General features: G+C 42.1%; 2 protein-coding genes and 1 pseudogene across 3 annotated transcripts; all 3 read right to left on the bottom strand.

Annotated features, from left to right (window-relative positions):
* Nucleotides 1-2,363: 2,363 nt before the first annotated feature.
* LOC311145624 (polyserase-2-like) lies at nt 2,364-14,424 on the bottom strand (annotated as a pseudogene). The gene is made up of 11 exons: nt 14,354-14,424; nt 13,363-13,484; nt 11,349-11,369; nt 11,064-11,226; nt 10,671-10,939; nt 10,340-10,483; nt 9,974-10,119; nt 9,630-9,807; nt 7,049-7,305; nt 2,792-2,889; nt 2,364-2,690 (listed from the first exon to the last, which is right to left on the bottom strand). The product of its transcript is annotated as a polyserase-2-like (transcript).
* Nucleotides 14,425-42,979: 28,555 nt separating this feature from the next.
* LOC311145408 (protein FAM98B-like) lies at nt 42,980-51,858 on the bottom strand. The gene is made up of 8 exons (XM_084181637.1): nt 51,646-51,858; nt 51,238-51,386; nt 47,293-47,421; nt 46,957-47,123; nt 46,689-46,769; nt 46,452-46,568; nt 43,994-44,161; nt 42,980-43,835 (listed from the first exon to the last, which is right to left on the bottom strand). The coding sequence occupies exons 1-8, from the start codon at nt 51,681-51,683 to the stop codon at nt 43,599-43,601; spliced, it is 1,086 nt and encodes a 361-aa protein (XP_084037763.1). The 5' UTR covers nt 51,684-51,858; the 3' UTR covers nt 42,980-43,598.
* Nucleotides 51,859-62,907: 11,049 nt separating this feature from the next.
* Nucleotides 62,908-137,983, bottom strand: LOC311145389 (sprouty-related, EVH1 domain-containing protein 1-like; the record flags this gene model as incomplete). Its single annotated transcript, XM_084181612.1, has 6 exons — nt 137,346-137,983; nt 98,023-98,236; nt 76,481-76,649; nt 72,431-72,477; nt 63,861-64,025; nt 62,908-63,609 (listed from the first exon to the last, which is right to left on the bottom strand). Exons 1-6 carry the CDS (start codon nt 137,375-137,377, stop codon nt 62,908-62,910), a joined length of 1,329 nt encoding a protein of 442 aa, XP_084037738.1. The 5' UTR covers nt 137,378-137,983.
* Nucleotides 137,984-144,179: the final 6,196 nt, after the last annotated feature.

Genomic DNA, 144,179 nt, shown 5'->3' with positions numbered 1-144,179 from the left:
AAAATGTGTAGCATTACTTGAAGATTGCTGTCCATCAACACTCCCCAAGGAACTTCACATAGCTTGAACAGTTTCGTAAAGAAGAATGGCCAAATATTGCCAAATCTAGGTGTGCAAAGTTGGTAGAGACCTATCCCAACACTCACAGCTGAAAATTCTGCCAAAGGTGCTTCCACCAACTATTAAATCAGGGGGATGGAGAGTTATCCAGTTATGATATTTCAGTTTTGTATTTTTAATGTATACTTGGGGTTTTTTTCACACACAAAAAATCCCTTAAGTGTGGAGTATGGTATGTAGATAAAACTCTGGCACTGACACAACAAAATGTGAAAAGAAATTCAAGGGGGTGTAGACTTTCTATAGGCACTGTAATTCCAGATCAATTTTGATGACAAAATCACTGAGGTTAATGTTATATACAGTGAGGGGAAAAAAGTATTTAATCCCCTGCTGATTTTGTACGTTTGCCCACTGACAAAGACATGATCAGTCTATAATTTTAATGGTAGGTTTATTTGAACAGTGAGAGACAGAATAACAACAACAAAATCCAGAAAAACGCATGTCAAAAATTTTATAAATTGATTTGCATTTTAATGAGGGAAATAAGTATTTGACCCTTCTGCAAAACATGACTTAGTACTTGGTGGCAAAACCCTTGTTGGCAATCACAGAGGTCAGACGTTTCTTGTAGTTGGCCACCAGGTTTGCACACTCAATCAGAAAGATTTCTGGCTCCCAGGTGTCTTTTATACAGGTAACGAGCTAAGATTAGGTTGCACACTCTTAAAGGGAGTGCTCCTAATCTTAGCTTGTTACCTGTATAGAAGACAACTGTCCACAGAAGCAATCAATCAATCAGATTCCAAACTCTCCACTATGGCCAAGACCAAAGAGCTCTCCAAGGATGTCAGGGACAATATTGTAGACCTACACAAGGCTGGAATGGGCTACAAGACCATCGCCAAGCAGCTTGGTGAGAAGGTGACAACAGTTGATGCGATTATTCGCAAATGGAAGAAACGCAAAAGAACTGTCAATCTCCCTCGGCCTGGGGCTCCATGCAAGATCTCACCTCGTGGAGTTGCAAGGATCATGAGAATGGTGAGGAATCAGCCCAGAACTACACGGGAGGAACTTGTTAATGATCTCAAGGCAGCTGGGACCATAGTCACCAAGAAAACAATTGGTAACACACTACGCCGTGAAGGACTGAAATCCTGCAGCGCCCGCAAGGTCCCCCTACTCAAGAAAGCACATATACATGCCCGTCTGAAGTTTGTCAATGAACATCTGAATGATTCAGAGGAGAACTGGGTGAAAGTGTTGTGGTCAGATGAGACCAAAATGGAGCTCTTTGGCATCAACTCAGTCTACAATTTTATCCCTGATGTCCTTACACAGCTCTCTGGTCTTGGCCATTGTGGAGAGGTTGGAGTCTGTTTGATTGAGTGTGTGGACAGGTGTCTTTTATACAGGTAACGAGTTCAAACAGGTGCAGTTAATACAGGTAATGAGTGGAGAACAGAAGGGCTTCTTAAAGAAAAACGAACAGGTCTGTGAGAGCCGGAATTCTTACTGGTTGGTAGGTGATCAAATACTTATGTCATGCAATAAAATGCAAATTAATTACTTAAAAATCATACAATGTGATTTTCTGGATTTTTGTTTTAGATTCCGTCTCTCACAGTTGAAGTGTACCTATGATAAGAATTACAGACCTAAACATGCTTTGTAAGTAGGAAAACCTGCAAAATCGGCAGTGTATCAAATACTTGTTCTCCCCACTGTATATGTATGTTATGGCTATGATAGTGACAACTTTCACGTTTTGACAGGTTTGAATGAGACTATGTATTCCCTATAACCTTATTATTTTAATAAAGTTATTGCTTATTTCTTTCCTTATCATATGTAAGACTAAATGCTATTTGTAATTTGTTTTGATGCAGGTATTTTTAATATACTATCCAGATAAGTGTCTGATCAAGGAACATTCCATAGAATTTTAGAACCAGCAGTCACTAAACCAGTTGTAACTTGTTCACAGTAAAAGGTATTTTTATTGTTCAAACCTTATAATAAAAAAGGTTATTTCCTGACTTAATACAATTTGTTTGATGGGATGCTATTGTATGTCATATAATTTTAAGGGGCTGTTTCTCAGCTTTAAGACAAAGGAAGTTGGAAACATTCATCATTCAAATGACTGGAAATTTAGGCTCCCTGAGTTAAAAATTGCAATCCTGGCTTTGACACACTGCCAGTCACTGACAAAAATGTATGAATGGCTCGAAAAATCTACTTTTGATTGGTTGGAGGTTACAGAGAGGGCTTGTCAATGGTAGCCGTGGAGTTGCCTAGTGCCAACACCAACCCAACAGTAGGACAGAGGAGAGGGAGAAGAGGAGGAGAGAGGAGTGGGCCAGGGATTCTCCACTGCTGTCACCAGCTGAGGTGGTTGTGGTGGTGGGGGATAGGAAGGTTCCCAAATTGGCAGCCAGGAAGTTTTGGAAGCGGGAGGTTTTGGTGAAGACTTGGATCAGGGAGGTGCGGGAACTCCTGCTCCAACGTGCTTTGTTGGTGCTGTTATTGCTAGTGGTGTTGCTGCTGCTGTCGACAGTCAACACAGCAGTCTGGAACCATGAGTTGCCTTGCTTACACATCAAAGGACCACCCGCATTACCCTGTGGGAAGAAGTAAACTAGGGTTAATATGGTTATATTGTTATGTGCGTATAACAACATGTTGCAAGCTAAATAGTAAGACGGACAGATCTGTACTATACCTGCAGTAGTGTCACAGCTCCAGTGCAAATGTTGTCCGTAGATGAAACATTCACACATTCCACCACAGAGGTCTGGAACTCCTGCAGAACTTCCTCAGCTGAGGACAAATAGAGATGGGTTTATTACTTATCATACCAACACACACACACACACCTAAGGTCGGTCCCGTCCGGAAACAATACCTACACTGTAAAATATTTCCTCTAAAATGTACAGCCACTTACTGGCAGCAATTGGCCAGTAAGTTACTGTAATTTATTTTACAGTACAGCTACTGTACTCCATTTTACAGTACCAAAATGTTTACTTTAATCTAATTTACAGTACCAAGTCAGTTACTAATTTACAAGTACCAATTACAATTACTGCAATTACCCAGTGACATATTACCCAGTGTTCTTTGCAAGTTTTCATTTTTACATTTTGGTCATTTAGCGGCGCTCTTGTCCTTATCAACTTACAGTCGGTGCAGTCAACCAAGGTTGATAAAAGTCATAGCATGTAAATGTTTCTATAACCATTACTGAAAATGTTGTTGTAGTTAAGGAAATACTGGTCTTTAAAATAATTGTAATTACAACAAGATATCTTATGATGATATATCTCTGACTATCTCTGGATAGTGCCAATACATTACTGAGATATTCACGGTAACTTGCCAGCTTCCTGTAAATTACTATAACTTCAAAGCAATGAAACACAGTACAATACTGTAAGGGACTGTAAATAAACTGTAAGAAAGTACTTTTCTACAGTATTTCACTGTAATTACAAGGGATTAGAGCAAGCAGGTTGGCTGCTAGGGATTTGTATATTACAGCATATTAATGAGGCCTAGAGGCCTAAACAAAGGCTTCCAAACTGGCTGTGATTACAGGGCAAAACAGATCAAATGGACATGGTTAAATATTCAACCATTAAAGGTTTAAGACCTGCTGCCACTCTGATCCGTCCCCTAAATACATTAAAATTGTTAGGGAACTACTATCACATATCACTTAAATTGGTACAGGACTCTCACTACTGGGTGCAACAATTATAGCCACTTACAAGGCACGCCTTAAAATATGTTAACGAGACAGCGATTAATTCCCCTCCCACAATGAACAATAATTTATTACATTTGTAAAGCGCTTTTCATTATACAGAATAATCTCAAATTTACAATTAAAACCAAATAGACAGGGCAACTGACACAAAGAACACAGCTGACGCTACAAGGGACAAGGTCACCAAGGAGTACAGCTATCAACAGAAAGCCTTCATAAAGAGAACAGTCTTTAGGCCCCTTTCAAAGGAGCTCAGAGTCTGTGGTGCCTTCAGGTGGTCCAGGAGGGCATTCTAGAGGCTCGGGGTGGTCGAGCTGAAAGCCCGACCCCCCCCCCCCCCCCCACCCCCCCCAAGGAGCGGAGCTTGGTCCTTGGGGTGTGGAGGAGCAGGCCATTGCTTGACCCGAGAGTGCGGGTGGGGTTATGGTATTTGAGATAAGGAGGGGCATTTCCATGACTACACTGGAAAGTCAGCAGGAGGGTTTTTTATTAAATCCGGAATGAGACAGGGAGCCAGTGCAAAGATGCCAGGATGGGGAAGATGTTTCTGCACTCTCATCAGGATCCTGACAGTGCTGTTCTGGATGTATTTGCACTTCTGGAGACTCCTGCCAGGGATCCCGACGAAGAGTGTGTTGCAGTAGTCCAGGCTTGAGGAGATAAAGGCATGGACAAGGTTCTCTGCATCAGACTGAGTGAGGGTGGGACGGAGTTTGTCAATGTTCTTGAAGTGATAGAATGACACTTTACACAGTTATTTGATGTAGCTGCTTAAGGTCAGGGAGGAATCAAGCTTTACACCCAGATTGGAAACTGAGGGGGCGAGAGGGAGGTGTGTTATTGGTGAATGCTGGACCTGGTGGGGGGTGCCAACAAGTAGGGCCTCGGTTTGCTGCTGTTCAGTTGAAAGAAGTTTTGCTTCATCCATGCCCTTATCCCCTCAAGGCAGGTGTTCCGACGGGCACATGCATCAGAGGGACTTGGGGTAGTTTTTACATACAGCTGGGTGTCATCAGCATAGCAGTGGAATGAGATTCCATGCCGGCTCATGACACGACCGAGGGGAAGCATGTACAGGACGAGTAGGATGGGTCCAAGATTAGATCCTTGTGGGACACCGCAGGTGACGTGGTGGGTCCAAGACCTGGATGAAAGGAAAGGAAAGGAAAGGGGGATACCTAGTCAGTTGTACAACTGAATGCGTTCAACTGAAATGTTTCTTCCGCATTTAACCCAACCCTCTGAATCAGAGAGGTGCGGGGCTGCCTTAATCGACATCCACGTCTTCGGTGCCCGGGGAACAGTGGGTAACTGCCTTGCTCAGGGGCAGAACGACAGATTTTGACCTTGTCAGCTCGGGGATTCGATCCAGCAACCTTTCGATTACTGGCCCAACACTCCTACCAATGCACCATAATTTACAGTATGCTGCATTAAATATACAGCAATACAGTACTTTATTGTTGAATTGTATTGAAAAATTATTCAGGAATTGCTAATAGTGAATATGTAATTATATATTACAGCATACCAGCTTACTATACACTCAGTGGCCAGTTTATTAGGTACCCCGCTCAGACAGTGAGTCACGTGGCCATGGCTTGCTATATAAAGCAGGCAGACAGGCATCAAGGCATTGCTACTGTTCGATTTAACGTTAGAATGGGCAAAAGGAGTGACCTAAGCAACTTTGAGCGTGGTATGATCATCGGTGCCAGGCGCGCCGGTTCCAATATCTCAGAAATGGCCGGCCTCCTGGGCTTTTCATGCACGACAGTGTCTAGGGTTTATCAAGAATTGTGCGACAAACAAAAAACATCTAGTCAGCGGCAGTACTGTGGGCAATCAGCTCGTGGATGAGAGAGGTCGAAGGAGAATGGCAAGAATCGTGTAAGCTAACATGTGGGCCACAAACAGGCAAATAATGGCGCAGTACAACAGTAATGTGCAGAACGGCATCTCGGAACGCGCAACGCGTCTGTCCTTGTCACGGACGGGCTATTGCAGCAAACGACCATACCGGGTTCCACTGTTATCAGCTAAAAACAAGAAGAAGCGGCTCCAGTGGACACGCAATCACCAACACTGGACAATTGAGGAGTGAAAAAACATTGGCTAGTCCGACAAATCCCGGTTCCTGTTGCGTCATGCTGATGGGAGAGTCAGGATTTGGCATAAGCAGCATGAGTCCATGGCCCCATCCTGCCTGGTGTCAACATTACAGGCTGGTGGCTCTGGTGTGGGGAATGTTTTCCTGGCACATGTTAGGTTCCTTGATGCCAATTGAGCAACGTTTGAATGCCACGTTTGAATCCTTTCCCCAAAGAATTCAGGCTGTTCTGTAGGCAAAGGTTGGTCTGACCCGGTACTAGATGTGTACCTAATAAACTGTCCACATTGTATAATTTGTGTATTATATCACTTACACATTAAGCCTTAAGAAAGGCTTCTAAGCTGACAGTGTCTACAGGGCAAAACAGATCAAAAGGACATGCCTAGCCATTCAACCATTAAAGGTTTGAGACTTGATGCCACTCTGATTTGTCCCCTATACAAATTAAATTGTTAGGGAACCACTACCAAATATCAGTTAAATTCATACAGCATTCTAACTAACGGGTGCAACAAATATAGCCTCTTACAAGACACACCTAAAAATATGTTAGTCATAAACAACAATACCATGCACCCACTAGTGTTCAAAAGGTTTTTGGCGCTCCAAAAATGCAGTATGGTACTGTATTCTGAATTACAGTAAATTACTGTAGATTTTCAGGACAAGGTTTGTAGATTTCCTAAAATGCAGTATATTACTGTATTCTGTGGGGGTACAGCATTCTCACTCACAGGTACAACAAATATAGCCTCTAATAAGGCAAGCCTTCAAATATATTAATGAGCCAAAGACACTTTCCCTGCCCACAACATTTTCCCACAATGCACCATAATATATAAATAAATAATGACTGTGTATTCTACAGTGTTTTACTGTTGAAATGACAGTCATTTGTGTAGATCTGAGAGTTCTGGATAGGTTGTAAGCAATATGGTGAAAATCCCACCTATCCTATCAGGAGACAGGTGGACCTACCACCATTGCTTACCCAATTATTTCAGATCTACCCAAGTGCCTAGGCGCTATAGGGTTTGTTTCTGAACAGGGCACATTTCTCACAAACACACAAAGACAGTTGTCCTTCCACTCACCCCTGCCCTGACCTGTTGCCCAGCCAGCTACCCAGCACAGAGTCCCTGTGCTGAAGGTTCTGGTTCCCTTGTCCACACAGATAGGCTGGATGTAGTCAGACAATAAGGGTTGGCTGGCCAGTCGCAGGATGGCCACGTTTTTGCCCGTCACGTTGCTCATGGTGATGTTGATGACGTTCAGGGTTACCTCGTTTGGATTGGAGCCGCTCTGCTTCAGACGACCCAGAATCACGGTCCACTCAGAGGCATTGGGCTGGCTGGAGAGATGGAATGAGTTGCATCTCTGTTTAGTGAGGTCCTGTGATAGACTAGCGTCTTGTCCAAGGGGTGTACATCAAGCTGCCTCTCCATACAGAAACAGGAGATAGGCTCCTGCTCCAATTAGTCGTTCTGGTTTGCACAAGCCAAGGTTCGTGTAAGGCTACTTTACTTAGTGAGGTATACTAAACTCATTCCGATTTATTGTCTTATGAAATGTTTATGTACTGCTTATTAATGTGATATGTATGGGTTATGAATGTGTTATGCCCTAGGTAGGCACCCTTCATACTCAACTCTTTATTCATGTTTTCATCGTTTTGCATACTATTAATTATTGTAGCAGGTTGATATTTTCTTTGTCTTGAAGTTGTTGACATAAGTATTCCTTAAGGGGAAATTCAGACCTGAGATAGTCTTGTTCTGATCAAATTAAAAGTAAAAGGTACACAATATTTAAAGGAATACATAAACAGAAAAACTAATTGAACGAAAACTTTTGAATTGAATTACATTTATTGAGTGCGAACAAGGGAGCCACACCCACAGAGCTCGTTACGTACCTACAAAAGTATGTGGAACCTGCTCGTCGAACATCTTCCAAAATCATGGGCATTAATATGGAGTTGGTCCCGCCTTTGCTGCTATAACAGCCTTCACTCTTCTGGGAAGGCTTTCCAGTAGATGTTGGAACATAGCTGCGGGGACTTTCTTCCATTCAGCCACAAGAGCATTAGTGATGTCGGTCACTGATTTCCAATTCATCCCAAAGATGTTCAATGGGGTTGAGGTCAGGGCTCTGGTCAGGCCAGTCAAGTTCTTCCACACCAATCTTGACAAACCATTTTGTATGGACCTCGCTTTGTGCATGGGGGCATTGTCATGCTAAAACAGGAAAGGGCCTTCCCCAAACTGTTGCACAAAGTTGGAAGCACAGAATTGTCTAGAATGTCATTGTATGCTGTAGCGTTAAGATGTCCCTTCACTGGAACTAAGGAGCCTAGCCCGAACCATGAAAAACAGCCCCAGACCATTATTCCTCCTCCACCAAACTTTATCTGCAATCCTCCAAATCCAGATTAGTCCGTCGGACTGCCAGATGCTGAAGTGTGATTCATCACTGCAGAGAATGTGTTTCCACTGCTCCAGATTCCAATGGTGGCGAGCTTCACACCACTACAGCCGACAATTGGCATTGCGCATGGTGATCTTAGGCTTATGTGCGGCTGCTCGGCCATGGAAACCCATTTCATGAAGCTCCTGACGAACAGTTCTTGGGCTGACGTAGCTTCCAGAGGCAGTTTGAAACTCGGTAGTGTGTTGCAACCGAGGACCGGGTGCTTCAGCATTCGGCGGTCCCGTTCTGTGAGCTTGTATGGCCTACCACTTCGCGGCTGAGCCGTGGTTGCTCCTAGACGTTTACACTTCACAATAGCAGCACTTACAGTTGACCGGGGCAGCTCTAGCAGGGCAGAAATTTGACGAACTGACTTGTTGGAAAGGTGGCATCCTATGACGGTGCCACGTTGAAAGTCACTGAGCTCTTCAGTATGGGACATTCTACTGCCAGTGTTTGTCTATGGAGATTGCATGGCTGTGTGCTCGATTCTATACACCTGTCAGCAACGGGTGTGGCTGAAATAGCCGAATCCACATACTTTTGGCCATGTAGTGTAAGTCTGAATACCAACTACTGAGAAGGTGTCCCGTGTAGCTCAGTTGGTAGAGCATGGCGCTTGCAACACCATGTTTGTGGGTTCGATTCCCACGGGGAGCCAGTATGAAAATGTATGCACTCACTAACTGTAAGTCACTCTGGATAAGAGCGTCTGCTAAATGACTAAAATGTAAATGTAAGTTCTTAAATAAATAAAAAAGTAAAAAAGGCATAGATTTTCTAAGTCTGAATGGGCCGCTAAATTCATATATGCTGCTTATGAATGTGATATGCATGGGTTATGTACCTGTTATGAAGTCCTTATGAAGTTATCAAAACTTAAAACTGTCCAGCTGATCAGGATGGTAAAACCAAGAATTGTACAGTAGTTTGGGAGAGATGTTGGCTGGTGGCTCCCCCCTCTGGTACTCTACAGTAACTACAACAGTAAGTGCTTATTGGTCCCATGGAGTCACACCCAGACACTGGTTGACATGATGATGACACCATGACCATGCTTTCTGCAGCACCGGTTGTGCACTGTAAAAAATCTAAATCCAATCAAAATGTAGGTTCTATGACTATATTTCCTTAGAATCATGTAAGGAGTGACATTTCAACCAGCTACTTGCTCTCCCCTTTGACATACAGGTAGAGTTAACTTACCTAGAAAAGCAGCTAGCATCACTCATGACAGAGTCTACCGCCACTAACGTGCCCCCGCAGACGTGCGCTCCGTTTGTCTGTAGGCTGGCTATCCAGGGCCACAAACCTGCTGTCACCAACGAGCTTCCACCACCAACACGGGAGTTCAAAGAGGTGCTGGCGCTGCCACACACCACAGCTGCAGAGGGAGGGAGAGACAGATAAACATTTGAGAGACAAATAAAAGGGAGAAATCTAGTAGTCAGATTTGTTACAGAAGTAAAGATTCACATTAAGGTGTAGCCATAAGCACAAGTTAGACTATAGGTATGTGCATGCGGTTGTGGTTGTAGGGGCTGAAAGACCGGTGCAGAAGACACTAAGGTCAGAGTCAGTCCCACTGGAGGAGAAGGTGACGAAGCCTGGCTGGTCACTGCTGATCTGGCTGTTGATCCAGGTCTGGTATCCAGTGAGTACCCTGTTTGTTTAACATCGGACCTCCAGAATCCCCCTATGCATTGACAGATTTACAGTGTCACTGAGATTGCATTTTCACAGGATTATGAAACATAATGGGTCGGTTTCCCAGATGAAGAAGCATTTTCAATGTGGAATCTCTACTGAAAATGCTTTTTCGTCTAGGATTAGGTATAACCTGTGTCCGGAGAATCGGACCAATATGTAATTGACCCACACTGTAATAAACAAAAAGGATAACCAAGAGATTTTACCTGACAGGAATCCTTTCCTCCTGCTGCTAGACCAGCACAGATCATGTTGTCTGTGATTGAACCTTCTCCATAGTTAGTTACACTGCCTGTTTCCCACTACTGGTACATCCACCTCCTGTAGGGTCTTTGGTGAGGGCAGGGACACTGAGGAGGTGGGAGACACACTCAGACAAGTAAAGTTGGTACTACATGATTTGAAATGTATTACTTGATCTATTAATTTTGAAGGTTTATTTGAGGAAAATGTATTTTGTCACAATTGATCACTACTATTATATTACGGATAAATGTAACATATTGACTATTGCCCATGCATTAGATTTAATCTCACCTCCACTGCGGATGGTTCCCCAGCCGGTGACCCAGCTAGTAGTGCCAGTATGAAAGGAGCTGCCTGGTGCAGCTAGGCAGACTGGCCGGATGTAGTTGGTAAAAGTCACAGGGGAGGAGAGCTTGAGAAGACACATGTCGTTGTCACTGGTACTACTGGTGTAGTTGGGGTGGGACATGATCTGAGTGACCGCCTGGTTCACCTCGTTGGGGTTAGAGACCTTCTGGCTCTGACGACTAATGTAGACCACCAAATTTGATGTACTGGTGCTGAGAAAATATATATATATAAAAAAGATAACGGTATTACTGTAAAAGGAGGCTCAATTGAGTTATGATTAGGTTTGGTGTAAGAGTTAAATGTTAAGATTCTATCAATCCTGCAATTCCTCACCTGGAGAAGCAGTGAGCAGCAGTCAGCACCCACTCTTTATTGATGAGGGATCCCCCACAAAAATGGCTGCCAAATCTGTGCAGACTGGCCTGCCATGGCCAACTCCCAGCAGGAGCATCCTGACCCCCCACTATCCTAGTGTTGAGAGGAGGGGTTCCGCACACTAACAGAGACAGATGGATGAGGCTTTACGAAATGGAGCACACAAAGGAAGTGAAGAGATTGAAAGCGCACTAGTTAGTGAATAGGTGCATGGTAATGTCATTCAATGAGAAAAGTACTTACCATCCAACTGAGAGTGAAACCCTAAAAACAGGGGAGGAAAAAAACGTTAAAACAGTTAGGTTTTGGCACACTGTTGGCAAACATGTAACTTATAACTCTTTGCACCCTACTTGTTTTACAGTAGCAACCACATAATTAGGAATTAGAATAATTTCATAGGATCTCTATGGTAGCAACATTCAGTCTTAGAGCACAGCCAGCCAGCCAGCCAGCCAGTCAGTTAGTGTATTTAGTGTCGCTACATAGTTTCCATGTGAGCGAACTCTGTATGCTGTGTCGTGTGATGACTGTTATTTAACGAATCAACTAACTATGTTTAATTGTCACTCGATTAAATTAATCATGTAACAATTAACTCATTAGGAATTTGGGGCACCACGGAAGAAGTTGTTTAACGAGTTAACATCTCCCGAATTAAACTCTTAGAAGATATATATGTTATATATTGATAACAGTCACTTATTAAATCATTACCTCATCCGTCTCATTTTGAACGTTGCATAATCCTTGAACCTGCAAGAACCCTAACCTTATTGATGAATCAGCAATACACAAATTGTCTTAATAATTCATTTACTAACTAACTACAGTGAGGGAAAAAAGTATTTGATCCCCTGCTGATTTTGTACGTTTGCCCACTGACAAAGACATGATCAGTCTATAATTGTAATGGTAGGTTTATTTGAACAGTGAGAGACAGAATAACAACAAAAAAATCCAGAAAAACGCATGTCAAAAATGTTATAAATTGATTTGCATTTTAATGAGGGAAATAAGTATTTGACCCCTCTGCAAAACATAACAGTACTTGGTGACAAAACCCTTGTTGGCAATCACAGAGGTCAGACGTTTCTTGTAGTTGGCCACCAGGTTTGCACACATCTCAGGAGGGATTTTGTTCCACTCTGCAGATCTTCTCCAAGTCATTAAGGTTTTGAGGCTGACATTTGGCAACTCGAACCTTCAGCTCCCTCCACAGATTTTCTATGGGATTAAGGTCTGGAGACTCCCGCTGCACGTCGGCTGGTCTGTAGAGGTTCAACCATTTGTAACGTGAGCTTGTGCTTCACGTCAGCGGGTCTTTCTCATTCAAAGTTCTAACCATTCTAAAAGTGCAGTTGCCACTCTCACGTTTTCTGGTCTGTAGAGTGTCGACTGCACGTTTAGAATGGTTAGAACTTTGAATGAGAAAGACCAGCCGACGTGATGCACGAGCCAGAGCATATGAGCGGAGTGGAGCGGTGAGAATCTCAGCTCATCGCTCACGGAGCTGTTCACCCCTCCGCTCCCCCCGCTCAAAGCCACATCAGGCCAGTCCGCTCATTATCGCTCAGCGCTCAACGAAGTTTGCATCGCGCTCCACTCAAATCGCCCCCTCGCTCGCTCCAAAAAAGGAAAAAAATCTGCATGTATTTCACTTTTAGCTTAAACCACAGCCTTACCTCCCAAAGAACTAAAGAGCAACGACAACATTTTCCAAATATAAATGTTTTATTTCAAATTACAAATTAGGCCTAGCCTATGTAAGAAGGAATATACACAAAAAGTCATGTAAAATTAAACGAATCAATGGGCCTAATTATATAAATAAAAATATACAGGCTATACATCAAAGTTTTAAAAGTAAATTAACTATTAGGCCAAAATTCTGATAACTGAACTTTTGCGCAGCTTGCACGTTGATAAAAATTTAAATTGGCTTATATCCATTGTCAAACTTTAAAATAAAAAAAATTTAAATGAATCGCTTTCCTTATCTACAGTTCTTTTGAGTTCACCTTCAAGAACACAAGTTTGGCCAATGTCTGAGGCTTCAGACTCATGCGGTGGTTTCTTGACAGCAGGCCAGCAGCGGAGAAAACCCTCTCTGCGCTCGCAGACCCGCTTGGGATGCTGAACACAATGCGAGCTACTTTAGCCAGGCGGGGAAAAGACATGGAGTTTTCTTTCCAAAATCGAATAACATCTGCGTCCGGGTTCTGTCTCGGGGATGAGAGGTAATTTTCGACTTCACCTTTGGCGTCTCCGGTTATGCGTAGCTGCTCACTGAAGTATGACCCGAACAGGCGAGCTCTTTTTGGTTCAGGCTCGGGATTCAGGTCAGCGGCGGGTGGGGTGTCTGTCTCGGGTGTGCCGCTGGGAGCGTTAATTTCTTCAGCTTCTTTTATGAGGAGGTCACGGTTCTCCCCGAGTTTGTTGCATACAGACTCATCTCGGATTATCCATTCTGTCTTGAAACGGGGATCTAACACTGATGCTAAAATGAGATGTTTATCAGTATAGTATATTCCATAGCGAATTGACACGTTGTTTGCCAATGTTTCTGCAAAAGCAGGGATGCCCATTGAAAGTGCAGCGTGAGTGTCATCGGTGAGCAGGGATTTGATTTCTGTGACAGCAGGGAGGATCATCCCCAGGTTCCCCAGCTCCTTCTGCATTTTGTCTGTGAGGTCTGCCAGTGGTGTCAGCACACTGACAAGGTGCGTCAGCTGCCGTACTTGATTCAGGGTGATAATAATAATAATAATATGCCATTTAGCAGACGCTTTTATCCAAAGCGACTTACAGTCATGCGTGCATACATTTTTTGTGTATGGGTGGTCCCGGGGATCGAACCCACTACCTTGGCGTTACAAGCGCCGTGCTCTACCAGCTGAGCTACAGAGGACCACGTTAGCAACATTAGACTTGAGTTTGTTTTGCCATAACGGGTCTTTTTGGAACAACCGGATGAACGACTGAATCATCCGCAGCTGACTGCTCCATCGAGTGGCGCAGGCATTTGTGGTGCGGACACCTAATTGGTCGGTTTCCTCTGTGTTCAGGGTGCTCTTGCGTACGCTTTTCACCAGGTGCCCGACTTTCACTAACAGCCTATTCATGTTGTCGTGCTCGTTAATGGCGTCTTTGATCGCCAGCTGAAGCATGTGAATGGGGCATCTCAGATGTAAATTTGACACAGTAAAGTACTGATTTATCATAGTTTCTACATTAGAGGTTATCACTTCCACATGGATTTGCGAGGGCGCAGGTGGTCCCTCATCCTCCTCTTCATGTTCTGCGCTGCTGCTGGCATCCGCGGTCACTTCACCCTCCGCCTCCTCTTCAGTGCCAGGGAGGAGGTTAAATGCCTTGATCATGTTGCTGGCACTGTCAGTGACGACCCGAATCACACGTCGTTGCACGTTCCAATATTTCAGTACACTTTCATACTTTTGGTAAATACGATATATATATACAGTGGGGAAAAAAAGTATTTAGTCAGCCACCAATTGTGCAAGTTCTCCCAATTAAAAAGATGAGAGAGGCCTGTAATTTTCATCATAGGTACACGTCAACTATGACAGACAAAATGAGGAAAAAAAATCCAGAAAATCACATTGTAGGATTTTTAATGAATTTATTTGCAAATTATGGTGGAAAATAAGTATTTGGTCAATAACAAAAGTTTCTCAATACTTTGTTGTATACCCATTGTTGGCAATGACACAGGTCAAACGTTTTCTGTAAGTCTTCACAAGGTTTTCACACACTGTTGCTGGTATTTTGGCCCATTCCTCCATGCAGATCTCCTCTAGAGCAGTGATGTTTTGGGGCTGTCGCTGGGCAACACAGACTTTCAACTCCCTCCAAAGATTTTCTATGGGGTTGAGATCTGGAGACTGGCTAGGCCACTCCAGGACCTTGAAATGCTTCTTACGAAGCCACTCCTTCGTTGCCCGGGCGGTGTGTTTGGGATCATTGTCATGCTGAAAGACCCAGCCACGTTTCATCTTCAATGCCCTTGCTGATGGAAGGAGGTTTTCACTCAAAATCTCACGATACATGGCCCCATTCATTCTTTCCTTTACACGGATCAGTCGTCCTGGTCCCTTTGCAGAAAAACAGCCCCAAAGCATGATGTTTCCACCCCCATGCTTCACAGTAGGTATGGTGTTCTTTGGATGCAACTCAGCATTCTTTGTCCTCCAAACACGACGAGTTGAGTTTTTACCAAAAAGTTCTATTTTGGTTTCATCTGACCATATGACATTCTCCCAATCCTCTTCTGGATCATCCAAAGGCACTCTAGCAAACTTCAGACGGGCCTGAACATGTACTGGCTTAAGCAGGGGGACTGCAGGATTTGAGTCCCTGGCGGCGTAGTGTGTTACTGATGGTAGGCTTTGTTACTTTGGTCCCAGCTCTCTGCAGGTCATTCACTAGGTCCCCCCATGTGGTTCTGGGATTTTTGCTCACCGTTCTTGTGATCATTTTGACCCCACGGGGTGAGCTCTTGCGTGGAGCCCCAGATCGAGGGAGATTATCAGTGGTCTTTTATGTCTTCCATTTCCTAATAATTGCTCCCACAGTTGATTTCTTCAAACCAAGCTGCTTACCTATTGCAGATTCAGTCTTCCCAGCCTGGTGCAGGTCTACAATTTTGTTTCTGGTGTCCTTTGACAGCTCTTTGGTCTTGGCCATAGTGGAGTTTGGAGTGTGACTGTTTGAGGTTGTGGACAGGTGTCTTTTATACGGATAACAAGTTCAAACAGGTGCCATTAATACAGGTAACGAGTGGAGGACAGAGGAGCCTCTTAAAGAAGAAGTTACAGGTCTGTGAGAGCCAGAAATCTTGCTTGTTTGTAGGTGACCAAATACTTATTTTCCACCATAATTTGCAAATAAATTCATTAAAAATCCTACAATGTGATTTTCTGGAATTTTTTTTCTCAATTTGTCTGTCATAGTTGACGTGTACCTATGATGAAAATTACAGGCCTCTCTCATCTTTTTAAGTGGGAGAACTTGCACAATTGGTGGCTGACTAAATACATTTTTTCCCCACTGTATATATATATATATATATATATATATATATATATATATATATATATATATATATATATATATACAAATATACAGTGCTATGAAAAAGTATTTACCCCCTTTCTAATTTTCTCTACTTTTGCATATTTGTGATACTGAATGTTATTCAACCAAAACCTAATATTAGATAAATGGAACATAAGTGGACAAATAACACAACAATTACATATTTATTTCATAAACAAAGTTATGCAACACCCAATTCCCCTGTGTGAAAAAGTAATACACTCAATAACTGGTTGTGCCACCTTTAGCTGCAATGACTCCAACCAAATGCTTCCTGTAGTTGTTGATCAGTCTCTCACGTTGCTGTGGAGGAATTTTGGCCCACTCTTCCATGCAGAACTGCTTTAACTTAGTGACGTGTGGTTTTTCAAGTATGAACTGCTCGTTTCAAGTCCTGCCATAACATCTCAATTGGGATTAGGTCTGGACTAGGCCATTCCAAAACTTCCAATTTGTTGCTTTTTAGAAATGTTGATGTAGACTTGATTGTATGTTTTTGGATCATTGTCTTGCTGCATGACCCAGCTGTGCTTCAGCTTCAGCTCACAGACGGATGGTCTGACATTCTCCTGTAGAATTCTCTGATACAGAGCAAAATTCATGGTTCCTTCTATGAAGGCAAGTCGTCCAGGTCCTGAGGCAGCAAAGCATCCCCAAACCATCACACCACCACCACCACGCTTGACCTATGGTATGATGTTCTTACTGTGGAATGCAGAGTTTGGTTTTGTCGTAGAAATATTTGACTAAAAAATAGTCAACTCAAAAATATCTCTCAATAGGTTGGAGCTTGTGAATCCAGAAATTAGACTTTATTATTGCGTAACAAAGCCGAGCCACTCCATGGAACGGCTGTCTCTCTTTGGCTTAGAGATCTCTTATATACACACACACAAATGCACAGTCATGTTTACATAGCATACAAAGCTACTCCCCTTAAGATAAATGATTAACATCTTTTAGTGCCACTCTACCCTTATCTTTCAACGTCCAGATGTCACATGTTGTTTACTCCAAAAGACCATGGGCATGTTTCCATATGGCCTCTTCCTCTTATCCATTAAAGCATGTTTACACATTGTATTGACTATATTCCTTATTTAGACATGTATCTGGATTTATAAAATGTCAATCATGTTTACTATATTTTATCTTTGACATTTCCCAACATTTTCCTTAATGATACATAAAATATTACCATATAATCCCCCCTTTGGGACATTCCAACAGTGTCCCAAATAATACAAAAAATTATTTTAAAATGAATGTAAGCAAGCGCATTTACTTATTCTTAGCCTTGCCATATGTGGTTTCATTTTACACGCATATATTTAAACCAATATATCTTCCTCATTACTTGACCCATCCTGATGAGGACCCAGAGCCCAGTCAGGTATTGGATACAAGTTTGGAAGGTTTTCCTCTAAATTAACCTCCAAGTTTTTCTATTAGGCTTTGTAACCATGGCAGGCCCATCCACCCCCAGGAACAACTTCATACAAACATTCAGGATTCCCAAATTCCCAAAATGTCCCATATTCATTTACCTACGGTCCTGGAGCTCCCTGAACTGGGTGTATTTCTTTATAAACATTGCTCCCCACTTTTTAGTTATAGCATTTCCCATATATGTTAGTATCCTATCACATCAACATATGCAACTTTGTCTTAACAATAATATCTAGGACATGTTAAGAATGGTGTCAATATCTTTAGCTTACATAACCTTTTTCACCCATATCACAAGTATTATAACAATCAAAATAATCAATATCAATATCTAATCCATTAATTGCAATGTCAACATCACTAAGCATTAATATTAATAAGTTATTCAGATCAATCAGTCCACTTATAATTTATAATCATAATCAAATTAATTACCCAAAACAACTTTGGAATGACAATTCTTAGTTAGTCACCTTTGTTCCATCATTCAAAGTTAAAACTCTCACCTTGGCACATATTGACACTGGCGGAATGTATATTTATATTATAATAATTCTTGCATTAACTTCCTCATAATGAGAATTACAACAGATCAGTATCTCAATGCATTCCTAGTCCAAATTACTATACATTTAGTAGTGTATAATACCTCCTTAATCAACATACTACCTCAACTAACAGTCCCTTCCTCTACCGGCACTCAATCTTCTGCCGTCTTCATTATGTTCTTCAGATAGCTTCATAGTTCATCTTGGATTACCCATGACAATGTCCCAATTCCAATGTCACACCTGAACCGCCCCACCTCCACAATCATTCTGTTTTGTCCATTTGCAAACCAGCATACCCAAACTACGAAGAACGTTGCATTTGCATAGACCTCTCTCCTCCTGCTCACTCCACATGGACTCCTGTCACATTCTTGAGAGAAAAGGCACAAAAGAGAAGGCAATTGATTGCTTTGATTTGATGCTGGATTCAGGTCTCCTGGCAGAGGTGGTCGGACAGGAACTTCTTCAACGCCTTTGTTGTTCCTCTTCAGCCGGGTAGAGGGTTTTTGGTTTTTATTGAGGTTTACACCGCTCTGGACCGAATTATTTCTGCTATGCATTACGACACCATCCGTAGTAACCTCATGAAAGGACAGATCATATCAGTTTAGTTGAGTTAATTTCCAATCCAAAACATCCCTATTAACATTGTCTACATGACAAATCATTATGTTTCATCACTCATTCTTAATACCCATTTCTATCTAATGCCTGATAGATTTTTCTTTGAGGGGTCCCTGTATTCCAAAGGCTATCTGTTTAAACACCCACTATTTTCACATTCTCCCTTGAATTCTCCCAAACGATATAACCCAATTGTTTTACTTTAACATTCCCATATTTTTTCTCATAATCTATTTGACATTACTCTGGTGTTTCCCTTTTCCTTGTTCCTATACTAACAATTGCTTACACTTCTCTCCTCATCCTGGTTGATCATAAAATTGTTTATAGTTAGAATTTCCTAAATATTACAAAAGTTATGATTGAATCCTAGCACACAGTCCTAGTAACTGTAAAGATGTTGAACTACTGTTAACTATTTAAAACGGAGATGTGGTGCATATTAGACTATTTTCTTTTATTTAATTTTAATGCAATATATTGTACTCATCTATACCAATCATTGTTTAACGGCTCCTTCAATTCCCTTTCTTCTGTATTTGGTATGGCTCTAACGTACAGGGTTCAGTGCACTTTCCCAAGGAATAACTACTCCAATAACCCTTCCCCCTGGAAATCTAACACTAAATACTACATCAAATTGTTTATCTAAGTCTTGGACTGTTCTCCTTATGTCTATGATTCACCTGTCTATTTATTTCATTATCTTAAGGTCACACTACCCCATGTGACTTCCCCATACTCTTTGTGCTGGTTCCTCACACACCAATAATATTTTAACCCTTGTATTTTAATAGTGATCCCTTCCTGCATTTTAGTTATGGTTCCTGCCTGTGCAAGAATATACATTATAATCCTGTCTATATCCCTTCTATGTCTTGTTCTTCTGCTCTCTACTATTATCAGTACTCCATTCCCCTTATTCTCAGGGAACTAGTCAAGTACAGAGAAATCAATGATGAGGATTTCTGGTGCATCTTGGAGGTCTTGAAAGTCTCTGTGGTCTGTTAGTCATCAGTTCCCTCACTCTGGTACAACGGTTTAGATCAGGGGTGTCAAACTCATTTTAGCTCAGGGGCCGCATGGAGGAAAATCTTTTCCCAAGTGGGCCTGACCGGAAAAATCATGGTATATATAACTTAAAAACAACAACTTCAGATTGTTTTCTTTGTTTTAATACGATCAACATACAACATAAAGCTGGAGCCTGAGGACAGTGTGTCCAAAATAGTACAAGCACAACATCACTATTAATCATAAAACACGTCAAGTTTATTTGAAAATTCTAAAGAAAAAGAACACACAAACACACAATGCCTCAGTGATTAACAGAACTGTTTCACAGATCAGAGAACTATATCAGGGTGTCATTTCTCAGGCAGAAATGTAGATAAAAATAATGAAATCCTGTTCCCCAAACAAGTGCAAGAACCACAGTCAAGAATAGGTTAAATATACAAATAAAATCAATTAAAAACAATAGCACATCAACATAAAAACATATAAACATAAAGCTGGAGCCTGAGGACAGTGTCCAAAAGCACAACATCACTATTAATCATAAAACACCTCAAGTTATTTGAAAGTTCTGAGGACAAAGAACACACAAACACACAATGCCTCAGTGATTAACAGAACTGTTTCACAGATCACAGAACTATATCAGGGTGTCATTTCTCAGGCAGAAATGTAGATACAAATAATGAAATCCTGTTCCCCAAACAAGTGCAAGAACCACAGAGTCAAGAATAGGTTAAATATACAAATAAAATAAAATCAATTAAAAACAATAGCACATCAACATAAAAACATATAAACATAAATCTGAAAGCGTTGCTCAAACTCCCGTAACAGTCCCGTTATTTTATCTTTGAACCGCTTCATGTCTGCCACATGTTGGGTCGCGCACACATTTTTCAGACAGGGGAAGTGAGCTGCATCACCACCGGCAAGTTGCGTCTCCCACAATGACAGCTTCAACTTGAAAGAACGTATGCTGTCATAATACTGCGTGACAACTTTGTTGCGCCCTTGCAGCTGTTTGTTCAAGTTATTCAGGTGCTCTGTAACATCCACCATAAATGCAAGGTCCGGCATCCATTCTGCGGAATGAAATTCTAACACTGGTTTGCCCTTTTCTTCCATGAACTGTTCAATTTCTTCTCGTAAATCAAAGAAACGCCTCAGCACCTCGGCTTAACCATCTTACCTCAGTGTGGTATGGCAGGCCATAGATGTGGTCTTTCTCTCTGAGAAGGCTGTCAAACTGACGGTGATTCAGGCTTCTGGATCGGATGAAATTAACAGTTTGGATGACCACCTTCATGACGTTATCCATCTTTAATGACTTGCAACACAAAGCCTCCTGGTGCAAAATACAGTGAAGTCAAAAAATCACGTCCTCCATTTGCAGATTGCACTTTCTCTCTGAACTTTGTCACAACGCCTGCTTTTTTCCCGATCATTGAGGGCGCACCATCTGTAGCCAGGCTGACAGCGCGGGACCAGTCCACTCCGACCCTGTCCAGCGCGCCGACGAGTGCAGTGAAAATATCAGCTGCTGTCGTTGTATCTGTCATCGGCACCAACTCCACGAACTCCTCGGTGACGGTCAATGTGTCATCAACTCCGCGGATGAAAAAATGGCCAGTTGTGCAACATCTGTAATGTCCGTGCTTTCATCAATTGCAACCGAAAACGCAATAAATGACTTTACTTTTTGCTTCAACTGGCTGTCCAAATCCACTGAAAGATCGGAAATCCTGTCTGCAACTGTGTTTCTTGTCAGGCTGATATTTGCAAAAGCCTGCCGCTTTTCAGGGCACACAATCTCCGCTGCCTTCATCATGCATGTTTTTACAAATTCACCCTCACTAAATGGTTTTGAAGCCACTGCGATTTCATTAGCAATGAGGTAGCTAGCTTTCACTGCAGCGTCACTGATGTCTCGGCTGTGAGTAAACACAGACTGCTGTTTCTTCAGACCCGCCAACAGTTCATTCACCTTCTCTCATCTCCACTGTCCTTGAAAGTTGTCATATTTGTCGGCATGAAGACTCACATAGTGACGACGAAGGTTATATTCTTTCAGCACTGCAACATGCTCTGAACACACCAAACATACAGCTTTCCCATTCAATTCCGTGATTAAATAGGATGACAATTTTTCTTGGAACACTCTGCACTCTGCGTCCACTTTTCTCTTTTTTGACAGAGACATATTGGGGCAATGAGGGTGCCAAAGCACATAATGTTAAAAGTAGAAGCCGTAATAAATATCGCGGGCAAAACAAAGTAGCTCATTGGCTGCACGTGCTTGACCTACTTGCTCTGCCCCGGTATAAACAGTTTGCTTGCTTAACACAATTGCTATTGCGCCATCCAGTGGACGCAATTGGAACAGCAGTTTATTTGTATTGAAAAATTGCAGCGCATTTTTATACTTTACAATTATTATTATTTTTTTTATCATCTCGCGGGCCGGATTAAACCCGTTTGCGGGCCTGATCCGGCCCGCGGGCCGTACGTTTGACACCCCTGGTTTAGATGATACCCGATCGCGCTCCCCTCTATCCGTACCGCTGTTGGTGTAACCTGGACGACGATGTATGATCACTTTAGCTGTTAACCTTCTTCCATCACTAGGGTCTCCGGATCAGCCAGAGTCCCTCTCAATCTATCGACATCGGTCTGCGAAGAGTGTCCTTCAATCAGCCTACCCATAGGGAAGCTCAGAGTTACTGCTGCAAAGACACAAGCACAGACACACACAAAAGACAACAATGCTACCCAATGGCTGAGGTTGGAACACTCCTATAGTGGGAAACATGGATCTAAGTATCTGTCTCCACCAATTTTACCATCATTAAGATAGCCAACAACACCTGGTACAGGCCCCTCCACATAGGGTCTTTTCAGCTCTTTCTTCTGTAGTCTTTTGCCATCACATAATCTCCAGGGTGCAGAGAATGCTCAGACTCTCCTACTTAGTTGGGCAGAGTTATCTTCACCCATGAAAAGAACATCTTAAGAGCATTGTTAGGTTAGGTGAGACACAGTATGCTACTCATGTCCTCTCATCTGTCAAGAGAAGCCTTGAGATTATGAAGCACAGCTTGTTGTAGTCCACTTATCTCATAGACAGACCCCCTCTACACCATGCCTCCTATCACAAAAACAAAAGAGATTTAACCTAACCCATAACACATTATTACTACTGCTCATATCCTTAATACACCTTGCATATTTCCCCACAAAACCATTATAAAACATTAAAACCTCTGTAAGCCCAACTTCTCCCTTGGACACATGCATCATCACATCGTGATTCATGTGTTCAAAAAACAAAACAACAACAATATTGCCTATCAAACCGAAAATAATAACTAACCTTAAAATGACAACCCTTGAGCATATCTTTACTTAACTGTATCCCATAACACTATTCAAGGAATACCTCTCCTTCAGGACTAACTCTCTCACTTCATCCTTGTCCTGTTTGGACTAATTTATATATAGGATTTTTTCCAAATTATAAACTTCTTCACAATTATCCTTATTATATCTAACCCCCTAATACAGCATGCCTCTAGAATTTATAGTGCGGGTGATCAGGTCACACTATAAAGCCAGGACAGATTTCAGAGGTAATTGAAATCATTCAATGAATTGTTTCATCCAATAGTATACTACTCTTAACAACCATCAAGACATTTAATAAATGTTGTATCCCGAGTGTACAGTAAGTCCTTAGTACAGCTCTTTTCAAAATAAATCACACATATTTACTTATCCCTCAGTAAATAAAACCCCAAATTACATGTGTATGCCCCTTTAAGATATTTCACTTCCATCCCGTCAAAAAAAACAAAATAGAAATAAAAATCCTATACAGAATAACATTTCATACTAAGTAGTTTGTTTGTGGTTATTCAAACACCATATAGTAAAACAATAAACAAACAAAAAATGGCCAGGCCTTATTTCTTTTGGTAGCTCCCTATGACAACCTAAAAATAAAACTACTTAATTTTACTAACTAGTTCCACCCTAGCCTACAGACTTTTTTAACATCCCAATGAGATATAAAGAAATCCCCATGTTCCTGGAAGAGAAAGTATACATGTCGTTAACATATAATCAACAATCCAAAGATAGTTGTGGTCCTCTGTAGCTCAGCTGGTAGAGCACGGCGCTTGTAACGCCAAGGTAGTGGGTTCGATCCCCGGGACCACGCATACACAAATAAATGTATGCACGCATGACTGTAAGTCGCTTTGGATAAAAGCGTCTGCTAAATGGCATATTATATTATAGTAATTACACACAAAACATCATACATATATACCCAGTCCTATCTCATCAACAATCATTCGTATCAATCTCACTCCTCAGAACTACTCCCATCGTTCAACGTACTATAAACAAATTATCGTCATAACTCACCGCTGTTTAACCAAACTATATAATGTCATAATAAAATGATCAATTATCAAATATCGTTCCTTATTCAACTATCGAGACATGTTCTTCATTAGTAAATCGTCTCCACAAAGCAATACTACCTAATAACATATTCTCATTCTCCTAAATATAAATAATTACTTCTATTAAACAATCCCATTCAACATCAAGTCAACCTGTCTCATCACCCAATTAACTTACTTTTTTTTTTAAAACCCTCTACAATATCTATCATACTCTACCGCTAACTTTCCTCATAACGGTACCTCAACAGATGACAAATTATTTTACTTTTATAGTAAAAACCAATAAAACATCCAATTCACCAATATGCAATTTTAATTACTATGTTATCCTATCCGACATGGATTGGTAGGACAACATCTTTCCTATAATGTTATCAATGAAACCAGTAATTCACGTCAATAGCATCAATGTAAAAGATTAGCTTTCTGTCCCTTACTGGATTCGAACCAGGGACCCTCTGCACACATCGACAACATTCACCATCGAAGCACCGTTACCCGTCGCTCCACAAAAGCCACGGCCCCTGCAAAGCAACTACTTCCAGTTCATAGAGTAAGTGACGTCACCCAACGAAAACCGCACTAGCTCTCACCGCTAACTAGCTAGCAATTTCCTGCCGATAATATTCAACCTCCTACGACTTCCTACAAAAACGTGATCCTTGTAATAATAATAATATTATTATTATTATTATTATTATTATTATTATTATTATTATTATTATAATAATAATATGCCATTTAGCAGACGCTTTTATCCAAAGCGACTTACAGTGTCCCTTATAGCACTCTCACGTTTCAGCAAGCCCCAATGGTTAACGCCCGCAGACAAAAATGGAAATTCTTCCATTTTTACAAGCAGACCTACTAATAAAACACACTTTCAAACAGCGTTCTGCATTTACCTCTATCATAGGGTTTAAAAACGAACGTAACAACATTAACCATCCTAAATTGCCGTAGTAACGTCATGTTTGGTTCAGTTTATCTATTACCATATAAGACATTCACTTCTCCCTGCGTCGTAAACTATATCCTATTTCTCTTGTAATCAACTAAAATCATAGCCACGCAATTAAACCATCACTCCGCCATTATCAGAATGAATGAAATATCCTTTCTAAGTAAGCTACAAGTAACACCAAACACTTGCTGTAGTTTACCATCATATATTGAAATCATCCATTATCACGATCCAATTTATTTATAGACATATTCCACCATTGTCACTTGATTAATCTAGCAAAACTTTATTCAATGACTAAAAAATTACTACCACGCACTCTTCTCTCCATACCCATTAACATATGTATATGTTAGTCATTTAGCTGATGCTCTTATCCCAAGCGACCCACAATTAGTGAGCTCATACATTTTTATACTAGCCCCCCTTGGGAATCGAACACACAACCCTGGCGTTGCAAGCACCGTGCTCTACCAACTGAGCTACAGAGGACCACAGATGAGCGTATAGTGCCTTTTTCTGATAATGTTATAATTGTAGCCTATTGCATTACTTTAGTTTAAAATATAAGTTTGTTTATTCAACAAATCTAGAACCCACTATAAATTGGCGCTATTCCCTCAGCATAATAGCCAAAGCTCCTTGCATCCCCTGGTTCACGTAACGAAAATACATTATCATTCTAGAATTCACCAACTATTCGCATACATTACTGGTGTCACGCAAACTATAGAATAAATACTACATCAAATTGCAAACCATGACAGATAAGTATGAGGCCGAATGGAGCAAGTGCGACACTCATGTGTCTAAAATAAGTACTCTAAGTGCTCAAGTGGACTCTGCTATGCAGCAGAATACCACCCTTAGGTACCATCTAGAGGAATTCCAGAACAGTCACGCGCTACAGCGTGACTACCCAGTCAAGCAACCAAGCTCCCAACCGGAGACCGGTACACAAAGGAGAGAAGAAGACAGAAGGTTTCAGACGTTGCCTCTCTCAGGTGTCCCTCAGTCTTCTCCTCTTGGCCATTCGGCACAGAGTAAAATGGCGTCTCCTCGCCAACAAAGCCAAAGCTTGGTTTCTCCTCTTGACCTTTCGGCCCACAATTCCCCACAGGATGAAGCTAACCCTTTCCGCGCACTTGGCACGGATCGCCTTGAAAAACTAGTCAAAAACGTCTGCACCTTTGACCCCGTTCCAGGTAAGCCAAACGACACTGAGACGTTCCTAGCAAACATAGAGGATGCTTTGGATGGCTACCCGAATGCTACGGATTCTGACAGGCTTTACCTGTTGAAGCGAACGTCGAATAGACACGTGACAAGGTTCATTCGTCTACAACAGCAACACGTGCAAAACGACTACGCAAACTTGCCACGGCTTTGAAAATAGAATTCAGTGGTTCTGCGACTCGTAAACACGACAGCTCGCTGGCTAACACTCTCAAACAAGCTCGGAATGAACACCTACAAGATTACTATCATAGGCTTCATTCAGCCTACTCACTGAAACAGGAATGGAAGAGCTATTACCATTCAAAAAATGTTTCTGTCGAACATTCCAACTTCATTACCTACTTGGGCCCTACAGCCCACGTTGGTTTGCCAATCTCAGAACTCCGAGAGCTTGCGAGCACAGCTTTTGAGGCATCAAAAGTGCGCAATGCTAAGAGCCCTGTAATCTTGGGTTTGAAGATTGAACAGGAGCACCCACTCCTGTTAGAGGGAGCGTTATCAGGTATTGAAGCGTTGAGTGATGACGCACAACAACGGTTTCTACCACGGTACCAATACCCACCGCGGTCGAAATAACTGTAAAGTACGTCGCCAGAAAAATGACTACCGCCACAATCAACCTGATCGTTACGTTCCTGCACCCAGCCCACACAACGTGTCAGAGCACAAGGGTAACAAAGGGTTCAATGTCTATCAAAACATCTCTAGAAATTCTACTAAGAGAAGTACTAAAGCTAGAAAAATGTGAGAAAAGGGAAAAAGATAAGTCACTATGACTAGATGTGGATTTGCCGGACAACCGGTCCGCCAAAATTAACACCATTTGCGAGGATGTAAACGATCAACTTACTCCCGCTCTCACTCGAGACCCTATCCAGGGCCGCTCGATCTAGAAACAAGCCCACAGGCTTTGTCTATAGACTCTGATACAAATGTTGCGAAGCAAAAGGTCAAAAACATTGCAATAGCCAATTCCACTCAAGACCCGATAAGTCGATCTGTTTTCACCATGAACACTAATGACACATCACGTCATTGCGAACAACCACTCCACTTTGTGGAAACCTGGGGGACTGCTATCCTGTCCTGCACAAATAGATTCAGGCTTGACAATACCGCTCATCTCTCAAACGTTGTTCAATGATCTCAAAAGAGCTTTGAACCCAGCTAAACGTTGGTTAAAAACGGAACGATGCGATACTAAACTTTGAGCTTTCACTCAGACTACCTCGCCTCTCACATTTCAGACTCATGCTGAAACTACACTTCCAAGACGTATCGCTTGTTCACCCTGTGTATGTTACCAGCCTCGAAAGTGAACCCCTGCTACTCGGAGCAGACTTGATGGATCGTTTGATCCCACTGATGGATTGGAAAACCAACCAAGTATGGTCACAGCTAACCGTGCCGTCTCCACTGACCGCACTGTCTTCTCCGAACATTAACTGCAGCACAGTCATCCACGAGGGGTACCTAAAATAACCCCTTGGGAAACAGAAGTTTCGACACCTGGGACCCAAGGAGATATTACGATATCTCGTCACATTCAATTGACCATTATTTTCATGATTTCGAGCCAGCAGTCTCTGTGAGTGAGAAACTTCCCTCCTCCTTGGAGTCATGCGATACTGTAGCTGAGATTAACTTATCTTGTCCTTCTGAGACTTACACAAGCACTGCGGCCGTCTCAGGAATAAAAGCATCGACGTGTGTACTCTGCTTCCGATGTTACATTTTCCGCTTTGAAGGGGACTGAAACCCCTTACAATGAATCTAACGGCGTCAGTCTCGCAACTGACCCGATGGTTCCCACTGGTGAAACACTGTGCCATATCGCAGAAAGATATCCACGTCTCATTTCACAGGTACTGGAACGGTCGCCACATGCGGACGCTGTGGTGTCTGACAGGCCACGACAGCCACTGAGCGTTTTCAAGCACAAACACCAGGAGATTTGGTTGAATGGTTACAGCCAATCTACTAACTACGGGCTGCTGACAACTCGTACAAAGGGTCCAACCTTTTCGTTTGTGCCTCGGACACCAACACCCACCGCTGGTGGGGGGGTCACAAGACACAAAGGGGGGGAATACTATCCCAGACCGATGATGAGCCTCGTCGAGGCCGGTGGGGGGGGGGGTCGAGACTACGTGCAACACTGTACGAGACCGCCAGAGCAGGAAACAAATCTAGTTGTAAACTTCCCCATGAGAACAGAGAGGAGAGGACAAGCCCCTCGACAGGGATAACCTTAGAACACATCTGAGATATCACTGATGTGTACCACACTGGTCATAAAAGTAGTCCAATGGACTTTCCACCTCCAAAACAAATAGCAACAATAATCATTCCTTGCCATGTGTAGTTTCAACTGCAATGCAACGAGTAAAATGCTCTAGTCATTTATTCCGGTAGGAAAACATTTCAGAATACATCGGTAGGATAGCTGGTCCCCTTGAGTACCAGTACCAATGCCAGCAACAGTCAGTCCAGCCACACTCAGTAAGAAGGTTAGAGACCTAACAAGTCGAATTGCCCTTGACAACAGCGACAGAGGAGTTAGTAGTCACTCAGATTGCAACACGTGGAAGGGAATCTCCCAAAACACTCTTCTGATGGTTAACACACATGCCACTAATAAATAGAACCCTCCATTCAGGAGGAAAGTTATTAGAAGTCATGAACCATGATCACACTGCATATATTTTGATTTGTTTTACACTTTTTTGGTTACTTCATGATTCCATATGTGTTAACCCTTGAATGAGTAGGTGTGTCCAAACTTTTGACTGGTACTGTATATAATCTTACTCATTGAGGAAGTTCGATTAACCTATGGCCCGTGACGCAAAAGTGGCGAGGGACAGGCGCCCTTCTCAAATCAAACAGTAATCTGTGGCACTCGGTAATGTTGTCAACAAGGCAGCATGATGCATCGTTCAGAAACATGCAACAACTCTTTTCCATAACATATATGTTCGAATTTCCAAACTAGTTTTCATCGGGAAGGCAGATAAAGCGTTTTTCAAAAGCAATCACTTTTCGCATGTGAAAACAGAATCCTACTTATTACTCCATGTACTTAACCTAAGTCACTTTTGTTTTGAGCCGACTTCGCCGTCGGCCATGAGTGAGGCACCTGGCTCACGCCATGGAGGCAGCCCGGTTCCAAAACGAATGCAATCACTTTTCACCCAGTGCAAACTTTTCACCCAGTGCCCACTGGGGAAACCCGGGCCAGATAATCAAATCCCCTCATGCACTTAAACAGGCACCTTGTCAGAGACACCCCCCGACCCTGATAGACCTGTTCTCTCTCCTCCTTCTTTCCAAGTCAAACATTTTACATTTTAGTCATTTAGCAGACGCTCTTATCCAGAGCGACTTACATTGTTTTTTTTCATACTGGTCCGCTGTGGGAATCGAACCCACAACCCTGGCGTTGCAAGCACCATGCTCTACCAACTGAGCTACACGGGACTAAACCGTAGAGAAATGTATTGGTTGTCACAAGGGCAAGACCATTGGTTTTCCATTGCTGTAATCTGTGATCATGTTTCCTGTCTATCTATCTATAGATCGGTGAAGCAAGTCCCCGCAGCAATGTTGCAACATCTAGTGGAAAGCCTTCCTAAAGCAAAGGGGGGAACCAACTCCATATTAATGCCATTGATTTTGGAATGAGATGTTCGACAAGCATGTAGTGTAGTATATGGTAGAAAGAGTATGTGGCCTTTTCTCTAGCCTACAGGCTGGCGATAAAATAAAATGACAATGTAATGAGACAGACACTTTGTACATCATGCCGATTTCTCAGATCAAATAGCCTAACCTAACAAACATATCCTAAAAACAGGAGAGGTCAAAGTAAAATGGACAATATGGAATGCATAATCAGGCTACTCATAACTGCTGTCCAGGAGTTTCACCCCGTGGCCTAAATTGTCATGATCAGTGGTTTCAAGTTTGTATCCATACATTTTTGACGAGCTGATCATAGCGAAAAATAAAATACTGATGTATTTCCCGCTGTGTAAACACATTGTAAATAGGCTCAGAATAACTCCTGATAAAGTTGGGTAGCTGATATTCAGAGCTTAAATAGCCAAATTGATTAGTCACTGGAATCAGGACTAACTAATAAAGCCAATGCAACAGCCTGTTTTACCAACGGTGGGCCTAACACATGGATGGGCATTCATAAAATTCAATTGCAGGCCGACATGGAAGGCTACACATGGACCGACGCCAACGTCTTTTGGACACTTTTTTTGGTCCTGTCCGGACTAGCAGTCTTTTTTTGTTTCAGTCCAGACCACCCTTGATTTCCACGTCCACAGACGTTGGTTTTTGGTCCAGTCTGGACCAGCCATTATTTGGCCCAAACATAGACGTCTATGTTTGGTTCAGATTTGGTCCGGTCTGGACTTGATTTGGTCTATATAAGGCTATATAAGGCAACAACGTGAGTCAATAAATAATGCACTTGATTTAGGCTAAATTATTGGATGCTAAATGTTTCTGATCAGTGATAGATGAGCAAACGAATAAATTAGCTACCACTTCCACTTGTCCAGCCAGAGATCAATTAACCAAATATACAGACAGAGATTCAGTTAAATAAAATCACATTCATTGATTATCAGACAAGTCACAGGCTTTTGGTCGGGAGTAGGAGAGGCTACTCCTACGCGAGTGAAGAGCAAAATCCATTTGTATATCATGCAGCAAAATGTTCTAGAATAAAGATGATCATTAGCACTCACCTCAATTTAGCTAACATTTCCCCAGCCTAATTGTTACCATATATCCAAACGGAGATTCAGTGAAAACAAAAATATGACATTGATTTATCTAGAAGAGTCCCCCACGCTTGTCTCAAAATAGCACGAAAACGCTGTCCTAAATCAAAATGGTTCAGATTTGGTGCGGTCTGGACCGGCCTTGATTTCAACGTCCACGGACATAGATTTTTGGTCCGGTCCGAACCAAATCTGAACCAATCATAAACGTCCGTGTTTGGTTCAGATTTGGTCCGGTCTAGACTGGCCTTGACATACGTAATCAGGTGAGTAAATTGAATTGCGATGCGCCTCATTGTTTCACACAAATCCAGTCAACCTGAATGTGTTTCTGTATCACCCATCCCTTTTCCCTGAACACATCAGCAAAGTCAATGAGGAAGGTATACAGATCAACACATTTGCAGTGAGCCACTACTGAATATCTTCAAGTCCACTATTCATCTCCAGAAGTGAAGCGTTAACACACACACACTACCATGCTTTCCTTTCTTGTGCTGCAGGGAGTTACAGAACTGGAATTGATATTGTAGAAAAATTTAAGATAACTCCCGTACGCGCACTTTTACTTCTGCACATTTACTATCAATATTTCAGTCTGAGACCTTTTCGAAGGCCCTTCTTAATTTTTTCCATATTCCTCTGTCACGCTGTCACGCTCGTTCATCAACGGGTCAGACCAAGGCGCAGCGTGATATGCATACAGTGGGGAAAAAAAGTATTTAGTCAGCCACCAATTGTGCAAGTTCTCCCACTTAAAAAGATGAAAGAGGCCTGTAATTTTCATCATAGGTACATGTCAACTATGACAGACAAATTGAGAAAAAAAATCCAGAAAATCACATTGTAGGATTTTTAATGAATTTATTTGCAAATGATGGTGGAAAATAAGTATTTGGTCACCTACAAACAAGCAAGATTTCTGGCTCTCACAGACCTGTAACTTCTTTAAGAGGCTCCTCTGTCCTCCACTCCTTACCTGTATTAATGGCACCTGTTTTAACTTGTTATCAGTATAAAAGACACCTGTCCACAACCTCAAACAGTCACACTCCAAACTCCACTATGGCCAAGACCAAAGAGCTGTCAGAGGACACCAGAAACAAAATTGTAGACCTGCACCAGGCTGGGAAGACTGAATCTGCAATAGGTAAGCAGCTTGGTTTGAAGAAATCAACTGTGGGAGCAATTATTAGGAAATGGAAGACATACAAGACCACTGATAATCTCCCTCGATCTGGGGCTCCACGCAAGATCTCACCCCGTGGGGTCAAAATGATCACAAGAACGGTGAGCAAAAATCCCAGAACCACACGGGGGGACCTAGTGAATGACCTGCAGAGAGCTGGGACCAAAGTAACAAAGCCTACCATCAGTAACACACTACGCCGCCAGGGACTCAAATCCTGCAGTGCCAGACGTGTCCCCCTGCTTAAGCCAGTACATGTCCAGGCCCGTCTGAAGTTTGCTAGAGTGCATTTGGATGATCCAGAAGAGGATTGGGAGAATGTCATATGGTCAGATGAAACCAAAATATAACTTTTTGGTAAAAACTCAACTCGTCGTGTTTGGAGGACAAAGAATGCTGAGTTGCATCCAAAGAACACCATACCTACTGTGAAGCATGGGGGTGGAAACATCATGCTTTGGGGCTGTTTTTCTGCAAAGGGACCAGGACGACTGATCCGTGTAAAGGAAAGAATGAATGGGGCCATGTATCGTGAGATTTTGAGTGAAAACCTCCTTCCATCAGCAAGGGCATTGAAGATGAAACGTGGCTGGGTCTTTCAGCATGACAATGATCCCAAACACACCGCCCGGGCAATGAAGGAGTGGCTTCGTAAGAAGCATTTCAAGGTCCTGGAGTGGCCTAGCCAGTCTCCAGATCTCAACCCCATAGACAATCTTTGGAGAGAGTTGAAAGTCTGTGTTGCCCAGTGACAGCCCCAAAACATCACTGCTCTAGAGGAGATCTGCATGGAGGAATGGGCCAAAATACCAGCAACAGTGTGTGAAAACCTTGTGAAGACTTACAGAAAACATTTTATCTGTGTCATTGCCAACAAAGGGTATATAACAAAGTATTGAGGAACTTTTGTTATTGACCAAATACTTATTTTCCACCATAATTTGCAAATAAATTCATTAAAAATCCTACAATGTGATTTTCTGGATTCCTTTTCTCATTTTGTCTGTAATAGTTGACATGTACCTATGATGAAAATTACAGGCCTCTCTCATCTTTTTAAGTGGGAGAACTTGCACAATTGGTGGCTGACTAAATACTTTTTTTCCCCACTGTACATGTTTATTTGGAACTAATAAACAAGCGACAAAACAACAAACTAAACAAAACGTGAAGTCCACGGTACACAAACAACATACCTCACACGGAACAAGATCCCACAACCTCACTAGTGCCAATAGGCTGCCTAAGTATGGTCCCCAATCAGAGACAACGAGTGACAGCTGCCTCTGATTGGGAACCACACCGGCCAACATAGAAATACAAATCCTAGAATATACAACATAGACAATCACCACATAGAAAATACACACCCTGACTCAACAAATAAGAGTCCCCAGAGTCAGGGTGTGACAGTACCCCCCCCCCCCCCCCCCCCAAAGGTGCGGACTCCGACCGCACAACATAAACATAACAGGGTAGGGGCTGGGTGGGCATTCTGCCTCGGAGGCGGATCCGGCTCAGGGCGTGACGACCTCTCACTCTTCGCCTCCCTGTTGCGCCCCTGGTCTGGTCTAGACCTTGGCGCGTTGCTTCCCCTCTCCTTCCTCCCACGATACTCCAAGCCCTGTCTGGACCCCTGTGGGAGACCCCGAACCTGGAGAGGGGCTGACGTCTGGGTCTGGACTGGAGCCGCTGACCGGAGCTGGACCGGGTACCGGTGGAGCGAACTGCTCTGGCTCCGGAGCGGAGCCGCTGACAAGAGCTGGATCAGGCACCGGTGGAGCGGACTGCTCTGGCTCCGGAGTGGATCCGCTGACCGGAGCTGGACTGGACCCCGGTGGAGCGGATTGCTCAGGCTCCGGACTGGAGCCGCTGACCGGATCTGGACTGGACCCCGGTGGAGCGGACTGCTCTGGCTCCGGAGTGGAGCCGCTGACCGGAGCTGGATCAGGCACCGGTGGAGCGAATTGCTCTGGCTCCGGAGTGGAGCAGCTGACCGGAGCTGAACTGGGCACCGGTGGAGTGGACTGCTCTGGCTCCGGAGTAAAGCAGCTGACCGGTGCCTGGTGGAACAGGCACGGGCCGTGCCGGACTGGACACACACACCACTGGCTTGGTGCGAAGAGCAGGAACAGGCCGGACCGGGCTGGCGACGCGCACCACTGGCTTGGTGCGAGGGACAGGAACATGCCGGACCGGGCTGGCGACGCACACCACTGGCTTGGTGCGAGGGGCAGGAACAGCCGGGCCGGGCTGGCGACGCTCACCACTAGCTTGGTGCAAGGGGCAGGAACAGGCCGGACCGGGCTGGCGACGCGCATCACTGGCTTGGTGCGAGGGGCAGGAACAGGCCAGGCCGGGCCGGGCTGGCGACGCGCACCAATGGCTTGGTGAGAGGGGCAGGAAGAGGCCGGGCCGGGCTGGCAACGCGCACCACTGGCTTGGGGCGAGGGGAAGGAACAGGCCGGGCCGGGCTGGCGACGCGCACCACTGGCTTGGGGCGAGGGACAGGAACAGGCCGGGCCGGGCTGGCGACGCGCACCACTGGCTTGGGGCGAGGGGCAGGAACAGGCCGGACCGGGCTGGCGACGCGCACCACTAGCTTGGTGCGAGGGGCAGGAACAGGCCGGACCGGGCTGGCGACGCGCACCACTGGCTTGGTGCGAGGGACAGGAACAGGCCAGGCCGGGCCGGGCTGGTGACGCGCACCACTGGCTTGGTGCGAGGGACAGGAACAGGCCGGGCCGGGCTGGTGACGCGCACCACTGGCTTGGTGCGAGGGACAGGAACAGACCGGGCCGGGCTGGTGACGCGCACCACTGGCTTGGTGCGAGGGGCAGGAACAGGCCGGGCCGTACTGGGAACACGCACCACTGGCTTAGTGCGGGGAGCAGGAATGGGTCGGGCCGTACTGGGAACACGCACCACTGGCTTAGTGCGGGGAGCAGCAACGGGCCGGACCGGACTGGCGACACGCACCACTTGCTTGGTGCGAGGAGCGGACTGGGTTCCTTTATTAACCCCCGCTCCTTCTGCTGCCTAACCAGCTCCTCTCGCCGTGCCTCTACACTTTCCTTCTCCCTTCTAGCCTCCTGTAGCGCCTCCCTCTGACCGAATAACTCCTGCTCCCTCTGAACCAATAGCCCCCGTAACATGGTGGCCTCCTGCTGCCTCGTCGTCCACACCGTGTGCCCCCCCCCAAAATGTTCTTGGGGTTGCCTCTCGGGTCTCCGTCGTCGGCACTCTTCTTCCCATGAGGACTCCTCCGGAAGCCCCCACGAGTTAAGGAACAGAAACTCGTCGTCGTCGTCATCCTCCGTGTAATACTGTTCCCACTCCTCTTCCCAAGGTCGTAGGGACCCAATCTGAAAACCAACCAGGTGCAGTGGTCGGGGCTCTTCTCTCTCGCTCCCCGACCACCCCTTTAGCCCCCCCAAAAAAATGTATTGGGGTTGCCTCTCGGGTCTCCGTCGTCAGCACGGTTGGCGCCGTTTCTCCTCTCTTGCCTGGGAATTTACCTTCGCCCATGGCCCCTTCCCATGACCACAATTTGCCCGCCTGTGACATCGCTACTCGCTCTTCCTGGGCACGCTGCTTGGTCCTCGTTTGGTGGGATCTTCTGTCACGCTTGTTTATCGACGGGTCAGACCAAGGCGCAGCGTGATATGCATACATGTTTATTTGGAACTAATAAACAAGCGACAAAACAACAAACTAAACGAAACGTGAAGTCCACGGTACACAAACAACATACCTCACACGGAACAAGATCCGTGTACAAATCCTAGAATATACAACATAGACAATCACCACATAGAAAATACACACCCTGACTCAACAAATAAGAGTCCCCAGAGTCAGGGCGTGACACACGCCAGTATTTACAGTCCAACCCCTAATTTCCTCTGCTCCAGTTCAAACTAAAAACAAATATACAGTCGCCAGCTAGATCAGTTAAAGAATGACCATGAATCACCTTGAAATATGCTAGTAGGTGGTTCCACCACCACCAACAACTAAGGTACACAAAGTTAATAGGGGCCTTTCTGGCCCTGTCACAGAAGACAGAAGTTGAATGCCATGACATTCTCTGAGATGACATCTGTATGTCGTTGTTGTGAAAACACAGCCAACTTTATGGAAACTGTGACCTAAAGTCTTTCTGTTGACCTAAAAAGAGGAGTGAAGCATCATGGTGGTTATTGATGGGTACTGAGCCCTGAGGAAAGAGAGCAGGTGGTCACCTTCAAGGCACAAAACATAAAACAAACGTTAACTTCATTGTCTACCCTTGGCTGTTTGCATCAACTTGGATCTTACAGCCTCCAGCAATCACAGCACTAACCCTAAAAGTGTTCATTGTGCCATATGCACACCAGACATGGGTCAAATACTTGAAAGTTGAGTACTGCGGAAATTCATAATCAAGTAAGTGCAGCTCTAATATTTGACATATTCATGTATAGTGGACACTCCACACCTTATCACCAAACACGATTTATTAACCATAATTCACCTTCACCGTTTAACCCCTAGCACTACATTACCATGGCCTTTTGGCCAGGGCCAAACGGTTAACCATATCAGTCCAGAGACCCCAGCAAAAATCTACTTTTTATTATCTGACTATTATCATTTATCTGCATGTCCAGCCCTTATATTTAGCCTTACAATGAAGTGTTTTACATGCACCCTGAAAGTGCAAACTCACCCTGGCATCATTACAGAAACAAGGAAACTGAGTTGGGCAACAGACATGCTTTGAGTGCTCTACATAATGGAATATGTGTGTTGACAAACATCTCATCATAAATCATTTTCCGGTGGTGTGATGGGTTGGAATGCTTCAGGTCACGTGTGTTTGCTAGGCATATGCCAGGTATATGCCGGATTGGGGGAAAGTGGTACTCACTTAGCAAGCAGCATGACATCCTTTAGACATAAAAAAAGTTAATTTCTCATTCAATATGGCAGTTTTTCTTGTTCACAACTCACTGTTGCAATACACAGTTATAATACTTATTCCACTATACATCCAATTGTCATGGGTGTCAGTCCAATGCTGAAAACCCCCCCACTATACACAGATGCCCAAAGGACAGGACTGTCTGGCTATTTCACGCCAACAGTGCTGGAGTGCCGTTATGACATGATGGAAACCAGATGGAAAAGAACTGTGACATTGCATTAACACCAGTTTATACAGTACAGCAGACCAGTGCAGATCATGGCTTTACCCTGAGTTATCAGTGATATCAGTTGATCCAGGCTGTAACAATGGAGAGATGGATTAGACAATTTGAGGGATTTGCGTGCCATTCACTTCACAGATGATTACAACGATGATCCCTCAAATAGTTGCATAAATGTTATAACTTTGCTAACTTCTGTTTGATTAACAATTTTGGGATGTTAACACGTTTGTTATTTGATATAAATAAATGTGGGACACAAAAAAAGGCAGTGTAGAACACCATTGCCCAAAATGCATTGCTCCAATAACTTTCAAAAGATTGTTCTGAAGTTTTTTTTGTGTCTTTTCCTACGAATTAAGGCACACAAACACACTAAATCTGCTGAAATACTTTTTGTACATATTTGCACGAATTGAGTGTGAGATTGTGTTGCACCAGCACAGCCTACCCATTGTACCCGCGAGCTGTTGGCTAGAGTGCACGTGCCAAGACCATACTAGGCACATTTGCTATTTAATGCAACAGTTTTTGTGACAAAACTATTGGTAGTTTGTTGGCTAGAGCCCACCCCCCAGTAAATTTAAATCTGTCCCTAACATTTCCCTTTGCTCATCGTGTCCTGCCGCTCTCACACAGTTCAACCCCGGGGGCTTCATGTGTTTGGTTTCCCAGGGAGGGGAAGATCAAGGTTAGCCAGCTAACTTGCCTGAATATTCTGAAATAACTTTTTAGTTTTTAGAAATATAAGCTTGAAATGGGCATGGTCTAATTGACTTAGCAATCAAACACACATATCTATGTTTATCTTTCTTAAGGAACCAGAAAAGCAACTGTTATTTCTGGTTGTTTATCAAAGTTAGCCGGTTAACTCATTGTTCCTGCCTTGTACTATACCACTCTGGCTTTCTTGGCTCACTACGAAACTCCCTAAAGCTTACTGTATGCTTCCCAGTCGAAACAGTTTGTGCATAGGACTATATTACGTTTTTTCTCGTTTCGGTCTTTGGCAGGTTTATTTTCAGCTGTTCTTGCACACTAAATTTTTTATGGGCATGTCGAAGTTCGGTAGCAGAAGTCTAAGTCCCTTCGTCTGTGATTGGTCAACAGTACTACTTCTAGTAAGAGTGGGAACTGTGGACAGGATTATTCAATGAAGTGACTTCATTTAAGAATCCCGTCCATAGTATTGTTGTCATTCAATGAGAGAGGACTTGTTTTCATGCACATTATTTCACTTGAGAAATACTGCACGAAATATCTTAGATGTAAAATTGTACGACTAAGACCTCCTTGGCAAAAATGTCAAAATTACATTTTTTTTATTAGAATAATTCGGACTATTTTGAAGTAGTGTTCTGGCTATTTTGTTGCTATGGTTTCTTTCTGAGGGACAAACAGCTTTTTTCTAGCTTTTCAAGCAAAGGTATTTTAAGGGAGTATGCCAGCACAGACGTTCGCTTTCACCTATTCGAGTTCTATTAGGAGCAGTAAGAACCTAGTCTGCAGGCGCCTTTAGCCCACTTGGTCTTGGGGATTTCGGCAACTCAGCTCAATTGATGGTGAACCCTCTCTATCGAGCTAGAGAACAGTCAGTACAGTATATCATTATTCATACTGTACTTTCTCTGGTTCAAAGTAAACAAGGTAACCTTAAACATGTCATCCCTCAAGGGATGCAGTGCCCCCCCTTGGGCCAATGAGTGACAATTACTCAAATTTATGTTGCATGGATTAATGAGAGAGAGAAAAACAAACAATTAAGTATTTTTTCCCTCACTGGAATTCAAAACTTGATAGCTCACAATGGACGGGATGTCAGAGAACTGATTCCACTGGTTGATAGGGAGCTGCATTACAGGAGAAAAGCTAAGAAAACAAACTTAGTGGCATGTGGGGAAATGTATTTATTTAACAGGCAGATATGTCATCAGAGCTGTTGCGAAATGGTGTTATTTTTTACTCTTTTGGTCTAAATCTGAATCCCATTTTCAAAAAATATAGCTGCAAGCAGCAATTCTGGGGGCAATCGTGGGGTACAAAAACTCTAATTTACGGAAAGTCTAATGAGCAGAGCTTATAAGTCCTTATGGGAAACTTATTGCTCCTGAGGAGATGCAAATATGTACAAAATGTAATGACTGTAGCTCAAACAGGACAGGATATATGCTTGTTCAGTGTTTGGAATTTCAGTTGATTACTATAGCACGCCCTTGGGCCAATCAGTGTAATTTTGTAAATGCCGGATCTCTATGGCAAGACGCAACATTCACCCAAGTTTCAACATATACACAGGGAACCTAGACATTTCAATCTGATGAAAACATTTAAATGTTCAAGTAAATCAGATTAAGGGCTAGATTCAATCCATATTGCAGAAGTTCAGTGCTATAGCACGATTAAAAGTTAAAGGCAATGTTCCCACGTTCGTGAAGACTGCATTCACGGTAAACGCTGCATAGGCCTATGTCGGCTCAATCTGAAATTATCTTTCAATTTCAATGACACTATAGCGCTGAACTTCCGCGATATGGATTGAATCGAACCATGATTCAAATTTCCAATGATTTAAATTTGCTGAAACTGCCAACATACCATCAGCATAGACCAGGGCTGCCCAACCCTCTTCCTGGAGATCTACTGTCCTGTAGGTTTTCAGTCCAACCCTCATTTAGCATCTCTGATTCAGCTAGTTAAGGTCTTGTTGAGCAGCTAATAAGTAGAATCAGGTGTGTTAAATTAGGGTTGGACTGAAAACCCACAGGACGGTAGATCTCCAGGAAGAGGGTTGGGCAGCCCTGGTATAGACAATACACTTTACATGACACCCAGCGTCATAACCATGTCATAACAGCTGACATAACTTGTCATAACCTGTTATAGTATGGTCATAACACTGTCATTACAAATTTAGACCTGTTGTGACATATATTGCATTATCTTATGGCTGGTTATGACACCTACATAAGAGTGTCAAAATCCACAAAACCAACCACACAAGGCAAAACATTCCATTACACCATAGCCTACAGTGCCTTGCGAAAGTATTAACCCCCCTTGGCATTTGTCCTATTTTGTTGGATTACAACCTGTAATTTAAATGGATTTTTATTTGGAATTCATGTCATGGACATACACAAAATAGTCCAAATTGGTGAAGTGAAATGAAGAAAATAACTTATTTCAAGAAATTCTAAAAGATAAATAACGGAAAAGTGGTACGTGCATATGAATTCACCCCCTTAGCTATGAAGCCCCTAAATAAGATCTGGTGCAACCAATTACCTTCAGAAGTCACATAATTAGTTAAATAAAGTCCACCTGTGTGCAATCTAAGTGTCACATGATCTGTCACATGATCTCAGTATATATACATATGTTCTGAAAGGCCCCAGAGTCTCCAACACCACTAAGCAAGGGGCACCACCAAGCAAGCGGCACCATGAAGACCAAGGAGCTCTCCAAACAGGTCAGGGACAAAGTTGTGGAGAAGTACAGATCAGGGTTGGGTTACAAAAAAATATCCGAAACTTTGAACATGCCACCATTAAAACCATTAATAAAAAATGGAAAGAATATGGCACCACAACAAACCTGCCAAGAGAGGGCCGCCCACCAAAACTCACAGACCAGGCAAGGAAGACATTAATCAGAGATGCAACAAAGAGACCAAAGATAACCCTGAAGGAGCTGCAAAGCGTCACAGCGGAGATTGGAGTATCTGTCCATAGGAACACTTTAAGCCGTACACTCCACAGAGCTGGGCTTTACGGAAGAGTGGCCAGAAAAAAGCCATTGCTTAAAGAAAAAAATAAGCAGACACATTTGGTGTTCACCAAAAGGCATGTGGGAGACTCCCCAAACATATGGAAGAAGGTACTCTGGTCAGATGAGACTAAAACTGAGCTTTTTGGCCATCAAGGAAAACGCTATGTCTGGCGCAAACCCAACACCTCTCATCACCCTGACAACACTATGGTGGTGGCAGCATTATGCTGTGGGGATGTTTTTCATCGGCAGGGACTGGGAAACTGGTCAGAATTGAAGGAATGATGGCTGGCACTAAATACAGGGAAATTCTTGAGGGGAAACCTGTTTCAGTCTTCCAGAGATTTGAGACTGGGACGGAGGTTCACCTTCCATCAGGACAATGACCCTAAGCATACTGCTAAATTTTATTTTACCTTCATACACAAAAAAAAAAAAAATTATGCACGCATGACTGTAAGTCGCTTTGGATAAAAGCGTCTGCTAAATGGCATATTATTATTATTATTATTATTTAACTAGGCAAGTCAGTTAAGAACAAATTCTTATTTACAATGACGGCCTACACCAGCCAAACCCGGACAATGCTGGGCCAATTGTGCGCCACCCTATGGGACTCCCAATCATGGCCGGTTGTGATACAGCCTGGAATCGAACCAGGGAGTCTGTAGTGACACCTCAAGCACTGAGATGCAGTGCCTTAGACCGCTGCGCCACTCGGGAGCAACACTCAAGTGGTTTAAGGGGAAACATTTAAATGTCTTGGAATGGCCTGGTCAAAGCCCAGACCTCAATCAAATTGAGAATCTGTGGTATGACTTAAAGATTGCAGCACACCAGCGGAACCCATCCAACTTGAAGGAGCTGGAGCAGCTTTGACTTGAATGGGCAAAAATCCCAGTGGCTAGATGTGCCAAGTTTATGGAGACATACCCTAAGAGACTTGCAGCTGTAATTGCTGCAAAAGGTGTCTCAAAATAGGAAAAATGCCCAGGGGGGTAAATACTTTCGCAAGCCACTGTGCGTGTACGTAACAGTATGTTTATGATGTGTGTGTATATATATATATATATACACATTATATTTAATTTTTTTATTTAACATGTTCAATTATCATTGTAATTGCACACACATTGATGTCAGACATGCACCTACCTCAATGCGCTGTTGCTGATGCCTGGGATGAATGCAGCAGCAGATATATGTAGTCCCGTGTAGCTCAGTTGGTAGAGCATGGGGCTTGCAACGTCAGGGTTGTGGGTTGGTTTCCCACGGGGGACCAGAATGAAAAAATGTATGCACTCACTAACTGTTAGTCGCTCTGGATAAGAGTGTCTGCTAAATGATTAAAATGTAAATATCAGGAGCAGGTCAAGACACCCTCTTTTTGACTGATATAAGGGCATGTACGTGATAGGCCTATCTGGCTTGCATGCTTCTTGAGTGTCATAAAGTGTATTTTCTTAGTCCAAGTAAAGTGAAACAGGATGGTCATAATGCCTCATGACAGTGCCAAAGTGTATTTTCTACAAGTTATTAAAAAATGTATGAAAAAAAACGACTAAACAAAAACAAAAGATTTAAGAGACAAACTTTCGAATGAAAGGACATTTCTTGGGCAGGGAAAAAACTAATTTGAATAAATGTGGGTTTTGACACTTATGTAGGTGTCATAACCAGCAATAACCGGTGTAAATATATGGGTCATGAAAGTGTTATGACCATATTATGACAAGTTATTTATGTCAGCTGTTATGACATACGACATGGTTATGACCGTGTCATAGTGTTATGACACTGGGTGTCAAGTAAAGTGTTACCAAAAATAATTAAGAATCTACCAAAAAACGGTCAGTGAGTTTGACTCAGTATTGCTTCTACAACTCTCCTCAGCAGCACAGTTCATAAAAGCATTGAAAATGAACACAAAAATGGGTGACAAATATTTAGGAGAGTTCCTACAGTAGCATTCTGTACATCTCAGTCAAGTACACATCATCACTCCAAATAAACAATGCCTTAGTGTTGCCCTTAGCGAAGCAGATACCCATGAGCAGGTTTCAGTTGTAACACTGTTTGGCTTTTCAGTAAAAAATAAATAATTGTCGTTAGTATTGATAACGTCCTCTTTTTCCTCCATGACCCCAACCACCGCCACCTCCTACTCCACCCCCTCCTTGCCAGCCACCCTTAACCCCTCCCACTCCCCAACTACCACCACCACCTCCCCGACCACCACGACTGCCTCCGCTGTCTTGTCTCTTGTGCCAGGCTGGCATCTCAGGGAGGGGGGCATCTATCTCAGAGGGCCGACCACCACGATCTGGTACCCTCCCCATCAGGATCTATAGAAGTGAAATACAATGGTAGGTCAATGATAGAACAATGGCTGGGGACCATGGACACTCATTTGGTCAGTTATACTGCTTTGGCATAAAGACTCAACACTTCTGTACACTCAGACAATTGCACACAATGAACCTTGGGTCACATTCCACAGTACCTTATTGATGGCACAGGCAGTATTCTCTCTGCTGGAGCCACTGCTGGTCTTCACCACGTTGCAGATGTCCTCCCTGGCTGCCAGCAGGTGAGCCATGCCCACAGACGACTTCTGGGCCAGGGAGTCTCTCTTAGGCTGGTAGGCCCTGGCCATGCTGTCAACTCTCTCCTAACAGAAAATACAGACAGGCAGTTTGTTGAACATAGGACATGCACAATTACATTCTTCATAGAGAGTAGAAAGGGTGTAGCCTGCCGATTAAGGACAGTATCACTAGTAGCACTGTGAGGAAAGGGTGTCACTTTAGACCAGGGATGTGCAACTTGCCCCCAAATAAAGAAATAACCTTTTTTTTTTAGGAACTCAGTCGGAGTGAGAATAGTAGAATATACAGTGCATTTGGAAAGTATTCAGACCCCTTGACTTTTTCCACATTTTGTTACGTTACAAGCCTTATTCTAAAATTGATTATTTTATTTTATTGTTTTTCCTCATCAAATCTACACACAATACAGCATATTGACAAAGCAAAAACAGGTTTTTAGAAATTTTAGCACATTTCTGAAAAATGAAAAACTGAAATATCACATTTACATAAGTATTCAGACCCTTTGGTCAGTACTTTGTTGAAGCACCTTTGGCAGCGATTACAGCCTCGAGTCTTCTTGGGTATGACGATACAAGCTTGGCACACCTGTATTTGGGGAGTTTCTCCCATTCTTCTCTGCAGATCCTCTCAAGCTCTGTCAGGTTGGATGGGGAGCGCCACTGCACAGCTATTTTCAGGTCTTTCCAGAGATGTTCAATCAGGTTCAAGTCCGGGCTCTGGCTGGGCCACTCAAGGACATTCAGAGAATTGTCCCAAAGCCACTCCTCCGTTGTCTTGGCTGTGTAGTTAGGGTTGTTGTCCTGTTGGAAGGTGAACCTTCACCCCAGTCTGAGGTCCTGAGCGCTCTGTAGCAGATTTTCATCAAAGATCTCTCTGTACTTTGCTCCGTTCATCTTTCCCTTGATCCTGACTAGTCTCCCAGTCCCTGCCGCTGAAAAATATCCCCACAGCAAGATGCTGCCACCACCATGCTTCACCGTAGGGATGGTGCCAGGTTTCCTCCAGACGTGACGCTTGGCATTCAGGCCAAAGAGTTCAATCTTGGTTTCATCAGACCAGAGAATCTTGTTTCTCATGGTCTGAGAGTCTTTAGGTGCCTTTTGGCAAACTCCAAGCGGGCTGTCATGTGCCTTCAGCTGAGGAGTGGGTTCCGTCTGGCCTGATTGGTGGAGTGCTGCAGAGATGGTTGTCCTTCTGGAAGGTTCTCCCATCTCCACAGAGGAACTCTGGAGCTCTATCAGAGTGACCATCGGGTTCTTGGTCACCTCCCTGACCAAGGCCCTTCATGACGATTGCTCAGTTTGTCCAGGCGGCCAGCTCTAGGAAGAGTCTTGGTGGTTCCAAACTTCTTCCATTTAAGAATGATGGAGGCCACTGTGTTCTTGGGGACCTTCAATGCTGCAGACATTTTTTGGTACCCTTCCCCAGATCTGTGCCTCGACACAATCCTATCTCTGAGGCTCTACGGACAATTCCTTCAACATCATGGCTTGGTTTTTGCTCTGAAATGCACTGTCAACTGTGGGACCTTATATAGACAGGTGTGTGCCTTTCCAAATCATGTCCAATCAATTGAATTTACCCCAGGTGGATTCCAATCAAGTTGTAGAAACATCTCAAGGATGATCAATGGAAACAGGATGCACCTGAGCAAAATTTAGAGTCTCATAGCAAAGGGTCTGAATACTTCTGTACTTTTTATTTTTAATACATTTGCAAACATTTCTAAAAACCTGTTTTCACTTTGTCATTATGGGGTATTGTGTGTAGATTGAGGGAAAAACAGTATTTAATCAATTTTAGAATAAGGCTGTAACGTAACAAAATGTGGAAAAAGTAAAGGGGTCTGAATACTTTCCGAATGCACTGTACGGGGTGCAATTCTAAATTTGGTTGTGCATCAGCAGTTTCTCTCTTGTTATGTCAGTCACTCAATTAGCCCATTAATTAATTAGCCCATTTCAGCTAACATTTTGTAGATTGATAAGTTGGTCTAGCTGCCAGCTATCTAATCATGGTCGAATTACCGACCGGGGGGGCCCCCATTGATTTTGTTAGTCACTGTCACTCAGATATATTAAAAACTGCAGGAATAATTGCAGGAAATTAGTTATAAAATTGCAAAATCTTTTCTCTACGCTCCATGGCAAAATGTGTAAAATTACAGGAAATTAAGTGTAAAACTTTAATTTTTCTCTGACTGCATGTGTGGGTATGGATGTGGGTATGCAGACCCGCGAGCCACTGCGGCCTCTCATGATGACTTCAGATTTTTTGTGGCCCCCACCCCTATCAAAGTTGCCCATCCCTGCTTTAGACTATTGAGATGCACCCAAAGACTCCACCTGCCTTGGCTCTGTCTGACCAGCCGAAAGACTGCACAGTGACGTCTAGACGTTTGATCAGCAGCCTCCGTCGACACTCATACTGTGAGGACAGGACCGTGTTGATCTGCTCCAGCCTTTCCTGTGGATACAGACAAGGCCCAGAGTCAATAGACACACTTGACATCCCTTCATGCCTTAGCAGGAATTATGAACTTTGCCTCCACAAAAATGGGTGAAAGTCTGAATGCAGTCTGCTTACCCACTGTTCACTGTCGAGAGAGTTCTTCAGTACTGACTTTCCAATGTGATCCTTTGGAAGCTCTTGAAGCACTGCGTTTATCTGGAAATACATATATACAATACATCTGTTGAATACAAAGACAAAGATACAATCAATGGCTATGCATTCGGGACTTTCTCACAGACTTTCTATTGGGTTAATGAAGGCCATTTTTGGTATACCTTTGGTATACCAGACCTGAGGTTAGAGAGGAAGTGTCAGGTGCGCAAGACTAACTTTGACACACCTTTTGTTCTATCCCAGAGAACAGCTCTGCTACTTCCTGCTCTCTTGGCTCTGGGAGCTTCAGTGTTTCACAGATTGCCTGGAGATCGTTTCGGTCTTTGGGTTCTTTGTCCTCAACATGTCGGCTCTTCACTATCTGTGCAGCTTGTACCTCTGAGATTAAAAACACTGCAGAATAAAGATATGAGCCACAGGTAAAAATCGCATTAATGTAAAATGGAAACTCAGACAAATAAATATGTCAGAACCATGGCAGAGCCGCAACACACCAAAAGGGTATCATAACATGATGGTACTCAGACCAGTTTTCTGAACAAATGGTCATTTCAGTACTTACATGCTAGCTTTAGATAGTCCTTATTATTCTGCAGCCCTCCCTGTAGAATCCCGGAGACAAGGCCTTGATAGGGGCACTGCAACTCCTTCAGCATGCCACTCATCTCAAACCGAAGGCCATCAGTGTCACCTAAACACAACGTTTCAGAATGAAATGCCCACACTAGTAGAAATCCACTTTTTCGAGCTGAAAGACGAAAGCCAGAGCTTACCCATGATGGTGCACAACGATTTAAGTCAATAAGTCAGAGTTTTAGTCAAAGTATGATATATTTGGGCTTGAAGTGACAAATCCGATCTGCCCACTTCATTCAGATCTGTGTGAATGCGGTGTCTTTTCCTATGATATGACACACTATTTATTTTCAGCCTACGTTTCGTTTCAGGGCTGGGTTTTATTTTAATGTTACCACCCACCAGCATGGCATTGTTTAATAATCAGAAACAGCTGCAAAGTTATTCCTCTTCGCGACTGACATGAGCCAAACAGCAGATGACAATCTGTTTCCCTTCCATTTGGGACTTATTTTATTGAACTGATCAACAACATTTACATAGTCAGTTCGCTGAGGCAATAGATCATCTTTGGGAGAGACGTCAGAGAGAGACCGATTAAGTGAATGAATAAAGTTTTGGTGGCAATCAGCTTTGAAATCAGCATATTTTGCGTTATGGTTTGCACAAAGTACCAGGGTAGTGAATTGATGATCACGTCAGCTGTAAGCTAACAAGAAAAGTTAGCCAACAAAGCTGGAAGCTAACTGTATCTTCTTGCATTGTAGTGTGTTCTATCCTGTATGGACATTGTTTTACAAAGTTTCAACCTTTCTACATAACGTGTCGCATTATTCAAGTGTGTTAACTTCTGTGCAGCATGAGCGGGGAGCTAACATGATGCAGCCCAGACTCCCAGTGCAGGCACAGTGCTCTCTCTATAAGGGGGACATCGGCTGTGCTGATAAGAGTTGATTAGTGAGACACATTTGACATAAGTACCGAAAGTAACAAATTATTTTACAGAACCGTTTTTCATGTTCTAGTATCAAAAAAGTACCAACGTTTCGGTATCCCGTGCAACACCACCAGCGACCTTTCGGTTACTGGCCCAACGTTCTAACCCCTAGGCCTTTTTTTACCCTAAAAGTATTTGTAAAATAGGTCTGTCTATGTGTATGTATATGTACAGTGCATTCGGAAAATATTCAGACCCCTTTACTTTTTCCACATTTTGTTATGTTACAGCCTTATTCTAAAATTGATAAAAGTTTTTTTTTCTTCCCACTCATCAATCTACACACAATACCCCATAATGACAAAGCAAAAACAGGTTTTTAGAAATGTTATCACATTTATGAAAAACTGAAATATCACATTTACATAAGTACTCAGTACTTTGTTGAAGAACCTTTGGCAGTGATTACAGCTTTGAGTCTTCTTGGGTATGACGCTACAAACTTGGCACACCTGTATTTAGGGAGTTTCTCCCATTCTTCTCTGCAGATCCTCTCAAGCTCTGTCAGGTTGGATGGGGAGCGCCGCTACACAGCTACTTTCAGGTCTTTCCAGAGATGTTCGATCAGGTTCAAAACCGGGCTCTGGCTGGGACACTCAAGGACATTCAGAGAATTGTCCCGAAGCCACTCCTCTGTTGTCTTGGCTGTGTAGTTAGGGTCGTTGTCCTGTTGGAAGGTGAACCTTCACCCCAGTCTGAGGTCCTGAGCGCTCTGGAGCAGGTTTTCATCAAGGATCTCTCTGTACTTTGCTCCGTTCATCTTTCCCTCGATCCAGACTAGTCTCCCAGTCCCTGCCACTGAAAGATATCCCCACAGCAAGATGCTGTCACCACCATGCTTCACCGTAGTGATGGTGCCAGGTTTCCTCCAGACGTGACGCTTGGCATTCAGGCCAAAGAGTTCAATCTTGGTTTCATCAGACCAGAGAATCTTGTTTTCGTGGTCTGAGAGTTCTTTAGGTGCCTTTTTGCAAACTCCAAGCGGGCTGTCATGTGCCTTTAACTGAGGAGTGGCTTCCGTCTGGCCACTCTACCATAAAGGCCTGATTGGTGGAGTGCTGCAGAGATGGTTGTCCTTCTGGAAGGTTCTCCCATCTGGAGCTCTGTCAGAGTGACCATCGGGTTCTTGGTCACCTCCCTGACCAAGGCCCTTCTCCCCCGATTGCTCAGTCTTGGTGGTTCCAAACTTCTTCCATTTAAGAATGATGGAGGCCACTGTGTTCTTGGGGACCTTCAATGCTGCAGACATTTCTTGGTACCCTTCCCCAGATCTATGCCTCGACACAATCCTTTCTCGGAGCGCCATGGACAATTCCTTCGACCCCATGGCTTGGTTTTTGCTCTGACGTGCACTGCCAACTGTGGGACCTTTATATAGACAGATGTGTGCCTTTCCAAATCATGTCCAATCAATTGAATTTACCCCAGGTGGACTCCAATCAAGTTAAAGAAACTTCTCAAGGATGATCAATGGAAAAAGGATGCACCTGAGCTCAATTTCAAGTCTCATAGCAAAGGGTCTGAATACTTATGTAAATAAGATATTTCTGTTTTATTTTTAATAAATTTGCACCAAAAAAAAATATATATATATATGTTTTCGCTTTGTCATTATGGGGTATTGTGTGTAGATAAATAAAATAAAATCCTTATCAATTTTAGAATAAGGCTGTAACGTAACACAATGTGGAGAAAGGGAAGGGGTCTGAATACTTTCCGAATGCACTGCATTTATATTACCATTTTATAAATGGTATACACAGAGTATACCAAACATTAGGAACACCTTTCTAATATTGAGTTGCACCCGCCTGCCAGCAGCCTACATACCAAAGGTTCCACCGTGTCCATTACAGTGTATAAAAATGCATACCAGCTATCTTTCAATAGTTAACCATATTACTAGAGCTTCATCTCATCTTTCTAAATATTTCTATAACGGATTCGCGGCCGCAATTTATGGAAGATGCCAAAACTTTGGAGATAACAATAGATGGCGAAGTCAAAGACATGCCAGTGGTTTCCATCTGTGGTGATGTTTTCCCTAAATCAATGCTTATGACAAATCCAACTGCAGAACCAGCTATAGAGCCAGCTGGCTAATCTTTTGAATATGGTGTAGTTAAAAAAAACCCAGCAACAACAGATAACATTAGCTAGCTAGATAAGGTTAGCATGCTAGCTAGCTACACTGACAGCTCAGTGCCCTATTTGTTGATGTTTATCAACTTCACCCGGAAATTCCCACACCCAATTCGTGAACCAATGTATAAGTAGTCTTCGTCATTCTTCGGAGGTGGAACCTAAACGTGCATTTCCTCTCTAGGACAAGAAATTACATCTAAATAGTGGTGGCAACTTCCTCTGGAAGGGTTCCTTTAACATCGCAATCACTAAAGTATAAAACAACTGGAGACTTGGGTTGTTTTCAACCTAATCTACTCATGTTTGCATAAGTCGATTCATGGACCATCTATATCTGGGTTGCATCCGGTTTACACCGCCCAACTTCACAAGCGCACTAGGACTCAGTGCATCATGTCATCCAAAAATATGGCAGACATTGGATGAATATAAACATTTTATATCTTTGGCTGTGAATGATGAGAAAAAGAAAGAAAAATGTGGCCTCAGCGACAATTACTTGAATAATTCTACGGATGTTTAGTGCACAAAGGTAATGACTAAAGTGTCTTATTTGGAATTTTCTAATCGGACTTCTCTATGTGTTCATCTACAGAAATTGTCTTTCTGGGCCGAACTTCAGTTAAACTGCAGTACTGAGCAAGACTGTAGGTGCAGTCGAAACCATGCTTCTAAACCGGAACCCTGGCCCCTTGGCTGCATTAGCTAGGTAGTATGTGATTTAACAAAACAAATGTCAACCAAATGGGACAGTGAGAGGTGATGATGTCTGATGGTATTTTGGCTCACCAGAACCTGATGTACTGCTCTCTTCCAGGTCACATAACGGTTTCAGACGGGATGCAAACCACATGCATAGGTTGACATACTCTGGTGATGACAGTCCACCTTCACATGCTTTGACAAGCGTCTCCACATCCTGCAGAGGTCCTTCATACCTGCGCATCAAAAGACAACAAATTTAGCTCGAGAACCCAGGGCGGCATACATACGTAATTTACGTCGTAAGGCGCTAGTATTAGCATACCGAACATGCATGGGCAAGCTAGCTAGCGTCGAATCATATGATAGCACTTGGATTTTGAATGGATGCATTTGCGAGGGAATGAGCATATACTTTGAATACCCCTGCCTAGAACGACTACAGCGTAATCCGTGATGCCAGCATCTGATGGTGCCGGAGAGTGGCTCGCTTACCCAACTTGTTCCAGCGCATCTAAAATATCACGTTCCATTATGGCAGACAACAATATCAGCAGATTCCTTCAACGTTATAGATGTAACCGATATAAACGTGAGTGTGTTGACATTGTGAGATACAAACATACATTATTAGGTTAATTCATCGGCTAGCTAAAATGTTTTGGGAAAAACATCCCGAGAGTCAGGAGTAACGGAAATGAAATCCGTAGTGAAACATGCATGTTGGTTACTTTTGTTCCTGCCATAGAGATAGATAGAGCCTACTTTAGCATGTGCAGCGTTTTGAAGTAGTCAACTGGGACCAGTGTGTTGAGAACAGCATTAGCGTGAGCAACAATAGTGGAATTGGCGGTTCGCCTTTAAAATAAAAGTCCCCCATTCAAACTGACGCAAACTGATACAAACAATGGAAACATGCCACAATTGGACTAATTGGACTAGATAATGCTAAACAAGATTGGAATGTTGTTATATAAATTCAAGAAAATACAATTATTAGTTAATCTGACCAAAGAAAAATCTGTTGAAATCGCACTGGATGTATTAGGCTTCAGAATTGGGGGCTTACTTGTATGCACTGTACAGCGTAACCTATGGATTGTGCACCCATGAAATGTGGTATCAGCCTACTCAGTGACACCCACAGAACACAACTATGTAGAGTTTACACAAATATTAGCATCATAGATCTTATTGCAGGACTTTGACTGTGGGAAATCACCATCCCAGTCAGTCTATTGGTACACCATTGGTACCAATACACTGTTTGTTGAGATTGACATAGTCTATTTATTGTGGTGTTGAAAACGCAAACCATGATATTGAAGTGCCCAATGTCGAAGGCTTGGCATGACAATCTCCTAATGTCATTAAACGTTTTGGTGTTTTGTACATTCATCAATTGGCCGCTGCACAGTTTGGAGTGATTTATTTTATTTGTCAGTAAAAAAAATACATATATACACCAAGGTTTTTAAGTGACCGGGATCGCACAATAAAGTCGGGGACTTATTTCCATTATGGTCCTTATTTTTTACATAAATACATATACAATTACATAGATACAGACACATTACAGAGATACAGACACATTACATAGATACAGACACATTACATAGACAGAGACAAAAAAAGGGGGGGAGGGGGGAGTTTAAGTACAATTCTTACAAGCTTGTTTGGCTGGTAGCTAATTCTTTAGATGTTTGGGGCTGCTGGTGAACCATGATGTGCAGGCATAGTCAGTGACACTGGACTAGCGCACTTGCCAGAGTCTTTAGGGTGTCTATAGCTAGGTTTCCATCCAATTGGCGACAGATTTTCATGCAAATATTCTAAAATCGCCAGACAACATGACAGGGAAGATTTTAATTTACTGGACATTTGAGAAATGTTATGGACATCCATATGCATTCAGATCTGACCTGGCGCAGCCAGCGCCATCAATAAATGAGGGATGTTGGCCAAATGAGGCACAATTACGTGTCCTTAAAAATAGCTATAACAAATTACAAAAACACTGTTCCTTGTGTTTCGATGTGTAGCATGTGCAAAACTTTATAGGCTTTTTTTTGTTTGTTTTTTAGGCTACTTTCCTAAAATAATAATTGTCCACCTCATGGTTCAGCTGTCAGAGATTTGAGCACTAAATGTATAGAGATAGACAGAGATAGAGATATGCCTGTGGCATGCTACTATAAGACATGCATTTATTTATGTCAGATGGTTACTGCGTCTGCTATACAGATATAGACATACAGAAGGAGGCTAATTCGTAAATTCTCGATCAAAATATTTTATATAAAGATAAGCATTACAATGTTAGATTATAGGAGTAACTCTGGTAGGCCTGAAACAGACTTCCTCACCTCAAGTTCAACTGTCAGTTCAACATATCATAGGCCTGCATTAGCTAAAGCTGAATAATAGCCACACCAGACCAAACCTTTAAAACGTTTCTAAACTTTATTAGGGTAATATCAAAAGTAAGTCCAGCCATTGTTTATAGGTGAAATTTGAGCAGAAGAGCAAATGTTAACCAGGGAAAAAGCACACTACCCTCGATCTGTCCCTAATAGGCCCAATTGTATTTTGTTTAATTTATATAGCAACATTCCAACCTTGTTTAGCATGATCTAATCCAATTGTGGCATGTTTTCACTATTTTTATCAGTTTGCATCAGTTTTAATGGGGGACTTTTATTTGGAAGGCGAACCGCCGATTCCACTATTGTTGCTCATGTTAATGTTGTTCAAAACACATGTTCATCTGGGTGGAACTGTCTATGGGTTAAAGAGATTCTCTGATACTTTTGTATACTTTTTAGCCAGTAGTTCTGAAAGTAGCCTGATGAACCAAAAGTGGTCCCTGAAAATTGCATACTACGTCACATATGTGCAGATATGTGCACCATGTCATTGCTCTCTCTCTCTCGCTCTGCTGTGTGTGCATCTTGCTAGCTGTCACTCAAATGCCGAGGGGCTGAAGCTCATTGGTTAGAACTAGGGTAGGGAAAATGGTGCTCCACAGCTTTCAGAAAAACAGTTGCTTTCAAACTTGGGATTTCGTGGCTAATTGAGGTAAGACAGTAATTCTGCTCATAGATTATGCATGTTTGAACTACACATTGGCACATCAAGCCCAAAGCGGGAGATTTAAAAATCCTTAGTAGTCTTTAAGGGACTGTACATTATTTATAATGAGGGATACCTGGAGAAAATCGGATCTCTCTGAAATGAAAATGGATGGCCCTCCTTTCAGTAAAATCTATTTTTACCCGACCCTGAACACTTGAAAAAAACAAACAAGTGACCCCCCCATACCCAAAATAATAATTAAAACATAACTTGGATAGCAGAGAACATGCCTACATTTACCCTCACTCCTAGGACAGACCAGAGCCTTAGGTATGCAGTTTTAGAAACTGCTGTTAGTTTTTTAAGCATTACATGGAAAAGTAGCCAGAGGTTTGTGGATTCGCAGACCACGTAGGTCAAGGGTGAAAGGATATCTGCATGAATCTATCTTATTTGGTGTCCGAGAAAAAAATGGCCTTTTATAAATGCATTTCATGCAACATCATTTTACATGACTGGAGACAAGCATCATCTTTTTTTAATACCACAACAGAGCATGACAAGGAATGAGCGCATGCTGCAGCACCAGAGACTTTTTGATTTCTATAAAGGCTATTGTTAAAAAATAGGATAGTCTAAGTTTGGAACAGTGCTAAAGTTGTCTATCAACTGTAAAATTGTTGGCAACAGAACCAGTTACAACTGAAATATCTGATCATCAATGAATTGAAAAAAAAAGCAATTAATTGTTTAACACAGCAGCCACATATCATCAGGTAGGCCTATTTGCTCAACAGAGCGTGAACCACAGACTATGCTTTGATTGAAACAACATAGGCCTACAAGAAATGCTAATAGTTTAATACCATCTCCTTTAATTCGCTAGCAAAATAGTTATTGAAGACGATCTAAATGCATATTCCCATGAAATTGATTGAGATCAAATGACTGGCATGCAGTTTGGACATTTCACCAGTAAAACGTGAAGAATTAGGATTGACAGTGATAATGGCCTATTTTGAAATTAGGTAGGCCTAACTTGGTGTTTGAGGGTATTATTTATTTTTCTTCAAGATATGTTGGCATATAGGCAGACGTTGCAATTGGAGGATGCATTTTATGCACCTATTCTATAATGATATTCAATCTGTCAGTACACACTTTGATTGAGAAATTGTAATTGTATTATTATTTTTGCACTCCCTCACCACCCTAAAAGATAGCACCTCACCACTGCTCCTCAGCTATAGAAGGTTGTAGCGCAGCCTCCGAATGTCATAGAGACAAACCAAATACATCCCATATGCATCGGAGTCTTTTCCAGGCATTTTACAGCTTGTTTCTAGCATTGCGGACTAAAGCGTTGTTATAGATCGCTTTATATAATCAGGTCCATTTAATTATTTCCAAAATCTTAAGTTAACAAGGGGTAGGCCTATGCTTTTAGACAATTTCTTTAACAAAAGTCACAATACCCCCTCAATTCGAGCCCTGGTTTTAACTTAACACCAAGCTCTTCACTGACACTGAGATTTTTAATGAGTGCATGATGACTGAAGGAATTGGCTGACAAAATCAATGAATAGTAGACTATAGGCCTACCTCTTATTTCTTGAATAGGAAGAAATAGGCTCCAACACTTGTTGTTAGTAGCCTAAAGTCAAATTAAAATGAAGAATGTTTAAATTAATTAGGCCTTCTGGAATTAGCCTACTTTCAGCACCCATTTGCTGTCCATCTCCATGGTTGCCGCGTCATAGTAATGTAAGTTATGTAAATTACTTGAATATGGCTTATTGTGAGGTCAATAACTCTGACAAATAGCTTCATTATGGGCAATGAAACATATTGTTTTTATTAAAATCAATTATAGCAGTAGCAAGCTTTGGACCCCAGTAAGAACTAATGGGGATCCGGAATAAAATACCCCCCAAAAATACCTCTGGTCCTCCTCATCTTCACGCTTTCCCTCTCAAACTGAACAGGACATCAGTAGGCCTAGTCCACCCGCACAGATATAGCATTTTTTGGACAAATCGACTCGCCTTGACAAGTGCCACCGTACACAGCACAGTCATTGGTTAGGCAGCACAAGCACAAGCATTTCACTACACCCACAATAACATCTGCTAAATATGTGTATGTGACCAATATAATTTGATTTGATTTGATTTTACAAAAGGGTTTATTTACATCAGCAAGAGTGGGGCAGGGCGGGGCTCATGATTGGGAACACATATCCATTGCAGTGTGTAATGCAGTTTAGCCTAGTTTTATGTACACCATCCCACCAGCGCAGAAACTCGGGAAGGAAGTACATTTTCTTAGAAATATAACTTTGCCCTGTGCTTCTCCGAGCATGCTCTTCATATAGCCAAGGCCTATAGCCTATAGTATAGGCTATGGATCATTTTATTGAGAACACACTAGGTGCACTTGATATTGCTCGCCCAGCAGAGAATCGGGGATGAGGGGCATCATCGGTCACACATGAGATACTATAATAAGCAACTCATTCTTAAACCCTGAGGAATATGACATTTAATCTATTACAAATTACATGCCCCTCCCCTGTACTAAATGTAAAAAAAATACTAAACCATCCCCATGACTGAAATTGAAAAAGCATGACCCTCCCCCATTTGATCTCCGGGTTACAGTTGTGTACATTTCGATCTCTCCCTAAGGAAGAATCACATGATTCCATCCGGGTTATCAAGAAGGATTAGCAGATTAATTATACTGGTGAGCAAACATTCCATAACTGCAGGTGGCAGTAAATTGCCAACCTTGGCTTTATACCTATTCAAATAACACTACCATTGTTAATTTTGGCAGTTATTTTAGATTTAGTTTTAGTCCTAGTTTTAGTCTTAAAATATAATTTAGTCTTAGTCACATTTGAGTCATTTCATCCATAGTTAGTTTTAATTATCAGTCCACTAAAACTCTGGACAATTTTTAGTCCCAGACATTTTAGTGACATAATAGTCAGTGCATTCTTTTCTATTAAATAATGAATATTTAGGCTACCTCTAACTTCCATCATGTGCACATTCAGATAGCCTTGTCCAGCTAGGCCTACTATCTCCTCGTATACTTTAGCTGGCAACATTGATATTGAGGCAGGTTGTAACCAATGCAAGCCATAATTAACCATATAGACTATAAAGCCTTGGCTACAGGTTAAACAATTTACAGCTCTGATTTCCTCCCGATCATAACCGTCAATGGGTGTAAATAAGTGGTTTCTTTGAAAAGGGGAGAATTTGAGCTTTCCAAAAAATGCCAGAAGTATTACTTTACTCCTAATATGCAACAAATAGCATTTGTTTTTCACATAGGAAAAAAGCAACTGCAACACGCATTTGCAGACTGCAGTGCGAGAGCGGCAACACAGCGCATATGGAAAAATAGAGCTTCTGATGTGATCAAAGCAAAAATAGCCTATACATGAAAGTAAGAGAAAGAGTATTATTTCTAGTTGAGGTTACTTAGGCCTACAAGTGAAGTGGCCTGGCTTAGCATCAGTTCAAACGATTGTGAAGTGACTGAAGTGACCATCTGGGAGATGTGTGGGAGAGCCAGGCAGATCAATCCATAGAGATAGATAGAGGACTCATCTTTATATCTGTGCCATTATAGCATCTGTGACAGCATGGGCAGCGCCATTGAGGCTACAACCCATAGGAATCCCCACCCAGTTGACTACATGGTGGAAACCCTCAATGGCGCTGCCAATGCTAAAACCACCTTTCGGCCACTAGAGGCCTCTATCATTCTCTATGGTTCAATCAGACCTTGCAACTGAAAGATGTCAATTCTGCCAATGAGAGGATTGCATGAAATGTTCTGCATGCATGCATTCTTATGATTGGAAAAAAACATGAAAAGGAGCTTCATGTCAAATTTAATGTCCATTAGTCTCGTGAAATTCTCATCTCACATTTTCATGGACTAAACTGAAAAGTAAATTGTAATAGTTATAGTTTTTTTCCCAGGGCATCTCGTCTCGTTATCGTCATAGTTTTTGTCAGGAAAAACAGGTTGTTGATGAATATTTTATCATCGTTATTGTTGACGAAATTAACAATGCACACTACAGGAGGCAGTATGCACCCTTTCAACTAATTGTAGAAGAAGAAAATTGTCTTCTTCAAAATGGAGACGGCCTCAATGGTGCTGGCCATGTTCTTACAGTCGCCGTAATGGAACACATATAATGATGAGATGTCTATGGTTCCCGCTAATAACCTCCCGGCACAGGAGGTTGGTGGCACCTTAATTGGGGAGGACGGGCTCGTGGTAACGGCTGGAGTGGAATTGTGGAATGGTTTCAAATACATCAAACAAATGGTTTCCAGGTGTTCGATGCCATTCCATTTGCTCTGTTCCAGCCATATTATGAGCCGTCCTCCCCTCAGGAGCCTCCACTGCCTCCCGGGTTATCTTCATATCTTCCGTGGACTGAAAAAGTATAATAAAATCATCAAAAAGCACTCTTTGAAAAGAGTTTCATGACATTCCATTCTGAAATGTTATTCTTTACCATTCATGTTTGTGCATGAAAATGACTGTGTAATTTGTGTTATGCCATGACCTATGGAAAATAATGTTATCTTCTATATAGTCGAACCATAATTATCTGTCAGGTGATTCAACAGAATACTATTATAGTATATGTGACATTCACATGGGGAAAACATTCTGGGATGCATTTCACTTGGTCCTGGAAACGCTCAAATGGAAGGAAGGTACAATAATAAAATCATCCTGCTCATGAGTGTCTTGATATTTGCTCAATGAAAAATAACATGAGCACTAGATACCACTAGCTAGAGATAATACGTGAAAAACATTTTTGCAACGTTATGTATCATTTGGTTGTAGATATGCAAAGTGGTGTCTACACCATAGAACTAGAATTCTATGGACTCCCCCAAGGAAACCTGCAGTGGTAAGACAATGATAGAAGCCTTCAAAAGAATCCCACAAGACGACAAGATTAAAACTCGCCATTTTATTATGATAATGTTATTTGATATGTCAAATTACAAGTGTATGATGTAACATAAAAACAGTTACAAACATATGTATGCATATTTACATATATTTATGAAAAGTAACAAGCTACATCTGTATGAAGAAAATACAACTATGACATGAGTTATTGAACTATACATTTTACATCATATACTTGGAATTTTCAAACCATGATAGAAATACCTAGACGTATATAAACCAATATAACCAGAACAAGAGCTGTTAAGTTTTAGATGGAAACTATGATGGACGTGAGGCACTTTTTCGAGGTTGTCATGGTGTGAACCAACGGCACTAAGGAACTGAAAGAAAAGGTGCATGAGAAAGAAGGGAAACAGACAATGTTTACAGAAGAATTAGAGTACCATTTTTACTGCAATTTTCAAAACAAATGTTTTCCACTATTTAGAACTAATCACATAAATGTTACGTCATCAAGCGCTGTAAGAAGAAGAAAGCCTACATACATCAGTGCACCAAAGCATTGGAGAATTTAAATGTAACCACAACTGCTGTGAAAAGTAACCTTTTCAAACAATACACTGAAGAAACAAGTTTATATAGGCATTTCATTTTAACCTAGACAAAGTCAAGAATGTACATTTTTATGCATTCCAAAGATATGCACACTTTAAGATTGAAAGAATAACAAAAGACTAGCAGCAGTGGTTAAAAACTGAAGTCTTACATATGCAAAGTTAACTGACAGGTAAAAAAATATATTAAAGCAGACAGACATGTTGCATATATAATACAGTACATGACAGCGAGTTGCACTGTGCTGGTTAATGCAGAATGAAACCGGCTATTTCAGTATCTCTCAGCTAATGTATGTCCTACATTTTGCTTCTCAGCCAGCAAGTTTTTAAATCAGGTTCATCAAACCTTGGTTCAGCTTGCAATGTGCAGGGCAATCCAAATTACAATATGGGAGGAGAAAAAAAGGAAATGGACAAACAAACCAAACGGCTGAACACACGCACACACATACATACACCTAACAAACACACACTCGTCGTCATGGTTATATGCTGTCAGATAACTAGATATTGTTTTAACAGTCTTTCATAGAGGATTTTTCTCTCCCTCCCAACACAATAAAATTAGTGATTGTATCTAGCAGCTTTATATATATCAAACTTTTTAAAAATAAGTGGACTGCCACTACTTTGCCTTGTTAGCACTCTAGGCTTCCTTCCTCTGTACAAAACTAGAAAGAAACTCTATTCAAAGCGCAATAGTCATTTCCATCATCAACGCCCTCTACTTTTCAATGTGAAATAATACTAAAAGGTGACCTATGTACATAAGGCTGTCAATTGAAGCTACAGTATATGCTGACAGCAGTTATAAATACAGCTCTATCTTTTAATTTCCAAAAAACAAAATGGGATTATTATCAGGTATTTAAATATAGTGTTACTTATTTACAGGTGTTTGGAGTTTGGTACCTGGGTAACGTCTATATAGCGTTATTAAAGTGTCCTGTCACGGACTCAGTGTGGAGAGAGGTCTATGTGTTTCCCATGGTCAAGAGTTTGCATAGAAAGTAAAGAGTGCCCTGCATGGGGCATAATGGTGGGATTTGGAAGAAGATGACTGCCTCCGTCCAGTCTGGAGACAAGACCGAGTTGCCACTTCCCTTTCTCGAGGAGTGGCGGGCCGGGGATGGTGTTAATATCTATTGGCTAAAGTACAGGGCTGTAATGACAAGCTTTTCAAATTGGGAAGGGCGATTTTCTATCAGTTTGATAATGATTTTGTCTAACTTATCAAAGAAGCCTCTTTGTTCTCAAACATTATTTAGGTACACAGGCAGACAAGTTTCTAAAATCAACAGTTGATGCTGTTGTGTGGAATTAGCAATAACATACTGTCTTTTTGAGATGCAATATCAAATTAATACAACTGGGGGTCTGTCTACAGTCATTCATTGGTTGTTATCGTGGCTATGTTCTTCTGTTTGAAATATGGATTTGAACAAGGACCGTCATATCTACCAGTCAGGCTTCTACAAAGTCAGGTTTGTTACAACTACTCAAAACAGATATCAGTTTATATGATCACCGTGCTTGACATCTCACTGCCTTTGCATATGAAGACCTATGCACATACAGTATACAGTGTGCAACAATCATACTCATATGCTATAATAACCTATAGCCAAATGTACTTTCTGTGACATTTAAAACGATGCACCCATTCGTTCACGACTGGGCAAATGTTAAATTATGTATTCTAGGAGTTACAGTGGACAAGCTGCAAAATGACCTAATAACAGCAGTACATTTGACTCATTCTTACAAATACTTCAATCACAAAGGGACAGACATACAGTACTTTGAAATTTGGAGATGGTGCTGTAACCAAAGCTTGGAGACCAGTGCTTTCAAGGTGGGTTTCTCTCACACTAAATTTGAGTTTTAATTGGTGATTTCTTGTTGCCAACTAACTAAAAACATTTAATTTTTCCCTAAACTAGCCTAATGTAAGTGCCTTGTTCCACAAAGGGGCACTCAATACCACTTACTCACCAAAATTAAATCGAAAAACTTGCTGGTTGAGCAAAATTTCAGCTTTATAAATTCAAAACATAAAATGAGCAAGAAAAAATGACAAACACCAGTTTCACCATCAAAATTGAACATCTGGTAAAGTACATGGAATTGTGAAGTATTGGTCTCATTCGTGTAAGGTTATTCAAGAAGCGTTAACATTCATTCTTGACTTGGAAAAAAAGGTTTTGGGGGGATGAAGGATGGCAAAATACATTACCATGTTTTCCCTTCTGCTCATGGAATCAATCCCTTTATGTTGGAATGCAATTAAGTGGTCCAAATCGCCTTACCAAAACAAGGAAATAATTCTAACATTATCTAGGGTGAATGTCAAAAGCTATGTCATACTGTACCTGTCAAAAGATAAAGGTGTTCTGTAATTTTTTTGTTCAACCTTCGATGAATAGGAAAAATAAGGAAACGCGTACACATCCACCACAGCAACATCTCCGAACTGTTAAATTACTATATAAGAATGGTCTTATGGTTAATGTACCATTAGAATTGTTTGAAGGTTACCTTTTGGGGGGGAATAAAACATTTCTAGTGCACTTTCTCTGTCTAATAATTACACTGTCAGCGAATGCTCGAGTCAAAGGAAAGGCCACTGTTACCCAAACGCAAATTCACAAAAAAGCAAGAACATATCCCTTTTAGCATACTCGAACACTAAGTATGTTTTCTGTACGCACAATTGTTTTGTTTTCGTTGTTTGTTATTCCTTCATAAAGTTACACATTACTTACAGAGAGAGTCTGGCATGGTGGCCTGGTTGTGTGTATTATGTACGAGTGTGAGTGTGTGTTTAGTAATATCACCATGTCTGTTAATCTCAACGCCTTCTCCTCGCGTTAAGCTCCTGAACTTCACGCTCAGAGCCCGTAAAGCACGAGGTTCGTCTTCGTTGCTCTCTGCGTCAGAGGACACACACTCAAACATCTCCAAAAGACCTCCAGAGCCAGGGGTCTACAACAACATGTCACCCCCTCTGAGAGGTGAATGAAAAACAAGCTTCCGCTTGTGTTAGCTAGCTGTGTTGTGGGTAGGTCGTCCCGGGTGAGGGGGTCAGAGTTCAGTCAGGTCACCCGGCGGCCTTGTGCTTGCCCCCGCAGCATCGGCAGGCCTCCCCACAGTGGTGGCAGGCTCTCAGCGGCAGGTAGCAGCACATACAGGGAGCGATGAAGGACAGCGCCACCAGGGCCAGCCAGCGCAGGCAGAACTGCTCGTCAGCTGTGTCACACGAGCACGGGTCCGAGAAGTCTCCCTCAGAGTCGGACATGCAGTGGTAGAGCATGCTCTCGGCACACAGCATGCAGCTGACTTTATAGATGCACTGCTTGATGGGGTCTGGAGCGTCCTGGCACTGGCCCCGCCGGTTGTCCTCATGGTTGAACATTTCCCGGCAGTAGATACAGCGTGAACGCTCACCATCCTCCCGCCGCCGCCGTCCTTTTTTGGACTTGAGCAGCGGCGAAGGCTGGGTCTTGATGGAGGAGTCTTTACCCAGCCCTAGCCCCAGTCCTGTGCCCATACCCATACTCCCAGGGCCCGAGTGGGACTCCATTCCTGGCCCCTCTGGGAAGAGGTACTCACACTTCTTGTTGTCCAGTTTGTGGAAGGGGGCGGGGAAGTCAGGGTCCTCTCGCTCGACATCCTGCTTCCACATGACGGGGTGGCGGTAGTCCTCGTAACCGCGGATCAGAAGGTCCTTACGAGGGTTGATCCTTACGATCTCCTCCTCGTCCATGTGAAAGCTGACGTGGCGCGTCGACTTGAAGGACACCTGCTGGAGACATAGTTATTATATTATTGTTTATTCAGTTCAGAGGGAGCACAACAGACATTTTAGCAGGGTGTCAGCATATATTTAACTTATTTTAGCATGCATCTTGACTGATCTTTACTGTCCTTCCATGACATGTAATAAGACATTCTTCAGAATTAGTATACTTAACTAGGTTTAATCTCCAATAGCGATAAAGGGCTTATGATATACGGTAATATAGAGTGGGTCTAGAGATGTTTGGTACTGACCTGAGGAGGCAGGTAGCGGCGGTTGTTGGAGGGGAACTCGTCAAAAGGCTGAGCGCGGACGTAGCAGCCTCGGTAGGGCTCAGTGGACACCACACTGTGGACACTCAGGGGGGAGAAGGGCTCCTTCATGGGCGTACAGATGGAGGGCGGCTCCTCACACAGGGGCTGCAACAACCACACACAACCAGTCAGTCAGACATTGACTACATCTATCAACTTCTATATTCAACACATCATACATTCCAACTTATACAAGGCGTCTTTATTATACTTTCAAATTAGAAGCATAACACTGATTCCTGTAGCTACAGACGGCACTGATATCCTACCTATATGAATTTCACATTTGTCCACCAGGTGGTGGCCAGAGCCTACATTTCTCCCTGTGCTTCTGCCTGTGAGATGACTCAAGCCCCTTCTGTTGAGAACTCAGAGTTCCTATCAGCCTCCCATGTGTTCCCACAGGCATTTTTATTGGTGTGAGATCTACAAACATGGGCCTGATAAACACATAGCCACTTCTAACCCAGTCGCCGGTTTCGTAGTCCCGTGTGGCTCAGTTGGTAGAGCGTGGCGCTTGCAACACCAGGGTTGTGGGTTTCATGGGGGACCAGTACGAAAATGTATGCACTCACTACTGTAAGTCACTCTGTATAAGGGCGTCTGCTAAATTACTAAATTGTAAAACATTCCCTCCTCTTGAAGGCTAAATGTGTCCTCTAAGGAGAGTATTTATATTTAGGGGCTCAGAAGACATTCCAGCAGCATCCACACACAAAACAAATGTGAGTAAATAGCTCCTAGTCAACTGCAAAGGACAAATACTGTTAAGAACTATGTAACACACAGACAGACCAAATACATTCATGTTCAGACACACACACACACGTTAGGTGACAATGGACTATGAGCCCAAGCCCAGCAGGAGAGGAAGAAAGGTATGGAGGAGAGGAGACGGAGATAGGCAGCCATGACAGAGAGAGGCCAGCACATTTCGGCACTCACACAAGCATGGTGCTCCCATCTGTGCACATGCCAGAGTACACACAAACATTCTTACAGACCTGCACTGGCACACAAATACTCACACATATGGTACGCAACCGTACACGCAGTCACACAAAGATATATACTCTCAAACGCATAAGCATATACAGTGGGGGAAAAAAGTATTTAGTCAGCCACCAATTGTGCAAGTTCTCCCACTTAAAAAGATGAGAGAGGCCTGTAATTTTCATCATAGGTACACGTCAACTATGACAGACAAATTGAGAAAAAAATATCCAGAAAATCACATTGTAGGATTTTTTATGAATTTATTTGCAAATTATGGTGGAAAATAAGTATTTGGTCACCTACAAACAAGCAAGATTTCTGGCTCACAGACCTGTAACTTCTTCTTTAAGAGGCTCCTCTGTCCTCCATTCGTTACCTGTATTAATGGCACCTGTTTGAACTTGTTATCAGTATAAAAAGACACCTGTCCACAACCTCAAACAGTCACACTCCAAACTCCACTATGGCCAAGACCAAAGAGCTGTCAAAGGACACCAGAAACAAAATTGTAGACCTGCACCAGGCTGGGAAGACTGAATCTGCAATAGGTAAGCAGCTTGGTTTGAAGAAATCAACTGTGGGAGCAACTATTAGGAAATGGAAGACCACTGATAATCTCCCTCGATCTGGGGCTCCACGCAAGATCCCACCCCGTGGGGTCAAAATGATCACAAGAACGGTGAGCAAAAATCCCAGAACCACACAGGGGGACCTAGTGAATGACCTGCAGAGAGCTGGGACCAAAGTAACAAAGCCTACCATCAGTAACACACTACGCCGCCAGGGACTCAAATCCTGCAGTGCCAGACGTGTCCCCCTGCTTAAGCCAGTACATGTCCAGGCCCGTCTGAAGTTTGCTAGAGTGCATTTGGATGATCCAGAAGAGGATTGGGAGAATGTCATATGGTCAGATGAAACCAAAATAGAACTTTTTGGTAAAAACTCAACTCGTCGTGTTTGGAGGACAAAGAATGCTGAGTTGCATCCAAAGAACACCATACCTACTGTGAAGCATGGGGGTGGAAACATCATGCTTTGGGGCTGTTTTTCTGCAAAGGGACCAGGACGACTGATCCGTGTAAAGGAAAGAATGAATGGGGCCATGTATCGTGAGATTTTGAGTGAAAACCTCCTTCCATCAGCAAGGGCATTGAAGATGAAACGTGGCTGGGTCTTTCAGCATGACAATGATCCCAAACACACCGCCCGGGCAACGAAGGAGTGGCTTCGTAAGAAGCATTTCAAGGTCCTGGAGTGGCCTAGCCAGTCTCCAGATCTCAACCCCATAGAAAATCTTTGGAGGGAGTTGAAAGTCTGTGTTGCCCAGTGACAGCCCCAAAACATCACTGCTCTAGAGGAGATCTGCATGGAGGAATGGGCCAAAATACCAGCAACAGTGTGTGAAAACCTTGTGAAGACTTACAGAAAACGTTTGACCTGTGTCATTGCCAACAAAGGGTATATAACAAAGTATTGAGAAACTTTTGTTATTGACCAAATACTTATTTTCCACCATAATTTGCAAATAAATTCATTAAAAATCCTACAATGTGATTTTCTGGATTTTTTTTCCTCATTTTGTCTGTCATAGTTGACGTGTACCTATGATGAAAATTACAGGCCTCTCTCATCTTTTTAAGTGGGAGAACTTGCACAATTGGTGGCTGACTAAATAATTTTTTCCCCCACTGTACTTTCTGTCTTTCACACACAAGCATACACTCCCTGGCTCCATCCAGGCTTGTCCATCGCTCCCTCCCTCGTCCTCTCTGCGTGTGGAGGAGGCTGCTGGTTAGTCAGTGCAGTGTGTAAAGTAGCCCACGCCAGTGTTTTAACGCACAGCGGAAATCTGGTTTGTGCCCAGCTGCTATTACAGTAATTACTGTCCTGTGGTTGCTAAGAGATGCCTCTCGCTCTCTCTCTCTGCTAACACAGTGTGTGTCTTCTCTCCTCTGCTTCTCGGAATGCTACAATACTGTGTCTCACACACACCCGGTAGGTTAGCCGTCTGAGCAGGAATGACAGAATAAGAAGAGGAGTGGAAAGAACAGAAAGAACAGAACAGGATCAAATAAGTGTGTATACGAGAGCATATGTATATGTGAGTGTGTATGAGAGAGCACAGCCAACGAGTCTGCCGAGAGAATGTCATAAACCAGCTCCAGCTGGAGAAATGCGGCTCAGAACTTAAAAAGCCAGATGACAGCTGTGTGTGTGTGTGTGTGAGTGAGTTAGGGGGATGAAATGGGAACCAGATTTGGGCTTCCTTTTAAAGCACTGGGCTGAGCCCCACCATTCAAAGGCATGCGTGGGGGCCAATCTGGATCTGATCTGACCCCAGAGATGTTGAGGGGGAGATGGTGGGGAGCAACCTGGCGCAGGACCAACTTCAGAGCTTCACGCGCTTCCACCCTCCCAGGCACACACAGGGGCTGGACTGCTCCGCATTCTGGAAACCCCATAGGGCACAGGTGTGTGTCTCTGTGTGTGTACTGTATGTGTGTGTAGTCTATGTTATGTGTGTGCATATGTTGTATCAGCGACTCATAAGGACTCACAGGTCCAAGCATCTGCATGATGACCTCTAAAATATCTGGGTCCTCTGTTCAGTATTTCATTGTGAAACATCTCAAGCAAAAAACATTCAGATGTGTGTTAGAGAGAGAGAGAAGCAGAGGGGGAGAGAGTGGGATTGTGTATGACGAGTTCTTCAGTTTTACAGACGATGACTCATTCCTAGTATGAATCCTCGTAACGCTGCTCAGCCCTGCTCTACACTGATTCTACAAGTGCTTCTCTTCAGTACGCTTTCTCCTCAACCAAACTACCTTACTTGACTAAAACTTGCACCGTTTGACCCACTACTTGGGTTTGCTTCTTTAATCTCTCCTGAACTATACCACCCCACCTCCTCTCAAATACTTGGCTGCATCAAAATCTCTGCAAACACAAACTACATTTCCCACAAGTCCTATCTTCTACATCCATTTGAGATAAGGAAAGACACATCCATCCCCCTCAGCTGAGGTCGTGCAGTAGATGTGGTTTTTCATTCTCATAAACCTGTCAAATGTTGCATCTAAACAAGGTTCTGCACAGGCTAAGTCAAGGACAGCAGCATCTTGTCAATTAAGTGTGTGAATGGCTATGAGAGTGTGTGGGGGGTGCCATTTGTGCAGTATGTCAGCCTTTGACTGAGTGTGTATGCATGTGTCGACTGTGTGTATATGCGCGTGTGCGTGTGTGTGAGACTGGCGGTGGGTGTGAGGTGTCAGGGTGAGGGAGGGCAGGATGTGGGCTGATGAGAGGGCCCTACACCACATACAGGCTCACACAAGATACAGAGCCACGCATAACACACACACACACACACATGTGGACTGGGGGTTAAGAGGTTCCAGATACCAAGAGACCTGGCTGGCCATTGATGTCTGCATGTGCTCAGAGCTTCAGAGTATCAGGGGAAAACCAGACATCCCAAAACATTCTACATGGCAGACATGTTACTAGTCCAGTCAAGCTCATACAGAGAATGACTAGGCTAAATCCAATAAAAGGCCAAACGAGCCTCCAAAGTGACCCTACCTCCCATGTCATAGTGACTCGTCTCATGGCTCTTGGCTGGGCTACAGCACAAGGTCACTTTCAGCTAAATCAATTAAATGTCAGACCTTCGATGAAGAAATGAAAGTGAACAAAACCCAACTTATTTCTATGGCCTTTTTAGTCTGCACACACAGTTCTCGTCGTCCGAGTTAAATTCTGGGATGGAGCACAGCACATAGCGATGGCCGGAACGTGTCCAGTCATGAAGAGGTGCAGGCTAATATCACACAGTAGCTATGTTTTCATTAACTTGTCCAGTGATTTATTTTCAAACTTTTAAAATGTTTGCATATAAAATAGATGAGACAGTTGCCTGCTAGGGTGCATTTTCATTTAACTATCTTGTGTCGATGAAAACAGCTGGACGTAATGACATCACACCAAAGAAACAAAAAACATCTGCAAAAAACTTGTGTCAAATAAAAATGTAGTGGTTGAAGTGCTTCCATTACCTATTTAGGCAAATTGCGCATGAAAAAATTGGCAACAACCTACAGTGCCTTGCAAAAGTATTCATCCCCCTTAGCGTTTTTCCTATTTTGTTGCATTACAACCTGTAATTTAAATGGCTTTTTATTTGGATTTCATGTAATGGACATACACAAAATAGTCCAAATTGGTGAAGTGAAAAAAATTACTTGTTTCAAAAAATTCAAAAAAATAAATAATGGTAAAGTGGTGCGTGCATATGTATTCACTCCCTTTGATATGAAGCCCCTAAATAAGATCTGGTGCAACCAATTACCTTCAGAAGTCACATAATTAGTTATATAAAGTCCACCTGTGTGCAATCTAAGTGTCACATGATCTGTCACATGATCTCAGTATATATACATCTGTTCTGAAAGGTCCCAGAGTCTGCAACACCACTAAGCAAGGGGCACCACCAAGCAAGCGGCACCATGAAGACCAAGGAGCTCTACAAACAGGTCAGGGACAAAGTTGTGGAGAAGTACAGATCAGGGTTGGTTTATAAAAAAATATCAGAAACTTTGAACATCCCACGGAGCACCATTAAATCCATTATAAAAAATTTGAAAGAATATGGCACCACAACAAACCTGCCAAGAGAGGGCCTCCCACCAAAACTCACGGACCAGGCAAGGAGGGCATTAATCAGAGAGGCAACAAAGAGACCAAAGATAACCCTGAAGGAGCTGCAAAGCTCCACAGCAGAGATTGGAGTATCTGTCCATAGGACCACTTTAAGCCGTACACTCCACAGAGCTGGGCTTTACGGAAGAGTGGCCAAAAGGCATGTGGGAGACTCCCCAAACATATGGAAGAAGGTACTCTGGTCAGATGAGTCTAAAATTGAGCTTTTTGTCCATCAAGGAAAACGCTATGTCTGGCACAAACCCAACACCTCTCATCACCCCGAGAACACCATCCCCACAGCGAAGCATGGTGGTGGCAGCATCATGATGTGGGAATGTTTTTCATCGGCAGGGATGGGAAACTGGTCAGAATTGGAGGAATGATGGATGGCGCTAAATACAGGGAAATTCTTGAGGGAAACCTGTTTCAGTCTTCCAGAGATTTGAGACTGGGACGGAGGTTCACCTTCCAGCAGGACAATGACCCGAAGCATACTGCTAAAGCAACACTTGAGTGGTTTAAGGGGAGACATTTTAATGTCTTGGAATGGCCTAGTCAAAGTCCAGACCTCAATCCAATTGAGAATCTGTGGTATGACTTAAAGAGAGCTGGAGCAGTTTTGCCTTGAAGAATGGGCAAAAATCCCAGTGGCTAGATGTGCCAAGCTTATGGAGACATACCCCAAGAGACTTGCAGCTGTAATTGCTGCATAAGGTGGCTCTACAAAGTATTGACTTTGGGGGGGGGGGGGGGGGGGGGGGTTTGGGGGTGAATAGTTATGCACACTCAAGTTCTGTTTTTTTTGTCTTATTTATTGTTTGTTTCACAAGAAAAAATATTTTGCATCTTCAAAGTGGTAGGGATGTTGTGTAAATCAAATGATACAAACCCCCCAAAAATCCATTTTAATTCCAGGTTGTAAGGCAACAAAATAGGAAAAATGCCAAGGGGGGTGAATACTTTCGCAAGCCACAGTATATGCCCTCCCACCTATCAGCTTCATGTCTCAGGTAGCCCGCGAAAGCCAGCATGGATAGAATGCAATAATTGACTAATATTTGCCATATTCTAATAATTCTCATGTGCCAACCTATCACCACAGTCTGTGCTATGGTGAAACTTGCACTCCTGTAGATCTGAAATAACTTGATGGCGAAACTTGCCAGCCAACCAGAAAAGCAAGGTGAAGCAATTTAGGCATTCTTGAAAGTCAGGACAATCCTTGTCCTGCAAAGAAACATTATATTTATAGTTGAATTTTTTTGTTGCAAGCAGTAGACAGAATTAAATGTGGAGTGGAGCTTTATAGTTACGCGGTGACATCACTTGCCTCGCGTACCTTCAAAATGATTTGGCAATCATACTTTATTCGAAAAACACCATTTCCATCATCATTTGTCACAATAAAGACAGTTTGACAAAAGAACGGATAAAAATGTTGTCTATCTTTAGAAAATGTATCCTGTATCTGCCGTTTCCATTACACATATCGCAAAATACATTGCATTTTGTTGAATAAACCTCGGTCAATGGAAGCTTGCCTAGTGTGTGGTGGCATTTGAGTCGAGCGTTAGTTAGCTCCATCTCTTTGGCTGCGTGGCTTGGTGCGAGAGTGTGACTAGCCTCACAGTTTCTCGCCCGTGTAGCCCACTCCCAGGTCTCAGACCGCAACACTCTGATGCCAAATTACCAATGCGACACCCTCGGTTGCTCACTTACTGAACCCCCCTGCTCCTCCCACCCACTGGCCGCCCGCCGGCTCCTTTGCTGCCTATATGGCTGATTTCTTAAAGCGGAAGCTGCTCTCCACAGGAACAGGAACATATCCTCTCCTTCCTCTCACGCCCTCTGACCTTCTCTACTCCACTCTGTGAATGAGGTCAGCTACTGTTGGGTCAAAGGTGATTGCAGCCCAGCCACCAGATCACTGGTGGACACAAAACCCACAGATACTGGTAATTAAAGAGCAGCAGAGGATACTAAATCATTAGCTTAGCAGGTCATCTGAAACAATGCCTTTTGTAAACAGGTTCAGTTTGCCATGTATACTTTCACAAATACCATGCATTGGCCATTCGTGTCACAAATCTGATGATAGATTTGTCTACTTGTGGTGTTTCATAAGCTAAACTAGAGCAAGGAGCAGTGTTGTGTTTCTACAACACACTCCATTTCTAAAGCAAAATCAGCTTGGGTGTGTAGGCCTATACCTGTACTCCTTGTTGATGAGATTGAGAAAACTTTGCTAACTACACTGCCGAAACAGTACCAGTAGCTTGTGAAAGCTCATACTAAGGAGGACAAAGAGAACTAACTCCTTTACCATCTTACCAACACACTACGCCTGAGCACAGCTCAATCTATCAATAGATGAGGAAATACGAGTGGTTTCAGATAACCCACGAAGACAAATTGGAGAAATGTACCATGTTGACTTTTTTTACGCAACTAGGTTCCCAGGTATCAGTTTTGCCCGGGTGACAGATATGCACACCTAAGCTGTGGCCACACTCGACAACTCCCCAGCAATGAAAGGTAAGGCAAGGCCCTGGCTGTTAAAACAGACCCATATCCTAAAGACAACTGTCAGAGGAAAAGACAAAGGGCCTGAAGCAGTACTGGGATAGAGTGTCGTGTTGAGCCACTGCTCAGATTTACCTCGGTCCTGCGTCCTTGATTCAAGCACAGGCAATAGAACTGAATTTTACTAGACTGGTGAGAAGTCAGGTTAGTCCTACAGAAAACCGTAGCGCTACCAAATAAAGACATGTACATGGAGAATATACGAGGACCCTAGTTCCTGGACTCACCTGTAATCCATCTTCAAGGGAGTCCGAGTCACCAAACGCAGGACAGCCTGGAAAAGAGAAGATTGAATAAAATCTGAAATTCAATAAGACTTCCAGCATGTAGCTACACAGATACAGATGAGCGAGAGAGAGAGAGAGAGAGAGAGAGAGAGAGAGAGAGAGAGAGAGAGAGAGAGAGAGAGAGAGAGAGAGAGAGAGAGAGAGAGAGAGAGAAAGAAAGAAAGAAAGAGAGTTCACATAACATTACTGTATATCCCCACATCACCAAGTCCCATTATATCAAAAGTCCCTAAAATGTCCCCAGACGTCACACATCCCCACAAGCATGCCACTGGTGATAGAGGGAAGAGGGAAGCCATTGAGGGAGGTATGGTAGGCCCAGACTTACATCCGCCATCACAGCTAAATGGGGAAATGAAAGCTACTCTGTGTTAGTAAGACACATGGCCTAATGAAATCTACTCTTTGCTTGTATAAGTGCAACTCGGGTTGAGGATAAAAAGCCATGACTCGGTCCAAAGATTTTACATTCACTGAGGCCGAGTTTCAAGAAAGTAGACTTATGATAAGAATACTACATTAAACAAAAATACAAAATGCAACAATTTCAATTGAAATAAATTCATTCATAATCTATGGATTTCACATGACTGGAAATACAGATATGCATCTGTTGGTCACAGATACTTTCAAACAAAGGTAGGGGCGTAGAGCAGAAAACAAGTCAGTATCTGGTGTGACCACCTCATGCAGCGCAACACATCTCCTTCGCATAGAGTTGATAAAGCTGTTGATTGTGGCCTGTGGAATGTTGTCCCACTCTTCAATGGCTGTGCGAAGTTGCTGGATATTAGCGGAAACTGGAACACGCTGTCGTACACGTAGATTCAGAGCATCCCAAACATGCTCAATTGGTGACATGTCTGGTGAGTATGCAGGCCATGGAAGAACTGGGACATTTTCAGCTTCCAGGAATTGTGTACAGATCCTTGCGACATGGGGCCGTGCATTATCATGCTGAAACATGAGGTGATGGCGGCGGCGGAATGGCACGACAATGGACCTCAGGATCTCATCACGGTATCTCTGTGCATTCAAATTACCATCGATAAGATGCAATTGTGTTTGTTGTCCGTAGCTTATGCCTGCCCACACCATAACCCCACCATGGGGCACTCTGTTCACAACGTTGACATCAGAAAACCGCTCGCCCACACAATGCCATACAAGTGGTCTGCAATCTGCCCGGTACAGTTGAAACTGGGATTCAACCGTGAAGAGCACACTTCTACAGCGTGCCAGTGGTCATCGAAGGTGAGAATTTGCCCACTGAAGTCGGTTACGACGCCGAACTGCAGTCAGGTCAAGACCCTGGTGAGGACACCAAGCACGCAGATGAGCTTCCCTGAGACAGTTTGACAGTTTGTGCAGAAATTCTTCAGTTGTGCAAGCCCACAGTTTCATCAGCTGTCAGGTTGGCTGGTCTCAGACGATCTCGCAGGTGAAGAAGCCGGATGTGGAGGTCCTGGGCTGGCTATGGTTATACGTGGTCTGTGGTTGTGAGGCCGGTTGGACGTACTGCCAAATTCTCTAAAGCGACGTTGGAGGCGGCTTATGGTAGAGAAATGAACATTCAATTATCTGGCAACAGCTCTGGTGGACATACCTGCAGTCAGCATGCCAATTGCACGCTCACTCAAAACTTGAGATATCTGTGGCTTTGTGTTGTGATTAAACTGCACATTTTAGAGTGTCCTTTTTTGGTCCCCAGCACAACGTGCACCTGTGCAATGATCATGCTGTTTAATCAGCTTCTTGATATGCCACACCTGTCAGGTGGATCGATTATCTTGGCAAAAGAGAAATGGTCACTAACAGGGATGTAAACAAATTTGTGCACAGCATGAGGGAAATAAGCTTTTCGTGTGTATGGAACATTTCTGGGATCTTTTATTTTAGCTCATGAAACCAACACTTTACATGTTGCGTTTATATTTTTGTTCAGTGTAAGTAATCGTACTGTTGAACTTGTACCTGACTCTTAACAACATCATGTCTAAAAACAAGCTTTTATTGAAATGTTGGGGGAAAGAAAATTTGTCCATAGTTAAATGTTGGCAGTAGTGTAGAAAACAGAGATTAGCTTCTTTCCACTGGGACGGACGAAGAGGAAACGGTTTGTACCTACGGCATCAAGAGACTCTTTTAAGACTCCCAATTCACTTAATTAGGATCACCAAGACCTCATTTAAAACAAGCCAGGCAAGCAGCAGGAGAAACCAGGCCTCTGTCTGTCCCTGTCTGTGTGTCTCTCCGTCTCTAGTTTAGAGAAGAAGACTGTCGGGTCGAAACGTTGCACAATAAAAAACTGTGGGAGCATTCAACAGTGTGCGTGTATCTATATTTCTGTGTCAGTCTCTGCGTAAAAAAAATATTTGTATTTATTTCACCTTTATTTTTCCAGGCGAGTCAATTAAGAACAAATTCTTATTTACAATGATGGCTTGGCCAAACGTCTGTCTGTAGCACGTTGAGACAGACTTTCTGCAGCACGACTCTGCCAGTGCTGGACCATGGAGCTGCCTGAACCATGTGCCCACCGTTGCCATGGCAACAGAGGATTGCAAGGTTGACACACACACACACACACTAAGAAGCACACACTCGTACACACACAGACTTCGAAGCACACACACTGCAGTCCGGGAGCAGAGCTATGCAACAGGAATACAGAGGAACCTGCCTGTGTGGAGGAGAGGCATTACACAACACTGGAGGAATACAGAGGAAGCCAGAACAGAACAGAGGCTACAGAGAGGAGAGGAGCAGAGTAGAACAGGCACTGGGAGCCAGGCAGCACTCTTATTATACAGCCATTCCTGACAAGACCAAAGGCATGTGTGCTAATTTACAGCAATGATAATTCTGCTAATATGCTAGTATTGACTGTTACCTCTACTGGTTTATCAGTACCTAAGACATTCAGAGCTAGAGTTATACGGTCATTTAGGTATAGAGCGCTTCTTCATGTTGTTGTTAGACACCATCAGTTTCCTCCCCAGGTCTACAGGGCCAGGGAGTGAAGGAGATATCCATAGAGCCCAAGCCAGGTTTTAGTCTTGAGTAACACAGGCCAGGAGGCTGGATGGCAGATTGCTGAGCTGGCAGCTCTCCTGCTAATTGGACGCATTTGCTACCTATGGCATTACCTCTGCTGGAAACGCTTATCATAGCCCCAAGCTGCTGTATCAAGCTCAGCCCATCTCCAAACACTTAGCCCAGCCTACACTAGCCTCAGCCCATCTGTAACCAGGTTAGCCTAGCTTCTGCCCATCAACAACCAGGTTAGCCTAGCCCAGCTTCTGCCCCTCAACAACCAGGTTAACCTAGCCTAGCCCAGGTTCAGCACATCAACAACCAGGTTAACCTAGCTTATCCTCAGCCCATCTCTAACAAGGCAAGCCTCACTCTCTGTGGAGTCGGCAGAAAGTGGATGTTTCTGGTTTTTAGGGATACAGCATTTTCAACCTAACTTCCGGAGCATTTTCAACCTAACTTCCAGAAGTAGGGACTCCGCTAGCCCAAACTCCACCTAGCCTATTCTACCTTAAAGCCTAAACTCAAAATTCCATGAGACACAGACTGCCCCTATATTGACATAAATGCGTCCCTGTGCCCCATCCGCTAACTCGACTGTCTACGCTGCCAGTCTGTACAGGAAGTGGTGCCCTTATCTCCACCACAGCTGGCAAAGATAAGATAGGAGGGCCAATCATGGGTGAGTGAGCAGGGAGCAGGGGAAGTCATCACAGCTAATCAATGCTACGCATCAACCACCAGGAGAACAGGTCAATCATTACATGCCACAGACATAGACCAACACACAATCACACGCAGATATGTACGCTTGCACACACAGACTCTCACACACACTAATTCATACAAACACACACATGTCAGAGGAAAGGAGTCTACAAAAGCATGAGTTCCGTGAGGTGAGACTGTACTGAACTGAGGTGGACTAAAGCTCAGGGGTTCTTCCTAACCCACCTTGGTTGATGTCCTCGATGGCCCTGCGGATCCCTCTATCAAAGGCCCTGGCATCGGCAGGACTCTGGAAGGTCAGGCCAAACTTCTTGTCGTTGATCCTCCAATGGTGGAATATGGGGTTGACCTTGTTGTAGACCAGGTCCTTCTTTAGAATACACTCCAGAACAACCTGACCACACAGACACAGAGAGAGACGAACATATCTGTTAGTGACTTGAAGTTCCCAGATGGTAAAACGTTGGTCCAACTAATGCAAAATAATATGATACAAAAACACACAGCTCACAATCTAGTCTAGCTCCCTCCAGAAGCTGCAAGAAACCCAAAAAATAATTTATTCACCCAATAAGCAAAGCCATTTATGGTTAAAGGGATACTGCGAGATTCTACGGTTTTATGTTACTGTACAGGTACCTGTAGACTTCCAGTCATTGCGCTAACGCTAATTAGCATTGGCTCACAAAACTCTCTAACTACCATCATAGGCAAAAAAAACAGTATCCACAAGTTCACCTGACACTGGGTAAGTAGAAAAATGCCTGAATTGCCAAAATCTTGCAGTACCCCTTTAAGTAGAAATCCATCTTGATATGAGAGTGTAAAATCAATAAGTGGAAACTATGTTATTTACCCCTGTCCGAGGGAGCCTTTGAGGAACAGACATCTAACCTCCATCTTACTCCTCACTGTAAGCTGTTTAATTGTGTCACGTTCAAATACAACACAGAAAAACGAAGCGCGTGGAGAAAAAAGAAAAGCCCCAACCATGTCCCGACACTGGATATGACAAGAAACTTCAGAAAAATAGAAACAATCCAAGTCCAACACAATAATTTCAGCTATTTCTTCCCCCCTCCTCATAAATTTGTAAAACACATAACATAGTGCGGTTTTATTACAAATTATGATAAAGCTGGAGTGGGTGGTAAGTTTTGGAGGCAGCTAAAGAAACTACAGTGCCTTCAGAAAGTATTCACACCTCTTGACTTTTTCCAAATGTAGTTGTGTTACAGCCAGTGGAGTTATGTTTTTAGAATTTCTTTCAAATTAATTCAAAATTAAAAGTTGAAATGTCTTGAGTCAATAAGTATTCAGCCCCTTTGTTATGTCAAGCCTAAATAAGTTCAGGAGTAAACATTTGCTTAACAAGTCACATAAGTTGCATGGACTCACTTTGTGTGCAATGATAGTGTTTAACCTTATTTTTGAATAACTACCTCATCTCTGTACCCCACACATACAATTATCTGTAAGGTCCCTCAGTCGAGCAGTGAATTTCAAACACAGATTCAACCACAAAGGTCAGGGAGGTTTTCCAATGCCTCAAAAAGAAAGCAGACATTGAATATCCCTTTGAGCATGGTGAAGTTACTAATTACACTTTGGATGGCGTATCAATACACCCAGTCACTACAAAGATACAGGCATCCTTCCTAACTCAGTTGCCAGAGAGGAAGGAAACCGCTCAGGGATTTCACCATGAGGCAAATGGTGACTTTAAAACAGTTAGAGTTGAATGGCTGTGATAGTAGAAAACAATATTGTAGTTACTCCACAATACTTACCTAAATGACAGAGCGAAAAGAAGCCTGTATAGAATAAAAAGTATTCTAAAACATGCACCCTGTTTGCAATAAGTCACTAAAGTACAAAAATGTGGCCAAGGAATTAACTTTATGTCCTGAATACAAAGCGTTATGTTTGGGGCAAATCCAACACAACATCACTGAGTACCACTCTTCATATTTTCAAGCATGGTGGTGGCTGCAGTATGGTATGCTTGTCATCCGCAAGGACTAGGGAGTTAAAAATAATAATAAAATAAACGGAATAGAGCTAAGCACAGGCACAATCCTAGAGGAAAACCTGGTTCAGTCTGCTTTCCAACAGACACTGGGAGACAAATTCACCTTTCAGCAGGACAATAACCAGTGTTGTAGTACATTACTTCTTAACCCCCACAGTGTCTCGGTGTCGGATACATTTGTACTCGGTCTCAGACAGCGAGGACTCGTAATTTCTTCCCGAGACCAGAGGAGTAAAAAACTAATTATTATCAGCTTCCATGACATGAATACAGTATTCTTAACAGCCTTTATATCTATAATAGACATGATTGCGCAGTGGCGAACCTATAGACCTTCAATGTGTGACAGGTTCGTGATTCTGAAAGGACAGCAACCGTAATACCAGTGCAGTCATGTAGGAGAATACACCTTTTGTAAAACACAAAAGGGCCAGTTGTGTAGTGGAGGCTATAAACCATATACCCACTTTTCTTTTCAGTGGGCATTGCGTATACTCACTTCTTAATCCCTACTGATGCATAGCAAAGTAGTGTAGTGGAGGTATACGACTTATCAATTATGTAGTACAATAGAGAAATCATGCACAAAGTAGCCTACACAATCCCAAAGCATATTTTCACAGGTAGCAAAAGTGTGTAGCTCTCAACTGGTTTTGGCATGGAGCAGCTCACAGAAGAATGACATCGGTAGCCGGTACAGTAGGAAAGACGTTTCAACTTATCTACCAGTAAATGGTAACTAAAGCAATAATAGGTATGCAAAAGTTTAGTCCGAAGTGTTGGTTAGTAGGCTATTTGTGATGTGCAATTGTCATCATGCGCTGTTTGCGTCAGGGGCGTAGACATGGACGGGTCTGGGTGGACAGAGGCCCACCCAATCAGATGTATGTGGTTTAAGCATTGTTGTGGACTTAAGACCATCACATTTTTGTATTTTTTTCTATAAAAATTGTGATTTTGAGAGTGAAAATCTGAAACATCTATAGGAAACCTCATTTAAAAAAAACATAGGAACATTTGTATTTTTCACACAGGGTGCCTTTCCTTCACTGGGCTGGCTGTTTGGCAAAATTTGAGTATACCCACTTTTCCAGGCACCACTACACCACTGCATAAGGCTGATGGAAAGACAGCAGTCACACACAGCATGACGTTAAAGGATAAGCAGTCCATAAACTCGGACATAATAAGCCAATCATAAGAATACAAAAACACAACCATTAAGCATTTCCTAATCGGAAAACATTTCACGTATAGCACACAAAGTAACCAGTGATGTAAAGTTTATAGTGGAACTGACAGCGTTTTAACTACTTTGCAGATATGAAACAAACAGACAATCATAATATCAGTAAAAAATATCAAATTCCCAGTTTATGCTACAAAACCAACTTTATAAAAGAGGTTTTAAAAATAGGTTATATTTGACTCAACGTTCCATGACGTACACTAAGGCATTGTTGGCAGAATAGACGGATCCAGTTCAATTCATGATTAATATAATTCACCAATACATTTCTTGGTAGTCCAAAAAATATTGCTATCAGGTTGTAAATCACAGCTGGCATTGTTTGCTGCCTCCATTCGCGATGCGATACACTGTTTTAGTGACTCAATATTCTGGACAAAAACGGACGAATATAACTAAGGCTGGGAATGTCAATAAAATCAAACTAGCAAGGGCAATGATCACAAGTCAGTCATAACGTGGCTAATAGGCTAGCGTATCTATTTATGTAGCAAGCTAAAAACACAAAGCCTAACGTTAGCTAGATAGCTAGCTGCTAGGAGGATGTCATACCATTGGAGGAGTGGGGGAGTTACTTTTCCCCCTCATATCGTTTTTCGGTGGCAATACACAGCTAGAGATGCAGGTGTCATTTGGTTAGCTAGCAAGAACTTAAACGGCTGTTATCCATTTAGCATATCTCTTGCGTTCACAAATACACTCTGGCTATCTACTTCGATTGCAGAGCACTCTCGTCTGAGTGTGCCACAGCGTAGAACAACTGATTAATTTACGAACACGCAACACCCGCTGAATATGGAATATGACCGGTGTCTATTTGTCAATAACTGCTGGTGCGCGATGTCTAATATTAAAGAAGTCTTGAGGTATTGCTCGCCTGAGGTTGAATACCTCATGATAAGCTGTAGATCACACTGTCTACCAAGAGAGTTCTCATCTATATTATTCGTAGCCACCGATGCTGGCACTAAGACCTCACTTAACGAGCTGTATAAGGCCATAAGCTAATTTTTACATATTTTCAGAAATCCAAATCTACTGCTCATATTTGCGCAGTGACCGGTTGGCCTTCAAGACGGCATAAGTTTCCATACGTTTTTGTAAAAACGGTCCCGCCATTAAGTCAAAATGTGATTGGTTGATTCAACTGTCACTCCAAAATGTTGCCCTAATACAGTTGAACGGCAGATACCTTTATCTAGCTTCCAATGGCTGACTTTGCTAGCTAGATTTATCTCCCCAGAGACCAGCAAAGCATATTTTTCTCTCTTCAGTGTTAACCATTTCATTTCCAACAAAAACTAAAGAGATTAAATCAGAACATCATTGAAAATAATACAATTATCATTATTATATTATTATTATTATTTTATAAATCCTTAGCCATTCTCTGAAGGCGTAGAAGGCCCATTGTTCCCCACTGTTTGGGTTAGTAATAATTTGTAGAGTGGCTCTATTTTCCCCGCATTCTTTCACTATTTTGAATGTCTAAAGAACCCATATGTTGTTCTGAAATAGGAACACATATATACTGGACATTCTGAACTCTTATTATGGTGGAGATTTGACAAAATTACAATCATGGTCTTGAATTGGACTCGCATTTTTCTGGTCTCGGTCTTGACTCTGTCTCGGACCCCTTGTCCCCCTCCCGGTCTCGGTCTTGACTCGGTCTTGCCCCGCCTCCGGTCTTGGTCTTGACTGACTCGATTTGCTCCGGTCTTGGTCTTGAATCGGTCTCGCTTTAGGTGGTCTCGAACACAACACTGACAATAACCTAAAACACAAGGCCAAATATATACTGGAGTTGCGTACCAAGACAACATTGAATGTTCCTGAGTGGCCTACAGTAGTAACAGTTATGACTTAAATCAGCTTGAAATTCTATGGCAAGACTTGAAAATGGCTGTCTAGCAATGGTCAACAACCAACTTGACAGAGCTTGTAGAATTTTTTTAATAATAATGTGTACAATATTGTACAATCCAGGCGTGCAAAGCTCTTAGAGACTTACCCAGAAAAACTCACAGCTGTAATCGCTGCCAAAGGTGATTCTAACATGTATTGACTCAGCGGTGTGAATACTTGTGTAAATGAGATATTTCTGTATTTCATTTTCAATAAAACATTTCTAAACGCGTTTTCACTCTCATTATGGGGTATTGTGTGTAGATGGGTGAGATATATATATTTTTATCCATTTAGAATTTAGGCTGTAACATAACAAAATGTGGTCAAGGGGTATGAATACTTTCTGAAGGCACTGTAAGTGTGTGGCAGAGAGTCGGGTGCTTCCAAAAGCCCATTATTAAATCGAGAGTGCTGGACAGTCGATCACCAAACATTTCTGTAGAAACGCGAACGATAAAGGCTTGCGCTCCTTTTTTTCCCTCCGCTATTGGTGGTAGGTGCACTTGATTCAGAATCCCTGCCCACCGGGTAAGAAAAGTGTTCCCATTTTGAACCATTTCAAAATGATATGTGTGGCTAAATCGAGAGCGCCTACTGCGCTGGCCAATCGGATAGCTCAAATCACCGTTTGATACTAGCCTATGTAAGATTGAATGACTTAAAACCATGATCAGAGAGAGACTGACAAAGAATACAGAAGAGAGCTGCTGTTTTTATAAGTTAGTTAAAGTTATTTATTCAGCACTGTTTCAAAACATAAAACGAGTAGCCAAGTGTAGATAGTCCTGCGTTATTATTATTATTAGCAGCTCGTTGTGTCTATTTTAATATCAAGGAATATTTCACTTTCTCTGGTCATAGGAACAACATGAATTTGTGCATGAGGCAGATGCAGTGCAACTCGAGATTCGCCATCAGGTGGAAGACTGTGTCCCTTATCTCTGGTCAGTCTCACCAGTGGAAAGGAAGGAGAGGGCAGGGACCGTGAGAGACGGACCCTGCTACGCTCTCCCTCCCTGCGTTGAGACTAATGCAGTGTTCAAAACAACTGGGAACTCCGACTTCCGACTATGCTGCGTTTAAGACAACTGGGAAGTCGTAAAAATAAAAACAAGATCCGATCGGGAAAAATCGTTTTGAACAGTCATACAACTTTCTGACCTGAAGATCATTGACGTTATGATTTGACCTAGTCCCCCACCCATGTTCCCAGTTGTCTTGAAACACAATATGAGCATCAGATGCAGGTACCATCAGCCCAATAAAATAAGAAAGCTAATTATTCAAATTTATGCTCAGCAGTGCCTCGCAAGTGCTACACCAACTGATCTATTTTGTTATCAAAGCTCGAGTTTTGAAATATAATATGGTCTGAGAAGAACAATATTGGCAGGCCAAGCATGTAGCCAATATGCTGTGATATTGTATATGGCCTACTGCACAAAACCTCCTTCCTACAGAACTGTTTTTATTAGGTTAATGTTACATTTATGTATTGTTCCAAAAAAAATCTGAGCGGTAGATCTCGGCTTGCTGGGAAAGTGATCTTGACTCAGAAAAGGTTGGTGACCACTGCTCTAGGCAGATTAAATGAAATGAGAGACGGCCATTAGTCTTTGAGGTTTTGTGTGAGCATGCATGACGACGAGGGCTGAGTGAATGAGAGGGGCGCGTGCACCTGGGGTTGGATCAGGGAGGGATGACACTTGTGTGGTAACTTGTGCATTCCGTTTGATGTGCATGTTTGAATCCCTTATTTGGGGGCTTTCTATAACATGGTAATCTGTGCTGACAGTATTAATAAATTAGATTAAATCAATAAAACAAATAAGTAAAATTATATGTTTTTACCAATGCAAAAACATTACAAGAAACCCCTAAAACAAATCAACATTCAAAGAAAGTCAAGTCCCAATGGCAACATGATGGTCGCTCTCTAAATCACTTAACGTGTGCACCTTTGTCTATGTTTGATAAGAGTGCATACGTGGCAGCTGTATGTGAGGGCGTGTGGATATGTGATATATCTGGTGTGTGACTGTGGTCACATGAGTAGGCTAGGAAACATATTTGGTGAGTTTATGCGAGTGAGGGAGTATGATATTAGTGGATGAACACATTCACAATAGGCCTAGCAGGTGTGTACTAGACAGGAGTGTGTCTCACTCCCAGAGAAAGAGAGGAGTAAGAAAGACAGGAGTAAGGGTTGTGTTTACACAGAGCCTGCTGAGGGTAAGAGGGAGGGAGAGAGAGAAGAGGGGGGCAGGGGTGTCTGCCTCTGGGGCCGATTGTGGGAGGCGAGACTGAGCGGAGCCAGAGCGGGTAAGGTGAGTGGTGGGCCCGGGAGGAGGAGGAAGTATCTCCGTTAGGAGGAAGGACGACAACGCATTCTACACAGGGAGGTAGAGAGAGAAGAAGAGAGGTGGAGAAAGAGAGAGAAAAAAAAGGAGACAGAGCTAAAGCGAGAGAGAGCGGGATTAGGAAAGACAGTGAGATAGGTAAGGAGAGAGAGAAGATTAATGGAATTCAGATAGTCTATACAGATTGGGGGAGTGGGTCTGATTCCACTCTGGGATGTTATCAAAAGGACAGGACTGTTTCTCTGTGTGAGAGCAGAGGACAAACAGACACCAAACAGTAGAGACACACCACACCTCGATAATTACATCGCAATATAATGTTTTGACAATATATTGATATTTGACTCCAAGTATTGATTTGTAAAAAAAAAAAGCATTAGCTAGCGCTGTAGTTTGCGTTAACTAGCGTTAGACGGCTGTTCCTATGCCAAAACGCTGATATTTTTCATCCTATAGCTTGTTCTATGAGCCAACATGTTTTCAGCACTTTTATTTCACTGACTGAACAAAACTCATTATCTCATGTGCTCGTCTCTCTGAAGCGGACATAAATTGAGCAATATTTTTGGAACATCAAATCGCAATAAAATTGCAGTATCGAATCGTAATAGACTACATATAGAATCGTGAAAATCAAATTACATATCGTATCGTGAGGTCCCTGGCAATTCTCAGCCCTAGTTTCTACCATGTTTTGAGGCTATATAGAGTTTGTTTACATTTACATTGTTTAAAACATTGGAGGAAAACAAGCTTATATTTTGGGTTGTGTTGGGGTATATACAGTACCAGTCAAAAGTTTGGACACAGCTACTCATCCAAGGGTTTTTATTTTTACTATTTTCTACATTGTAGAATAATAGCGAAGACGTCAAAACTATGAAATAAAACATATGGAATCATGTAGTAACCAAAAAAGTGTTATTTCAATTTTAGATTCTTCAAATAGCCACCCTTTGCCTTGATGACAGCTTTGCACACTCTTGGCATTCTCTCAACCAGCTTCATGAGGAATGCTTTTCCAACAGTCTGGAAGGAGTTCCCACATATGCTGAGCACTCGTTGGCTGCTTTTCCTTCACTCTGCAGTCCAACTCATACCAAACCATCTCAATTGGATTGAGGTCGGGTGATTGTGGAGGCCAGGTCATCTGCTGGAGCACCATCACTCTCCTTCTTGGTCAAATAGCCCTTACACAGCCTGGAGGTGTGTTTTGGGTCATTGTCCTGTTGAAAAACAAATGATAGTCCTACTAAGCGCAAACCAGATGGGATGGCGTATCGCTGCAGAATGCTGTGGTAGCCATGCTGGTTAAGTGTGCCTTGAATTCTAAATAAATCACTGACAGTGTCACCAGCAAAGCACCCCCACACAATCACACCTCCTCCTCCATGCTTCACGGTGGGAACCATACATGCAGAAATCTGCGTCTCACAAAGACACGGCAGTTGAAACCAAAAATCTCACATTTGGACTCATCAGACCAAAAGGACAGATTTCCACTGGTCTAATGTCCATTGCTCGTGTTTCTTGGCCCAAGCAAGTCTCTTCCTTTTATTGGTGTCCTTTAGTAGTGGTTTCTTTGCAGCAATTTGACCATGAAGGCCTTATTCACACAGTCTCCTCTGAACAGTTGATGTTGAGATGTGTCTGTTACTTGAACTCTGTGAAGCATTTATTTGGGCCGCAATGAGGGGTGCAGTTAACTCTAATGAACTTATCCTCTGCAGCAGAGGTAACTCTGGGTCTTCCATTCCTGTAGCGGTCCTCATGAGAGCCAGTTTCATCATAGCGCTTGATGGTTTTTGCGACTGCACTTGACAAAACCTTCAAAGTTCTTGAAATGTTCCGTATTGACTGACCTTCATGTCTTAAAGTAATGATGGACTGTTGTTTCTCTTTGCTTATTTGAGCTATTCTTGCCATAATATGGACCAAATAGGGCTATCTTCTGTATACCACCGCTACATTGTCACAACACAACTGATTGGCTCAAACACATTAAGAAGGAAATAAATTCCACAAATTAACTTTTAACAAGGTATACCTGTTAATTGAAATGCATTCCAGGTGGCTACCTCATGAAGCTGGTTGCGAGAATGCAAAGAGTGTGCAAAGCTGTCATCAAGGCAAAGGGTGGCTACTTTGAAGAATCTCAAAAATAAAATATATATATATATATTTGTTTAACACTTTTTTGGTTACTACATGATTCCATATGTGTTATTTCATAGTTTTGATGTCTTCACTATTATTCTAAAATGCAGAAAATAGTACAAATAAAGAAAAACCCTTGAATGAGTAAGTGTGTCCAAACTTTTGACTGGTGCTGTATGTATGTATGTATGTATGTATGTATGTATGTATGTATGTATGTATGTACAGTGGGGAGAACAAGTATTTGATACACTGCCGATTTTGCAGGTTTTCCTACTTACAAAGCATGTAGAGGTCTGTCATTTTTATCATGGGTACACTTCAACTGTGAGAGACGGAATCTAAAACAAAAATCCAGAAAATCACATTGTATGATTTTTAAGTAATTCTTTTGCATTTTATTGCATGACATAAGTATTTGATACATCAGAAAAGCAGAACTTAATATTTGGTACAGAAACCTTTGTTTGCAATTACAGAGATCATTCGTTTCCTGTAGGTCTTGACCAGGTTTGCACACACTGCAGCAGGGATTATGGCTCCTCTATACAGACCTTCTCCAGATCCTTCAGGTTTCGGGGCTCTCGCTGGGCAATACGGACTTTCAGCTCCCTCCAAAGATTTTCTATTGGGTTCAGGTCTGGAGACTGGCTAGGCCACTCCAGGACCTTGAGATTCTTCTTACGGAGCCACTCCTTAGTTGCTCTGGCTGTGTGTTTCGGGTCGTTGTCATGCTGGAAGACCCAGCCACGACCCATCTTCAATGCTCTTCCTGAGGGAAGGAGGTTGTTGGCCAAGATCTCGCGATACATGGCCCCATCCATCCTCCCCTTAATACGGTGCAGTCGTCCTGTCCCCTTTGCAGAAAAGCATCCCTAAAGAATGATGTTTCCACCTCCATGCTTCACAGTTGGGATGGTGTTCTTGGGGTTGTACTCATCCTCTGTAGCTCAATTGGTAGAGCATGGCGCTTGTAACGCCAGGGTAGTGGGTTCGATCCCCGGGACCACCCATACGTAAAAATGTATGCGCACAGGACTGTAAGTCGCTTTGGATAAAAGCGTCTGCTAAATGGCATATTGTTATTCCTCCAAACACGGCGAGTGGAGTTTAGACCAAAAAGCTCTATTTTTGTCTCATCAGACCACATGACCTTCTCCCATTCCTCCTCTGGATCATCCAGATGGTCATTGGCAAACTTCAGACGGGCCTGGACATGCGCAGGCTTGAGCAGGGGGACCTTGCGTGCGCTGCAGGATTTTAATCCATGACGGCGTAGTGTGTTACTAATGGTTTTCTTTGAGACTGTGGTCCCAGCTCTCTTCAGGTCATTGACCAGGTCCTGCCGTGTAGTTCTGGGCTGATCCCTCACCTTCCTCATGATCATTGATGCCCCACAAGGTGAGATCTTGCATGGAGCCCCAGACCGAGGGTGATTGAGCGTCATCTTGAACTTCTTCCATTTTCTAATAATTGCGCCAACAGTTGTTGCCTTCTCACCAAGCTGCTTGCCTATTGTCCTGTAGCCCATCCCAGCCTTGTGCAGGTCTACAATTTTATCCCTGATGTCCTTACACAGCTCTCTGGTCTTGGCCATTGTGGAGAGGTTGGAGTCTGTTTGATTGAGTGTGTGGACAGGTGTCTTTTATACAGGTAACGAGTTCAAACAGGTGCAGTTAATACAGGTAATGAGTGGAGAACAGGAGGGCTTCTTAAAGAAAAACTAACAGGTCTGTTAGAGCCGAAATTCTTACTGGTTGGTAGGTGATCAAATACTTATGTCATGCAATAAAATGCAAAATAATTACTTAAAAATCATACAATGTGATTTTCTGGATTTTTGTTTTAGATTCCGTCTCTCACAGTTGAAGTGTACCTATGATAAAAATTACAGACCTCTACATGCTTTGTAAGTAGGAAAACCTGCAAAATCGGCAGTGTATCAAATACTTGTTCTCCCCACTGTATGTATGTACGTATGTGTATATACAGTGAGGGAAAAAAGTATTTGATCCCCTGCTGATTTTGTACGTTTGCCCACTGACAAAGACATGATCAGTCTATAATTTTAATGGTCGTTTTATTTTAACAGTGAGAGACCGAATAACAAAAAAAAAATCCAGAAAAACGCATGTCAAAAATGTTATAAATTGATTTGCATTTTAATGAGGGAAATAAGTATTTGACCCCTCTGCAAAACATGACTTAGTACTTGGTGGCAAAACCCTTGTTGGCAATCACAGAGGTCAGACGTTTCTTGTAGTTGGCCACCAGGTTTGCACACATCTCAGGAGGGATTTTGTCCCACTCCTCTTTGCAGATCTTCTCCAAGTTATTAAGGTTTCGAGCCTGACGTTTGGCAACTCGAACCTTCAGCTCCCTCCACAGATTTTCTACAGGATTAAGGTCTGGAGACTGGCTAGGCCACTCCAGGACCTTAATGTGCTTCTTCTTGAGCCACTCCTTTGTTGCCTTGGCCGTGTATTTAGGATAATTGTCATGCTGGAATACCCATCCACGACCCATTTTCAATGCCCTGGCTGAGGGAAGGAGGTTCTCACCCAAGATTTGACGGTACATGGCCCCTTCCATCGTCCCTTTGATGCGGTGAAGTTGTCCTGTCCCCTTAGCAGAACCCCCCCCCCCCCCCGCCCCCCCAAAGCATAATGTTTCCACCTCCATGTTTGACAGTGGGGATGGTGTTCTTGGGGTCATAGGCAGCATTCCTCCTACTCCAAACACGGCGAGTTGAGTTGATGCCAAAGAGCTCGATTTTGGTCTCATCTGACCACAACACTTTCACCCAGTTCTCCTCTGAATCATTCAGATGTTCATTGGCAAACTTCAGACGGGCCAGTATATGTGCTTTCTTGAGCAGGGGGACCTTGCGGGCGCTGCAGGATTTCAGTCCTTCACGGCGTAGTGTGTTACCAATTGTTTTCTTGGTGACTATGGTCCCAGCTGCCTTGAGATCATTGACAAGATCCTCCCGTGTAGTTCTGGGCTGATTCCTCACCGTTCTCATGATCATTGCAACTCCACGAGGTGAGATCTTGCATGGAGCCCCAGGCCGAGGGAGATTGACAGTTATTTTGTGTTTCTTACATTTGTGAATAATCGCACCAACTGTTGTCACCTTCTCACCAAGCTGCTTGGCGATGGTCTTGTAGCCCATTCCAGCCTTGTGTAGGTCTACAATCTTGTCCCTGACATCCTTGGAGAGCTCTTTGGTCTTGGCCATGGTGGAGATTTTGGAATCTGATTTATTTATTACTTCTGTGGACAGGTGTCTTTTATACAGGTAACAAACTGAGATTAGGAGCACTCCATTTAAGAGTGTGCTCCTAATCTCAGCTCGTTACCTATATAAAAAAGACACCTGGGAAACAGAAATCTTTCTGATTGAGAGGGGGTCAAATACTTATTTCCCTCATTAAAATGCAAATAAATTGATAACATTTTTGACATGCGTTTTTCTGGATTTTGTTGTTGTTATTCTGTCTCTCACTGTTCAAATAAACCTACCATTAAAATTATAGACTTATCATGTCTTTGTCAGTGGGCAAATGTACAAAATCAGCAGGGGATCAGATCAAATACTTTTTTCCCCTCACTGTATATATATATATATATATATATATATATATATATATATATATAATTAATTCATAAGTCTAAGTATTAACTAAGTATTCTAGCTTTAAGAAGAACAGCCCTGAAGGAAATATGTTGGTTCAGGAAGAAAGATAAAAAGTCATTCTTAAATCACTCAAATACAAAAGTAGCCTATTAGGCAGGCTACACAAATAGTAGACAGACATATGAATTTAGGTTAAATCTAGCAGTGGAGAAATAAATGCTGTATTAGAGAGTCAAAAAGCTTAACCCTTTACATTCGTGGGAATTGGCCTATATGGATAGGGCTAAATTGAAATGTTTCATCCAGAAGAAATATGAAAAGCATATGCATAACCATTGTAGCAATTGAAAGGGAACAATTTGGAGATAATGGGAAAATTATTAGACCAAAGGTGAGTACACAACAGTTCACCTGAATCAAAACATTACCTTTATAGTTGAAGTCTTCTTTAGATTTCATTTATTGTACTTCTTGCCATATTTGTTGATAACAAAATCTGAAATACATTCAGTAACATGATAAGACTATTCATGCAAAATATGGGGTAGGTGCAACATAACATAACATTTACAAAGGTTTGAGTGGGAGGACTAACTGGTGTCTCCAAGTGGCCCACATCTCTCCAAAACGTGCACAGTTCCTATGCAATTTCAATGCACTTTTATGACTCTAAAGAAGACTTCAACTATAAAAGGTACTTTTTTGAGCTCTCCTTGTTGAGGAACTAGAGCAAGCACACTTGTAATTGTTTCATTTGGAACACATCCCTGCATCCCCGCCATCACACAATTACTGTTGTTGTTTACGCAATCCAAACAGAGTCCAGTATAAATCGCAATCTGGGTCAGGTGGGCATGATTTGAAAGCTTGTTATATTGCCAACATGACTAGCTAAGTTATAAAATACGATCTGACAGTGTTAGGCTTGCACAAGGCAATTCAGAGAAACAGATCATAATTTTGGTGCGCATAGAAAGGGGTCATGAGTGCATTCAGGTGCGTGTGCCGCGCAACATTTTCTTCACAATAAACAAACATAGGCTCATTCTGTTCAGAACAACCCAGGGTTTGACAACACGTAATCTTGTAACTGTACATCATTGACACTGTATGGGTCATTCTACAGATTCGGTGCCTTTTGTGATTGAGGAGAATGAAACAATGAACATTAAAATCTTAAGCTTTTTTTTATTTGATGTGACAAAGTAATGTGTGTACTTGATAGAAAATACCTTTTCCCATCTCAATGTAGAGTATTAAGTTATTATTCTGTATTATTTTCTCAAACAAGTCCCAATTTAATTCAACCCCGTCACAGTCATTTTGATATTCAACTATTCATTTTTCCAATAAGCTTGAGATCAGCTTCTGGCATAATCTCACAGTTTAGATGTCCCTTGTAAATAATGGCATATTGTAATTAAAGAGAAAATCAAGAAAAACTGACCAGCACCATCCTTTCCAGTTTACGATGAAGAAATTTCTAATCTAACTCCACATTTTCGCAAGAATGCTGCGTAATTCCTGACAAAATTGAAATAGCCTTATTTACCCTGATTTAATACACACAATAAAAACACTATTGATGTTATATTTTGTGTATTTAATACAAAAATGTAAAAAAAAAATCTCGTAACAGGGATGAATGCACCGCAACAGGGTTGAAAATCATGTAACAGGGTTGAGTGAAAAGCATCACGTGTCATATGTTTTATCTTTTGAGATCACTAACATGTTGCCATTTTTTAAACATTTTAAACATTTTTAAACCTACTGTCAACATAGCTTTTAAAATCTAAAGAATCTAGATGAAAGCTAGACAGAGTAAAACACATTAATGAACTAATAACAGTAACAACATTTCATTGATTTCATAAAAATATCCATCTGATAATGGCAGGAGTCTGTTTGAACATTGAGCAAACATCTTAACATTGATAACCTATATAGGTCACATGTTGCCATTTTTTAACATTTTAAACTACTGTCAACATAGCTTTTAAAGTTTAAACAATCAAGATGAAATCTAGACAGATTAAAACACATTAATAAACTAACAACAGTTACAACATTTCATTGATTTCATAGAAATATCCAGAGTAATGGCAGGAATGTCTGTGTTGTTTGAATGTTTGAACATTAAGCAAACATCTTAACATTAATAACCTATAGGTAAGCCTACAGTTTGTTCACCATTTTTACTGAGAGAGCCTAGCCCACACTTCCTTCTGTATTTCCATGTGCCTAGAAGTCACCGGTTTAGGGGGATCAATGTGTTCCAAGATGTCCTCAAATGGATACCACAGGATATCATCAAGAAGTGGCCAGAAGTACCTATTTGGTCCAGCACAGCACATGCATTTGACCTGCACATGGGATTCATCTGTGGCTAGAATTATTCCGGGATAGAAATCGTCATCATATTTGGCCACGCACCATTTCCCGCATATGTCTGGATTTGCCCAATCAACCTCCCTCTGTGACACGACTGATGTAACTTTAGGGGTAAATGTGAAATGTTGTGTATTGAAACACTGGCATTCCAGTTTCTTGTTGTGGACTGTGCACATACAGCTTACATCACGGTAGGCAATTTGCCTTGCAGCCACACAAACAACTTGGTGGATCCGCATTGTGGATGGAACTACTGGCAAATTGGCTGGCATACCTTGGACGGTTTTCTCGATGGCCTCGTCTTCAATGAAGTAAAGCTTGATGGCAGTGTTGTTCTCCTCTAAGACCCTGTACAGAGTATGAGCATTTGGGATGTCACATCCTTGACTTATCAGCCTGTCTGCGGTTCTTTTTAGGGTTGCACCAACACCATCTGGTGCTCCCTTCCCATGCCCTGCTTCAAAGAAATTCCAAGACCCTGCCCTCAAGCCCCTCTTGGCCAGTTCTGTGCTGAACAGAAAGAAATTGCCTTTTTGCCTGTACTGGGTACAAGGGCCATCGCTGAAGAAGTGTACTGTTGATATGTTGGGGTGGGTATGTTGCAGGTCATCAAGCACAGGACTGAGGTGTGCCCAGATAGCAGGAGGAGCCTTATTCCTTGATGGAGAAATGGTGGTGAAGCAAGTTGGTTGCTGATTCTGTCCAACGTAGAGGACACCTGTGTGGAGGACGGCCTGTTCATGAGATGAACCAAAGTGAACAGACTGTATCTCTGTCCCATATCTGCAGGTGAAGTTTTCTGAAAAATCAATATGGATAAGGCACTCATCTGCAGACATGTTTTTCTTGAGTTCGCGACAGTAAGCATACTGCTGTTTAATGTTGAAAAGATGTTTCCGAAACCTGAAGAGGAGCGTATGAAACAACTGTACTAGTTGTTCCTGCGTCATGTTTACCTCATCCTTCACAGTGACTTTTACTGTTTGACCTTCCTCATTTTTTCTTTGCTTTTCTTTGACCATCCACTGGAGAAAGACAACATTTTCATCAGCAGCATACAAGCTTGACATTGGAACTGTTTGGTTCTTGCATTGTTCACATTCACCGTACATGCACTGCTTATTCAAGGAACTACAACACACACTTTCAACTAAATCTTCAAGCACTGACGATTCAATAAGCTTAATTTGTTTGAGCTTCTCTGCGACAAAGGTCAGGTTTTCGTGAAGCTTACACATACAAGTGTCCCGATCAGCAAGGGAAGGGTAAACCGGAGGCGGCTGAACATGGAGTATGAAATTTCTTCTGTGTTCTCTGCAAGAAACTTCCTATGCAGATTTTTCAACGTGTCAAGGAGGAACCTCTTCTGCATCTTCTGTTTGTTCTTTGTTTTAGTTTGCTTTTTGCCAGTGGTAATTCTACTGATATCATCACGTGTGAAGAAATCCCTCACCCTCTTCTTGATGTCCACAAAGTTTGAGATTTTCTTTCTTTGAAATGTAGATACACTGCCTGTGAGCTTCCAGCGTTTCTTTGAAAAACCCAAAGCAGACTCTGAAAATGATTGCAGTCTATACTTCTTAATAATGTTACCTGCCACTACTCTGGATATAATTTGCTTCTCTCGTTCAGTTTTTGCATTTTTATAATGCTCCTTTATTTGAGCAACGAGTGCTGTGTGATGCAGTGCAGATCTTCTGACATCACTTGGTACAGCTGTGGATTTTGACGAAGTCTTCTTTTCTAAACGCTGGAGCCTTTTTTTGTACTTTTCTTTGGCCCTCCTTTCTTCATCAAGACATTTCTGTAAATCAGCTACCTTCTTTCTCAATTTGTCTTTTGTCTTTCTTGATTTTTTCTTCCCCTTCACAGATTGTCTAAAACAAACAAATAGACAATTCAATTCAATTTTATTTATTGTATCAAATCATAACAAGGTAAGTTCATAAGCAGTATAAATAAATGTTAAGGATACTATTACAATGTGAATATGTCTAAGCAGTTTTGAAGAAATAGTGTACAAAGTTACCAGAAATCATATTTGTATGCACTCCTTTGCACTCCTATTCTCTCTCTCTCTCTCTCTCTCTCTCTCTCTCTCTCTCTCTCTCTCTCTCTCACACACACAATCTTTTTCCTAACCTTGTGGGCTCATGTAACATCACCACGTCTCTATCAGGACTTTGTGGAGGGGTGGCAATAGTATTAACAGCCATTTCCCTTTGCTTTTGCCGCTCCTTCGCTTTTCTCCATCCCTTTCTCCTCATCTTTTGACCTCTCTTATCTAGATCTCCTATTCCTTTCTTCTTTCCTGCTAAAACATATTTTGTCCATCTCATGCGTTCACTCCTGAGGTACTTTTCCCTTCGTTCTGGATCAGCATTTCTTCTTGCCCTGTACTCTCTTTGCCTTTCTGCTGCTGTTTTTGCCATTGTTGAATCTGAAATTGTAGGTCAAGGTCAAGTCAATGACCAGTTTACTCTCCAAAACTAATTACTGTATCCTTTTAATCACTATGTAGTAAAATGAACGTGAACTTGCAGATAATACTCCTAAATATGTCAGCACAAACCAGTCGGCTAGTGAACATGAACCCCTCACGCACCAGTTGCCAAGGCAGTATACTGTATGTCTTTTTAGACTAGTCTTCATTTACATTCTCTAGTCTTTTTATGCATTACCAAATTATGCTTTAAAGCAACAAAACTTTATTTTCTGTTGATTGTGTGTCCATGACCACCACCACCTCGTGTCTTAAAGATCTTACATTTCCAGGAGAATTACCTGACCACCGGCGCGCGGATGTCCCTCACCTTCCTCTCTATGTGTGTTTCCTTTCTGCTGCTGTTTTTTCCATTGTTGAATCTGAAATTGTAGGTCAAGGTCAAGTCAATGACCTGCTTACTCTTCAAGACTAAATATTGTATCCTTTTAATCACTATGTAGTAAAATGAACATGAACTTGCAGATAATACTCCTAAATATGTCAATGTCTATAGGAGAGAGAACAAATTAATTGTCACTTTTTTAAAGTTATTATTTTCAAAAATTCCTCGTACTTTTAGTTGATACTGTAAAACCGTAAACAACAAACATTCAACAAGAAAATATGATTGGTATTAAGCAATATACATTAAATATTGCTAAGATTTAACAGCTATTCAACCCTGTAACAGCCATTCAACCCCGTAACATTGAAAAATGTGATGGGGTTGAATGTGACAGGGTTGAAGATTTTGTGCTAATCTGTTGCTAATTCGGGATGCTAGCAGCTAGCAGTGTGCCACATGGCCTTATTCAACAAAAGACATTGTTATACTTCATAGCTATAAAAACAATTCTTGGTAAAATCTTAACTATGAATTCCCCCCCCCCAACAGAGTTGAATACCTGAGATTGACAAAGCCCATATGTGCTTAAAAAACATGAAATATTTATAAAAAGTGAGAGAGCAGCTTACCACTTGTCACACCAGGCTTCTCTGAAGACTTGTATGATGTCACTTCCTCATAAATGATGTCCACAGGATCAAACCATTATTTAATTGTGAGTGGGGGTATTGTTGCGTTACGGGGTTGAAAGAAATACAAGGACAGGGGTAAAAGCCTGAATTTCTCAGAAAATAAAATGTCTTATGCTGAGAAAATGGATTATGCATAATAAGGGGGCATATACAATTAATTTAACAAAAAAAAGCATTATTATTTAACACTGTGTACTCAAAATGAGTCACGCCATTTGCATGATGGTCAATAGGGACAGGCGAAATTCTTAATACTCCTAAGAAAAGCAAACATATAAGTATTGAAATTCATCTCTGTTTAAAATCATATTCTCTACTCCATATTAAAAACATGTAAAACTTTGAAATGTTGTAATTTAAGTGTAGTTTGATAAATGTTCTGACAAGTTATAACACTAGTACATCTTGGGACACTGACAATACTGAAATGTCACCGAATCTGTAGAATGACCCGTATATGACATGAGTTTTAAAATCTTGGAAATGTGAAGTGCACATTTGGACTCGTGGGTGTTTGGCTTGCTCATATGACATCAAAGCGGTATTTATTATAATCCTCAACAATAAGTCTCATCTTTCAAAATACATAGAGTCCTCTTAATTTACAGTATTTCCCTTACTCAGACAAAAAAATTGCAAAAGTTGCCCAATTACAGGGAGGAAAAGTGACAACTTCTTGTCGTGCGTGGTGCTCAAGTTCAGTACGGCTGTCAGTCAAAACCCATACAGCACTGAGAAGCATATCATGTTACTGTACAGCCAATATGTTCTAATTTAGGCACGTATTAGCACCCAAATCTGCCATTTTCAACCCGTATATGGGTACGAATGTAAAGAGTTAAAGAGAGAGAGCTGTTATAATCTGAGAGCTGGTAATTCAGCAACCAATTAAAACTGTGCTCTTTAACCAGACACACAGACAGACACACAGACAGACAGACAGACACAGAGAGAGAGAGAGAGAGAGAGAGAGAGAGAGAGAGAGAGAGAGAGAGAGAGAGAGAGAGAGAGAGAGAGAGAGAGAGAGAGAGAGAGAGAGAGAGAGAGAGAGAGAGTGAGAGTGAGAGAGAGAGAGAGAGAGAGAGATCAGAGAGAGGAGGCCCATTGGTGGCTATATCAGGAGCCAGCTGACTCATCAGTACACTCTGTGCCGCATCATTGCGCTGATAGCCAGATCCCCCTCCAACATTGCAGTCACCACCTCTTCTCCCTCTTTCCCTTTCTCTCACTCACTCTCTCTTTCCATCAAATTTTTAGTCGCACTCTATCTCTTGTAATTTGACTGGCCATTTCGCTCTCTCATCCTTCTCTTTTTCCTCCTCTCCATCTCTTTCACTGCTCCCTTCTTTCTCTTGTTCCCTGGCTCTGTCTCCAACTCTTCCCATGTTCCCATTTTTCACACTCTTCCTTCCCTCTATGTGTTTCTCTGTGCCCCTCTCTGGTGCCTCTCTCTCTCTGGTGTCCTCAATCTGCTGGTGGCAAAGTGGGTAATGCCAGCTGACACCCTGGCACTGGGTGGCATCCCCCAAACAGCCTACATATGGTGGGGTGTTTGTTGTGGTTGCTGGGGAAGCCATGTTTTACTACATGAGCCACCCACACATCTGAACTGAAGACGTGCTGTAGGTCTGACTGTACAACACTCCGAGAGCACGCCCTGTCCCACTGCGTAAACACACGGTGTGGGAACTATGAGTGTCAGTCTGAGGCGGAAGGATTGTCTCTAGTAAAACGGCGGTTTGGACCTCCCGCTTTAACAAGCCACTGGGATGGGTGACATCACCAGAATCATGCTCCATGTAGCACAGTGGCCCAGGCTCAGAATAGACAGTTACACTAAAAGGGAGCCACTTATCCACAACACTGAATGAATACAGTCATCTCTTAATTCTTGTCAAGGGAAATATGTTTGTTTAACATGAAAAAAGAGACAAGAAGGGTATCATAGTTTTAGGACAAGAGCATAGGAATATATATGAATAGAAGCAGTGCTACGACTATCCATTCATTTCTTTCCTTCATTCCCTTCCTTTTCCCTCCGATATCATTTTTAGTTTCACATCCTACATCCCTCATTCTCTTCTCTCTGATGATGTCAGCATGCATCACACACTCACTCAGCCCCACTCCTATTTACAGATACCTGCCTTGCGCAACAGGAGGAAAGCCAAACAACCGCTTCCTCTCTCTGTGTGTGTGTGTGTGCTGATGGTGATCTCATCCCCCGACCCCCTCAGTGGTTGTTGCGTCACAGGCTGAGTTGGTGCATAGTACATAACGAACATACTTGCACTCCATTGTGAGCGATGAGTGTGTGAGGTCCTCAGAGCGAGTGAGAGTTGCAAGGCGAGGAGTGTGAGGTGTGTAAGGCTTGTATAAAGAGTGTGTGACTCCTTGAGTGGAAGGTTTGTATAGTATTATAAGATTCGTAAACTATGTCATATAGCTTAATAGGGAGAATTGTGCTTGATGTGTGTGTAGAAAGGCAGTTAGACCCTTACCGATTTGTCTTTGAGCCGCTCCCCCTTGATGAGGAAGTCTGCTGTGGGGTTGGTGGATGTGGTGTTTGGGTCTGTGGTGCTGCTGTTGCTGTCCGGCATCTGGCTGACTTTGTAGACGGTAACGCAGCTGAGGCCCCCGCCCCCCAGAGGCAGCCACCCACCGCTGGAGTCATCCCGAGTCATGACCACTGCTCTCACACGCGCATAACTGTCACTGCAGAGAGAGAGACATAGTTAGGGTGGGACTGCAAAACCGATAATTTAACAACACAACCATGTTGCCTCACGAGTACAGGGCTACCATTGCACACAGACAGAACATGGTTAGGCATAATGACTGCAACCCATTACACGACCACTGCTTGAACACATGCATAACTTGTCACGAAAAGGATAGAACACACACTTTATAACCGACCGTAATGTGACTCTCTCACAACTGTCAGTAAGTGAGAGAGGGAGAGAAAGAGAGAGAACCAGAGAGAGGAAGACAGAAAGAGAGTTGGAGGTGTCAGAGATAGACAAAATCATTAGAGTAGACAGGTCATAAAAGACAACGGCAGGAGCACCTGAGAACACAACACACCCCAAAAACAACAGGATATTAAACCCTTGAATAACCATTTACAACCTCTGTATCCCATGGGCTTCACTGACTGATGATTTAGACAGGACTTATCCTACTGGTTAGAGTTGAACAATGATAATAGCCAAGGATACCCAACCACAATCAATAGCCTGGACAGAAGCATTACATACAAAGCTGGTAGAGAGTCTATAAAGATACCAACTGAAAACTCAATCCCAGGTTACCATAAACTAAAACGCACCATGGCTATAACTAACTAGCACCACATTAAAAAGGCCAACACATATGAGAGGCAGAAAGTCAGTCTTTTGTGTGTGGTATGTATGTGTGTGTGGGGGTGGGTCAGTCGGTACATATGATGTGTCCCGCCTCTTTCAGGTTAAACAATGGGTGAGTGACCACGTGGCCAGGCTACAGTACCAGGCTCAGGCTGTGGCCTCACCTTTCCCCTACAGCAGGCCAGGCAGGTAGCTAGGGACTGTACGGTTACTGTAGTGTAGTAAATGTATCCAGCCCTCTCCCTGTGCTCTGCACTGGCTGCAGTCTGATGGCTCTCTGATTAGATAAGAACATTCCACTGGGCCACCGGAAACGACAAAGGTCAAAGTGTGCTGAGGGTAGCACTTTACAGATCCTACTAGTAACATATTAAAGGCTGGGAGGAAGAGAGAAAGGAGGGAGTTTGACCGCGAGACGTCTTTCTCTGTGGCACGTCGCACCCTCACAGGGGTTTGAGTTTATTAACCGATTGATGACGCGGCCAGTATGGAGGACCAAACCTGCCATAATTAGAAATAAACAAATAAATAATTAAAATGCACACATAAATAGAGCAACGAAATACAAAAATACTGACCAAAATTAATTAATTTCTCTCTACATATCTGTATGTATTCAATTATTTATCTAATTATTTACACTTTTCATTTATATATTTGTTCATTTATTCATTTCTGTATTTCCTCCTCCAATATGATGAGGGGGTGTAAAATGTCTGTGGGTGGTATCTAACACACCATTGGTTGTCACGGCTTGTTGCTCGATTGCTTTTGCATGGCTCTGATGGTCCAAAAAGTAAAACTACATATACTTGAGAGACCAACCAGTAGATAGCTACAGGAGCCCAGTTCTTCTGGCATGTAGTATGGCTGCAATCAGACAAGCGGTAGCCAGAGACTTGGCGGTGCTGGCTAACGCTGCTGAAAACGTTGCCTCTCCAGAAAATGTGGGTCAGCTAGCTGCTACAACAGACACAGATGTGAACCCGTTAGTTCTTAACAATTTGGAGGAAGTTGCCCAATGACTTCAGGTGATAACAGAGAGTCCTGGCATGAGCAGATGACCATAGACAAATCGGCCTTTGGGCCACCATAATCACACCGTTTTTCAACTGGTCGTTCAGTAGAGTACCGTTTCAGTTTAATTAAACATTTAACCCTGTTCTGTCGTACTGAACACAACCCAGGCAAATGCAATCGAGCAACAATGGTGTGTTTGATAAAACCCACATACAATATATATACAAAAGTATGTGGACACCCCTTCAAATCAGTAGATTCGGCTATTTCAGCCACACCCGTTGCTGACAGGTGTATAAAAGTAAGCACACAGCCATGCGATCTCTAGAGACAAACATTGGCAGTAGAATGGCCTTACTGAAGAGCTCAGTGACTTTCAACGTGGCACCGTCATATGATGCCACCTTTCCAACAAATCAAATCACTTTTTATTGGCCACATGCACCGAATACAACAGGTGCAGACATTACAGTGAAATGCTTACTACAGCCCTTAACCAACAGTGCATTTATTTTTAATAAAAAAGTAGAATAAAACAACAAAAAAAGAGCAGAAGTAAAATAAAATAACAGTAGGGAGGCTATATATAAAGGGGGGTACCGGTGCAGAGTCAATGTGCGGGGGCACCAGCTAGTTGAGGTAGTTGAAGTAATATGTACATGTGGGTAGAGTTAAAGTGACTATGCATAAATAATTAACAGAGTAGCAGCAGCGTAAAAAGATGGGGTGGGGGGGCAGTGCAAATAGTCCAGGTAGCCATGATTAGCTGTTCAGGAGTCTTATGGCTTGGGGGTAGAAGCTGTTGAGAAGTCTTTTGGACATAGACTTGGCACTCCGGTACCAAGTCAGTTTGTAAAATGTCTGCCCTGCTAGAGCTTCCCCGGTCAACTGTAAGTGCTGTTATTGTGAAGAGGAAACGTCTAGGAGCAACAACGGCTCAGCCGCGAAGTGGTAGTCCACACAAGCTCACAGAACGGGATCAACAAGTGTTGAAGCACGTAAAAATGGTCTATTCTCAGTTGCAACACTCACTACCGAGTTCCAAACTGCCTCTTGAAGCAACTTCAGCACAAAAACTGTTTGCCGGGATCATCAGCAAGCTTTTATTTCAAATTATGGCAGGTTTGATCATCCATAGGCCAGCACCACTGGGTTCAGTTGCCAACGTGTATTTACACCCTCCTGTTTATTGGGATCAATTGTAGTAGTCAGTGAGCTAGGGATGAGACAGGAAATGCCAAATGACGCTTGATGACTGAACATTTACAAATGTCTACAAAGAGATTGCCTATTCAAGTGATGTCAAATAGGCTGATGGTTTCCGTCACAAGACAGTTCCTGTCAGAGTTCCGTTTTCTCCAGTCATACCAGTGTAAAGTCTCTCCACTGCAGCAACAACTCAAAACAGGTGCCCTTTGCTCTGCATCCACGCTCTTGGCAAACCTTTATGCCAAGGTTATTAGTTATCAACTAATCCATTTCAGCCATCGAGCTTAAACATATTTTTTTCTCGCATCCAAACTTACGCAGGCCTACATACAAATGCTAGTCAGCCCTGGTAATAGTTGACCAAAGTTCCTTCCAGGATCGATGACCAAATGTAATAACTCCAACTCCAACAAAACAGGAAAGTTGGTTTAAGCACAGGAAAGTTGGTTTAAGCACAGGAAAGTTGGTTTAAGCAGCCTTAAAGCCAGTCAATTCTGGTCTCGTGGGGGTGGAAGGAGGGATGAGGGGTGAGGGGTGGGAGGAGGGATAAGGGGTGAGGGGTGGGGGGAGGCCTACTGCATTACACCCATTGTGCACATAATGTCATAACACACTCCTGGTAATGCTAATCAAAAGTAGCCTTCCTTCCTAGGAAGATGGATTCATACAAACATTAGGGATTGAAACACAAACAGGAGAGATTTGATCTAAGATTTTTCCTGTAGGAGCATTTGGCTTGAAGAGATAATTCTCTTTACATTCTCCTGCTCGGAGGGGGGCAAATCTAGGGGTAGTGTCGTACACTTCCTACGGAGGCGGTGTACGTGACGTGAGATATAAATCAAGATTTGCATCTTTATAATACAGTAATATGTGCATACCAGTGTTTCCATTAGCTGGTAATACAATTGCACACAGCCAATTTTCCGGGAGAAAAAACACGATATAATGCACTTTAGCCTATTCATTGATTTAAATACATGTCGATGTAGCGCGAGAGCTGCTGATACAGCTCAAACAGCTGTTTGTTCTGCTGGAATAAAAAGTGCTTTAATAAGCCCAATCATTGAGCAAAGCTATTCTAAAGCAATTGTGTAAAAATAAAATAAAATAAAATAAAAATGGCCACGATTAAAAGGAGGTACTATTTTTATTTTTCAACTGGTAATTGAAGCTCGCTTCCCATTCGCCATTCAAGTGCATAGGCAACTAGGCAGGCTTCAGCGTGTCACACAACACTTTGCAATGAGCTGGAGGCAGTATGCATTTTGAAAACATATACTTAATTGTTTGAAACCTGAACGTTTTACTACATTTTATGTACCTTGCTTCAAAGTAGCCAAGCCAAAATCTAACCAAACGTGCAGGCAATTGTTTTCTAAAGATATTGAAACAAGTAGCCTTTTTCTCTCATTCTATTGGTTTTAAAATCTACTTTTTCTTCCCAATGTCCAGTAGCCAACGCACAATCCTAGTCATATTAGCAACCCATGCTAGTTGTTGCCTAGATATCCCCTATTCCAACATTTCTAACGGATATTTTCATCTCTGGTTACATGAAACTGCTCACAATAGTGTTTTCCCACTAATTGCATTATCGAACGAACATTCGCACGTAGCTTACTGCCTTGTGCACATTGCTGTGCTTATAATGTGAAGAAATAATAGTTTATCAACATTTTAAGTTAAAATGTTAAGTTGCATGAGCGTCATTGCTTTTTAAACATGTGGGGACTTAGCCTAGGCCTACTGGTTGTATGAATTTGGGATCTATCGTCCCACAACTGTCCCAGAGTCTGTTTGGAATAGCTTATTTATTTATCGCACAGAACGACAAGCTGACCAATAGAATAGGTAGACTTTTCTACTATGGGGGACAGTAGATTGAAATAGGCTAGTGATTTTGCTGTTTGTTACTCGTCTTGTTGGCTGAGGATAAGTAAATGTGGACGGTTATTCTAACATAGGTGGCCCATGGGTTCAAGTTTAGGGGATGCTAATTTTCACCATAAAAATGCACCTTTATAATGAAGCATTCCATGCATCCTCGCATTTGCAGACTTATCTAAGATAGCCTACTATTTCTAATGTGATGATTAGATTGAATAGTCATAATTTAGGCTAATAACATAACTCAATCACTGTTCGCAAAAAAATACTGTTCAATGAAGCGCGTAGTGGCATAGAGTAGCCTATTGCCTATATTAGATAGCCTACATTTTGTCTTTGCACAGGAAAATGTTGGCCTTCCATAAACACATTTCATGCAATTCTACTACACTTTATATGACTGGAGACATCAGCAGAATATTTTTTTATATGACAAATTACAGGGTAGCCTACTCCGCTGACACTGACAAACAGATCAATAAAAACGACATTGTCTGATCCATATTTTAGGCCTACGAAAATGGGGAGACAAATACAATATGACATCCATCTAACCTGGAGAAGGAAATTATTGTCCAAAAACAAACAAATGTGAGACTGACCCAACGATAAAGACAGTGAATATGCACACTCACCAGGGATACGGCCGATGTTCTCCGCAAATAAGCTACTTTTCGCTCAATTAAGTTGACAATTTTTTATAACAAAAAGACAGATGAGTCTTTTCATTATTTTTTTTACAGCAATTGCCATTTCGTTCTCCAAACTGTTTATCAGTGATTGTATTTTTTAAATTTGCGATATGCCTGGCTGGGTGTCTGCTTTTCACTGACAGTCGCAACTCAACAATAATCTGTTTGGTATTTGCCGAGCGCTCTGCCCAAATTGCGGGCCCGTCCAACTGTAGGCTATGAAATTTAAAAAACAATCCACATCTAATGATCCTCTGTGGCCAAATCATGCTTTCTGGTGTAGTAGCCTATTTTTTAATTGTTTTATATAGTCTATATAATTTTGGCAATTTAATTCAATTTACTTTAGGGAAAGCTTCCCCTAGCCTTATGGACACGTCGCCTATGTATTCTAACATCTTCAAATTGCTCATCGTAATTCGGTAATAATGACGCACGCCGTTGCATGTTCTGCTAAGATTAATTACCATAAACTAAATTTGATTTCTGGCATTCTGAGCACCGCGGGTGGCTGCCCTAATCGGGTTGTGCAAGCAATGCATATGGATCCGGTAAATTTTTTATCGTCCGAGCTCTAGTATGTAGTGTAGAAGTGTCCCACACTACCTACAGAGGTGGCTTGAGAGAGAGATTTGAAGCTAGATCCATCTCATAACAGTGGGCTGTGTTGACCTCCTGACAGTGCAGGCAGACAGGGTGTTTACGATGATTTGCATTTGGCAACTCTCTCTCTCGCATCCTGTCCCCAGTCTCTGTCATCCTGTCTCGTCTCTCTCTCTCGCATCCTGTCCCCAGTCTCTCTCTCGCATCCTGTCCCCAGTCTCGCTCTCTCTCGCATCCTGTCCCCAGTCTCGCTCTCTCTCGCATCCTGTCCCCAGTCTCGCTCTCTCTCTCGCATCCTGTCCCCAGTCTCGCTCTCTCTCGCATCCTGTCCCCAGTCTCGCTCTCTCTCTCGCATCCTGTCCCCAGTCTCGCATCCTGTCCCCAGTCTCGCTCTCTCTTGCATCCTGTCCCCAGTCTCGCTCTCTCTCGCATCCTGTCCCTAGTCTCTCTCTCTCTCTCTCTCTCTCGCATCCTGTCCCCAGTCTCTCTCTCTCGCATCCTGTCCCCAGTCTCTCTCTCGCATCCTGTCCCCAGCCTCTCCCTCATCCTGTCCCCAGTCTCTCCCTCATCCTGTCCCCAGTCTCATCCTGTCCCTCTCTCTCACTGACAGAGAGGAAGTATGTGTGTGTGTGTCTGATCAAACAAGTAATGTAGCCTTTACAACACTATTTGAACTCAAAACCCTGTTCAAACCACTGACCAGGATTGCTGAATAAGTCATACCGCATTCTTCCAGCCAAAAAGCATGGTTAAATTGTAATGCAGATTAGTTTTCCTTTGTTTCACATCGTAAAAGTTGTTTTATTGAGGACATGAAACCAAACCTAGGCTAACATGAATTTGTGACTTGTTTCAGGAAACTAGGTGTATGTCGCACGTAACTACTTTACATGTTTTTTAAATGTCTTTTTAATCAACATTTCTTTTTTGCAGAAATGCCTTCTGGAACATGTGAACTTTCATGTGCCTTATTAAACTTATATGCCATCTGTAAAAATGAATAAAATTGTTAAATTAAGATCCTAGTTGGTTTAGCCACAGAAACAGACAGGAACCTTCCCGCTAGCCATGATTGGCTGAGATAATGAATGGGCAGAGAGATGAGTTCGGATTGGTCTGCCATGTAGCACATTTTTACATTTTAGTCATTTAGCAGACGCTTTTATCCAGAGCGACTTACAGTTAGTGAGTGCATACATTTTTTTCATAGCACCTTCTGTTTATAACATGATCTGCTCTGTACGTGTAGATAATCCTTTCTACAGCAGCCTTTTTGATCGATATCATGCAGAACTGCAAAAGTGTTTCTCCGGATTACATCTTCAAACTAAACGCAACTATGGCATCCGTGACAGAGAGGGAGAAAGATCGGATGACATTGGCATTGCACACGGTCAGTGTGAACGAGACTGACTTGACACAATGGGCCAAGCAAGCTGTACAAACAAAACGGAAACGACACAGGACGTCTTATTTAACGAAAGGGGTTGCAGTCTGCCGTGAAGCATTCATCCATGTATACGGGTAAGAGTCTAGCTACATTTTCAGATATTATACATTTCAAATTTTGACAATCGGTGTGTGTTGCTAGTTCTCCATGGATTGGGATTATGGTTCATTGTCTGAACAAAAGACTCAAATTTAAAGTGTACTGTTAGCTAGCTAGCTAATGTTAGCTGGCTGGCTTACTAGCTAATGTTACGTGTATGATCTGTGTAGTAAGAAAAATGTATGCACTCACTAACTGTAAGTCGCTCTGGATAAGAGCGTCTGCTAAATGACTAAAATGTAAAATGTAGTAACATTATTCGTATCTCAGAAATCCATTTGCATTGCTAGTTATAGCCTAATGTTAGCTAGCTAACTAACATTCAACCTAGTTGGGTAGCTTTAGCTAGCTATGACAATCGGTTTGTATTGCTAGTACTCTATGGGTTGGGATTATGGTTAATTGTTTAGCTAGCTAGATACCTACATGTCTAAACAAAAGACTCCACTTCGCCAGATGATTACATAACCCATCAAGTTAGCCAGGTGTGTCTGGTGGTGATTACGGCCATTGATTGTATAATAATGCTATATTGATCCCCGGGACCACCCATACACAAAAATGTATGCACGCATGACTGTAAGTCGCTTTGGATAAAAGCGTCTGCTAAATGGCATTTTATATTATTATTATATATTTGTAACTGGAATTTGTCTTTCAGCATCAGTAGAACACGCCTGACTCTCCTCCACCAGTCATACAAGGAGAATGGTCTAATGCCTCCCATCAAGAGAGCCGGCCCAAGCAAGCACAGGTTACACCTGAAGCATGAGGACTTGCAGAGAGTTGTGAACTTCATCAACAACTATGCAGAGGATAATGCAATAGTATTACCAGGACACCACCCAGGACACATACCCTTTGGTGGAAAGCTGCTACTATCTCATGTGACAAAAGCAGCGGTGTGGCGTCTCCACAAGGGATCGGTGACAACACTTGGTTTGTAAAGCATAAACACATCTTTTGACTATTATTTTACCTCCAACATGATCGGCACTACTTTTATTGATCTCAAATTATTTGTGTATTTTTCAGGGGTATGTGTAGTCACGCTGTCTTCCTTCAGGAATCTGTGAAGAGATTGCTGGTGTGGTGACGGACAGCACTGTGACAGGGGTCAACATCCGACAGCTGGTTGGACTGGAGGATGGTATGGTGCTGGTGGAAAGCTATGGCTGGCAACAACACCTGACTCCGTACTTCAGGCCGTTGCCACAGAACAAGCAGTACCAGCACTTCACCTGAATATCATTTTCATTGCATTGTATGAGGTTATTCTTATTATCTAAACTAGGGAGGTCAATTGATGTTATGCAAGGTTGTAATGTCTTCTATATTTTTTGTATATTTTCCTGTTTTACAGCTTCGACGCTCTGGAGCCTGGTGTTGTTGTCGCCAAGGAGCGTTTGCACTCAGTGGGGACCAGGTTTCAGCTGCTGCGCAACGCTGATGTCCTTCCTCCCATAGATGGTCTGTATGTACAAGCACCACCTGGACTAGACACAACTAGACAAGTGTATATTTTTGAGAAGATCAGGGAGTTTTGCGACGAAGAGGCAATGGACATCACATGCCCTGCACCAAAGTCAAGGGCAGGACAGAAAGAGGCTCTCCGAATATAGATTCCCTTGTTCATGTGTGGTGCAGACAGACGGGTTCATCACTGGGGGCGAGTTCCCAGTCATCCGGACTATCTGCAGTGCCTCTATGCACATTCACATGACTCTCTCCTAACACACACGTCATGCGTTGCTGCTACAATTTTTTTTTTTATCCTGCTGCTCAGCCACTTTACCCCTTATTGTATGCATATATAGTAACTACCTCATCACCAGTATCACTGATATCGTTATTGATATTGTTCTTGTACATACTGTATATTATTTTGTTCTTTCTTTACTGACATTGATACTTGTATTATTTATATTGACACTTCCTATTTTTGATATTGCTAGTAACCATTTCACTGTACCGTTTACACCTTCTGTAGAGACCCATCCACTTAGCAAGATGTGGCTGGGGGTTATAGCATTTATTTCACATGACCCATCAATTCAAGTGTGTCTGGGTAAGTGTAATCGAATATCTATAAAATATTTTTATCTGGACACTTTCTGTTTTTGATATTGCTACTATGCAAATATGCAAGTAACCATTCCACTGTACCGTTTACACTTTCTGTATCCTGAGCATGTGACAAATAAACGTTGATTATATTTGATATAGTGTGTGTTTACCAGAGACGGTAATGTGAAGAACAACATGACCTGCACCAAAGTTGTATTAGGATATAGGCCAAGGACTAGATACAGTGTATTTTTACCTGGAGTTTTTCCTTTTTGTAGGCTACTTTTACCACTTTCAGTCTTGAAATCTTCGGTTGTTTACTACACTTTTCACTCTGTTTAGCACATGACTTCACATGTGAATCCTTAAAGAGATGGGTGGGGCTAAGGCTTAAGACGGTGTGAATGATGCTGAATGGGTGTAGACAGAGCTCTCTAGTAGGTGTTCCATTTTCTCAAAAGTGGGGTTACAAGTTAATCAACTATCAAAGCAGAATTACTTTCCCATTGTTCCTCAACTGCAGTTTATGATATACCATTTTGTAGCTCTGAGTCTACTTTTATCCAATGTAAAAAACACAAATTCAAATTTTGCTACATAAGACCGAATCGGGGTGGTCAGTCACATTTTTGCAGCTCACAAAGAAATACCTTTTGAGTTACGCCAGAAATCTGGTAACTCGATTTCATTGAATAAGGCAGACGGTTTCATAAACAGAAGAACTTCCATATTTCTGTGGAAGTATCACATTCAGGTGCTACACTTACACTCGCTCTGCCCTTCAACAGCTTACCAAAGGGTCGTTCCATTTGATTTCAATCACTTTTTGACCGCACCCCTTTTGATTTGAATGAAACTTGCCATACATATTTGCCCATGGTAGAAGTAGCCAGAAAGTTACTTTTTGGACCTTAATGCCAAAACATTTTAGGAGATAGAGTTTCCAAAATATCATATCACAATATTTTTCAAATTTTTGACGGTATGACAATACTTTATGTTTTTGAATAATATAAGTTCAAAATGTGCTTTATGAGTAGTGCGTGAGCCTAGGGTGGCAACAAAGTGATTTCAATGGGTCTTTCTCCAGTCTGATTGTTTTATACTGTTCAATTCAACTTTAACCCAAAATAATTTCCTGCATTTTCATCAATTTCTGCATTTCCTGCACTCATTTGAGATCATTTACACACTGCCACGTAGGGCTTCACGATATGGGCAAATAATCTAGGCCTTATTTTTAACCAAATGTTGACTTGCCAATTAGATCAAAACAGTTTGGTGAACTGTTGGAATAATGGAAATAGAATGTTTATTCGAATTCTATTCATAGGTTGCACCTCCGTCACTCGGCCGCGTCATGCCATTGTTATGAACGTTCTCAAGCCGCCCTCTACCGGCGGCGCAATAGCGGTGCCCTAAAGTCGTGAAAAGCCCAGTCATTCTGGATGGAGGCTAATGACTGTTTATTGTAAATTACACTATAGTGCCTGGAAATACGATAACATTGTTAAAGTAGTCAAATGTTAGTAGTAAACAACTTTGCCAGCATTATCATGATGTCAAATTTACTTTAGACAGATGGCAATGTTGTCATTAGCTAGCAAAGTTAGTCAAAAATAGCTAGCAATGCTAACGTTAGCCAGCTAAAATCAGGTAACCACCCCTCAATCTTAGCTAACGTTATACTGCAGCTAAAGTCAATCTGGCGACATCAAAATGACAAAACGGTTTTCCTACAAATGATTTGCCTCCTTTTGAAACGAACGTTCAAAACAATATTGTGACAAAACATGCAACCCATGAATAGTTAGAATATAAATAATAGTGGTCACTTTGAATATAGTGTTCTTTGACATGACAACGAATGAAAATGCCAGGGAGGAGTCATTGTGACAGGTTAGGAACCAAAGTGTTGGTCAGCGTTTCCTAGGGGACCCTATAATCTTTGGCTACATTTAATGTTTCTTCATGTAGCCAACATATTCATGCTTCGCCTATTCCTATTTGATTTAGAAGATACTGTTGCACAAACAACATGCTTATTTAGGCCACCACCATCACTGGTATCAGGCTGTATTAGCTAGCTACGTTTGTTTTGACTCAGTATATTTATTAGCTAGCTAGCCAACTAACTACCCATTAGCATTAGCGGCTAACACGATTTAGCTAAAACTTGCTAAGAAAAGACAAAAACTAGCTGCATGCAGATGTAAGAAACACAAACTAATAGTGTAATTATATTAAGAAGCAAAGTGGAAACAGCATCGTTGTCATCAACATTGTTGCATGTGCTGCATTGACCATGCAGACAGAACGCAAATGTCTCGTAGTCAAGCAAGAACAAATGCACTCCTTGAGTGACAGGGAGCGGGGCTAGGTCTGTGTGGAAAGCAGCATGTAGAGAGAGAGAGTGCAGAGAGGAATTATTATAAAAATGTACGATACACATGGCATATCACATTTAATAAACCAAACATTCAAATACTGTTACAGAATTTCAAGTAAAAACCCAAACCGGTATGTGCATCAATACCGGTATATAGTCTAATACGTTACACCGCCCAGCCCTAAGATAATGTACAACACCTGACTCCGTACTTCATACCCCACCCTACCATGAGACATCCATGTCTTCATCACTAGAAAAGATAAACGGTTGAAAATGATATAATTTAAAAGCTTACAAACAGGGTTGTCAAACTATTTAACAATTCCTTGAAAAAATGTTGTTTTTTAACCTTTAACGTCAATTCTCTAAAAACTTGTTTTCAACATGTTGTAAGTTAGACCCTATTTGACATCTGAGGTGTTTGTGTTGTGCCTGCCATCAGTTGAGACACAACATACTCTTGAATGCAGGGTGGGTGTCATTTCAATCATTTAAATACAATGGACATACAGTGCATTCGGAAAGTATTCAGACCCCTACATTTTTCCACGTTGTTACGTTACAGCCATATTCTAAAATTGTTTAAATACATTTTTCCTCATCAATCTACACACAATACCCCATAATGACAAAGCAAAAACAGTTTTTTTGAAATCTTTGCAAATGCATTAAAAATAAAAACCAGAAATACCTTATTTACATAAGTATTCAGACACTTTGCTATGAGACTCAAAATTGAGCTCAGGTGCATCCTGTTTCCATTGATCATCCTTGAGATGTTTCTACAACTTGATTGGAGTCCACCTGGGGTAAATTCAATTGATTGGACATGATTTGGAAAGGCACACATCTGTCTATATAAAGGTCCCACAGTCGACATTGCATGTCAGAGCTGGCCACCCGGCCAGAGACCTGAAAAACACTCCCCACCCAACCTGACAGAGATTGAGAGGATCTGCAGAGAAGAATGGGAGAAACTCCCCAAATACAGGTGTGCCAAGCTTGTAGCATCACACCCAATAAGACTCAAGGCTGTAATCACTGTCAAAGGTGCTTCAACAAAGTACGGCGTAAAGGGTCTGAATACTTATGTAAATGTGATATTTAAGAATTTTTTTATATATACACACATTAGCAAAAATTTATAAAAACCTGTTTTTGCTTTGTCATTATGGGTATTGTGTGCAGATTGATGAGGGAAAATAATATATTTCATCAATTTTAGAACAAGGCTGTAATGTAACAAACTGTGGAAAAAGTCAAGGGGTCTGAATACTTTCCGAACGCACTGCATCTAGGCAAGTGGCTGAATTAACCCTTTGACATGTACCAACAAATGGGTGTGGTCATTCTACAGTGGTCCCTGCAGTGTACGCTCAAACCAGTGTGATTAGAATGCTTATTTAGAACTTCCAGTTCCGATTGCCGCAACAGTCAGCATTTGAGCTGGTCACCCTGTTTTTTCACAGAAACATTTTGCACAAACACAGTCCTTACAACGCTATGTCCTGAATGTGACCAGTTTCTTTTTGGATGCAATGTTCAGACATTCACAGAAGTAGCGACAGCATAACACAATCATCCAAACTGGAAAATGTAGGCTACATTAGTCCTAGCGCTAACTGAGGAAATATTGATGTAACACAAGCGGTCATATTTAGCTAACTCTCGGCTGACAGAAACCATAATATGAATTAGCTAATAGCAATTACTTTTTACAATTCATCACATCACGGGTGATCTCACCATTGATCGAAATAATTGAGTAAAACACTTTCTAGAAATCGAAAGTAATCCAACAATGGGTAGTTTGTGCGTGCCGCTATGTTTGTTTTTTCGCGTCAACAAATGATAAGGAGAAAACATGAGTTTGGTCTGTTTGTAGTATGCATGTTGAAGGGGGTGTGTCATTTATCATCATTCACTTCCCTTCATTCACCTCCGGAAGTTTACTCGAAAGATGAGTGAGCAATCCCTTCACCTCATTTTGTTATAAACATCATTGGTCTGACAGACGTTTACGTGACACCCAGAATGCATTGTATAATGTCAACAAACATGGCACCACACATAGCTGGCAAATAGCTTTGATAGGAATGCACATGTCAAAAGTTATTATTTGTAAGGAAAACAACAATGAAGGCAATAGAGTGCCAGCCAGAAAATGTGCAAAACTGCGCAAATGTCTGCATACTTGATCTGGGGAAACACTGGGGAAGTGCTTGGGCTCTCAATGAAGAGAGAAGTTTGTCCAGCTCAGTAAAGCCTCAAACATAATATTGTCCACAACATTGAAATGGGCTACATCTATGTGAATGAATGAGGCGGAACACACCTCAATTCAAACTGTTGTTAGAAAATAAAACTTGTTAGAGAATCATTTGAAATTGACAAGTTGAAACATAGCCTATAGATAATTAGCAGGTAGCGTGTCTTGGTTTGAGGGCAGCGCGGGTTAACTTTTCTGTTGCGTAACAATCCCATTTTGAAATAGCGAGTGCATTCTGACATCACGCGCATTAAAAAACTCACGCTGGGGCGACCGTTAGAGGTATTTGGAACTCAGGCGTTAAAAGGTTAATAAGGTGATGGGGAATCATGTAGTGTTCGCTTTCTGCCGTGTTTGAGAAGGCCAAGACCTTTGGATGAGTTATCTGTACAGCTGTCACTGTACAGCTGTCAGCTGTTTTTCTCCTCCTCCTTCTCGGCCTGTCTGCTCCTCCCCCTCTTCTCCGAGCAGAGCAGGCAGGCCCATTGCCCTAGCGACTCCAGACTCCACACAGACACAGCATGTACACATGCTGCTTCAGAGCCAGTACTGTTCTTCCTTCAGACGAGCATGGGGCAAAACTTTGTTTATTTGCACAATGTCTCTCATTCACAATCGCTTGTAAAATGTCCATACTATGACATTCGTAGCTCCTACCTAGATATGTATAACTTTATGCGCTGGTTTGCCTGTCTTTGCAATTTGTTTATTTTCGTTTGCGCTCGTTAGCATATTTAGCTAGCGGCCTCCATGGAAATGTGCTATTACTTGTGCTAATTTTGTTAGCATTCTGGTAATAGACGCCAATGGGCTTTTTTGTTTTGAGAGAAGGAAGGTATTACGATATGAAAATCTGGATACCGCCCAACCCTACTTCAGACCACTGCAATTTAGCTGGTACATCATTGAAATGTACTTCCAATTACTACCACAAAGATGGCCGCCGGTCCACCTACCGTCGAAAGTCAACTTAAAAAAGGGGAATGTCTATTCTATTATATATATTTATATGACTTCAATAGGTTTCCTATGGAAGATTGACAGTATAATTTAAAACAGCTGATATCCCCATCCAAGACATTCACTTCCTTTCATTCCAATTCAATTCATATTTATCCTCTCATGCAACAACTCCTCCACCCCTCCTTTAAAAGAGAAACCCACAATCTGCTGAAAAGAGTGTCCTAAGCCTAGACACCAACTGCTCCAATGTCCTCTCTCCCTCTCCCTCTCTCTCAGAGCGGGACGGTCTGTGGAGACAAAGGTTGGGCTCCGTGCTCCTCGCTGGGTGCACACAGTCCACTGGACATACAATGAGAGCGGAAGCAGCTCAGCTGGCTCAGGCCCGCAAGGAGAGTGAGAGAGAGAAAAAGAGAGAGGAGCCCCCCATTCCAAATTTTCTGCTGGATGACTGACTTCATTTCCGACAAAAAGGAGAAGAACAAAACAGAGGGAGTGAGCGTGGGGTAGAACGAGGGTGTGGATAGGGAGAGAGTCGATAGCTCTCTTCCGGATTTAAAACCCCTCAAGTTCATCACCAAACTAGGACATGGGTCTCCTCCTCTTATGTGAGGGCATACACGTGCATTTCAGGATTATATAATCTTCCTCAATATAGGCTAGCCAAACAGGTTTGTGGAGCGAGGTCATTGAGAACGTTCCCTCAAACACCCCTCTCAATACAATACTCAATACTCCATTGTTTGGAAACTATGCATGTCAACAAAAAATGCATAACTTCAAAATATTTTGATCTCATGTACTGTAAGCAAGGCCTTACATCCATAGGTCAATTTATGAACTTGAGTGGTTACATTTCTTGAGTCTCTCAGCCAATGTTCCCTCTATCTTATTGCATTGACAGGCACAAGCGGTCGGGAGTGTTTCCACTAGGATTTTTTTTAGCAGTGGTGGCAAAGTTAGCGCAGGGGGGTGGTAGCCAATAGCACGGTTTTAGATTTGTTTTAAAGCTAATTTCCTGCAATTCTACACATTTTGCCATGGAGCTGAGAGAATATTTGCAGATTTGTGACTCAAACATAAAATCAATGGCATGACATTTTGGGAATTTTAGATTCGCCCTGACTGTCTAGTTTTTATTTTGGTGATAGTTAGTTCTCAAAGATGTTTTTATAAAAAAATATATATAAAATTGTTCCATTATATTTTCTACATACTTTATATTTGGTTTTAGTCATTTAAGTTTACACTGAAAACATTTTAAGTCTTTTTATTTTAAAAAAATTCAGTGGCGGCCACAATTTAGCAGCGGTGAGATCGAAGCGCAAAAGCCACATGTAGCCGCGTGTGCACACATTTGTTCATATTCTTTGCTAGTTAATGCGTCATTAGCCCAGTTATAGCTCATTTCTGGTCAGCAACGGGGGAGTGATTGCCTCCTACAAGAGCACAAAACGTGTACATTTCTAGCCATCTTTGAAAAGCGAGTCAGGTAAAGAGCTTTTTTATGTCTTAAAGGCAGTGTTGTATTTTGAGACGGGCTTGAATAAAGTAAAAAGCCAATAGGCAGAGGGTAACATACAGTTTTGTCTGATTCTTTGTTATAATCAGTCCCTCCAGGATTTGGCTGGGATTTTTTGAGATATTTGAGGCCAAAAATGCTTGATTTTGCTCCAGCAATTCTGACATTTTGCATGGCAATATGCAATGATTGTCAAATTTGTTGGGAAAATGCGCTGACAAGGGATTTTTCTTTTAACATGTGGCTTGATTTAACCATATGTGGTAAATGTTCAGTGATTTGTAGAAATTGCGAGCCCTCTTTTTGTACTGCGGTGATGGGTCCATTTTATGTGATATGTTGCTTTGATTTGCCTGTTTTATGTGGAAATAGTGAAGTGATTGGTGAAATTTGAAAGCCCTCACATAACATGCAGGGAATTGTTGATTTTGCTAAACAAATTGCGATCGCAGAATCCTGGAGGGACTGAATAATGGTATGGGAATAATAATGAATTTCATTTTGTAAAGTGGTTTCTTGCATCAAGCATCTCTCATCTTTATAGTAAAGTGGTGGGACTACCCTTTGGCTAAAAACTGAATTAAGGACTGTGTCTAACTGAGCAAGTAGACAACATACAGTATTACTGGAGAAGCAACAGCAAAATACTTCTAAATACCTCAACTATAGAACTGTCTAAATTACCTAATAAGCTTTGGTGAAATAAACAGAATGAAAGAAAGACTTTCAATCACATACAGTTTTATACCACAACTGTTTGCCTGTGATTTCATACCTATACCTCAACTTCCCCAAACTAGGCTATACATATACCATCCCAGTACAAGCCATCCAAACACACAGCCAGCACACAGCAGCACCAGCAACATGAAGGTCTGTAGGCTAGGGCTGTACTTGAGAGCAAGCACGTGCTGGCCAGGCCTGTGCCCAGAGGGCCTGGCTGCTTCAGTGTGTGGTGGAGAAGGGGGATCCTGGAACAGCAATTTCCTGGCCTGACAAAGTGTCCGTTTGTCTGTGGCCCCGGCCCGTGGCTCACAGAGCTCCAGCATGCCATCATGCTTTGCTTCTGCCTCAGCCCTCGGGCTTCCCAGCCCCTGAGGGGAGAGGAGGGGAAGGGGGGGGTGAAAGAAAGAAAGGAGAGGGGGAGTGGAGGAAGAGTGGGGGAGCAGGAGAGGGACGATGTGGCCTGAGCCCTGGGTGCTCGCCAAGTCACCCTCCCCTCCCACCTCTATCCATCACCCTCCCCGGCTGCCTCTCTCTACACAATGGCCGCTTCTCTGCTGAAATTTCACGTTATTGGATCCCGGGCCTGAAGTTTTGTACTCTCACAATGTCCAGGCAGTGGAGCATGCTGCAGGAGAGACACACTCTGCAAGCTAAAGGCTGAAAACCGTTCCTCTTTTCATTAGCATCAGAAAAGGGGAGAGACGTCCCTCCCCAAAGCTCCCCCTTTTCTACCTCCCTTGTGCCCAAACCGGAGGAAGGCCGTCAAGCCCCAGCAGTCCACTTTGGGTAAATTTTTTAAATAAAAACAATGAAATAATAATTTGCTAAATAAACACAAGCTACTTATCCCAATCGGATTCTATAGATTATCCTTCCGCAGAGTGGGAAAGGAACCGCTAGCAGGATTTTTTTTTTTGAAAAATAAAATGCTTTTCACTAACAGTGACTGAAATGTCTGGATACCTTCTTCCATGCAAGCTGAGCAACTGTTATTAAGGACAAATATATAATCACACACATCTTTATGCTTCCAAAAGACAAACATAGCCTGATGTTGACATTTTGTTTACAAATAGGCTACATAACAGGCATGCAGACCCAAAACAAAACACCAACACAACCCTTTGGATGCTGGACAGATTATGACAGAACTCCACCATGACCTTCTAAAGGGTTCTATGTAGCATTAATATCAAATAGGCCTACCCCCATCTATGTACAGCAAGTATCAGGTTAGTTAGCAATTAGTCTAGCTATCCTAAAAAAGGGTAATGAAAGAGAAATGTGTCCTTCTATCCACATCTTCTCTTAACATGGTAGCTAGCTACCTCAGCCTGGTGCTAGTGGTGACTCATCTCCATCACTACAACACTCAGCTTAGCAGATGCAGAAAAATGCAACATGCCTTCCGCAAAAGAGCAAATCTACCCATCAAGATGACTATAAATAGGCTAGAAGTGTAACAAGGAAAGAGAGACTGGTTGAGGGACAACCTTTGTTTAGCCCTAATCACAGAAAAACAGCTAAAGAATTAAAAAAGAAACTAGAGCGTCATGCCAAGCTACTCAGCCAACGTTTTTTGTAACATTGATTTTCTGCCTTGCGCCGACGTTAACCAACCTTTCATTGCAGGATTGGGACAGTAACCCCAACAACAATGTTCTGGGTACCCCAGCGCCGGGGTACCGTAATAAATCAAAAATACTCCCATATGTGTATCAAAAGCCCCACAACTATGTCAAACATCAATCAAAGCCCCACATATTGAGATGATCTTAATTCGAACAGCAAGCATTTGGAAAATTAAAACCTTGCGCTCACCATTACAAAAAAAAAGAGGAACCGCAAATCTGGACTGCTGCGGCGTCTCCGGGGCGGCTTTGATGTGAAAGTAGTCTCTGGAGACCCTGCTTCTAATCGTCATAGTTACTGCAGAAACTCTGACTCAAGACTGGGGACTGCTGGGAAAGAGTACCAGGACAAGGTTGAGAAGAAGCCATCATTACATGGAATCCACCATGCTGTAAAGAAGCCATCCACCATGGCTGTAAAATCACAGAAATTGAGCATTTAAACTATCTATGTTGAAAACTATCGCTGTAATCCAGACTGTTGTTGAAGCCATCACTACCTCAGCATACTGTAAAGGCATCATCACATTGTGGCGAGACATAAAGAAACCATCATAAACTAGCCTTCTGTACTGCCTCTTACAATCTAACACGCTGTAAAGACCGTTGGCAGTAAATTCATGATTCAGAAATCTGCTAAGTGGAGACAAATTCGTTGTTTTATTGAAAACGTATGGCCGAATTAGTTTTTTTTTTTTCAATTTTATTGGTTGCATATACATATTTAGCAGATATTATTGCTGGTGTAGCGAAATGCTTGTGTTCCTAGCTCCAACAGCGCAATAATATCTAACAATTCACAACATTACACACAAATCTAAAAGTAAAAAAATGGAATTTGGAAATATATAAATATTAGGACGAGCAATGTCGATGTCTGGAGTATATGTACAGTCGTGGTCAAAAGTTTTGAGAATGACACAAATATTAATTTTCACAAAGTCCGCTGCCTCAGTTTTTATGATGGCAATTTGCATATACTCCAGAATGTTATGAAAAGTGATCAGATGAATTGCAATTAATTGCAAAGTCCCTCTTTGCCATGAAAATGAACTTATTCCCCAAAAACACATTTCCACTGCATTTCAGCCCTGCCACAAAAGGACCAGCTGACATCATGTCAGTGATTCTCTCGTTAACACAGGTAAGAGTGTTGACGAGGACAAGGCTAGAGATCACTCTGTCATGCTGATTGAGTTAGAATAACAGACTGGAAGCTTTAGAAGGAGGGTGTGCTTGAAATCATTGTTCTTCCTCTGTTAACCATGGTTACCTGCAAGGAAACACGTGCCGTCATCATTGCTTTGCACAAAAAGGGCTTCACAGGCAAGGATATTGCTGCTAGTAAGATTGCACCTAAATCAACCATTTATCGGATCATCAAGAACTTCAAGGAGAGAGGGTCAATTGTTGTGAAGAAGGCTTCAGGGCGCCCAAGAAAGTCCAGCAAGCACCAAGACCGTCTCCTAAAGTTGATTCAGCTGCGGAATCGGGGCACCACCAGTGCAGAGTTTGCTCAGGAATGGCAGCAGGCAGCTGTGAGTGCATCTGCACGCACAGTGAGGCGAAGTCTTTTGGAGGATGGCCTGGTGTCAAGAAGGGCAGCAAAGAAGCCACTTCTCTCCAGGAAAAACATCAGGGACAGACTGATATTCTGCAAAAGGTACAGGGATTGGACTGCTGAGGACTGGGGTAAAGTCATTTTCTCTGATGAATCCCCTTTCCGATTGATTGGGGCATCCGGAAAAGAGCTTGTCCGGAGAAGACAAGGTGAGCGCTACCATCAGTCCTGTGTCATGCCAACAGTAAAGCATCCATCATGTGTGGGGTTGCTTCTCAGCCAAGGGAGTGGCCTCACTCACAATTTTGCCTAAGAACACAGCCATGAATAAAGAATGGTACCAACACATCCTCAGAGAGCAACTTCTCCCAACTTCTCCCAACCATCCTAACTGTAAGTCGCTCTGGATAAGAGCGTCTGCTAAATGACTAAAATGTAAAATGTAAATCCAAGAACAGTTTGGTGACGAACAACGACTTTTCCAGCATGATGGAGCACCTTGCCATAAGTGATAACTAAGTGGCTTGGGGAACAAAACATCGACATTTTGGGTCCATGGCCAGGAAACTTCCCAGACCTTAATCCTGTTGAGAACTTGTGGTCGATCCTCAAGAGGCGGGTGGACAAACAAAAACCCACAAATTCTGACAAACTCCAAGCATTAATTATGCAAGAATGGCTGCCATCAGTCTGGATGTGGCCCATAAGTTAATTGACAGCATGCCAGGGCAGATTGCAGAGGTCTTGAAAAAGAAGGGTCAACACTGCAAATATTGACTCTTTGCATAAACTTAATGTAATTGTCAATAAAAGCCTTTGACACTTATGGAATGCTTGTAATTATACTTCAGTATACCATAATAACATCTGACAAAAATATCTAAAAACACTGAAACAGCTAACTTTGTGAAGACCAATACTTGTGTCATTCTCAACACTTTTGACCACGACTGTACAGTACGTATGTATGTATGTATGTATGTATGTATGTATGTATGTATGTATGTATGTATGTATGTATGTATGTATGTATGTATGTATGTATGTATGTATGTATGTATGTATGCATGCAAGTACAGTTCATTCGTAAAATATTCAGACCCGTTTACTTTTTCCACATTTTGTTACGTTAAAGCCTTATTCTAAAATGGATTAAAAAATTGTTTTTTTTTCTCCTCAAGCTACACACAATACCCCATAATGACGAAGCAAAAACAGGTGTTTAGAAATTGTTTCTAATTTATTAAAAATACAAAAACTGAAATATCACACTTACATAAGTACTCAGACCCTTTACGCAGTACTTTGTTGAAACACCTTGGCAGCGATTACAGCCTCAAGTATTCTTGGGTATGACGCCACAAGCTTGGCACACCTGTATTTGGGGAGTTTCTCCCATTCTTCTCTGCAGATCCTCTCAAGCTCTGATCCAGTTGGATGAGGAGCCTCTATGCACAGCTATTTTCAGGTCTTTCCAGAAATGTTCGATCGGGTTCAAGTCCGTGCCACTCAAGGACATTGAGACTTGTCCAGAAGCCACTCCTGCGTTGTCTTGGCTGTGTGCTTAGGGTCGTTGTCCTGTTGGAAGGTGAACCTTCAGCTCAGTCTGAGGTCCTGAGTGCTCTGGAGCAGGTTTTCATCAAGGATCTCTGTTCTTTTTTCCGTTCATCTTTCCCTCGATCCTGACTAGTCTCCCAGTCCCTGCCACTGAAAAACATCCCCACAGCATGATGCTGCCACCAACATGCTTCACCGTAGGGCTACCAAAAAATGTCTGCAGCATTGAAGGTCCCCAAGAACACAGTGGCCTCTATCATTCTTAAATGGAATAAGTTTGGAACCACAAAGACTCTTCCTAGAGCTGGCCGCCCGGCCAAACTGAGCAATCGGGGGAGAAGGGCCTTGGTCAGGGAGGTGACCAAGAACCCGATGGTCACTCTGACAGAGCTCTAGAGTTCCTCTGTGGAGATGGGAGAAACTTCCAGAAGGTCAACCATCTCTGCAGCACTCCACCAATCAGGTCTTTATGGTAGAGTGGCCAGACGGAAGCCACTCCTCAGCAAAAGGCACAAGACAGCCCACTTGGAGTTTGCCAAAAGGCACCTAAAGAGCTCTCAGACCATGAGAAACAAGAGTCTCTGGTCTGATGAAACCAAGATTGAACTCTTTGGCCTAAATGCCAAGCTTCACGTCTGGAGGAAAGCTGGCACCATCCCTACGGTGAAGCATGGTGGTGGCAGCATCATGCTGTGGGGATGTTTTTCAGCGGCAGGAACTGGGAGACTAGTCAGGATCGAGGGAAAGATGAATGGAGCAAAGTACAGAGAGATCCTTGATGAAAACCTGCTCCAGAGCGCTCAGGACCTCAGACTGGGGCGAAGGTTCACCTTCCAACAGGACAACGACCATAAGCACACAGCCAAGACAATGCAGGAGTGGCTTAGGGACAAGTCTCTGAATGTCCTTGAGTGGCCCAGTCAGAGCACGGACATGAACATCTCGAGAGACCTGAAAATAGCTGTGCAACGATGCTCCCCATCCAACCTGACAGAGCTTGAGAGGATCTGCAGAGAAGAATGGGAGAAACTCCCCAAATACATTTTACATTTACATTTTAGTCATTTAGCAGACGCTCTTATCCAGAGCGACTTACAGTTAGTGAGTGCATACATTATTTTTTTTCATAGCCCCTTGGGAATCGAACCCACAACCCTGGCATTGCAAACGCCATGCTCTACCAACTGAGCTACATCCCTGCCGGCCATTCCCTCCCCTACCCTGGACGACGCTGGGCCAATTGTGCTCCGCCCCATGGGTCTCCCGGTCGCGGCCGGCTACGACAGAGCCTGGATTCGAACCAGGATCTCTAGTGGCACAGCTAGCACTGCAATGCAGCAGACCACTGCGCCACTCGGGAGGCCCCAAATACAGGATGTGCCAAGCTTGTAGCGTCATACCCAAGAAGACTCAAGGCTGTAATCGCTGCCAAAGGTGCTTCAACAAAGTACTGAGTAAAGGGTCTGAGTGGAGGCTGGCTAGTGATGGCTATTTAACAGTCTGATGGCCTTGAGATATAAGCTGTTTTTCAGTCTCTCGGTCCCACCATTGATGCACCTGTACTGACCACGCCTTCTGGATGATAACATGGTGAACAGACCGTGGCACGGGTGGTTGATGTCCTTTTTGGACTTCCTGTGACATCGGGTGCTGTAGGTGTCCTGGAGGGCAGGCAGTGTGCCCCCGGTGATGCGTTGGGCAGACCGCACCACCCTCTGGAGAGCCCTGCGGTTGTGGGTGGTGCAGTTGCCGTACCAAGCGGTGATACAGCCCGACAGGATTCTCTCAAAGGTGCATCTGTAAAAGTTTGTGAGGGTCTCAGGGGCGAAGCCACAATTTTTCAGCTTCCTGAGGTTGAAGAGGCGCTGTTGCGCCTTCTTCACCACACTGTCTGTGTAGGTGGACCATTTCAGATTGTCATTGATGTGTATGCAGAGGAACGTGAGACGGCCCTGTATATGTGCTTTCTTGAGCAGGGGGACCTTGTGGGCGCTGCAGGATTTCAGTCTTTCACGGCATAGTGTGTTACCAATTGTTTTCTTGGTGACTATGGTCCCAGCTGCCTTGAGATCATTGACAATATCCTCCTGTGTAGTTCTGGGCTGATTCCTCACCGTTCTCATGATCATTGCAACTCCACGAGGTGAGATCGTGCACCTTCTGTGGACAGGTGTCTTTTATACAGGTAACAAACTGAGATTAGGAGCACTCCCTTTAAGAGTGTGCTCCTAATCTCAGCTCGTTACCTGTATAAAAGACACGAGAGCCAGAAATCTTTCTGATTGAGAGGGGGTCAAATACTTATTTCCCTCATTAAAATGCAAATCAATTTATAACATTTTTGACATGCGTCTTTCTGGATTGTGTTGTTGTTATTCTGTCTCTCACTGTTCTAATAAGCCTACCATTAAAATTATAGACTGATCATTTCTGTGTCAGTGGGCAAACGTACAAAATCAGCAGGGGATCAAATACTTTTTTCCCCTCATTGTAGCTTATAGGACCTGTTTCAAATTATCACTTTTATGCTCAAAATAGCCACTTCATATGCGCACTCTCTCAGGAATGGGAAAAATATCCTTTCTATTTTATTCAGCTAAATTCAATTATATTCTTCTTACTATAAAATCATATAATATAAAATAAGGTCATGGGACTTCTAAGCATATCTTGTCAGCTAAACTAACAAGCCTACAGCCTATGGCATGGAGCATAGTCAGATAACATACAGTAGGCCAACTCATATTCTGTTCTTCAGAAATACATTTCTTCATATCATAAATGTTTTAGACCTGAGGTCCGGCTATTAAAAGGTCTTCACGGATCCACCTTTACCAGAATACCCGAGACCCAATCCGGGACTTCTCTCTACCTCTCCCTTTATCAGCTCCGGTTAATAATGTAGATTAAAAATGGCCTTTTCTGCTGCTTCCCTCACTCGGATTGGGTCTAGTTGTCCTCGGATCTGTTCAGAACGGGTCTCTATATAAAACAAATAAATAAATAAATAAATATATGTAAAATATATATATATATATATAGTGGGGAGAACAAGTATTTGATACACTGCCGATTTTGCAGGTTGTCCTACTTACAAAGCATGTAGATGTCTGTCATTTTTATCATAGGTACACTTCAACTGTGAGAGACGGAATCTAAAACAAAAATCCACAAAACCACATTGTATGATTTTTAAGTAATTAATTTGCATTTTATTGCATGACATAAGTATTTGATACATCAGAAAAGCAGAACTTAAAATTTGGTACATAAACCTTTGTTTGTAATTACAGAGATCATACGTTTCCTGTAGGTCTTGACCAGGTTTGCACACACTGCAGCAGGGATTTTGGCCCACTCCTCCATACAGACCTTCTCCAAATCCTTCAGGTTTCGGGGCTGTCGCTGGGCAATACGGACTTTCAGCTCCCTCCAAAGATGTTCTATTGGGTTCAGGTCTGGAGACTGGCTAGGCAACTCCAGGACCTTGAGATGCTTCTTACGGAGCCACTCCTTAGTTGCCCTGGCTGTGTGTTTCGGGTCATTGTCATGCTGGAAGACCCAGCCACGACCCATCTTCAATGCTCTTATTGAGGGAAGGAGGTTGTTGGCCAAGATCTCGCGATACATGGCCCCATCCATCCTCCCCTCAATACGGTGCATTCGTCCTGTCCCCTTTGCAGAAAAGCATCCCCAAAGAATGATGTTTCCACCTCCATGCTTCACGGTTGGGATGGTGTTCTTGGGGTTGTACTCATCCTTCTTCCTCCAAACACGGCGAGTGGAGTTTAGACCAAAAAGCTCTATTTTTGTCTCATCAGACCACATGACCTTCTCCCATTCCTCCTCTGGATCATCCAGATGGTCATTGGCAAACTTCAGATGGGCCTGGACATGCGCTGGCTTGAGCAGGGGGACCTTGCGTGCACTGCAGGATTGTAATCCATGACGGCGTAGTGTGTTACTAATGGTTTTCTTTGAGACGGTGGTCCCAGCTCTCTTCAGGTCATTGACCAGGTCCTGCCGTGTAGTTCTGGGCTGATCCCTCACCTTCCTCATGATCATTGATGCCCCAACGAGGTGAGATCTTGCATGGAGCCCCAGACCGAGGGTGATTGACCGTCATCTTGAACTTCTTCCATTTTCGAATAATTGCGCCAACAGTTGTTGCCTTCTCACCAAGCTGCTTGCCTATTGGCCTGTAGCCCATCCCAGCTTTGTGCAGGTCTACAATTTTATCCCTGATGTCCTTACACAGCTCTCTGGTCTTGGCCATTGTGGAGAGGTTGGAGTCTGTTTGATTGAGTGTGTGGACAGGTGTCTTTTATACAGGTAACGAGTTCAAACAGGTGCAGTTAATACAGGTAATGAGTGGAGAACAGGAGGGCTTCTTAAAGAAAACCAACAGGTCTGTGAGAGCCGGAATTCTTACTGGTTGGTAGGTGATCAAATACTTATGTCATGCAATAAAATGCAAATTAATTACTTAAAAATCATACAAATGTGATTTTAAGGATTTTTGTTTTAGATTCCGTCTCTCACAGTTGAAGTGTACCTACGATAAAAATTACAGACCTCTACATGTTTTGTAAGTAGGAAAACCTGCAAAATCGGCAGTGTATCAAATACTTGTTCTCCCCACTGTATTTGTAGGTTGTTGTTTACTGTAAAATAATGTGTAAAGTTGTCTTCACTTCGCCGAAGATAACTAGCATCTATGAATAAGGGCATAACGTGCAGTTTCTACGTAGCAGCGATTCCCCCAAGAGCGCACATGCACAGTTGTTACCCATCTTCGCTGCTGTGGCAGTTGGCTACATAAAATAAAGATATAAAATAATTGCAAATGTTTTAGGTGGAAGAGTACACATTTGCTGACTCAAAATTGATCAAAATAGCTAATTCGGCCGTACGCTTTCAATAAAAACGAATGTCCACACTTCGCACATTTCTGAATCATGGATTCACTGGCAACGGAGCAGAGCAAGGCCTGCATCCAGCAACGTCATCAGTCACGTGACCAGTTTTTGCAGCTGTTTCAGTACAGCTCTACAGGGAGAGAGGGTGAGAGGGCAAACGCCACTGAACTAGTTTCAACGTACGGAATAATTTGGGAGTTTCTGAATTTTGGGTCAACATTTCCTTTAACAGGCTACATACCCTGTCAAGAGTTTGGTTCATAAAATATTCCTTTTAGAAGATGAAGTTGTGTTTGCATAAATCCCCTCATCTAGCCTATACCTACTTATCTTTTATAGACACAAACACACACTTACCAAGCGTGTACACATACATACACACATACATAGTTGAGCACACAGGCCCCAACCCCTTCCTGTTTCAAAGAGTTTGGAAACTCAAAGACAAGGATTTAGGTCTGTGGCCTCGCAGGAAAGAACCGTCTTAACCCAGCTGCAGCAGCGCCCAACAAGGCCTAGCCTTCATGCTCCTTTATGCTGCAGCACAACTGAAAACAATATATACAATTCAGAGACGGTATACTGCTCAAAGCAATTCTTAGAAGCACCGAGATATGGCCAGGGCACATCAGAGAGAGGAGCTCCTTGAAAAAAGACATAACAACGTAGGCCAGGGATATTCTTACGGGGCCAGGTGTAAAAATAAAAAGGTTAATTGCAGGGGGGACAGACATTTTCCACATGTGATTATTCTTTGGAATAACTGTATAAAATTGCAACGCACACACACCAATAAAGCGTCTCAATATTAACACAATGATATGTCAAATCATCTAATGCCAAATTCCAGGAAAGTATGTTTGAATTCATTTCCATCAGTCAATACGTGTTTTTTGTCACACTCACTTCTAACGAGTACTTGTGAGCATCAGAGAGGGAAACACAAGGCACGGATGTCTTCCTGAGAGTCGTAGCTTTTAGGAATAGGGTAATAATAATGTTGTAGCTTAAACCGTTCAAAGGCTAGAGACAAATTCATATGAAGAAATTGTTTTATCAACATGCCACATAGACGCTAGAAACCGCAACATTTTTTATAGACAACCACCATAGTGCTTGTCATTTTGGCACTGAACATCTGATTTTTGCGGATTTTTTTCTCCAGATCTTTCATTAATGTTCAGAATTGATCAAAGGGCCAGTCTAAATTAATAAACGGGTCAGATCTGGCCCACAGGCCGCCAGTTGAATAGCCCTGAACTAGGCTCAACTAAAAACAAATTGAGGACTAATACCACACAGCATAGCCTAATCAGTAGCGTTTTCAAAGGCAAAATGGGCATTTCATATGTGTTATCTATAATTTTATCTTCAATGTTGTGACCTTCAACTAAATAGGCTAAAACACATTTCACTGCACCAATAAATAAATAAATAACCTTTTTACTGTGCTTTTTTAAGAAAAGAAAAATCCTCCAAATACACTGATGACATTTACAAGCTTAGGCCTAGGTCTGCTACTAAAATACTTTTAAGAGGAAATGAGAATTACAAGAGGGAAGTGGCTCGGGTTTAAAATATACCGAAATATAACTCTGGCCATGGGAAGAGAACAGCCAGACCAGACTACATTTATACTGTTCAGGGCCGGCTCAGTTACACAGTAACACACGGTCAGTAACAAACCATCCCATTTGCCAGATAGAGTTAGAGGATTATTGTCATAAATCATGCAAACAATACAACACCCTCTAACAGAACAAACAGACTAGACCATAAATAGCCTGTACATGGGTTAATTTCACAGATTATGCAACTGCTCATCCTCCATAACTAATTATCATACAGTTGAAGTCGGAAGTTTACATACAGTGAGGGAAAAAAGTATTTGATCCCCTGCTGATTTTGTAAGTTTTCCCACTGACAAAGACATGATCATTCTATAATTTTAATGGTAGGTTTATTTGAACAGTGAGAGACAGAATAACAACAAAGAAATCCAGAAAAATGCATGTCAAAAATGTTATTATTGATTTGCATTTTAATGAGGGAAATAAGAATTTGACCGCTCTGCAAAACATGACTTAGTACTTGGTGGCAAACCCTTGTTGGCAATCACAGAGGTCAGACGTTTCTTGTAGTTGGCCACCAGGTTTGCACACATCTCAGGAAGGGATTTTGTCCCACTCCTCTTTGCAGATCTTCTCCAAGTCATTAAGGTTTCGAGCCTGACGTTTGGCAACTCGAACCTTCAGCTCCCTCCACAGATTTTCTATGGGATTAAGGTCTGGAGACTGGCTAGGCCACTCCAGGACCTTAATGTGCTTCGTCTTGAGCCACTACTTTGTTACCTTGGCCGTGTGTTTTGGGTCATTGTCATGCTGGAATACCCATCCACGACCCATTTTCAATGCCCTGGCTGAGGGAAGGAGGTTCTCACCCAAGATTTGACGGTACATGGCCCCGTCCATCGTCACTTTGATGCAGTGAAGTTGTCCTGTCCCCTTAGCAGAAAAACACCCCCAAAGCATAATGTTTCAACCTCCATGTTTGACGGTGGGGATGGTGTTCTTGGGGTCATAGGCAGCATTCCTCCTCCTCCAAACACGGCGAGTTGAGTTGATGCCAAAGAGCTCCATTTTGGTCTCATCTGACCACAACACTTTCACCCAGTTCTCCCCTGAATCATTCAGATGTTCATTGGCAAACTTCAGACGGGCCTGTATATGAGCGTATATAAGGCGCTGCAGGATTTCAGTCCTTCACGGCGTAGTGTGTTACCAATTGTTTTCTTGGTGACTATGGTCCCAGCTGCCTTGACATCATTGACAAGATCCTCCCGTGTAGTTCTGGGCTGATTCCTCACCGTTCTCATGATCATTGCAACTCCACAAGGTTTGTTTGTTATTCTGTCTCTCACTGTTCAAATAAACCTACCATTAAACTGTTAATTTCTTTGTCAGTGGGCAAACGTACAAAATCAGCAGGTGATCAAATACTTTTCCCCTCACTGTACACTTAGGTTGGAGTCATTAAAACTAGTTTTTCAACCACTCCACAAATTTCTTGTTAACAAAATATGGTTTTGGTAAGTCGGTTAGGACATCTACTTTGTGCATGACACAAGTCATTTTTCCAACAACTGTTTACAGACAGAATATTTCACTTATAATTCATTGTATCACAATTCCAGTGGGTCAGAAGTTTACATACACTAAGTTGACTGTGCCTTTAAACAGCTTGGAAAATTCCAGAAAATGATGTTATTGCTTTAGAAGCTTCTGATAGGCTAATTGACATAATTTGAGTCAATTGGAGGTGTACCTGTGGATGTATTTCAAGGCCTACCTTCAAACTCAGTGCCTCTTTGCTTGACATCATGGGAAAATCAAAAGAAATCAGCCAAGACCTCAGAAAAGATATTGTAGACCTCCACAAGTCTGGTTCATCCTTGGGAGCAATTTCCAAATGCCTGAAGGTACCACGTTCATCTATACAAACAATAGTACGCAAGTATAAACACCATGGGACCACGCAGCCGTCATACCGCTCAGGAAGGAGACGCGTTCTGTCTCCTAGAGATTAACGTACTTTGGTGCGAAAAGTGCAAATCAATCCCAGAACAACAGCAAAGGACCTTGTGAAGATGCTGGAGGAAACAGGTACAAAAGTATCTATATCCACAGTAAAACGAGTCCTATATCGACATAACCTGAAAGGCCGCTCAGCAAGGAAGAAGCCACTGCTCCAAAACTGCCATAAAAAAGCCAGACTACGGTTTGCAACTGCACATGGGGACAAAGATCTTACTTTTTGGAGAAATGTCCTCTGGTCTGATGAAACAAAAATAGAACTGTTTGGCCATAATGACCATCGTTATGTTTGGAGGAAAAAGGGGGTTGCTTGCAAGACGAAGAACACCATCCCAACCGTGAAGCACGGTGGTGGCAGCATCATGCTGTGGAGGTGCTTTGCTGCAGGAGGGACTGGTGCACTTCACAAAATAGATTGCATCATGAGGAAGGAAAATTATGTGGATATATTGAAGCAACATCTCAAGACATCAGTCAGGAAGTTAAAGCTTGGTCGCAAATGGGTCTTCCAAATGGACAATGACCCCAAGCATACTTCCAAAGTTGTGGCAAAATGGCTTAAGGACAACAAAGTCAAGGTATTGGAGTGGCCATCACAAAGCCCTGACCTCAATCCTATAGAACACATTTGTGGGCAGAACAGAAAAAGCGTGTGCGAGCAAGGAGGCCTACAAGCCTGACTCCGTTACACCAGCTCTGTCAGGAGGAATGGGCCAAAATTCACCCAACTTATTGTGGGAAGCTTGTGGAAGGCTACCCGAAACGTTTGACCCAAGTTAAACAATTTAAAAGGCAATGCTACCAAATACTAATTGAGTGTATGTAAACTTCTGACCCACTTGGAATGTGATGAAAGAAATAAAAGCTGAAATAAATAATTCTCTCTACTATTATTCTGACATTTCACATTCTTAAAATAAAGTGGTGATCCTAACTGACCTAAAACAGGGAATTTTTACTAGGATTAAATGTCAGGAATTGTGAAAAACTGAGTTTAAATGTATTTGGCTAAGGTGTATGTAAACTTCCGACTTCAACTGTATGTTAAGAATTGGTAAAGAACGATGGAGAAAGGATGATATTGTGGCAGGAAAGACTGACCAAATGTTCGAACATTTGACAAAAGAGATCTTGAGATAAGTGTGAGCTAGTATTAGGGCTGCACGGATAATGAAATTGTAATCTAAATTGCGATATTGACATGCGCAATATCCATATCGCAAGAGGCAGTGACATTTTGAAACGCCACTTAGCCATCTGTAAAGCCCATTTTTTTGACAGTTCTCTCTTAGTCCCTCTTCTTTTTGTCCGCTTCCCAGTCCCACACACACACCAACCCCCATCCCGTCACTCAAGCAGGCAGTTCCTAGTGCTCGACATTCTCTCTGCATGCATGGACCAAACAGCATGCAGTCAACAGATTTTTCTAAACAAGAACGACGCAGCTTTCTACTTTGCTTCTTAATACAAATCCACGTTTTCTATATTATACTATTCATTTGTGTAACTTGCTCTCTGCAAAATGCTAGTTAGTTGCTCTTAACAAGCTCCAAATGTACCTAAAAAAATGTGTGTTAGCCCCTAATGCTAATCGCTAGCTAACAAGCCATCTAAATCCACTGAGCTAGGGCAAATCTTGCTAGCAAACCTTTGCTTTAATACATCAGCACTGTTTGTGCAACAGCTTGTTCTTAAATCAGAGAGGAAAATATGAATGCACTATTTACATTTATTTAAATAATTTATTTAAATCTAATTAGGGTCCCATGGGAAACACTGACCAACACTTTGGTTCATACTCTGTCACAACCATCTCCTCCCTTACTTTTCATTCGTTGTCATGCAAAACAAAACTGCATTCAAGTGCCCACTGTATTCCAACCATAGAAATATAATGATCATTTTAATTTTATGATCCCAACAGTTTACCCAAGTGTTCTGATCTATAAATCGCAATCGCAATATTTGGTACAAAAAGCAATTTTTTTGCCCATATTGTGCAGCCCTAGATAGTATCAGTGATCGTTTGACAACCTACTAGGCCAGCCAGCTGATAGCTACAAAAGAACAATGAGCTCTGACTGAATCCAAAATTTCCTTTCTACATTTTGTTTGCACAGATAACAAGTTCCAATTCAGTCAATACAGGGCAGTGACCAAAAGCATTCTAAAGGCTACTTCCCTAAAAGATTACAGAAGCAAAACTACAGACAACTCTGAGAACCTCTACTGAGCCTGACCACAACATACCAATGGGTATTAGGCCTAGCTACACCAAGGCTGTAGAGCTAAAGGTGGTGTTATGTAAGCTATCCCAAAAATGTATAGTTACATATCGCAATATTATTTTGGGACGATATTATATCGATATCTGACTCCAAGTATCGATAGAAAATAAAAGGTTTATTTTTTGTTATTTTTGCTACTGTAGGTAGCGTTAGCGGGCACTAGTCGGCTGTACCTGCGCCAAAATCTCTGTATTTTTCATCCTATAGCTTGTTCTCCGTGTTCTTTTTAAATAGTGAGAAAACATATTTCAGCACTTTTATTTCCCTGACTGATCAAAACTCGTTTTCTCATGCTCTCTCGTCTCTCTGCAGCAGACATATAGTGAGCAATACGTTTGCAACATCAAATAGCAATACAATCGCAGTATCGAATCGCAATACATATCGAATCGTGAGAATTGCAATACATATTGTATTGGCACCTAAGTCTCGTAATATCGTATTGTGAGGTCCCTGGCAATTCCCAGCCCTAGACTGCATCACCCTAAATACTAGCCTAAAGAGATTAGCATTATTTCACAGTTTCACAGAGCAATTAACACAACCATAAACTATTTGCCAAACAGTTGAAGTCGCTAACGCGCTGTCGTCAAGGCAGGATGCTCACATTCAATCAGTGGTTGTTTGGGTGGAATGTGTTTTGGAAAGCCTGTAAAAGGAATGGAGTGAGGGGCAGAACAGACCCCCAGGTGATAAGATCACAACAACCCACATTGACAGACAAATGCTGAGCTGTCAAATAAATCACCCAGATAGAAAGAAGAGAAGACTGAGGAATCACTTGACTGGCAAACAACTAGGCTAAACAGAGGAAAGAGCAACAATCTAAAACCATTAGGCTAACCCTAATCATTCAATGACTTTACCAAGCATCAAATAGCTAAACTTAGCCAAAAGCTTTAACTGACTAACAGTCAAATCTACAGTTTGTAGGTCTATAGCCTATAGGCCTATTTGTTGAGTTACAATTGTTAAAAAGGGAAAAGAACTTAGTGAATTAATGTTCAGCACAGTAGTACACCGACCTCTATGCTCCCTCATAAGAATATGGATGAATGCTGTTGTGTCTACTTCTACAGGACACACAACGGCATTCATGTGACCTACTTTTTGTGTGTACAGTGCCTTGCAAAAGTATTCATCCCCCTTGGCATTACAACCTGTAATTGAAATTGATTTTTTTTTTTTTTGGATTTCATGTAATGGACATACACAAAATAGTCCAAATTGGTGAAGTGAAAAAAATAACTTGTCTCAAACAATTCTAAAAAATAAATAATGGAAAAGTGGTGCATGCATATGTATTCACCCCCTTTGCTATGAAGCTCCTAAATAAGATCTGGTGCAACCAATTACCTTCAGAAGTCACATAATTAGTTAAATAAAGTCCACCTGTGTGCAATCTAAGTGTCACATGATCTGTCACATGATATCGGTATATATACACACCTGTTCTGAAAGGCCACAGAGTCTCCATGAAGACCAAGGAGCTTTCCAAACAGGTCAGGGACAAAGTTGTGGAGAAGTACAGATCAGGGTTGGGTTATAAAAAAAATATCAGAAACTTTGAACATCCCACGGAGCACCATTAAATCCATTAAAAAATGGAAGAATATGGCACCACAACAAACCTGCCAAGAAAGGACCGCCCACCAACACTCACGGACCAGGCATTAATCAGAGAGGCAACAAAGAGACCAAAGATAACCTTCAAGGAGCTGCAAAGCTCCACAGTGGAGATTGGAGTATCTGTCCATAGGACCACTTTAAGCCGTACACTCCACAGAGCTGGGCTTTACGGAAGAGTGGCTAGAAAAAAGCCATTGCTTAAAGAAAAAAATAAGCAAACACGTGTGGTGTTCGCTAAAAGGCATGTGGGAGACTCCCCAAACATAAGGAAGAAGGTACTCTGGTCAGATGAGAATAAAATTGAGCTTTTTGGCAATCAAGGAAAACACTATGTCTGGCGCAAACGCAACACCTCATCACCCCGAGAACACCATCTTGTGGGGATGTTTTTCCATCGGAAGGGACTGGGAAACTGGTCAGAATTGAAAGAATGATGGATGGTGCTAAATACAGGGAAATTCTTGAGGGAAACCTGTTTCAGTCTTCCAGAGATTTGAGACTGGAACGGAGGTTCACCTTCCAGCAGGATAATGACCCTAAGCATACTGCTAAAGCAACACTTGAGTGGTTTAAGGGGAAACATTTAAATGTCTTGAAATGGCCTAATCAAAGCCCAGATCTCAATCCAATTGAGAATCTGTGGTATGACTTAAAGATTGCAGTACACCAGCGGAACCCATCCAACTTGAAGGAGCTGGAGCAGTTTTGCCTTGAAGAATGGGCAAAAATCCAGGTGGCTAGATGTGCCAAGCTTATAGAGACATACCCCAAGAGACTTGCAGCTGTAATTGCTGCAAAAGGTGGCTCTATTGACTTTGGGGGGGGGGGGGTGAATAGTTCTGTTTTCTTGTCTTATTTCTTGTTTGTTTCACACAAAAAAATATTTTGCATCTTCAAAGTGGTAGGCATGTTGTGTAAATCCAATAATACAACCCCCCCCCCCCAAAAAAAAAAAATATGTTATTCTAGGTTGTAAGGCAACCAAATAGGAAAAATGCCAAGGGGGGTGAATACTTTCGCAAGCCACTGTATGTACTGACAAGTATGTGCAACTAATAGACACAAACTGCATGTTAATGTTTTTACATTTATGTAAATTGTAAAGTATTTTGTCTGTAACGTCTTTTCGCTCTTGACGGTGGCTTATAGAATGAGTCTTGAGACGCCACTTGCAAAACATCAAGGAAACCTGAGTCTTCTACAATGCTAATGGGTCTACAATCCTTTGCAATCCATTTTGCTATTGTGTTGGTCAAATTATCTGAGGTTGATTTTGTTAATTGCCTGCAAACATTCAGCGTGGTCTGGCGCAAACCACTTGCTGAATCTGACGGCCCAGCAAACGCATGTTTGGCGTTGACATGGTACTTCAAGCTTGAACAGCTCCGGTGAAATTGAAACTCCTTCTTACAAATCTTGCAAATAACCTTGTACTTGTTAACTGTACCATCATCATTCTTTTTATATTTGAATCCGTCAATAGGCCCACTTTGCTCACCTTGCTCCATCTCGCCTCTAGCTCCCAACCACTTTCCTGACCTGAATAATTTGTCACACTGCGCATGCGTGAAATGCGTTAAAAAAATTGACGTAATTAACAGCAAACAACTAATTAACGTCGTTAACGCGCTATTTTTGACAGCCCTAATATATATATATATATATATATATATATATATATATATTTCCTGAGTGTTCTTCTATCTTCTAAATATACGACAGACACTTCAAAACCTTATTACTTATGATAAATTTTTTGACTGTCTGTTCTGCCATTTCTGAATGAGTTATTCAATGCGTTTCTATGGGCTATGGGTAAAGGCCAAATTCAATATTTTATCAAATATTGTTTTTATATTTAAAAAAATATATACCTACAGGGGTGCTAAAAATACAAATAAAATAGCTAAATGAGCCATGGTATGACCATCATAAACCCTCCCCCCAACGGCTTAGACTTTTAGGGATTCATAATCTGTACGAGTGAGTCTTTGCAGGTGTCAGTGAGCAGCGCACATATTTATATTCAACCACATTATTCATCACACAGCTTTGTGCTATTTTGATGAAGGAAAAAGCTGTGAAACTTTATACATTTGCTATGCGAAAATAAAAGCATATTCATCACACTTGACCCATGATGCTAACAGAGAAGCGTCCAGAAACTTCCAACAAGACGACAATGTAACCTATTGAGCGTCCCATTTTATTCATACAGATACGACTCACAACAATACATCTGTGGTTTAATGATTGTCCTACTCCAGGGTTCCCCAACTGGCAGCTCGTGGGCCAAATTTGGCCCGCGGGTGATTTTATTTGGCCCACCACGTTTTTGGAGCAAAAAAATAAACATGTATTTCTTGTCTTTTATTGTTGGACATAAAAGACTAAATACACCAGCAAATCAGCTCCAAGTGATTTACATTTTGTAAATCTTTATTTCAAAGTATTCCCACACATAATAGAGATATGTGATCATATACAAATGTAAGCAATGTTTGAAATTAGTATATGTTTTAGTCAAATGTTCTCTGTTTGGGCTTCTTGCGGTCAATTTGCAGTATTCAAAATATTTATAATTATGTTCCGGCCCCCTGACCATCTGTTAAAGAAAAAAAGAAAAATAATCGTCCCGAGGCTGAATCTAGTTGATGATCCCTGTCCTACTCATTGACATGGTTTACTATAATGCTATTGTGAGGAGAAACAGTAAGGTATGCATGCTTATAACCTAAAATCCACCCACCCATCCTGATACAAAAACACAGGGTCGTGAAGCGCAATTCCTTTACACGGTGCAATTGCATCCGAAATTACTGTTCCGTTCCCATCATCTTCCTTTACCTTCCAATGTATTTGGTAATTATTAATTGATCATATGTTGGCCATCTTATGTGCTGTGCTTTGCAGCTGCTGTCACTAGGAAGAACAAACACACAGAACCACATACATCATGGTCCTGGCTTATGTAATATATTGAATATGAAACAACATGCCAGGTTCAAGGACAAAGGGTCCCCACATTAAATCAATCAACCCGATGTGTGCGAGGGATATAGATTGAATGGAGAACATGGGCGTCTTGGGGCACAAAACTGTGGAAATGTCAGCGTATGAACGCATTTCAACCGCCTGGACGCCATTCTTTTGAGACCATTGGAAGACTGTAATAAGAGCGAAGCATCCTTGCATGATCTATTTGTTTTTAAATTAATGGCTGTCTGTCATGTCTACATCTGGATTAAGCTAATCCCAAATGCAGATAAAATATTTGTGTGATCGCCAGTGCGTTGCAAGACACTGTACTGCACATCGAACTGTGAATGGGCACCCAGGTACTTTATGAATGGAAGTGGTCACGTGACCGCTGCACCTCCCGAGCAGATATTTCTCACTGACCGTCAACAAGCGCACGCAAGCGATCAGTCCATTAAACAATACGGATTTACACGAGAAATCATTTAAATGTACACAAAGGGCCTTATTTCAAGTTCACAATCACATAAATGCTGCTTTCCGGGTTCAGGCCAGTGCATTTGGAACGCATACGTCCATAAAAAAAAAAATATATGAATGAGATTGTAATATGCAAATGAGTGTGATTGAGAAAAAAATATGGCGTCTTCTGCTTTTGGAGTCTGACACTGCAGCAACCAGTTTACAGCCACATTTCCATTGAAGAATTATGATATTGAGGGAATATTTTTTTAAACCACATTACCATTTTATGATAACTCATCTACATGAACTAAGAGAGTAACCTGTTATCAAATGTAAAAAAAACACTATATAATATTGAATCTTATGACAATATCATTTTAGAGCTGATAAGCAGTCTTCTTAAATCCCATGTACAAACAAACAAATCTAGCCACAGTGATTGTATGTGTGACTAAATCGTGTAATTTATTACAACCTGAAATATCAATAGATATTATCCAATTGAAGTCAAATCATAAATGGTATTCTTCAAAGACAATATTGATGTAACAACTATCATATTTTGCATTAATTATGAGGCTATTGTTATACAGTGGACTGTAATCCATTTTCTGTACAGTTGTCATAATTACATTTAGCATCTCTCGTTGCCGTAATATAATGAGAGGCCTCTATTTCTATTAAATCCAGTCCCAAAACACATTGTCGTGATAATGGAAAATAAACCAAACAAAATAAATAAATGTGTATGTATTTTGTATTACTTCAATAGTAATCTCATTTAAATATGAAAGTGTGTAGAACCAATGCAATGTGTAGAAGCAAGGATCCTAGTGGAACAGAGTAGTCATTTAGAATCCTGCAAATCATTGCAGTGAAGATTAGATACATGAAGGACATCATTGAATTCTAGAATGTGGGGTAAATGTACTCACTCGTTGTTTGGATTTGTCGAATCTTCGCTCATCTTTCCTCAAGGGGATGCAAATCCTGGCAATAGCATCAAGGACGCAGTGACGGCGGGGAAATAAACCACAAATATCACCATTTTCTTTCGCATAAACCACCCAGATATTGGATAAAAGTAAATGGTCTTACAATGGTGCATGCATAACTGAGCTTTATTTCGGAAAACCAAGTAGCCTAGCTAGCTGTAACTAAATTGCCAGGAGGAATGACAACCGATGATTCATTTTATCTTCCCTGGAAGTAAAATCCAACCACAATAAAATACACAGCTTCGTCATCCTCTTCCGCAACACGAAATCCAATGCGCTCAGATGCTAAAAATGGTACAAAATAAACCCGACATTTGGCACGTTATTCGTGGTTAGCTATCGAGCATTCCCTCGCCAACTTCAGGTCCAGGACAACACTTGAAAAGTGCTGCAGCGTTGCTCCGTCAATGTGTCGGTGTACGTTGAATTATAACCTCCACAACTGGGGGGGGGGAAGACAGGCCTACAAACGAATTTTCATTATTAAATTGAAATACATTAGGCAAAAACGGTGAGTAAAATGTTCTCGAAGAAGTTGTTGTACATCTGCTTTAATCGAATTCCATTTTCAACTCGGGCAATGAACATCGAAAAACTGGGCGGAAGCGTCGCCCCAGCTCTAGAATGAAATCCTTCCGCGTGGCCGAAAAAAACATATATTTCAAAGGAATCTCAACTATCAATACAATTGCTTACATCTACTCGAACCATATTTGAATAGTTTTCATGTTAAAAGGTGCCTGTGTCATTTGGCATATACATTTATTATTTATATCCAAAGTTGACCTAAAGTAGTCCCTGCACTTCCCAACGAAGTTTCCTTTCAATCACGCATTGATACACAGAAAAGGGAAGCGTCTGTGTGATAGCACGCAAAATAGAAAATAATCTGTAGGAAGGATTGTGTGTGTGTGTGTGACAGTGTGATACCACCGCCAATATCAAGTGTAGATTCTGTTCATTTGGGTTGCATTTCGCGCATTTAGTATCACAGAAACATCCACGTTCATACTGGAAGACTAGTGCTATAAAATGGAGGAGATAGTCTAGACATACAGTATGAGCCGGATACATGGTGCAGCACGTGGAATTACATCAGATTCCCCTTCATGATTTCAAATAGCAGAGAAGGAAGGCTATAGTTGTATTCTTCAATCGGCTTCTCATTTATTGGCTGTAGGTTTGATCTCAAGTTTAGGTCTGAGGCCCGATATGTGAATGGTGATTCATGTAATTTCTTTGACTTTGAATTCTAAACAATTATTGTATCATGTTGACATCACAAATAACATTGTATCTGCAGTGACCTCTTGACCAGGCCAGGAAAATGATCCTGAGTATATTTACTGGGACCAGAATATCCGTTTCTCAAAACGGCTACCTTTTTTCTTGGATGTAAAAGGTGATAATAATCCACAACAATATAATGTTTTTATCTAAATTATATTTGAAGATAGGTAATAATGTTAGCCAGGTATTTAAGCTCTTCACAGCCAGCTTTAGAAAATAATAGATTCTTGAATGAAATTACATTAACCAGCAAGTGTATGCCTTTGAAAAAACCTACTCCACTCAGCATGTTTACAGATCTTTAACTTTATTATAATTATTGTATTGTTCTAGCTACATGTTTCTCCAAAAGATAATGTGAAGGTAGTATAATGTGCTATTACATTGGCATTCTGCGAACAACCATTGGAAATTGGGAAATATCTCTGAGCTCTCCTTGTTGGATTTCATTCATGTATTTTGTGAGAGAAAGACAGCCAGAAAACAAACGCAATACCAATTGACAAGTTAAATGCAAATCCTTATGATGTACATTAATCTTATTTCCTAGACTAGTGGAAGATTTGTCATATGCAATCAATGGGGTGGTTATATAAGTCTTTAATGCTATTGGATTTCTGTGCTGTGTGGAATGGCAAGAGATCAGGCTAAATGATTCTACCCGGTTGTCATAGTGATAGTATGTTGTGTGAGAAGTTTCTTTGTATTTCACTGGCTCCCATACAGCTTGTGCCACAGCCTATGTAGCAGCTGTATAAAACAGCCCCTATGACTAGATACAGTACATTGCTCTATCTAATGAGATGCATAGTTAACGCATATTGAACTGCTCTCAGGTGTTTGAAAATATTTCCTATCTGTCATGTCAATGGGGGGTGGAGCTTATTAGTGTGACACAATGGTCTGATTTGGTGGGTAGCTGCTGATATTCTTAGAACAAAGGTTTCGTTTTTTGTTCAGGTTAATTTTCCAACAATATGGTGCAGTCTTAATGGCCATATTATTTACAGTCTTATACGCATGTTGTTATCAAATAGACGTTGGTGACAATGAGTTCATAAAATGAACTCATTTTTTAAAGTAGGCTACGGTAGTGCACTTTTCACCCCTCCGTTCTTTAATAGAAACAAGCATCCTCATGGTTAGGCTTACGTCCACATGCCCAAATAAAGTGTCATTTGAGAAGAAAAACAATGACCTATCTTTACATTTTCCCACTAGCATGCTTCTATCATTTGGAGTGTTCAGAGTTCAGGAAGTCAGTTTCTTTTCTCACCTCACAAATATGAATTGCCTATATTGCATTTCCTGTGTTGTTCACACAACACAGTGTACCAAGCAAAAGGGCAACATGATGTTTAGCTCACAGAGAGAAGCCTCACTGCACTACTTCCCTCACAATGAGCAATCAGGGTCACCCGTTTAAGGAGATATATAACATAATAAATCAATAAGATGTTCAATGGTGACCTACTTACGTGAAGATTAGATATAGAACAGGGTTAGCTACTCAAGTCTTAACCCAATGAGTCCCACCGTAACGGTGGTGCGTTTTAGGATTCTAACCCCTTTTAAATAAGTTTCAAGTTTTAATGTCACATGCACAATTACAGTGAAATGCCTTTCTAAACCTTGTGTGTTTGAGCTAAAGTCTTCTGGGTTGTACCATTGGATTTGTCTATTTCTTCTACATCCATAGATACCATTAGTCTGTGTGATTAACAGGGGTTGAGCTAGATTGGTGTTTGTGAGACAAGGGTGGATCCCGAAGGTGCCCGGGGGGCGGGTCTTTTTACAAAAAACGTCTGTAGATTCTGAATGGTTTGAGCTACAAACTATTGAAAGCTATTTATGAAAAGCTGAGACTCTCACACTCACAAGCTACACACGAGTCATTAGAAGGTAAGGTGTTCTTCTACATAGATCATAGGAAATCCCAGGACATAGTGTCTAATACTGTAATAAGCTCACATAGTTGATGTCACAAACTCCACACAGTTGTCACTGACTAGTTAGATATTCAATTCCCAGTGAGCAAACAATTTCTGTACAGCATTCATATAATTCATTTTTATCGGGTTTTTGCTTTGGCGGACCTTATTTTTCTTATTGACATCTGTCAATAAAACTCATGAATGCAACTGTTTATGTCAAATTGTTTTGTGTTCTACTTGTAGCCCTGGTTGTCCTGAAAAGAAAATGGTAAAACACTTAATTGTGAGGCTAAATATAAGGGCTGGACATGCAGAAAATGAAAGTCAGATAAATGAAAAGCCGATTTTTGCTGGGGTCTCGGGACTGATAGGGTTAAGGGAGTAACAACTCATGGCAATGCATTTCATAGACGTAACAACACATTTTTTATAGTTGCAATAACTCACTCACATACTGCAAGAATGCCCACCAAAATTCAACATTCCAAGGAAAGTGAGTTATTAAAACACAGTCTAGGGACACAACGTGGCTACTGAAGGAAGATGAACCTGCTCAAGGCGAAACATGTCCAAAGCTGCATTCTATTCAAAGCAGTAGCAGCACTAGTTTCTAGCTCTCACGTATGACCACAATTAGGTGATGACCTCAAAGTCAGGTGATCACTAGAATAAGCAGCAGAGTAGACAGACAACCTCTGGTCACAAGTGAATGGAATTGAAGGCCCCTCTTTGTATGAACATTATGGAGAAAACTGGATGTGTGTACATCCTCAGACTCTCAGTCTGTGGAGACCTCCTGGAGCCCGTAGACAGTAGATGATGAACGACAACTCTTAAAGACACTCATCTAAGGATCCTGTGTCTTTTTTATATACACTACCGGTCAAAAGTTTAGAACACCAACTCATTCAAGGGTTTTTCTTTATTTTTACTATTTTCTACATTGTAGAATAATAGTGAAGACATCAACACTATGAAATAATCATGGAATCATTAAGTAGGTATGCATTGTTGTGTTCAGCTGGCAGCCATTTAAACAGTACCTCTTGTTCAAAGCCCCACCTCTGTTGAGTTGGGCCCCAGCCCGTAGACTAGGCTAGTACATTGTCTGGTTAGATGACAAACTGAAGTCAACAGGAACATAAAGGGAACCCAACCTGTTGTGGTTTAAACCAAATAAACAAGAGAGAGAGGGACACAATGTTGTCACGCGCTGACTCAGGGGACTCGTATATGTTGAGTCAGGGTGTGTATATTCTTTGTTATGTAGTATTTTCTATGTGGGATCTAGTATGTTTAGTTCTATGTTGGCCGGTGTGGTTCCCAATCAGAGGCAGCTGTCGCTCGTTGTCTCTGATTGGGGACCATACTTAGGCAGCCTATTGGCACTATTGAGTTGTGGGATCTTGTTCTGGGTAAGGTTCGTTGTATGTACAACCTTAGGACGTCACGGCACATTTCGTTTGTTTGTTGTTTTGTCGTGTGTTTATTCAGTATAAATAAACATGTACGTATATCACGCTGCGCCTTGGTCTGACGCGTCATTAGACAAACGTGACAAATGTACACTACCGGACAAGGGTTTTTCTTTATTTTTACTATTTTCTACATTGTAGAATAATAGTGAAGACATCAAAACTATGAAATAACACATATAGTGAAGACATCAACAAATGAAAATATATTTGAGATTTGAGATTCTTCAAATAGCCACCCTTTGCCTTGATGACAGCTTTGCACACTCTTGGCATTCTCTCAACCAGCTTCATGAGGTAGTCACCTAGAATGCATTTCAATTAACAGGTGTGCCTTCTTAAAAGTTAATTTGTGGAATTTCTTTTCTTCTTAATGCGTTTCAGCCAATCAGTTGTGTTGTGACGGGGGGGGGGGGTCAGTCAATACGACAGTCCATCAGACATGAAGGTCAGTCAATACAAAGTTTATTCAAGTGCAGTCGCAAAAACCATCAAGCGCTATGATGAAACTGGCTCTCATGAGGACCGCCACAGGAATGGAAGACCCAGAGTTACCTCTGCTGCAGAGGATAAGTTAATTAGAGTTACCAGCCTCAGAAATTGCAGCCCAAATAAATGCTTCACAGAGTTCAATTAACAGACACATCTCAACATCAACTGTTCAGAGGAGACTGTGTGAATCAGGCCTTCATGGTTGAATTGCTGCAAATAAACCACTACTAAAGGACACCAATAATAAGAAGAGACTTGCTTGGGCCAAGAAACACGCGCAATGGACATTAGACTGGTGGAAATTTGTCCTTTGGTCTGGAGTCCAAATTGGAGACTTTTGGTTCCAACCGGCGTGTCTTTGTGAGACGCGGTGTGGGTGAACGGATGATCTCCGCATGTGTATTTCCCACCGTAAAGCATGGAGGAGGAGGTGTTACAGAATTCTGCAGCGATACACCATCCCATCTGGTTTGGGCTTAGTGGGACTATCATTTGTTTTTCAACAGGACAATGACCCAACACACCTCCAGGCTGTGTAAGGGTTATTTGACCAAGAAGGAGAGTGATGGAGTGCTGCATCAGATGACCTGGCCTCCACAATCCCCCGACCTCAACCAAATTGAGATGGTTTGGGATGAGTCGGACCGCAGAGTGAAGGAAAAGCAGCCAACAAGTGCTCAGCAAATGTGAGAACTCCTTCAAGACTGTTGGAAAAGCATTCCAGGTGAAGCTGGTTGAGAGAATGCGAAGCGTGTGCAAAGCTGTCATCAAGGCAAAGGGTGGCTATTTGAAGAATCTCAAATCTTAAATATATTTTCATTTGTTGATGTCTTCACTATATGTGTTATTTCATAGTTTTGATGTCTTCACTATTATTCTACAATGTAGAAAATAGTAAAAATAAAGAAAAACCCTTGTCCGGTAGTGTACATTGTGTCCCTCTCTCTCTTGTTTATTTGGTTTAAACCACAACAGGTTGGGTTCCCTTTATGTTCCTGTTGACTTCAGTTTGTCATCTAACCAGACAATGTACTAGCCTAGTCTACGGGCTGGGGCCCAACTCAACAGAGGTGGGGCTTTGAAATGGCTGCCAGCTGAACACAACAATGCATACCTATGATTAGTGCGGGTCCGGCTTCCGAAGCTTGTGGCTGTCAGGCACACTAATTGCTGGGTGTCGAGCGGAAAAGGTGGAGCTGCTCCATGGAGAGGAAGTGTTAGGGCCTTCAGGCATATTTGACTACTGCATATGTATGTAAACCTATGACTGCCTGTGGGACTTTTTTACCAGAACGTGACTAAAACTGGTTTAGAGTAGACATAGACAACACTGCATGGTAATATTGAGGTACTTTTGAGGTAGCGACATGTGACTATGAGTCCATGTGTTGGACCTGTTGTTGACCCCCCTAAGGGGAGTGTGCTTATCCAGGAAATTGGCCAGTTAGATGGATGGGTAAAGTGTGTCATGCTTAGAGAGTTGAGGGATGTGCTTGACCAGATTGAAATAGCTCATGTTTAGTTCAATAACATACTGCACTGTGGGCTTATGTAAAATTGATACTTGGACTATTTGTTTT

The sequence above is a fragment of the Coregonus lavaretus genome (assembly GCF_964263955.1).
Source record: "Coregonus lavaretus genome assembly, chromosome: 18".
NCBI lineage: Eukaryota > Metazoa > Chordata > Actinopteri > Salmoniformes > Salmonidae > Coregonus > Coregonus lavaretus.
The sequence above is the reverse complement of the archived record's forward strand: the minus strand, read 5'-3'. Positions and strand labels throughout refer to the sequence as shown.

Excerpts from the sequence above, each read along its gene's own strand:
- LOC311145408 (XM_084181637.1), bottom strand. The coding sequence starts at position 51,683 with ATGGAACGTGATATTTTAGATGCGCTGGAACAAGTTGG. Across the intron at positions 46,770-46,956 it reads TCTCTGGGATAGAACAAAAG|ATAAACGCAGTGCTTCAAGA; the intron begins GTGTGTCAAAGT and ends ATGTATTTCCAG. Across the intron at positions 44,162-46,451 it reads GCTGGTCAGACAGAGCCAAG|GAGAGAGTTGACAGCATGGC; the intron begins GCAGGTGGAGTC and ends ATTTTCTGTTAG.